General features: G+C 35.4%; 8 protein-coding genes and 1 long non-coding RNA gene across 30 annotated transcripts in view; 6 read left to right on the top strand and 3 right to left on the bottom strand.

Annotated features, from left to right (window-relative positions):
* Positions 1-3,924: 3,924 nt before the first annotated feature.
* LOC126828757 (endoglucanase 4) lies at positions 3,925-15,924 on the bottom strand. The gene is made up of 15 exons (XM_050558729.2): positions 15,899-15,924; positions 14,909-15,106; positions 14,311-14,524; positions 13,601-13,657; positions 12,749-12,912; positions 11,172-11,382; positions 10,377-10,553; positions 9,479-9,663; positions 9,081-9,240; positions 8,870-8,981; positions 8,166-8,316; positions 7,635-7,779; positions 6,582-6,747; positions 4,727-4,917; positions 3,925-4,059 (listed from the first exon to the last, which is right to left on the bottom strand). Exons 2-15 carry the CDS (start codon positions 15,104-15,106, stop codon positions 3,995-3,997), a joined length of 2,196 nt encoding a protein of 731 aa, XP_050414686.1. The 5' UTR covers positions 15,899-15,924; the 3' UTR covers positions 3,925-3,994.
* Positions 15,925-17,528: 1,604 nt separating this feature from the next.
* On the top strand, positions 17,529-23,241 carry LOC126828045 (endoglucanase A). The gene is made up of 13 exons (XM_056102543.1): positions 17,529-17,689; positions 18,475-18,745; positions 19,047-19,216; positions 19,548-19,752; positions 19,864-20,034; positions 20,293-20,477; positions 20,703-20,862; positions 21,077-21,188; positions 21,591-21,741; positions 21,925-22,069; positions 22,178-22,343; positions 22,530-22,720; positions 23,134-23,241. Exons 2-13 carry the CDS (start codon positions 18,676-18,678, stop codon positions 23,202-23,204), a joined length of 1,797 nt encoding a protein of 598 aa, XP_055958518.1. The 5' UTR covers positions 17,529-17,689; positions 18,475-18,675; the 3' UTR covers positions 23,205-23,241.
* A 6,335-nt stretch (positions 23,242-29,576) lies between these two features.
* LOC130013662 (endoglucanase A-like) lies at positions 29,577-38,670 on the top strand. Its single transcript, XM_056102544.1, has 11 exons — positions 29,577-29,648; positions 30,058-30,262; positions 30,376-30,546; positions 31,125-31,309; positions 32,032-32,191; positions 32,674-32,785; positions 32,922-33,072; positions 33,193-33,337; positions 34,794-34,959; positions 35,154-35,344; positions 38,521-38,670. The coding sequence occupies exons 1-11, from the start codon at positions 29,643-29,645 to the stop codon at positions 38,595-38,597; spliced, it is 1,569 nt and encodes a 522-aa protein (XP_055958519.1). The 5' UTR covers positions 29,577-29,642; the 3' UTR covers positions 38,598-38,670.
* Positions 38,671-41,523: 2,853 nt separating this feature from the next.
* LOC126828167 (uncharacterized) lies at positions 41,524-67,387 on the bottom strand. 20 transcript variants are annotated; one of them, XM_050557767.2, is made up of 8 exons: positions 67,049-67,387; positions 57,350-57,414; positions 54,102-54,212; positions 51,057-51,366; positions 49,400-49,573; positions 48,952-49,077; positions 44,849-44,938; positions 41,524-42,826 (listed from the first exon to the last, which is right to left on the bottom strand). In XM_050557767.2, exons 3-8 carry the CDS (start codon positions 54,186-54,188, stop codon positions 42,138-42,140), a joined length of 1,476 nt encoding a protein of 491 aa, XP_050413724.1. In that variant the 5' UTR covers positions 54,189-54,212; positions 57,350-57,414; positions 67,049-67,387; the 3' UTR covers positions 41,524-42,137. The 20 variants fall into 20 exon arrangements, 9 of the variants coding, with proteins under 9 accessions (XP_050413724.1, XP_050413726.1, XP_050413725.1 ...); XM_050557769.2 differs by having other exon boundaries at positions 67,060-67,387; XM_050557768.2 differs by having other exon boundaries at positions 67,147-67,387.
* A 53-nt stretch (positions 67,388-67,440) lies between these two features.
* LOC126828172 (tumor necrosis factor receptor superfamily member 1A) lies at positions 67,441-78,021 on the top strand. Its single transcript, XM_050557781.2, has 7 exons — positions 67,441-67,665; positions 71,406-71,445; positions 73,556-73,641; positions 74,066-74,084; positions 74,675-75,169; positions 76,872-77,369; positions 77,537-78,021. Exons 2-7 carry the CDS (start codon positions 71,430-71,432, stop codon positions 77,704-77,706), a joined length of 1,284 nt encoding a protein of 427 aa, XP_050413738.1. The 5' UTR covers positions 67,441-67,665; positions 71,406-71,429; the 3' UTR covers positions 77,707-78,021.
* A 1,938-nt stretch (positions 78,022-79,959) lies between these two features.
* On the top strand, positions 79,960-88,390 carry LOC126828181 (uncharacterized). Of its 2 annotated transcripts, XR_008788876.1 has the most exons (6): positions 79,960-80,101; positions 81,249-81,304; positions 83,760-83,805; positions 84,237-84,707; positions 85,076-86,235; positions 87,495-88,390. It is a non-coding gene; the product is annotated as an uncharacterized LOC126828181 (long non-coding RNA). The 2 variants fall into 2 exon arrangements; XR_007682931.2 differs by having other exon boundaries at positions 85,076-88,390.
* A 4,623-nt stretch (positions 88,391-93,013) lies between these two features.
* LOC126828171 (protein RCC2) lies at positions 93,014-105,292 on the top strand. Its single transcript, XM_050557780.2, has 11 exons — positions 93,014-93,278; positions 96,189-96,279; positions 96,681-96,821; positions 97,398-97,529; positions 98,049-98,137; positions 99,154-99,268; positions 99,923-100,089; positions 101,179-101,359; positions 101,494-101,599; positions 101,758-101,830; positions 102,206-105,292. The coding sequence occupies exons 1-11, from the start codon at positions 93,102-93,104 to the stop codon at positions 102,377-102,379; spliced, it is 1,446 nt and encodes a 481-aa protein (XP_050413737.1). The 5' UTR covers positions 93,014-93,101; the 3' UTR covers positions 102,380-105,292.
* Positions 105,293-106,272: 980 nt separating this feature from the next.
* Positions 106,273-117,514, bottom strand: LOC126828174 (COP9 signalosome complex subunit 7b). 2 transcript variants are annotated; one of them, XM_050557789.1, is made up of 9 exons: positions 117,386-117,514; positions 115,518-115,680; positions 114,855-114,930; positions 112,368-112,456; positions 110,939-110,998; positions 109,906-110,048; positions 108,708-108,813; positions 107,899-108,023; positions 106,273-106,819 (listed from the first exon to the last, which is right to left on the bottom strand). In XM_050557789.1, the coding sequence occupies exons 2-9, from the start codon at positions 115,662-115,664 to the stop codon at positions 106,783-106,785; spliced, it is 783 nt and encodes a 260-aa protein (XP_050413746.1). In that variant the 5' UTR covers positions 115,665-115,680; positions 117,386-117,514; the 3' UTR covers positions 106,273-106,782. The 2 variants fall into 2 exon arrangements, with proteins under 2 accessions (XP_050413746.1, XP_050413745.1); XM_050557788.1 differs by having other exon boundaries at positions 115,518-115,691; positions 117,386-117,509.
* A 2,690-nt stretch (positions 117,515-120,204) lies between these two features.
* The window catches only part of LOC126828166 (neprilysin-1), a 23,206-nt gene continuing 22,746 nt past the window's right edge, over positions 120,205-120,664 (top strand). The window contains exon 1 of the mRNA XM_050557764.2: positions 120,205-120,358. Coding sequence (XP_050413721.1) covers positions 120,261-120,358 — 98 coding nt within the window. The 5' untranslated portion in view covers positions 120,205-120,260. The remainder of the gene's footprint in view (positions 120,359-120,664) is intronic.

Raw genomic sequence — 120,664 nt, 5'->3', positions numbered from 1 at the left:
AAACATTGAAATTTTGATCTTACCGGGAAGACGGGCTTCTAATATGCAATATTTAAGACAAAAGAAACATGTTACCATTGGTACACGATTTTTGTACCATAATGCATTTCAACGCCATTTGAAACAAGGGACTCGAAGAACGAGGCTAGGCATATTCCACAAGTCATGTCGAATATTCTTATCTGGAGACCATGCTCAATAAATACTATCGATGTAGGCTGGAATAACCAGACTAATGATTGCCATTCGATTGAGACTTCTGGCATATTTCGCCGAACATAACTGATTTGAAATTAGAGTAAAAACGGAACCGATTGAATGTAAATCAGATTATATACATTCATATTACATTATTATATGCGTTGCGACCCATTTCTATCAATTTGTAGGTCCCAAATATTAGCGATTTAGCTCCTTTATGTTTACGTAAAACTAAAAAAGAAAAAAAAAAATTTAAATTCATATTTTTTTTTAAATGATTTTATTTAATTTACTTTTGGGAGATATTAGAATGTCTATTTTTAATGTCATTCTAAAAGATTATTAATTAGTTTTTAATGTTAATCTAAATAATTATTAAACATGCATTATGCAAGAGCTAAATCTGCCTGTTGCAGGTCTTTCTTTAGGCCTGAAATGTTATCTAAATTATTAATTAGTCATTAATTAACTTATCCAGACCATAATCAACTCTTGATGCCATTGTTAGCCTGCGATATTTTGTAGTTTTGAATACATTTTGTGATGGATAATTTAACATAAATATGGATAATCGAGACTTTGTTTATTATTGTACCAACATTAGTAATGATGATCGAGGCTAGTCTAAAATTTAATCGCTAATATCAGAGTGACGCAATTTCAGCTGAAATTTTCAGCATATTCTGTTTTCATTATCTATTTTTTTTAACTATTATAGTGAGAACTGTCAGCTCTTTATCTAATCTTACCTAATCCCCTTTAATGTGTATTTGTCATTCTAAATCATTGTTAATCAGTATTTAATTTACGACTCAAAATATTATCTTTAGCCTGCTTGAGTTACTAATTAATAGTAAGTGAACAATTCTAAACCCAGAAGACAAACCCATGGAGAAGACACGTCATACATATAACACACAGACATTGTAAGTGAAAGTACATGTGCCATTAAATCAAGTGAATGGATCTAGAGGCTTACTCTCAATATAACTGTGATTTATGTAAATATAAGTTTGTAGATATTCAGGTGTACATATTGTAAATTAAAAATAACAATGCATAATTTTATTGGATATATTGCAATATAAGATTACCAAACTGTGATGGTTATTTGAATTCATATGACCTTTAATAAAGTGATCTTTGAATTTTTTTCATTTTTTATAATTTATTGATTGATTGGGATTTTTTGGCCCATTTCCCACTTGTCAGGGGTAGCACTTACAGGGCAGATAAGGAAAGTGAGCCTTGACATATGGATGGGAAGAAAAAACAAGACCATCTGTGTGAGCATTGGCATATTTTCAAATGAATCGTTGATATTCAGAATTTGATGAGGAGTAGTCCAAAACACCACTGTCCAGACAAAATTCAACTTTCTAGCACTGCACATTGCAAAAGTAAAAGTATGTTCACTGTCCAGACAAAATTCAGCATCCTAACATTGCACAGTCATTGCAAAAATAAAAGTATGAACCAAATATTGTGTTAAACTTTATTCTATTCCATTGGTTGATTGGATCATGGGTGTGGCTTGTTATTAAAGCAGGAAGATTGTTTTATTTTTAATTTATACATCTACAATGATAGGCCTATGTACAACAAGAAAATATATTTTATTGGGTCAAAATAACAAAGAACTGAGAAGAACATTCTTGAATAACAAATCCAGAATGTTCTTCCGGGTTCATCTCAGCATTATAATTACTTTATGCAAGCTTGCATACTCCACACTTTACAATGGGAACATTTACCCGGTTAAAGACTCCATTCAATGTCAATGGGCGTATAAACATGCATAAAACCAGCTGTCTTTTTAAAGTAGAAAACCATTCAATTGTATGAATGGCACAGACGGATTATTAATGATAACAAAAAAGCATATTTGACTAAATGTATTATTAAACTTTCGAGTATGTTTCATTATATGCATCAATCATGTTGCGTCTAATCTGTTTTTATATACAATAACATAATATGGGTTAAACCAATGATTATTGATTGTACCATGGTTATGTTTTGTTGGATAAAAGGTTGAATTTGTTCGAAAAAGTAATTTCATACCTTATAATATTGGGGAAAAAACATGAACATCTAACATTGGCTGACTTAAATAAAATCCCCATATTATATAATGAAAAAAGACCTTTAGTTCAGTTATAAGGACGTTTTCTATTGGTATGCACAACATTTAATAACATTTTGCATTTGGCAAGGAGTCACGATGGCTAAGTGGGTAAGACGCTGCCTGCTAGCCTGGAGGTCGCGTGTTCGATCCCTGCATTGGCCGAGAAAGTTCATCAGCATTTTCCGACGTGGCCCTTGTCAATGGTGCGGGAGGAGGGTCTGACAAGGACAGCTTACTAGTTATTTGGATGATACAAAAAACCGAGGTCGCGTGTATACATTGGCGTGCACGTAAAAGATCCCTTGGCAGGTGGAATTCGGTAAAAGAGTAGGCAATAGTGCCGCTGCCCGGGCAAAATTTCCCTCCTAGCCACTGTGTGATGTATGCTTGTCTTCATTAGACCAATCCGTGTAGAACAGTAGGCGGTTAATCCCCATTTCAATTTATTTCATTTTGCATTTGGGGGATTAGGTTTAGGGGATGGGTGTGGCAACCTGGTCTGAAATCGATTACTAACTGCCAAACACCCTATATCATCGGCCACTTCACATAATACCATAAAGTTGGTCTACTTTTAATTGTATATAATCGTCAAAAAAATCATAATTTACATGTAATGACATGTTTAAAACTTCGGTACGATTCACGTAACTCATCAAATAAGTAAACGTTAGTTGTCCAACAGTTTTACAATTCATGATAATATTCAATAGGTTTCATTGTGTATAATAATTTTATTGAATCAATAATGACTCATTAAAATAAACAACTTGTTACTCAATATCAACAAATAATCTCTTCTAGTTGTCAAGATATTGATTTAATCTCCGACCTGTTAAAGCTGCAAAGCGATTTTCTAGAATAATATAACTGTTGCCGTTGGAAATATAGATCAACCATGGTAAAATATAAAGAGGCATATTTAGTTTATAATCTTTCAGTTTTATTATGGAATTCCTATTTTCTATTTCAACGCGGCGCGATGGCTCGGTAAGCAAGACGTCGCTAATCCCGTGTTCAATGCCGGTGTTCGCCGAGGGAGTTCACCTGGATTTTCCTTATCTGTGGTGCAGGACGGATGACTTATCAAGGGACAACTTATAGTCGTTCCATGGGACGAAGACCCGAGCGAGGTCCCGTGTACACATTGACATGCAGGTAAAAGAACCCGATATAAGAGCAGGTCGTATTTGTCCGGGCAAAATCTCCCTCACATCACACAGTATTCCGGTCTTCATTATCCAAGTCGGTGCAGAAGAGTAGGACGTTAAACCCCATTTCATTTCTATTTTAACGACATGGGAAAGACGGGGTATGCTTATATACCTTACATGAACACATGCCCCCGCCCCCTCTTTATTATGTTCCCGGCCCGACCTTCCAGTATAACCTGAAGCTGCCTAAGTCACTATTATTAGTGAACTCATTTGGGAAGGGGAAGAAACCTTGAGAGTTATAATTTGTTGAAGAGTTGGCCTTAAGTAGAAAGTTAAATCACATTTCAGTCTTTTAAACATTTGGCTTAGAAGTTCACAACAATGTAAATATTTGGCGCCAATCGTAAAAGAATTGAAAATCGTGAATTAAACCATTTTTTTTATTATTTATTTCATCGTCTTATATAATTATTATATAATATAACAACAAAACACACCCTGGAGTGATTCAGCATTTTGCCGTTCCTGCTTTCTGTTCTGGGTGAAGTTTCCTTGTGACTAGTGATCTCAAAGCTGTAGAAAAAAGATAATAAAACAGCATTATATTTAAATCACTATACATTCAATAACACAAACTAAAACTAATATACCATAGCAGTGACCGTATATATTACAAACTGCGCAATTTTTTTTAATCGCTACGGTAAGCATTATAAATAGATATGGGTGTGTACAAAGTTTATTGCCCGTTTTCTTCAACAGCCAACTCGTGTATTAGATAATTGGCTTACTAGATATCGAATTTTGTTTTCTTCTGTTGGGATTTTTTTAAAAAATCTAAATTTTAAATCAAAATCTCTCTATTATTATATCTGGATTACAAGATATGTCTTTTATTATTTCTAGGTTACAAAAGTTGTATTGCCTGCACGATTTCACACTAAAGGACGCGTATCTGGGCTGAACTGATGTTCCGTTATGTTATTGCTGGCGTAATGTCGTATTTCAATCACTTGTGAGATACAAGTATAAAAACAAAATAATATTATCCAAGATTCTTTTTGATTGTATTCTTTTAGGTATAGGCCATTTCCATAAATATGTTTACTTTTGCAAGGTTACAACAATACACAACCAATATCCCCTGTAAAGTTTGTACAACCGAAACTGTTTTTATACCAGTATGTGTGAATGTGTATATTAACATTTTTATAAAAACAATTAAAGCTAGTTCGTTTACCCGCTACGGCTCCTTGGAAAGCAGCATTATAATCAGTAGCTACTTCATTATTAATATAATTCCCTCTAGTGTCTTTATATTGATCACCGGCATCAGGACCTCCAACTAAAGCCCCAAACAGGGTATGGACACTAGCTTCAGGTCTATGGACAACGTTTGGTGAACATGGTGCAGGTGGCCATGGACATGATCTAGGGGAAAAAAAAAAATGTAATTAATATATTATCAAATATTTGTCAGAAATAATGTTCCAGAACAGCCGGGATATGTCATATTAAAACGTGCCACGCACTGTATATACGATGGGTATCTTTCGACCGTGAACTACACTGTACCGGTACCAGTTTATGGACACGATCTACAGATAATGTTTGTAGAATATTGTATTTGTCACATTATTCATAATCGAATATTGTTTATAATAAATTCAGAACGAAAATTGTGCCAGTTGTAACAGAGTTTATGAATATGGTACGTGAACTAGTTATTGTTATATCATGAATAATTGAAATACGCATATATGTACGCTGACGCAACGCCCTATGCTTACTGATAGGCATGTGGCCTTGTGGTTTGCCCTCCAAGCGACACCAGGATAAACCAAAAGTACTTGTGAATATCTCACGATGGTTAAACTAGCTTTAACATCAATAAATATGGTACGTGAACTAGTTATTGTTATATCATGAATAATTGAAATACACATATGTCCGCTGACGCAACGCCCTATGCTTACTGATAGGCATGTGACCTTGTGGTTTGTCCTCTAAACGACACCAGGATACACCAAAAGTACTTGTGACTATCTCACGATGGTTTAACTAGCTATAACATCAATAAACAAAACTGCAATAGTGGTATACGGCATGGCGTTTGCCCGTCTGCATTAGCCCAGTAGCACGTTAAACCCTATTTTATTTTACAATATCGTGAACGTTGAATTCTAAAAGGAAAATCAATCCGGAAATGTCAGTTCAGTTCAGTAATTACACATATATGACGGATTGAAAAGTTGTCAACATTTTGCATCCTCATGCTTACGACATAAACGGACAATGTTCGCTAAATATTTTGATGGGCCTCTTCTGAGTCTTATTAAGTCCAAGTCTGGATATTATCCACCGTTAATATTTTGATTATCTTTTCTTGATTTAATGTTAAATCGCGATATTAATAACATTTGAACCTGTATTGTTTGATATTTTCCGAAAAATGCAAATGACACACAAAAACTTTACTTTGGATAAATTCGGGCATCCGTCTACGGATAGAGCCAACGCTGTGACGTAACTAAAATTGGTAAACAAAATTACCTTCGCTGAGTATTTCGAAACAAAAATGTCAGTCTTTATTTTGCCCACTCACTAATCGAAATAACATGTAATATCAACCTAATTCAAGATTTTCAAACTACAGGTTGATAGCTTCATTTCGACTCTATTGTATGTAATTTGTATAAATAATTTGTATGTACGACTTGTAGGCCTACGGATCACGTCATACGCAATAGATCGATATTCAGCCTATGTGTGCCTAGTACAAGAATCTTAGCCAGGGCAAAGGCGTTCTGCTGGATTTTTTTTAAAAAAAAAATTTTTTTTTTTATATATTTTTCATTGTTTTCTCCTTTAAGTCATGTTATGTAAAGCTTCAGTTAGTATTTAGGTTACTATTGGCTTACATAATTGAATACCGAAACAATGATCAATATTATCGTCATTCACGCCATTATCAAACTCACAAAGGTGAACAATGAAGTTTTGGTTTTTCATTAAATAAATATGAGAATGTTTAGCTTGAAATAACTTCGTAACTCATATGTTATGAGATTGGAGAAATGGGTGGGTCTACTTACGCTGATCTGTGATGGGGTCTTAACGGATATTTATCACCAAAACCAATGACGTAACTAAAACCTGTATCACCTAAAGCATAATGAATCTGTGACATAGCCCAGGCTCTATATTTCTCTGGATTAATTCCGGCTTCAGCAGCCATTAAAGCTACCATTGCCATGTTGGCTGTAAAAAATAAAATTGATATGTTTATTAGTAAATGAAATTTTTTATCATTGCTTACAAAATGTAAGTATATATAATTTAATAAAAAGTTTCGAGTATTCTTGATTTGAAAAAAAAATTATGTTTTTTATATCAAGATGTAACACAAAATTATGAATGAAACACGGAAAATGAATGGTGTTTTTTCGTGAGACAATTATTCAAGCATGATACAGCGATAATAGTTTAGCTTATGTCAACAAAATGGAATTCCCAATATAAATATATTACGCATATATGTAATTTTTATAGAGCTGATGCAATAAGAAACAACTTTGACATTGTTGATCGCTATCTCAGATAAAATCCCATTCAGGAAACCAATGATATGAAACGTCTAACTGAATTCCATCCTAAATAACAAAGTCATTAGTCACAGCTTTATTGTGTATCACCAATGTTTGTCATTCTTTGCAATTAATAATTAATTTCCGATATCAGCATGCGTTTATTCACCCGATATAATATCAACTACAATGAATAAATGAATGGATGAATAAATGAATGGACGAATAAATGAATGGATGAATAAATGAATGGATGAATAAATGAGTAATGAATGGATGAATAAATGAATGGATGAATAAATGAGATGGGATTTACTATTATGCTCAAGCCGGGCTATGAGGGAAATTTTGAGCGGGCATCTGTTGATTCCACCTGTCTGGTTTTACGTCCTATCCACACGACTTATCAGGAACTTCTAGGCAAACATCGGGATCGAACCTAGTACCGCGAGGTTTCTCAGTGAGCCAATGCGACTCCCAACTATAATCAAATCAAATCAGGGATAACAGGCTAGAGAGGGTGGTTTGTGTGCCTGTTTTCAGTACTATACATCAACGTACATGAATATCTAAGAGAACCCCATTGTAATCTCCAGGCCAATCCTTTTGGTGTATATTTTATTGTTCCACCAGGCATCCAATATTTAAATGTTTCTTCAACAGCTTGTTTATAAATATCTTTCTTAGTAAATTTATACAATAAAACCTGGAATGAAAGATATTCGATGTCAAGTTTAGATCTTACGTAATTAATGAAGTATAACATTAAGCCTAACATTAGCAAGGAAACGTCATATAATACATACTACAAAGATTCTAATAGACGTGTCTAAAGTACATGTTATGCCTATTTGACAAAATAAATATGAACATCAAACTCTGCCCTGGTCATTTCAAATCCAAAAGTAAGCTTATAATACAGAGAATTTATTATATATTGCATTTCAATTTTGAATGGAATGTACGTTTCGATCACCGTCCTTTTTAATACCTAGCCCTAACCTTAACCCTAACCAATTAGTTCTTGTTAGCACCATGTAGCACATATATTATATAACCTCAGTAGTCGAAACGTTGACAAACTCTTCATACCTGGTTAACTGCTTGTGTATCGTCCCATGACATTCCCCAAGCTGCGCCCGGTTGGAACCATTTCTCGGCTTCTGTTAGATATTTAGCATCGTTAGTTATCTGGTACATCCACAGTGATGACCAACAGAGTTCATCTGTCATATTTCCGGACCTGTTGAGAAGATTGAACGATCCTGGAATTAGTAGTCTTTATCTCCTTCAGTATGCGTTAGCGGACTTCAATTTATTTTACTTATATCAGAATATTAGATCTGGAACCAATCTATCTTTTTGATCACCGGGTGAAACTCCATACATCATACCAACATTTTCATCAGAACTTTTAGAAATGTTTATTATACAAAGAAGAACTATAAAATCTCCCCATGATAAATTTCTTTTTAAAATTAAACTCTGCAAAACTTCTAACTTTGCCCTATTGCATATTTACTGTTCCGGCACCTCTTTTTATGGAATAAATTAACCATTTTTTTTAAAAAAAAAGATCTTTAAAAAACTTTCTCTTCTTAGAATCTTTTGATTACCGTTATTATGTATATTTATATTTTATTTGTATTCTATCAATTGTAACATTGTAAAGCACCCATGAACACAAATGTGAAAGGTGGACTATATCAATTTTGTAATAATAATATTACACACTGTTTCGGTCTGCAGGACGTACGTTCGGTTATATACTTTTCTAAGAAACAATAGGATCTTACTTGTAGTAGCCTGAAGCAGCAGAAATTGTATCGGTATATCGTCCTTTATACTTCATACCAAAATCATATAAATCTATAGCATGTTGTTTCAATTGAGCAGCATATTTAGGATCTGAAAAATTAAATACCCACAAAATAGTATTCCCGCGTGATATTTTTTTTTAACAGAAGTACAACAATAATCTAAAGTATCTAACGTATTGTATTTTACCTTTATCCTTAAATGCCAAATATCCTGCAGCAAAAGCAGCACAAGTTTCTCCTGCTACATCACTTCCAGGATGACTTGCATCAATTTTATATGAAGGTCTGGCCATCTTCATCTCTTCTGGCCTGCCCCAGAAACCGTGATCAGAACCACCACTGCCAACCTATAAAAGTAATTGGGAGCAAAAGGTTAATTATTTATATAAACGTTTATTACTGCAGACATAATTCTCTAAAATATGAATTTTCTTATTGCTCTTGGGGGTAAAAATCCTTAATGGCCAAATACTTATTGAGTCTTCTGATTCGCATTCCCACACATTATTAAGAGTTTCCTTCGATTACTTTATTATTATTTGAAACAGAATTTTGATCAGAATGTGATTTTCGGTGTTTACTTACCTGTACGTATAATTCATATTTACTGACGTGAGCTTTAAGGAAATAATCAAGGGGCCACTTGATACAGTCATACATGTAGTCCAATTGTTTACTTTCAACGTAAGCTTCTTTCCATTCTATCAAACCCCAGGCTAAGATAGCAGTGGAATAGGCCATAGGAAATCCAAATTTAACATGATCACCGGCTGCAAGAAAACATAAAAGTAACGACACCATTTAATGAAACAAAATGATGGTTTAACCTTCAACATGGCCTACTCCCATTCGCCAAGAGTTCTTTAACGTGCACGCTTTTCAGTGCCAAGCTGAAAAATCCCAAAGATCGAACTCAGGACCCTTGGGCTAATGAGCCAGTGGGCCACTATTGTTAAAACCTAAGTCATTGATGTGCAATACCCCTCGAAGCAAGATTTACTCATTAAATTTCATTTCAGGGTTTGGATTAGAAAGCATCCCAAGAGTAAATCTGAGATAATACATGTCCCCGACCGGCCCCAACATTTATAAGAGGCTGATTAAATCCAAGTACATTAGATCAAATAAAGTGGTCTGTAATTCTTCTATGTAAAATAATGTTCTGAATTTCAATCAAATCAATTAAAGTTTAACTAAATTCAATTCCGTAAAACAGAATTTCCATTGACTTCTATGTCAACAAAAAGCCAAAAGTCAGTTATTATCAGATCCCACGAAACACGAACTAGATCTATTGGTCTGCTATATGACGCAATATGCTAAATTCTAATCAGATATTGAAAAACAAAGCTGATAGACAGACGGAGAGAAATCGTGTAGTCACCATTGGTTTTAGTGTCAGGGGACTAGTATTAATTAGGGACAACTTATTGGCAAAGCTTTTCAACAACGAGGCATATGTTCCAGCAATTTGATGCCTTACCATCATACCATCCACCAGTCAAATCAACACCAACATCACTACCATCTTTTAAACCAGAATCTCCTCTCCATTTTATTCTGTTATTTTTGGGTAATTTTCCAGATCTTTGAGCCTCGTAGAACATGATAGATTTTCTGATAACATCATCGTAGTTGTATTTAGTGCACTGCGATTTGGCTGTAATATTAGTAATACTCATAATAATATTCATATCTATAGCGCCAAAACTCCACAAAAATGTGCTCGTAGCGCTTGACAAATATGTCCACAAAATGAGCCATTAGGTCTCAGTTATAATTTGTTTAAACAAATGAGATTTTAAAAGTTTCTTGAATGATAATAAGGAGGCGGTACCTTGGTCTAGGTTAATGGGCAACGGGTTCTTCGCCCTAGTAGTTGCTACTTTATAGGCCTGTCATTGAGTCAACTGGCGTGGTTTCGAATCCCCGGCTGTACGTGACAAGGAGAAGGGTTGCCTGTCCAACCTCGTGGGTTTTCTCCGGGTCCTCCGGTTTCCTTCCACTGCTAAAGACCCCTACGCGCAAGCGAATTATTGAAATAAAAATTAAGCATGTGTTAGTCCTGAAATGACCTAGTCTAATTCGAGTGGACGTTAAACGCCATTTCTCTCTGTCTCTCTGCTACTTTATAACAATAACTACAGTAAATAATCTATCTATATCAAGAATTCTCAATCAGGTCTTGGTGAATGAAATCAGACATATGATGAAAAAAAGGGAATGCCTTTTCTGGTTCTCTTAGAACTTTAGGTAACCGACTTGTTTCAACACTTACCATCGACTATAGGTGGTAGCTTTTCCACGACAACTTTTCCCATATCTTTCAAGACAGCAGTTGCAGTTGGTGCTTTATTAACACCGACATAGTTAGCAAAGAATCGCATCTTCAGTGTTTCGCCACTATGCCACAAACCTTTGTCCATCTTATTAACAATAATCCATTCAGTACCATCTTTACTGTAACTTACAACATCTCCAAATGCAACCTTTATCAAAATATTTTAAAATTTGAAAATATCATTTATAGATGGGTTCCCAGAAAAGTATTTAACGGGTGGTTATTTTCAATAAAAGTATGGCAATTTTGGTATATATGGAAAGTAGAGATATACAATCTTACTAGGAAAATACTGGATTCCCCGAAAAACACTCATGGAGCGTATACAGGACAAAAATGTAAGGGTTCCCCTAATCGACAGCCCGACGATTAGGAATTTCTGCACGCGTGATGTCAAAGGTCACACGCGAACATTGAGCGCTTGATGTACAAGTTGATAAACTTTATATATAGTTAGACGTACAACACTTTCTGAGATAAAATGACGGAAAGAGATGCGGGTAGTGGATAATCCGAGAATTTAATTAGGATTCGGTATTTGTAATAAATAGTAAGCGATTAAAGACAACATCGTCTTATGTATACAATGAATTCTCCTCTGACTTCCACGAGAGGTAAGTCACGTGACGTAAACATGACCTGGTTTAATCAATTTTTTATAGCAGGGCATTCCTTCACAATTACAATGTTTGAGAAGGAGTTGAAGCAAAATTATGACAAATTAATTAGTTTGAATATAATTTTAGTCCATATATACCATTAAATCACCCAGTTTGTACGCGAGAATGTATCTTTAACGATTTAAATTCTCAAAATGAACAATGAGCATTTGCTATCTTGCCTTGGAGTATTGGAATACAAAAAAAATAGAAATTAGGTTTAACTGAATAGTTCGGTCATTTTGAGACCAACATAGGGTAATTGTTATTCTATGATCATGTGTGAAATTCGAGGGATGAGAATTTTGCCAGGACAGCAAAGGTTCTTTTACGTGCAAGTCAATAGTAAATGATCTTATGCAAATTCTAATTATCATTTTCATAAATTAACTTTGTTTAATTTAGGGGGGGGGGGGGGGTGAGTCGATTGGCGTGGTTTCGAATCCCCGGTTGTACGTGGCAAGGAGTAGGGTCACCTGTCCAACCTCGTGGGTTTTCTCCGGGTCCTCCGGTTTCCTCCCACTTCTAAAGACCCCTACGCGCAAGCGAATTATGTAAATAAAATTAAACCATATGTTAGTCCCGAAATGACCTAGTTTGTGTCGAGTGGACGTTAAACCCCATTTCTCTCTCTCTCTCTCTTGTTTAATTTAAATGAAATCTGGATCATACTATTTAGAAAATTGGCCAGGTTTTATTTTATACTGCTATACGCATTTATCTATCCCACCCCATGGTTAAAGAGGCATTATAATGGTTATAATAACGTCTGGTAACTAGAATATATGTATATCAATGTGACTTCATAAAAATACAGACCCCTTTTTAAATGTCGGTAGAAGAATATGTTTTTACCTCCATGGCTCTAACTTCTGAACCAAATGTGATTTTGACTTCCCAACCGTTAAATGGACCGTCAAAGTGGAATTCGCCTTCTACACGGTGTCGTTCTGGCCAATCATTAAATACCTGCATTGGAGCTGTAGCTTTAATTTCAAATCCTCCTGGTGGTGGTGTCACTTTAAGGGATGGAATCTCATATTAATGGCAATGAAAATTTAAGCTTTTATAAAATGGAAAGCCATAAAACCTATAAAAGACTATGCACAGTTACAGTTTTGTTCCATATGTGGATATGAGTGATGATTTTCATTTAGAAGAGCTAATGAACGAATGAAATGGGATATAACGTCATACTTCTCTACACCAATGTAGGTGGGGCGGGAGGGGGGCTGTTGTAAATATCAAATACATCACGCTAAAGTTGAATTTAAAATATAGGTATAAGAGATATTTTAAGTGTTGTTTCCTCTTCCAAAAAATACCCAACTCTCGTTCCTCGACTACTCCCCACCCCTACTCCTTTAGAACTTAAATAGGAAATGAATAATATGATAAATACAGAAGGGTGAAATCATTTACTAAAGTTTATAACAAAGGACATTACCGATGAAATTAAAAGGGGACAAAGTGTGTTTAAGAACAAGGTGGCTCGAAATTGCACAGATCCAGGAGGTAAATATGTAATATATTTTAATTGAAGAGCCGTGTTTGGAATGGGAAACCATTTCTCAAAATCTGAACCGTTCCCAATCCACAATAAATCGCATGGATATGACTGAAATCGAATGTAGCTTCCCAACATTCGGTTAATATTATGGTGATCTGGATCAGAACGGATCATAGATACTGTCTTCAGAAACTCACCCTGATCTGGAGTCGAGGCAAAGGTAGGTTGTGGTTTATATGTTTGTCTGGACGGTGCTGAAAGAACAACATTATAGTTATATTTTTAGTTATGCATTGCCCTTTAGTTACGTAATATGTTAAGTATTGTTATTATTTAAAGGAGCTAAATCGCTAATATTTTGGATCTAGAAATGGACACAAATGAGTGGCAACGTATATAATAATGTAATGTGAATGTATATAAACTGATTTACATTCAATCGTTTCTGTTTTTACTCCAATTTCTAATCAGTTATGTTCGGCGAAATACGCCAGAAGTCTCAGTCCAACGGCAATCTCTAGCGTCTGGTTATTCCACTCTACCGATAGTATTTATTGCGCATGCTCTCCAGATAAAAATATGACGTCACCGTTTGACATGACTTGTGGAATATATCTAGCCTCTTTCTACGAGTCCCTTGTTGAAAATGGCGCGGAAATGCACCATGGTACAAGATTCGTGTACCAACGGTAAAATGTTTATTTTGTCTTAAATATTAGATATCAGAAGCCCATCTTTTCTCCGTAAGATCACAACATCAATGTTGATTTAAATTGACAAATAATTCGTGTTTTCAATGTCGAAGATTTTGGATGATATTGAGTTAGAGACTTAGCTACTTTAAGCTTAGGTATACATTTACAATATCATCTGATAAAGCTGTATAAAATGAGTATTATGTACATACTGGTTCCAGTGTAATCAGGACCAAATGTTGGTGGAAGAGTAACAACCATGCCTTCGATTGTTACTGTAGCTTTAGGTGAAATATCACCATCACCATGACCTTGAAATTCTACACAGATTTGATCCCCAACGTGTTCAACAGCATTCCATGCTTTATTCGTCAGTACGAACTCTTTACCTCCTGGTTTACTTTCAGTAAGTTCTGCTGTCCATACCTAAAGCCCAGAAAGGTTTTAATTCAGACAGAAAACATACTTATTTGAGAAATATTTGCACGAGTGTGTTTTTGTAGCGCTACGAGCACGACTATGCATGTGGAATTAGCGCATTATATATGGACTTATTAGTATATAATTATAAAAGGAAAACATCTTTGCGCTTAGCGGATCGAAGTCCACAAGTTTTATACTACTTTTATGCTCTTTTCGACTGCAAAACCTCATCTGGAGAGAGAGGTTTGCCCTTCTCATTCACAAATTTCGAGTAAATTTATCCGTTTCTGGTATTTTTCTATTCATTATAATAAGACCTGGATTAAATATCACCCTGTCCCCACATTCTAGAGTTGATCTACGAATTCGGCATTTAGAATAAACTACCTGCAAGGAATTGATCTTCTGGTCAAATATCAAATCTGCTTTCCATGATGACAATTCCTTTACTACTGGCACACAGAACTTTCCATTAAATCCCCCAGTCCAGTGACGCTCAATATCAACCGGCACTGGAGTTCCAGCCCCTTCAGAATTTCTTACGATTACTGCCACTAGAGCCCAAAGGAAGAGTGAAATCCCCATCTGTAAAATATCCAGAATAAATTAATAAGTCACCGGATCTTTTCAGATAACAAAAGAGAAATGTTATATGTAGAACTATTAATAGTTGTGTACACTGTTAGCGTATGGTACTATATGGAAATAACTTGTCTTCAGATACTGAGAAATTGACTAGACATCTTTGATTTGGGTCCAAAATGAATTGTTGCTTTCATTTGATTGTATATATTAAGTAGTTTTGTTTAATGCGAGACAACAATTTGTCATCGTTGACTGTTATAGAGAATGTCAGTGTTACGTGTTTCAGAATCATATAACTGATTTGGAGTTTGAATGTTGACACAGAAAGAGAAGAATTTAAATTAGTAAATGAGCCGACTTTTGCCTAATCAAGATAACACATTAGATCAACGAATTTTGATCCACATTAGCCCTTTACGAATTACAAGAAGTGTTGTTTTCAAAAGACATGTAAACTGGCGACGGTCTTCTGATTTTATTTTCAGTTGGCTGCATGTTTTTGTAACAAACGATCCAATACTAATACAGTATATGAAAGTTTGATTGTGACGTACTTGGGACTTTAATGACAAACTGATCAAGGCACCTGTCAGACTATTTTGCTTTGTCATTAACCAATACATGTAACGCCTATAATTTAGATGAACTTAAACAAAGGCGCCGAGCCCATGTTCAATCCTGTTAATTTAAAAATCGAGGAATAGCTTACAATACTAAATTGTTTAGTATTCATGGAACGTTGTTAAGTGAAATAAGCTCTGTTCATATTCCAATTAAACTTTAGTCCCTTACCTTTGCTGCTCACTGTTCACGCCCTTACTCTCTGTTCTCTTATAAATGGTGTTACATGTGCTTATATTCTCAAGTCTTATCTGTAGAATAGTCTAAATTGACCTACACCTTCCTACATATCTAGGTTCATATCTTCAAAAATCCACTTATTCTTGTGGTGATACAATCAAGGTCAATTATTAACAAGAAAACTAAAAGACTTCTGCAAATGAACTAGAAGGCCACATTTCCGGTGGGTAAAAGAATGATGCACCAACTTGTCTGTCTGTACACTTTTCAATTATTAGAAAGAAAACGAAACCAGAAGGGTACATTTCAGGGGGGTAAAAAATGATGCACTAACTGGTCTGTCCGCATTATCAAACATTTTGGAACATAACCACTCTGCTTGTAATTGAGGAAGTATGTTCAAATTGGTGTAATTGTTCATTAGTTGAACGTATTGAATGAACATTATCTGCTTAGAACTCTAATTAAGGTAGAATGTTCCTCACGCATGGTTTAGATGTTCGCTAGAATCTTTTTCGAGGTCGATTATAAGCAATTGCTGCTTTGCCTAATCATAAGCAGAGGTGAGGTTTTGAGAGGCCAAGACTTTGTTACTCAATGACTGTTTGGCTGTCAGTCATACTTTTTGGAACACAGTAACTAATTAAGATGTAGATGTCCTCAAGAGAGTGAAGTGAGCGTCATGGTATTGGTCGATGATGGGCATTTTCAGCTTAAGCTAAACGAGATAATGAATTCCGTTGGCCAAGACTTTAGAACACAAAAACTCTGTAATCGAGGTACAATAATCATACATGATTAATGATGGTCGCTTCATGTACAGGCTAAACAAAGATAAGCTATGTGATTTATCGATGCTTTAGAGCTCGATAACTGTAATATTCTAATTGAGTGATAACACTTGGTGTATAGTTTCATTACTTCAGTACCTTTTAAGCAATTTGATTAATTGTGTAGAATTAGAGAAAGTTTGGTGTATTGTTGTATCGCATCACATCAATACCTTGACGAATTTGGATGATGCACATTTTCTGCTTAAACTAAGCAGAGATGAGCAATTGGATTGGTCGAAACACAATAACTATGTTTGAGGTTATAATGTTCAAACTTTGTGTGGATATTCTTTTGGCGAAAATACATATTTAGACACGACACACGTGATCATAAAGTTTTACTTAAATCACAAAATCTAATCATATGAATGATTATTACCTTTATGATTAACTTAGCCATTTAAGTTTACAGCAGATTTCGCCTATTGTACAAACTGCTACGAAAATTGAAATTTTGTGTTTGTGACTAGTTTGAAGGCGTGTGAAATTAACAGACTTTACGATAAACGACCTTGATTGTTATCGCAATCTTTATACATTTGTATTTTAATGTATATACGTTTTGTTCTATCCAGACCATTTGAAGGATTGCAGTCAGGTAAGAAGAATGTATTATCAGTACACTGCAGAATGCATATTATAAATTTCTAATTTTTTAGAATTAATAATTAAAGCAGAAAATGTTTCAAATTTAAAATGTAATGTAACAAATCACTAGATTATTTATTGCTTGAAAATATTTGTATATTGCCTTACTTTTTTAAAGATTTTAGCAATGAAATCATTCATTGGTTTGTTGCTATTAGTCGCGGTTTCTGCTATTCAAGATGTTAAGATAACTGGACATTGGAAAGATGGTTTTAATGGTCAGTTTTGTATAGACGTGAACAAGGAATTACACGGCTGGTGCATTCACTTGACATTTAACGCAGCAGTTGACTCGCTTGATGTAAGCCATTTACTTCTTTAAATACGAGGGCTAGCCGAAAAACCTGTACAAAATGAATTGTTTAAATATCTTTTTGTACATAGTCTCATTTGGGGTGTATACACTTTTTCCAGCAAAGTTTTGAGGTCTGGGTTTCGGTCAGGAAGAAATTTTTTCCGTCACCCTAAATAAGTCGTTCACAGCTACGTCATCAATACAAGGAAACTGGCGATCGGCTAGCTAGTTCCTTTTTCATTTTTGGAATCCGGGTCTCATCCATGGTTACAAATCTGACCAAAATATTATCAGGTTCGGCTTCAAAACGGCACAGATTGTCACAGGACTCAGGAATCTGACATATTTCTAATCCGCAGTCAAGAGCTTTGGCACCCATCTTGCATAATTCCTAAATAGTTGGCAATGATGTGCTTAACCCTCTCATGAGAGATTCCCACAACACTTGCATTATTGTGTCGAGTGGTCAATGTTCGATTAACAATTACCGTGTGATGCACCCGGGTGGTGTTTTCTTGAAGGGCATATACTTGTTGGTGGCAAAAATTTGTTTCAACCTAATTGATCTATCCTTTTCAGATTTAGAACTTTTCGTACCATGTTAATGTAATTTGTAAAACAAATAAAATTAAAAATAATTAGTGCGTGTTTCTGATTAGATATGTCTGGAAACTTAAATGCCTAATGGATTTTAATAGCTATCTCTTAGTATATATCTCACTACCGTCGCTTTTGTTTACATTCCTAAGAAATGCCTTCTTCGGACCAATTTTCAAAGCCTTTAATTTCAGATTGGAGAATCAGAAATCCTCGAGACCCTCAATAATAGAACAGAATTCATATTAAAGAACAAAAATTACAATGCAGACGAACGACCTGGTAGCCAGCTTTGTATCAACTTTTTGGCTCACACAACTGGGGACATCAACCCTACTGGAAAAGTATACGAAGAGCATCTTGACAATAAAGGAAATAATACCTGCGGCAAGTTCATGCCAACAACACCAACAACTACGCCTGGACCGACTCTACCCCCGGGTGTCACAACACCAGTACCACCAAGTAAGTATAGATGTTTCTTAACTTGATCTATTAATATATCATTAATTAGCCACCTTCTTCTTCATGGCAGAGATTTTACTTGAAAACACTGGGGTTTTTTTTAAGCTATTGTAGGATTCTTTTGGAGTGTGGCCTCTTGCAGCTTCCGCTGTACGAAGCATACAGACGCATACTGTCCTAATTCGGGATTTGTATGTTGTGGTTTTTTTTAAACACGAATAAAGGGGACAATTAGAATATAGAAACATATCGTGTGTAAAATATATTTTAAAATAAACATGAACCGTTTCGTTTTTTTAAGCTTTTGCTCCTGGTCAGAGTGGGTCCATTCCTGCCACAGGACCATATCATGTGTTCAATGACTGGCCAGAACAAACCCGAGTCGAAGGTGAATTTCAGTTTCCTGCTGGTAATGGGATCAATGGCTGGGAAGTTAACATTACGTTCGCTGAATCTGTAACATCCATGGAGGTACATTTTCATTACGTTTTACGTATGACTACGTCCTTCTAAAATGATACAATACAATTCTAAATAAAGAAGCTACATGCAGTATATGAAACTACAGTGACTACAATGCTATTGGTTAAATGAAATGAAATGGGGTTTAACGTCTCACTGTTCTGCTCGCTATTGATTAAACCGTCTTCATTTGTCCAGCAGGTGCAAAAAGTACCCCGTTTAATACCATTTCATTATCTGTTAGTTGCGTAACATTAAAAACTTATCCATTGGTTTGTCGACAGTAGAAACCCAAACGATTCAAATTATTCTCATAATGTTCATAAATATTTTAATGTAGCTTGCTTTTGCTGATGTTCTGAAGCATTCTGCTGACGGAAAAGTTTGGACTGTTGTTAATAAAATGGACAAAGGATTATACGATGCTGGTTCCACGGTCAAGATGCGATTTTTCGCTAAATATACTGGAACTAAAGCTCCTGATGGCATGGCTTATCTCATGAATCTAGGTGTCGACAGTCAAGTACTGCCCGCGTTACTAAATAGTAAGTAATTCAATCATTGTTATATATTATTTTTATTTGAGATATAGCATGTATAAGTCGTTTCAAAGACAAAAACAGAGACATGACCTGTTACATTTCTTCGAATTTTAGCTGGATGTACCAAATACAACTACGATGATGTTATCAGAAAATCTATCTTGTTCTACGAGGCTCAAAGATCTGGTAAATTACCCAAAACTAACAGAATAAAATGGAGAGGAGATTCTGGTTTAAAAGATGGTAGTGATGTTGGTGTTGATTTGACTGGTGGATGGTATGATGGTAAGCTAGCCGCGCGTGTGTTATACTTATTGCTCATTATGGGGTACATTTTGACCAACGGACAACACTAAGTATAAATGGAATGTGGCCGGTTATGGGACTCACGTTTCTTAATAGGAAAACCTATGGTATTAACCGGTATTAAAAACATAATTCAGGGCTGGCATGACATTATCAACCTCTACGGGCTGCGATAATGGACGATTTTGCAATTACACTGTAAGTTACCAGATTGAAGTATGTTGTGCCCTCTTTCAGCTGGTGATCACGTTAAATTTGGTTTTCCAATGGCATTTTCTACCGCTGTGCTTGGGTATGGGTTACTTCAGTGGAGAGATGCCTATGCAGAAAGTGGTCAACTGGATTGGATGTATGACTCTATTAAATGGCCTTTAGATTATTTCCTGAAAGCTCACACAAAACCAGAAGAGTTATATGTTCAGGTAAGAGGGTCATTTATTCACCTTGAAGCATATCTGATATGCGTGGTTTTCCGGGATTGAAGGGTTGGGGATGGTGAAGCTGTTGCATACCCGTTGCAGTTCTCTAGTTCGGCGCTTCGTCAAGTTTATGTGGTGTCTGCGAAAATTAATATGGCACAAATCACTATTTTTCAGTCAGGCGACCGAAGTATGATAACACCAATGTGCTATTTTGTTATTTTTAAGGTTGGTAATGCTGGTGCCGATCATGGTTTCTGGGGAAGACCAGAAGATATGAAAATGTCTAGACCAGCTTATAAAATCGATGCTAGTCGACCTGGAAGTGACGTAGCACACGAAACAAGTGCGGCGTTTGCTGTAGGCTATATGCTTTATAGAGACAAAGGTATATTCTGATTTGTTCGCTAGTATTTATCAGAGGGTGATATGTCTTGATCCCGATTGACAATTCCAAGACACATTCGAACCAATGACAAACAGTTTACGGAAGGTCAGAAGGAATGTTACGGATAGTATCCCCATTTCAACTTGTTTGATATACATACATTGTATAGGGTTTGATAGAATGTAATCAATATATCACCCATATTTACCCACAGATCCGGCTTATGCTGCCAAATTAAAGGAGCATGCTACACAACTATATGATTTTGGTATGAAACATAAAGGACGTTATACAGATTCTGTTTCCGCAGCCTCTGGATTTTATAGGCAAGTACAGGTTATTCCATGGTCAATGTATGCATTTTGTATTGTGGCCGGCCGAATGATCTATGACATGGCACCGATATCACAGGTTTTGCACCAGGTATTCAGGACGAACCATCAATTGGCTTTGGTGAGGAGCTGGCCCTTACCCAACTCGATATGTTTGCTCTAGTGTCTACACATTGTTAAGGAGCCCCCATTGCTACATAGTCGACCCCCCCCCCCCCACCGCACCAGTGCAGGGGAAATGATTTACTCCTCGTTATGCATTGCTTTATCTTTGGTTTACAGCAGAGTGCTAACCATAATATATACTGAGTGACTTCATCTCTCCTACTAACTAGTCAATGACGGGTAGCAGGTCGACTTAATCACGCACTGACATAATTTCTTACATTTTTATAGTTCCTCAAATATGACAGATGAACTGTGTTGGTCATCACTGTGGATGTATCAGATAACTAACGATTCTAAATATCTAACAGAAGCCGAGAAATGGTTCCAACCGGGCCCAGCTTGGGGAATGTCATGGGACGATACACAGGCTCCTAATCAGGTAAAAAGCATAATGCTATTTCTCAAATTATGAGAAATCAACAAAGATCGAAGACCTCATGATAGCAAAATAAAGACCGCAAAGTATTTTTAGGTGATGTAGGCTGGATAATCACTAGATAACGCATGTAAATGGACTTCAACATTATATTTGACATGTACTCTGAATAGTTTTGTATTGTAGGTTTTATTGTATAAATTTACTAAGAAAGATATTTATAAACAAGCTGTTGAAGAAACATTTAAATACTGGATGCCAGGTGGAACAATAAAATATACACCAAAAGGATTGGCCTGGAGATTACAATGGGGATCGCTCAGATATGCATGTATGTATTTATTCTGGACAGTCATTCTATTAATACACAAATTTGGTGTAGGAATGTTTATTTGGTGACATCTATGCCTGTTAAATTACTCCTTGATTTTGTTTTCAGCCAACATGGCATTTGTAGCGTTAATGGCTGCTGAAGCCGGAATTAATCCAGAGAAATATAGAGCCTGGGCTATGTCACAGATTCATTATGCTTTAGGTGATACAGGTTTTAGTTACGTCATTGGTTTTGGTGATAAATATCCTTTAAGACCTCATCACAGATCAGCGTAAGTAAACAACTTTCTACTCCGTTTAGTGGGCGCTGCCATTTTTGTCCAAATTATATAAAAATATAATTGTGGCCTATCTCAATGAAGGTAGGATAATATTGATTGGAAGTTTGTTTACTTTTTTATAAAGAATTCTACATGTGCATATTATGTTGTTTTACGATTTACGTTGCTGTTCTTCAGATCATGTCCTTGGGCACCCGCCCCCTGTTCACCTAACACTGTCCATAGACCACAACCTAGTGTTCATACACTCTATGGAGCTTTAGTTGGAGGTCCTGATGCCGGTGATCAATATAAAGACACCAGAGAAAATTATATTAATAATGAAGTAGCCACTGATTATAATGCTGCTTTCCAAGGAGCCGTAGCGGGTAATGTATTTTTTATTTTAAATATTCCAGAGAGTATAACCAAATTCGACCCAAACAAACAATAAAACTACTTTTAAGGTGAACATCAATGATGTATATGAAAAGGTTAAATTTTCTGATCGTCATTTGAGTAATGTTAAACGCCCTTGTGAAAGCTGGGTCTCTAAAGGAAATAGCCGTCCAAAATGATTCATCTCCGTTCAGTATATTTGCAAAGATTATATGATAACTAAAAATGTGTTAACAATTGGCATTTTCCGCATGCGCAGATTATATAAAGGGGGAATGGTCAAAGCAAGCCATGATTGTCTGCGATATCACCTCGGTGGAAGCGGATGTTATATAAAGCTATTTCACACACAGCAAGCCATGACATTCATTAGTGTCAAACGTAACTTTAATTTCTTTTTTAGGTTTGAGATCACTGATTTTGAGAAAGATTCATCCTGAGCAGGTAGCAGGAACTGCTAAATGCAACCGTTGAAATGGAAAACGAATAAATAAACATATGTTCGATGTACTTTGAATGGATTATGAGTTATTTATATTTATGAATCCCGCACATTAAATATAGAATTAAGTGGTTATTGGTTTCAGAATTGTTACAATTTTCCTTCTAAATACAATGGTTAATGTATACAACGAGATACGATTTACAGACCCCTCCCTTCCACCTGCATCCCAGCACCCAGCCAAACAACAAAGTCCCATAATTGATTCTAACCAGTAGCCATAATAGAAAGAACGGTGGAATTGACATTTAAGCATAAAAACAACGGAATGTTCGTCTGTTTTAATGATGCAAATATGAATCTCTTCAGTTGAGTTCGGCTATATTTTTGCTGTCACCATCAACTGATGTTTCAACTTAAAAATATTGTTATATGCAACGATTTAAAAAAAACTCGTTTAAGTTGTCACTACTACTACAGTACATGAACCAGGTTTCATTAACAGATCACTAAAAGTTGTATCAAACCATAGTGGATGGGTTTTTATATTTGTTCCAATGTTCATTATATCGCATATCATGTCTTAGAACACCAGTGGGGTCATTCAAGATGACAAACCGAAGTTTCATATCGAAATGCTCTACGTGTACATACACAGTCTTTTGCTAGGTAACCGAATTCATACCCCCATATACAGCGAATGCGTCGTTCAGACCCTGTTAAGCCATGCTTTCCTTGTCGTTCTGAGATTTTACTGTAGTAGTGCCGAAGTGCTGTTTCTGGGGTTTGTAGCTTATTCCAACACTAACGACGAAAACTCAGATAAATAGTAAAAATTGTACTTTTAATAAACGATTGTCCAAAACTGGCTAACGGTCACAATAACGAGATAGGTATCGCTAGGGCGAGCCGGTCACCAGACTAAAGTTACAGTAGAATATAGAAATACAAGCTTAGGATTAAAATTATTATATAATAATATTTGATCAGAAATGTTAAATTATACATAGGAAACAGATGTTTAAATACAGAAGAAGATATGGACATGTCAAGGACGCGTGTTAATTATAATTACGTAATATATATCGTTATATTAAGTATAAACCCAAACAGTTAAAAAACTTGAACGATTAGTGAGATATCAATTCGGACATTGGTCAATTGCTATTTTGACTAAAATTAAATAGTAATAAAATATATAGAAAGACCTACTATAACAGGAGCATCCATATGATGGATCTTCAAAAACTCCAATCGGAAAACGGTCAATGTATCATTTTCACAAAATCCGGTATGCAAACGGAATCGAGTTCGTGAGTTCCCCTAGTAACATATATTATACTACTCTCGTTGTGTATATCTTGAATGTTCTACTTTTCTGCACCGAAGAAGCGAATGGAGAAGGGCATATATCCATAAGTAAAAAGTTGAGCATGTCAAATTAAAATACCCATGATCATTTCATAGTGACGACGAGCGACAGTGTCCTACTCTTATATCGAATTCCAACTGCCAAGGGATCTTTTACGTGCACGCCAATTTGTACACGGGACCTCGATTTTTCGTCCCATCCGAACGACTAGACAGCTGTCCTTGTCAGACCCTCCGTCCTGCATCACTGACAAGGGGAAACCACGCCGGAAAATCGGGATGAACTTTCTCGGCCAATGCAGGGATCGAACACCCGACCTCCAGGCTAGCGAGCCAGCGTCTTACCCACTTAGCCACGTGATTCCCAACCAGAAAGCAGCATTGCAGCTTATTATGTGAAGGACCGTCCACATTCAGAACGTCCCCCAGTTACATCACATTTAAAATACAGAGCACTTTTACGGCTGGTAAGACGTTTCCTATTTGCATCCAGCACAGCCCTAACGCGTCAATGACTGCCACATCGCCGTATAAGCACAAGAACTGTAAAGAACCGGTTATGGTGAAATTAATGGATGAAATCCTACAAACAGAATAACATTACTAACTGACCGGTAACATCCTAAATGCCAAGAATAGGTTATTATTTTGTAGGCTGAAAATAATGAGACTTATTTTGTTTCATCAAGGTACGAAACGTAACAAAATACAAGTAATAGCTAAAGTACATAACAAATTAAGAAGTATACAAATGAAATGGGCCATAATCAATACTCCATAATTACATTGTTTGTGGCGTGATATAACCAACTCCAGTGCTGTTTGCACGGCAAACACCGGAATTGTTTGAGGAAAATCAAAGTGTACAAGTTATTCATATATTAAACCACTTTCAGTTAAACATTGTATTCAATGCTGTCATTTAGACTGGTAGAGCTAGTTCTCCTGTACCTTTAACTTTCGGCTGTAGCTTGTACAGATGACATATACCTTATCGCAAAAATGAGATAGTGGACTATAAATGTCGAGCATAATTTAAATTGATAATATGCAGGATCTACGAAATGGAAAGGAGATTTAAAGGAGCTAAATCTCTAATATTTGGGACCTAGAAATTGACACAAATGGGTCGCAACGCATATGACATGTCTAGCCTCGTTCGTCGAATCTCATGTTACAAATGGCTCTGACAAACGCATTATGGCACACGATTCGTGAACCAATGGTAAAATGTTTGTTTTGTCGTAAATATTGGATAATAGACGCCAGTCTTTTCCCGGTAAGATCACAACATCAATGTTGATTTAAATTGACAAATACTTCTCTTTTTCAATGTCGAAGACTTTGGATCATATTATGATGATTTTAGCTACTTTAAGAGCACCATGGGGCAAGGGAGCGTATCACTCGCAACCATTTATTTTCGGGTTATAAAAACAGAAATTAGCATTATTTTGTTCGATCTAAGTCATGAATGCGTGTGTTGTGGAAGGGGCGTCACCTATGTCCAAAAATCTGTGCACTATACCAGAAAAATACCCTCATTGCAAATACTAGTTAGCTGGTTTTTCATGTATAGATTTGTAAAACTTTCACGGCAATTAATTTGTATGAACTCACTTTAATTTGATTTACGGTTGTCTTTTTCATGAGGTGAGAAGTTTCTTCAGGTTCTACACGTTGTCAAATGAACGACTGAGAATTTGTAGCTAACACTATTAACCTTACACCATTGACTAACGAACCTAGCCCATTTTCTAATGACATGTATTTGTCATTAAATCGCACAAGTGATCACTAATAAACATTATGTATATAAAATGAAAACTTCAGTTATCTTTTTTTCATGAGATGGGAAGTTTCCTCATCTGGACTCTACGCTGTCAAAAGAAAGACTGAGACTTTTTTAGTTAACACTGTTAACCTGATACATAGACATCAAGGAAATAAATGACATCATTAGCCCCTCAATCAATTTTCGTCCGACTAGCTGGTTCGACGAATTTATCATGTTCTGAATCCTTTTTAAAATCATAGCTGCTGCACCAATGCCATTACGTGAAAGATGACATACTAGTTTAATTCTACTTTAGCCGTCTTAGGTATTTATTCACATGACAAGCCTATAATCAACTTTCGATTGTCAAGTACCATTACTACGATAATCAGTGCCGGACTGGGCCCACCTGTCCACCTGTCCGTGACAGGTGAGCCTAAATTCATATAAAAAAGTGGGTCTAAGCCTATAAAGAAAAAAGAAAAAAGAGAAAGAAAAAAGAAAAAGAGAAAGAAAAAAGAAAAGAGAAAGAAAGGAGAGGGGAAGGAAAGAAAAGAAAGAAAGAAGGAGAGGACAAGACAGGACAGGACAGGACACGGGACAGGAGTAAGAAAACTCAAATTCATCTAATGATAGTGCTGCTCTTAGGTCATTCCGTTATCTGATTGTATCAGAAAATCAAAAATTTGCCTTTTTCTGCTTTGGTCTGAAATGCTTGGAAAATGGGTTTGCGGTTGTCAATTTTCAAAATTTTTCTGGGAGAAGAACCCCCCACCCCCGAGCCCCTTTCGGCGCGTACTTGTGTGGGCCTTGGTCAATGACCTGACAGGTGGGCCTTCGACCCATCAGTATGCACTGATGATAATAAACTATCTATGCCACACCTTCAAACAGTAATAACTTTGCCTAGAATAAAGTGATCTGAATGAAACTTTCAACAGATTTAATTTTCATTATCTTTTTTTTTAAATTATTACAGCAAGAACGGTCAGCTCTTTATCTAAATCTCTAAGTGTGTGTGTGGGTGGGTGGGGGGGGGGTTGCACTGATAGTTTCAGTTATTTTGTTGACCTTGGTTATACAACATCAGTGAGCCATTTTTTTTATGTCGAATGTACCTAGATATGTAGGAGGGTGTAGGTCAATTTAGACTATTCTACAGATAAGACTTGAGAATATAAGCACATGCAACCTCATTTATTAGAGAACAGAGAAGAACGCTGGCGGCAAAGGTAAAAGTCTTGTACAGTTGCACTAAACTTTTTAAATAGAAATTTCGTCTAAACGCTTAAGATAAATAATAAATAATTCATTATATAATTTCTGTTGTATATATATATAATGTCATTATTTATGAAAAGTTCCTAGACTAGAGAAAGGTACTTTTAAAATGTTTTAATGTTATTAAACCAGTGTTGAAATCAGTTTGTGTCGGCATATCTTTTATCGTTTTCATCGTTTACAGTGAAATATAGAAGTGCAGCTTTGTGCTACTATTATTTGTGAGTTGTTTTTAAAAATATTGAGAAATAGTATAAAAGCTAAATATATATAACTTATCAATCATTTTAAAAACAACTTGGCACCTTAGTTCTATGAAATTGTAGACTTTTTGTTATAAATTCAAAAGGCTGTCACCAACTTTCACATCCGGACTCCTACGTTAACTTCTTGCCGCCGACGACAAAAAGTGTTCACACCTTATACACATCAAGAGGATGTACAACGATTAATCTTCCCGGAATAATCCGCAGTCATCATCTTTGAGTCATTTCACAGTTTTATTATATTCTTTATCTTTTCCAGATGAGGATTTCGCTCTTCCTTTGGACTCTAGTGTCAGTTACCCTAAGCACTTCTGAAGCTGAAACTCCGCTTCCTGTTGAAATTAGTAACCATTGGAGTGGTGGTTTTCAGGGGAAATTTTGTGTGCCAGTCGTGAAGGAATTGACATCTTGGAAGGCAGATTTAATATTTGACCAAAAAATAAATTCTTTGGAGGTAGTTTATCTTAAATGCCATATTCTTTAAGACAAATCCGAGAATACATTGGCTGCGTCAAAACTAATTCAAATTTGTTTCACGAAACACGAAACTGCTTAAATCTGAGCAGTTTCGAAATAGCAAAATGCATAATGTTATAGCACAATAGGCTGATCTGTGTACACGACGTGTAAGATATGCACCGGAATATCAAGTGTACACAAAAATCTAACTCAAATCAATTTCCATTTCATTATCCCTATCCTAACTCCATTTGGCGCGAGATAAAGGCTAATGGTAGGGCCAGGGTCTGGTGTGGTGAACATTTTAATAATTCACATGGAAAATCAAAGAAAAACAATTATTGAAGACGGTATAGTATAGTAAGGGGTCCAGCATTGTGCATTCTCCCTCTTCCTTCTTGCCAGCCGTTCCCGATCTGCAGGCGTAGGGTCTGAAATATTTCACTTTAAAGACGGTCTTGATTGATTTTGTTCATTTACGGTAATATGTAATTATGTATTTGTTATTAGTGGACTTTATCTTTAAATATTTGGTTTTGCATAGGTATGGACAGCTGAAATTGCTGAAAGTAAGCCTGGAGGTAAAGAGTTCGTACTGACGAATAAACCATGGAATGCCGTTGAACACGTTGGGGATCAAATCTGTGTAACATTTCTTGGTCATGGAGATGGCGATATTTCACCTAAAGCTACAGTAATAATTGAAGGCATGGATGTCAGTATTCCACCAACTCTTAGTCCTGGCTCCACTGGCGTCACTGACTCCACTGGTCCCAGTAAGTACACCCTTTATTTACAGCTATATAACACATCGTTGTACAAGTAAAGGTAATATCAAAAGACTAACGATGCAAAATAAAAGAGGAACATTGTTCTTTCTTACAAATTTATAAACCACACTACCTTTGCCTCAACTCCATGATTCTTCTATTGTCCACGGCATATATCTGACTGATGAGCATTATCTTTCATGGCTAATATAGTTTAGTGTTGCTGCCTTAGACATCCGCTGAACGAAGCAGACAGGCTGTCTTTTGTATTGAAATATACATCCCCGTCTCAATGAAATAAACACTTTAAACATAGTTTTTACAAAATATTAAAAATAATAAAACAAAAACCCAAAACATATAAGTTATTTCGTTTTTCCAGCTTCTTCTACAGGCCAGACCGGAACCATTCCTGCCACTGGACCATACAAGGTGTTCAATGACTGGCCAGAGCAAACCCGGGTGGAAGGTGAATTTCAGTTTCCTGCTGGGAATGGAATCAATGGTTGGGAAGTTAACATTACCTTCGCTGAATCTGTAACATCCATGGAGGTACATTTTCATCACTACATTTTACTTGTGAACATATCTTTCTAATACAACAGAATAAATTTACAATACGCATTAGTTGCAACAGCAAGTATTGTTTTGAAAACAAAAAAATAGTAAATGTGTCCGTCGTTCAAAAGCTTCATCGGTGTGTTCTATCTTAACTATTTGTATAACGAATAAAGTTTTAAAACAAGCCTGTAATCAGTCGAAAATTTAAACTCAGAAACTTCCGTTTAGTTTTTCAAACCTCATCGTGCATTACAGTGGGTAAAATTCACAGACGACAAACTGCTCAAATCAACCAATCATAATCTGAAAAAAGTATCTTGATACTAATCTGTACTATATCCTCTTTTATTCCTGTTGTATAATAATAGTATTATTATTATAATAATATTTTACTATATAGATTGCTTTTGCTGATGTTCTAAATAAGTCTGCTGACGGAAAGGTTTGGACTGTTGTTAATAAAATGGACAAAGGATTATACGATGCTGGTTCCACGGTCAAGATGCGATTCTTCGCTAAATATACTGGAACTAAAGCTCCTGATGGCATGGCTTATCTCACAAATCTAGGTGTCGACAGTCAAGTACTGCCCGCGTTACTAAATAGTAAGTACTTAAATCATGTATGATGTACTTTTGTGTTATTACCTTTAAGGCAACTTTTTTTTTAAATCAAAGAGCAAAAATAAATGACCAGTATACATTTCGATGAATTTTAGCTGGATGTACCAAATACAACTACGATGATGTTATCAGAAAATCTATCTTGTTCTACGAAGCTCAAAGATCTGGTAAATTACCAGATAACAACAGAATACCATGGAGAGGTGACTCTGGTCTACAGGATGGTAGTGACGTTGGGGTTGATTTGACTGGTGGCTGGTATGACGGTAAGCTGGTCAATTGGTGTGTCTCTAGCGTGGTTTACATGGGGTCCGTGTCCTACTTGTGGTACATTTTTATCGATGGACGACAAAGGTGGGGAGCTACGGTGCCGAAGTGGGTAAGACGCTGGCTCACCAGCCCGGAGGTCGCGTGTTTGATCCCTGCATTGGCCGAGAAAGTTCATCGTTCGGAAGGAAAAAAACGAGGTCCCGTGTACACATTGGCGTGTACGTAAAAGATCCCTTGGCAGTTGGACTTCGATATAAGAGTAGGCCATACTCTTCATTAGCCTAGTCGGAGCAGAGCAGTAGGACGTTAAACCTCATTTCATTTTATTTCATTTCACGAAAAATGTCCGTTGGACTATGATTTACGTCTTGTAACAGAGAATTATATTTTAAGAAGGCCGTGATGCACTTACGTTAATGGTTGAGTAATTTATAAATCCAACATCAACAAGAGTGCGGTATGCCCGATTAAAACCCGTTGTTCTATTTGAGGAATACAAAAAGATATACCATTAACGACTGGGGTATTACTTATTTACATGATAAATTGAAACATGTTGGATACCCTTTTCTAGCTGGAGATCACGTTAAATTTGGTTTCCCAATGGCATATTCTACCGCAATACTTGGATATGGGTTACTTCAGTGGAGAGATGCCTATGCAGAAAGTGGTCAATTGGATTGGATGTATGACTCTATTAAATGGCCTTTAGATTATTTCCTGAAAGCTCACACAAAACCAGAAGAGTTGTATGTTCAGGTAAGACGGTAGGTTAACATCCTCCTGCCAGTTATTTACACTATCCTATCTGACGCACCAACCGTGCTGTGACTTAAAAGGCAAGCCGCGATGTTTTATACAACTGTTATTGACATACAACACTTGTATGATACACTTCAGGGGTGGTTCCAGAAGCTGAATTCTAACATCAAAGTCCAAATACACTAATGGGCGACCCTTAGAGAGTAAACACAGAATCTGAATTATTCACTAAATCAGTTTTTACAAATACTAGTTATACCTAATAAAGAAATAAAGACTCTAACAAAGATGTCTTAAATACACACTTCTACCCACAGAGATGAAGGCACCATTGTTCTGTATACTAGCCTGAATTGAAAACACCGTAGAAATTAAGCTGATTTATGGCTGAATGACATTGTGGTATAATAATTATAAACCATGATATTTTCTCCCGAAAGCTTTATGCCGTCCAAAGATGCAATTATGTAATTTTATAAAGACAATTATCGCAATTTGATGCATTTGATAGATCAATTCTAAGTTTAAGAGATGCCTAAATGACAAATTCGTGTCGTACCCAGAACATAAGTACTTGGTACTACTTCAGGTCGACATTTGGTCAAGCTACGCCCTCTTTGATATTCTGGCAGTAATTTTGCACAAATCACTGTCAAGATCAATATAGTGCTCGAATTACCCCTTTGATTGATGACATGCCTACTGTTGCTGTTTTTAAGGTTGGTAATGCTGGTGCCGATCATGGTTTCTGGGGAAGACCAGAAGATATGAAAATGTCCAGACCAGCTTATAAAGTCGATGCTACTCAACCTGGAAGTGACGTAGCACACGAAACTAGTGCCGCGTTTGCTATAGGCTATATGATTTATAAAGACAAGGGTATTTATGGCTTATTCGATATACTCTCAGTACCTATCTCGGTGTGAATTTGACACTCAAAGTTTTTTATAAATGGTTGGGAACAACTTATAAATACTAACACTGTAAAACGACCATACCAATAGTCTCTATCTATCTCCCTTGCTCTGTAGATTTATTTATATTTGTCTATAATATTGATTAGTATATACTCATATATGGTCATATGTAATCCAATTATATCTGTAATGGAATATACACGTTATAACTTATATAATAAGATAGAACATCACCCACCCATTACATTATTAAAATAAGGATAGACTTATATCTGTCTGTATTTCCCCAGTCAATTATTAAAAAATATAACCACCACAACCTGCCATTTATCCGACTACCAGCAATGTTAGTTTAATTAGTAAATGTCATTTAAATAATTTTAGCATCGTTTCTGCATGACTTATAACTTACTACCCAAATAACAAATTACTATTTACTTTCAGATCCTGCTTATGCTGCTAAATTAAAGGAACATGCTACACAACTATATGATTTTGGTATGAAATATAAAGCTCGTTATACAGATTCTGTTTCCGCAGCCTCTGGATTTTATAGGTAAGCACACTAATTACATCGTCGGGTTGGTGGGGTGGAACCATGCTAGAAATCACAAGCCGGCTGTGCTGATTAGGGGAGAAGTGTTCTAATGCGTTTTAAAAATAGAATTAAAAACCTGTTTCATTTTTTTTAGTTCTTCAAATATGACAGATGAACTCTGTTGGTCATCACTGTGGATGTACCAGATGACTAACGATTCTAACTATCTAACAGAAGCCGAGAAATGGTTCCAACCCGGTCCAGCTTGGGGAATGTCATGGGACGATACTCAAGCCCCAAATCAGGTAACATTGGTACTTCAAAGTACCGATGCCTCATTTTAATCAATAGGAATCATTTGCTAACTGGAAACTCTATCACTGCGAAAGATGGATCTATTATATTGTTTTGTATGTGTATTGTAGGTTTTATTATATCAGTTTACCAAGAAAGATATTTATAAACAAGCTGTTGAAGAAACATTTAAATACTGGATGCCTGGTGGAACAATAAAATATACACCAAAAGGATTGGCGTGGAGATTACAATGGGGGTCTCTTAGATATGCATGTAAGAATTTTATTTCCGAAATAAAGACGTATGTAAACTTAGATTTAGGTGATATTTAGCAATGGGGTGTTCTATCCATCTAATTTAAAGAAATATAAAGGTGGAATTGTTGATTTATAAAATATTGAAAGAAGGAATAAGTTTAAAACAGAACATTATGATGTGGCTGATTTGGAAGCAATACGTGTATTATAGTTCTGTCTTGAGGTATGTAATATAATGACAATTCAACCAAGCCATTTATATATGTTACAGTCAATGTCTATAATCTGTTATTTTGTATAATGACTGAAATCTGCAGTCAATATCTAAAATAAATAATTCACTTAGGAAATAAACTGACTTAAATATAAAGCCGAGAACTTAACAACTTGACTAAAATCATCTGTCAAATAGTTAGAGTTTATTCAGGATGCAGAAATAAAAATATAGGGTCTTGTAATCTATATTGATCTTCTCGTTTGTGCCCACTCCCATGATGTTACGTAGATTACTTCTGCCATCTAGTGGGATTACAATAATCACATTGTAACACAGATTATCAGCTAAGTGTTCTACTGCCCTTCTCTTCATTTCTCTCTGATTTTGACATTTTCTTGTTCCACTGCTGCGCTTTTGCGGCTTTGGGTCCAATGGCAATTGCTGTTCTTCTGAAATTGGCCATATTATGTAAAACGTTTGTCACCAACCTAGCCAAGCAACTGTCATGTCCTAAATGTTACAGTTCCGCCACTGATCCGTGGCTCTACGAATAACGGAACTTCACTACCGGAACAATAAACAACAATAAAAGTTGAACTAATTGGCTTGCAGCCAGTTTGGAAGTCAAAGGTATCAGCACTTAGTTAAATGTTGGTACACCTTTGTCCAATGGTATGAACATCTGACCATAGACTGTATATCAATCAAATATTCGTGCAAACATGATGCAAATTCCATTAGTTGAAATTCGCCTACGTTTCACTTGACACTCAAGACGCAGATATGTGTAAAGTCAACTGCTTCACGGGTCATGTTAGCTTAGTCGTCTTGTCTCTACTGCCATCTAAAATATATTATTTCTTGTCAATATGGGCAAAGAATTTCCGATCTCATTTTACACATTCACTGACAGTTTCATTTGACTGGATATAGACAATATCTGTAACATGTTATATATATATACGCCAAGCTTAAAAGGGGGAGACTTTAGTTGTTTTTCTCTTCTGCATTATCAAACGTTGCGGTATTTCCAGAGAAGCCAATGACCTATGAAACTAATGAACTTAGTGATTGCAGTAAACGAAAGATACTATAAGCTCATGGGTGTGCGTGAATCAAATCTGTTTTGTATATTGTTAAGAAGTAAAACTGTACTGGAAACAATTGACGGACATAATTTATCTCAGATCCCAGTCGATTATCCTTTATTTCATGTTCGTTGCAGTATAACTTGTATCTGGTATATATCTTTCAGCTAACATGGCGTTGGTAGCTTTAATGGCTGCTGAAGCCGGAATTAATGCAGAGAAATATAGAGTCTGGGCTATGTCACAGATTCATTATGCTTTAGGTGATACAGGTTTTAGTTACGTCATTGGATTTGGTGATAAATATCCTTTAAGACCCCATCACAGATCAGCGTAAGTAACCTTTACCATTCCGTTTAAACTGCACTACCCAATTTTGTACAAATCGTAATAATATGTATGTAAGACAATTGTGGCAGATCTCGATGAAGTTTTTATTTATTTATTTATTTATTGATTTATTTGGGGGTGTTTTTGAAAGAATTCTATATTTGCCTACAATGTTGTTTTATGTTGCCGGTTTTCAGATCATGTCCTTGGGCACCAGCCCCCTGTTCTCCAAATACTGTCCATAGACCACAGCCTAGTGTCCATACACTCTATGGAGCTTTAGTTGGAGGTCCTGATGCCGGTGATCAATATAAAGACACCAGGGAGAATTATATTAATAATGAAGTTGCCACTGATTATAATGCTGCTTTCCAAGGAGCCGTAGTTGGTAATGTAGATTTTATCTCACAGCTTAAAAGAGCTAAGTCTCTAACTCAATATTTTCCATAATATTCAAAATCAAAAACACGAATTAGAATTCAATATTGGTCAATTTCAATCAATATATATGTTGTTATCTTGTCTTGAAACTATAGGATCCTAATATCCAATATTTAAGACACAATTAACATTTTATAATTAGTACATGAGTCGTGTACCCTATGGTTTGGGGTGCCATTTTGTAATGAACAAATAAAAACATATCCTACAACACAATGTGGAAGTAATTAGTAAAGGGTGATTTACAAACGACAAAATAATAATTTAAAAAACGTGTTGAATGCACTAAGCTGGCGTTCAATTTGAACTTTGCACATATTTCACCGAACATAATTGATTAGAAATTACAATATTTTATTCAATAATTGAATATAAATCACTTTACATACATTCATTCATTTTTACACAAATATGTGCTTTTAGAACCATTTTTGTATATTTCAAGGTTCCAAAAATAGACCTAAATACCCTTTATATATGCAGTGTGTTGTTCCTTCAAATGTTGACCAATTTTAGCTCTTTTTAAAAAAAATCTGAATCGACATTCATCAGCATGAATCGTGTTTGATCAAATTTTGCAAGGGTCTGGTGCGGATTCGCTCTATTTGAATTGAGTGGTTACGAAATTTTACTAACAAGTATTTAATACACGATGGGTTCTGTTCCATCCGACCCGTTAAACACTTATACCCCCGTCACACCAGAGTGGCGTCCTTACTCTGCTACGGCGACGGAAGATGGTCTCAGAGCGCGTCATGAGCGCCATAAGCGTGGTAAAAGCTTATATGTGGAAACGCCAGATATCGTGCTGTGGTCGCCATTAATGATCGCAGAGTCACGGCGTTTGTTTTTGGCATGTTCAAAAAACGTCAAGTTTCTGCGATCTGACCAGAAAAGCTGCGAGAAAGCGACTTTTTTCAAGTTTGTGATTTTTTTGGACATTTTCTCGCGTTGTGTTCACGTTTGCCGGCGATCTTGTGCAGTAAGGACGCCTACCCGGTCTGACGGGGGCATTATGTCCTCCGAGGTCCACGGGGCTGAACAGTGCTGGTGTTTCGTGTTTGTGACCTATGTCGTTCTATACGCTATCGTCAATAGGAGATACACACTGGGATCCTAGCTGTTTCCTCCAGCAGAGTAGATGATTATCTATCCATAAAAAAGCCCATCACGCTTTGTTGCCGAGATCCACCCCCACATATGGACTATATCTATTTGTTAAGGCCAGCTCAATTTTCGTCAAGGTCGTCGAGGTATAAATATGGTCAGAACACGAGATTGTTGGCGAGATTGTAGGTAAGGGTAAGCACTGGGGCTAGGTCTGGGTTAGGCTTAGGATTAGCACTAGCCCTGTTTACATCTCGTGATCTTTGACCAAACTTGAAGTTGGCCTTATCAAATAGATCTAACCCCACATGTGGTAACAATTTAACCAGCATGACCCTGGAAATGTTTTAGGCCATCAATTTTATGTCTTAGGCCATTGCATAATGCTTCGTCATTGCGGTTCACCCCCACATGTGATTGTAAAATTAACTTGCATGACCCTGTGAATGTATTAGACCATCGAATGGTTTCCTGTGCACAGGAGCAATTTTCTTGATATACATTATTAAAATTTAACAGTCACCTAGGAAAAGAGAACTAAGGAAAAAATTCAGATTATATTTTATATATATTTAAAATCATAGCAATATACATTTCTGTCATCATATATTCTCATAAAAAATTATATGGTGTATATTCTACAAGTCCCAGTAGCTCCTTACAATACTGTAAATAGAGATATTGTGATAAGCAAGGTATGTAAAATAGAACTTTGTACACTGCCTGGAACAACTGAGATTTTAAAACATATACCATCTTATACATAATTTAATTATGTCTTTACCATAGAAACTTTATTGCCAAATATCAATATATAAAATATAGAATTTGATATAATACATAACCGCCATTTGAACCCGGCCTAGTATGGCTACATACATACTGATGTCCAAAAGAAAGTATACACACTAAAAGTATGACTAAGTTTTGTTTAGATTAAAAACATTTGATAAAGCATTACCGAGTTTGTCTCTTGCGTCCAAAATCAACATTTCTAAGCAAAAAAAAAGGTGAAACAAATTGACTTCTACCCAAATACCGTATACCATGGAAAAACGACTTTGATTGATGCAGCACAAAATGCACAGTGTATACTTTCTTTTGGGCATTAGTATATATATTATATCAAGCTATTTCTATTCATAATCTACTAGTCAGCCATTTGATGACACACAAAGAAAGATACAACAGGTGTTAATTGATTAAAAAAAAATAACATTGATTATATCACAAAGATTAAATAATACACCGGGAGTGTGCTAAAAAGATCTATATGATCTACATTTAAAAGTAAGAACATATTATGTACTTGTCCAATGAATATATCTAATATATTTGGCCAGGTAAATTCTAAGTATTTCTAAGAATCTTATTTATCAACAACACACAAAAAGAAAGTGTTTCTAACAATCTTTCTTATCTACAACACATTGAAGTTTGTATTAAAAATCACATAATCAGACTGTTTCTAACAATCTTTATAACCTACAACACACTTAAGCTTAATAATAAAATAATAATCGTTTTCTCTAGTGCTGAACATTCAGTCAGACTGAATATGATTATAAAAAAAACAACATACATGTACATAAAATAAACAAAAGAATACAACGGAATAGTCAAGTTACAATATAAAAATGGAAAGTTAAATTAAAGCTTAAATTAAAAATCACAAATAACAAAGTGTTTCTAACAATCTTTATAATCTGCAACACTAACTTTAAACTAAAAATCAAAAACACAAAGTATTTCGAACACAAATCACAGATATACTATTATGATATGAAATAAATATCAAAGTTATATCCCTTCTTTATACTATCATTCCTCATATAAGTTTCAATTACACTTTGAGCAAATATATCTGAATAAGATTGATCCATCTAATCAAGCTCATTACATTGTAACTCAAAATGGGATTTAGAAATCAGCGTTAAAATATTGTCAAGCCATGTCTCTAGAAACAACAGCGTTTACAAATGTATGGGAAAAAATATTTCTCAATCTCTTTTTCAGGTTTGAGATCATTGATTTTAAGAAAGATCCATCCTGAGCAGCTAGCAGGAACTGCTAAATGTAACTTTTCAAAGTGATAACCCATCTAATGTATCCTCGATTATTTGAGAATTGTTTTCAATGAATCTTACATATTAAAATATTTTCTATATTTAATTTTTTTGCTGTTTGTGCAATAGAGCAGCCAATTCAATCCCCACTGCCCTACTTTGTTAAATTTTTGTAATGTAATGTTTTTGATGGGCTTGGTGTCCTTGAACAGGTGTGTGGGGGTGATTTGTTTTGGTCTTGAAAGCAGACTTCTGGGCATTTAATATGTCTACTCTCAATTTCCATTAGTTTTTTTCATTAAGATATAATTATGTATTTGTGCAACTAAACACCCACCCACTGTATACCCACCCCTATCATCCAAGCTCACAAGATGTCATGTGTAATACTTCAAATGACATTGTTGGCACACAAAGTAGTTTATATATTAGGCAAAAAATAATATCTCAATCAACTATCTAATTAAACATACATCTCAAATGCCCAGAATTCTGTGACTACAAATTTTACAATGCTATATACCGAAATCTAACCCAAAGCCCATTATTTATTTGGAAACAAGTCTGATTAGGTTGGTTTGGACTAATAGTAGTATTAAAAAGATTGAGATCTAACTATCTATCTATTATAACAAATACTGCACACTCAGTTATAACTAGTAATCATAATACAAAGTTGTCCATGAATCTGCTCAGACTAAAAAATGGTTCATCAAGTGGACATCATAATAATAATAATAATAATAATAATAAAAATAATAATAATAATTAATGTTAGTGCATTACAATATTACAATGATCACCATTATGGAATATTTTCATAAGGTGTACCTATTTATTTGTTGTTATTTTTGTTGTAATCACATACCAAGAATTATTTTTGTTGAAGTCTAGTTATATTAAAGGAAATGGAAGCTTATAATTACCCTATTTCCGGTTCGTTTCAGAATGGATTAAGAACCCTGCAATGATGTAATATATTAAGCGCCTTGGCCACAGATGTTATTGTATTCACTGTTATTAACAACCCCTAATTAAACTGGGGTTTTTAATGGTTGTTTACAGTAAACTTGTTAAATGTATAAGTTAAAACTGAGTCAAGAACAATATGAAAATGAATGGAAAGACAACTGATTGAAATCAGATGAAGAGAATGAAATATGAAATAGCTGCAATGACTGTAATATGACACGAGGCGAAGAGGCGAAGAAGGCTAGGCGTTGGTTATGATTTGCCAAATTTACAGGCTTAACATTAACAAAAAAAGTAGGCATGCACCAAAATAAATAGTTGTTGTCTTTACTGTATAAGGAATAAATATGCGAAGTTCGAAGATAATCCATTCAGAATTGCTGCCTGTAGACGATAAATACAAAAATTGGGCGTGGCTCTGCCCCTAGGGGGTGGATATGGAACAATATAAATAGGTACCACCCTGTTATTGAAATAATTGATATGCTGAATTATAACAAAAATTGTTAATTATTGCAACCTGTAGAGTATTTACAGATAAAAATTTAAAAAAACGTGGGTGGGGTACCACACCCCTGGGGATCGGGACATACACCAAAATAAATAGTTGTTATCCTTACAGTGTAAAGAATGAATATGCCATGTTCCAAGATGATCCATTTAGATAAACACAAAAATTGGGCATGGCTCAGCCCCTGGGGGTCGGAACATGCAGTTATCTTTAGGCTATAAGGAATACATATGCCACGTTCCAAGACGATCCATTAGGAATGGTGGCCTGTAGGCAACACACAGACACACAAAACCAAAATGGGTGTGGCTCTGCCTCTAAGGGTTGGGCATGCATTACAAACTATAGGGATGTTCCTTGGGGTAAAAGGAATAAGAATGAAAAATGTCAAGATGATAAGTTCAGAAATGTGGCCGGTAGATGACAAACAAATACAAGAAATGGGTGTGTTTCTGCCCCTGAGGGTCGGGCACCTGAGGGTATAAAGTATAAGTATGCAAAGTATCAAAATGATACATTAAGAAATGCAGCCTGTAGATGACAAACATACAAATACAAGAAATGGGCGTGGCTCTGCCCCTGGGGGCCGGGCATGCACCAAAAGCAATAGGGATCATCCTTAGGGTATAAGTAATAAGTATGAACATTTTTTTAAGACAATTGATTATGAATTGTGGCCTGTAGGCGACACAGAGATACACAAAAAGAAAATTGGTGTGGCTCTGCCCCTGGGGGTTGGGCATGCACCACAAACAAATACAAGAAATGGGGGTCTGCCCCTGGGGGTCAGGCATGCATCAAAAACTATAGGGATCATCCTTAGGGTATAAGTAATAAGTGTGCAAAGTTTCAGGACAATCCATTAAGAATTGCGCTCTGTAGGCAACCCATAGACACACCCACACAAACAGGGGCCACAGCATAATACAGACGTCCACATAAAAATTAATGTTCCATTTTTATGAAAAGGAAAAGACAAGCACAAATGATCATTCGGGGGAAGAACAGAAAATCTAGTGCAAAACTAGCAATAACAAGTGGACCGATAGGTAAGCCAAAAAATAATTGATTTGATATTTGTGGTTTATTTCTTACATTGTCTGTGAAGTTTGTCTTGTCCGCAGGTTTGTCTTACAGCTTTGTTTGTGTGCAGAGTGGTACTCCTGCATATACTTTTACTGTTAGATAGTGACAACCAGAGCCATACAGTAGCCAATTGTAACCATGGTCGCCATTTTGTAACACATTTATTAGTCTAATTGATCAACATTATAACAAACCAAATGAGTGTCAGTGAAAATGAACCAAGTGATAGTTATATAAAATAGCACTAAGATGAGACAAAAAAGACAAAACAACTTTGTCACTCGATAACAATTGAAACAACAATTGGGTAGGGGCCTTTTTCACAAAATTTTAACTAAGATAAAATCCAAATTTGAGTAATTTGATTGGATAATATTAGATTGATTTTAGTGCTTAGCCAATCAAAACTGAAGTATCTACTAAAATTTAGATTTTATCTTTAGTTAAGAATTCGAGAAACAGGGCCAAGATTCTCTCTATAAATGGCTCTGGTTACAACTATGGTAAATCACAATAAAAAAAGTCCATGTTTCATTGAATGGTAATCAATCTTGTCAATACTTGAACCAAATTTGCTAAAAATTTAACCCATTTATAAACAATCCAAAACAATATACATGTATTTCATACTAGATTTCATCACAATCCTTAATAACCTTCATCATGGTTTATAACAAATTTGATCACAATCCATATCATTCAGTATAGTATATATAACTTCATTATTATCAATAACTCATTTCTGCATAGATGTAGATCTTTATATATTACATAATCCACAACGGATTTCATTGTAATTCATAAAAACAAATGTTGCATAAATGATAATCAAAACTAATATCAGATATTATCTTTGACATTGTAAGGACAACATACATGCAGGTCTATAGGACATTGATGAATCAAAAAATAAACAGGGACATGATAACTTTTACTCAAATTATTAGTGTTCCAACTAGATTTTATCTGTTTATTTTGTCAAACACTACACCATTTTTTTATGCACTTAAAGGTTCTTTAAGTTTAGTTTGATGAATATCTTTTTTATTTTTTATTCCTACCTCCACATTTGTTTGATTCTGGCCTCTTGGCGCATCTACACTGTCATTGCTTCTTCTATGGTTAAAGTTTGATTGTTCATGATCCTCTGTACACATCATAGGTGTTCCAGATATTCTCATAGTTTGTTCAGTCACTTCATCTTGTTCAGTCACTTCATCTTGTTCAGTCACTGCATCTTGTTCAGTCACTTCATCTTGTTCAGTCACTGCATCAGCCATAGGTATATTTTTTCCATTAAGATAACTTTCACTACCAGCTGATGGATTCCTATGCATAATATTTGGTGCATTACTTGCATTACTAATTGGTGACTGGCTACTATGCACAGTTTCATCATTACTTTGATTACCAGGTAGCAGGCGATGACTTTCATCTGGTTGGTTTATCTCACTAGTAGTAGTGTCTTTTAGGTTTAGGAATGGATTTATATCTTGATGATTTTCCATTTTTTCAGCTATGATGTTCAGCTCCATGACTTTCAATCTATCATAAAAAACTTGAGCCGTAACATTCACAGGGTCTGCCCTGTAGTACCGATTGATGAAAATTGTAAGATAGCCTTCTGCAATGTGAGTACGTGGATAAATTTGATTGCTTTTCACTTCACAATTAAAATTGTTCACATCTGAAATGCAATAAAATGAGTATTTTTAAGCACATGTCCGAAGGTTCAAGTCTGATCAATATGACAAAATACTTGGTCTAATAAGAAACTGAAATAATCCATATTAAAAGGACATGAAACCGTCAACTTCTTTGGATCTTTTGGTATAAAGACAGTATCCCGATTCTTTCACGATTATTATGACCAACAAGCCAACAGTGAGGCTGATGTCCCCCGCCGAAATCCCAAAATAAATAGATGACACATATTAATTAATCACACATTTCTTTTTTTCAAAAGTATCAAGCAATCAAACAATACACTAAGTTTCATCACCCTTTATCAGATAGGATCAAGATTATCTTGTCCCAAAGCATTGACCAATGAAATTGCTTAGCTTCAGCTTGAAATGTTAATCATTGAACTCAGTCAAGACATTCACCTAATAAACATCTACATCAAGTTTAAACATTCTACCTCAATTAAAAGCAGAGTTGTTATGTTCCAAAGTCTTGACCAATCAATTTGCTTATCGCTCTTTAGCCTAAGCAGAAAATTCTCACCATCGTACTTAGTCAAGGTAATGATATAATGAAAGCTATATTCGGAGTTTCATCGCTCTCACTTCATTATAACCAAGGTTACCGGGGGGGGGGGGGCCCAAAGCATCAAACTATCAGTATGCTTATCTCTGCTTACCGTAAGCAGACAATGTTCATCATCGAACTCGATCAAGGCAAGTTTGAACCTTCTACCTCAATTAGAAGGAGAGTTATTGTGTTCCAAAGTCTCAACCAATCAAATTGCTTATTGTTCTTAGCAGAAAATGTTCATTATCGAACTTAGTCAAGGTATTGATTAAATAAAGCTATACACCAAGTGTCCTCACTCTCACTTAATTAGAACTAAAGTTAACGTGTCCCAAAGCATCTACCAATCAAATTGCTTATCTCTGCTTACCCTAAGCAGAATATTCTCATCTTCGAACTCCATCAAGGCATTCACCTAACAGACAATTGCTTATCTCTGCTTACCCTAAGCAGAAAATGCTCATCTTCGAATTTTATCAAGGCATTCACCTAATAAACACGTACGCCAAGTGTGAACAGTTTAGCTCAATTAGAATGATGAGAGTTATTGTGTTCCAAAGTCTTGACCAATCAAATTGCTTATCGCTCTGCTTACCCTGAGCAGAAAATGCTCATTACCGAACTTAGTCAAGGTATTGATGTAATGAAACAATACACCAAGTTTCATCACTCTCACTTAATTAGGACTAAAGTTATCGTGTCCCAAAGCATCAACCAATCAAATTGCTTATCCCTGCTTAATCTAAGCAGAAAATGCTCAACTTTGAACTCTATCAAGGCATTGACCTAATAAACACTTACACCAAGATTGAACATTATTGTGTCCCAAAAAGTGTGACGGACAGACAGGAGGACGGACGGACCAACAGCCAGACAGACGGACGGATGGACCGACGGACACATTTTAATAGTCCCCTGCTTTCTTCGAAAGGTGGGGGACAATAATGACAGGAGCCATTATGGCTAAGTGAGTAAGTTTTTCGGCAAGGTTTCCTTTGTCAATAGTGCTGGACAAAGTACCTGGCAAGGAACTGTCGTCTAGAATAAAACATTGAGCTGAAGAACTGTGAATACATTGGTGTACACATAAAGAACCCTTGGCAGCCGGAATTCGAAAGCACACTGCATGGTGTATATACCAGTCTTCATTAGTCTGGCTGGACCCCATTTCCAGATCTGGATTTACCTAAAAGGCATCAAGATCTATGTAGTCAAGGTGCATAATATTTTTGACACTGTCTTAAACCCGCCTTAAAGCTTACACACATGTATACTGTAGTCTTAAACATCCGTTATCATCCGCAGCTTGCTCTAGTCTTGGGGTTCGGGGATTGGAAGGGTCCTCATAAGTGGAAAAGTTTAGGGCCTCTCTTCATCTCAGTCTGGAACTGCCCATGTCATTTCATGTCATATCCAATCAAGAAAAGCTAACATTTTGTATGAATATATATACCTGGAAGACCTATGGTAAACACTTGTACATTCCCTAGATTACTTGAAAGTATATCTATAGTTGGTTGAAGCCATTTGGGTCTTGTTGCAACTGAAATAAATAATTAAAATTTAGAACAGAACGAGTCTATAGTTAAAGTAGCTAAGTCTCTAACACAATATCATCCAAAGTCTTTGACATTGAAAACACAAATTATTTGTCAATTTAAATCAACACTGATGTTGTGATCTTACCGGGAAAAGATGGGCTTCTGATATCCAATATTTAAGACAAAATCAACATTTTATCATTGGTACACAAATTGTGTACCATAATGTGTTTCAGCGCCATTTGTAACAAAAGTCATGTCGAACGGTGATGACATATTTTTATCTGTAGTGCATGCACAATAAATACTATCGGTATAGACTGGTATAACCAGATGTTAGAGATTGACATTCTGACGTCACTGAAGTCATAGGTTTGTATTTGATAAGGAAAAGGGCTGCCTTCCTGATCTCATGGGTTTTTCTTTGGGTTTTCTAGTTTCCTCACATTGCTCAAGATCTTCCTTACATGCAAGTGAATTATAGATAAAAAGATGTACATTGTGTTGAGTGGACATTGTACCCAATTCTTTTTCCCACCACATAACGATGATTCAAAAATCATGTTTAATCATCTTTATGGACTTTTAGCAGCAGATAGCAGAAGAATTTAAAATCATATATCTTGTATCTGAGCAAGATGACCAAATATCTGAGAATGATAATTACATCGGATAGAAGAAAAAATACATAACAAAACTAAAATCACAATTTTTCATACAATTAGGGGCCATAATTCAGCAAGTGACAGTCCAATGTGCGTGAATATTGAAAGGAACCAAGATTTTTTGGATATAAACATATATCTTAAGTTTCATTAAAATCAGAACAAAATTGTGACCTCTCAAGGGTCCACAACCTTGATATTACATGATTTACTAATGTTTGCGTACAATCAGTGGCCATAATTCAGGAAGTTATGCGCAAATATCTGTAGGAACCAAGATCTTTGGGCTATAAACATACATTTGAATTTTCTTCAAAATCAGATAAAAATTGTGCACTCTAGAGTGTCCAAAGTCTAAAATTCCTGAAGTTACAGTCTGATACATGACAAACCTACATTTCAAGTTTTGTCAAAATCGGATAAAAAGTGTGACTGACCTGCAGACTGTGGACAGATAGGCGTGCAGTGCTGTCACGATATATGAATCGATTTATCGCGATTTATCGCGATTCACCTTCTAAAGATTTGTGTATTGAATCACGAGACTCTGAATTGATTTATCACCATTTTTTTTTTTCTTTTTTTGTCGCATCAGTAGTTCATACATGTAGTTCCCAAACACTCTTAAATTGTTTTGGTCCTTATTTGGTCTAAATCAATATCGTGTTATAGAACAGTTTTATTTCTTTGACATTGGGCATTGGCAAGACTTAAAGGGACTATCCCTTATTTGAATGGAGTCTCAAAAATAAAAGTCTGAGTATGTATGAAATTTAAACGCCAAAATATAGAGGAATGGTGTATTGACCGTATCTCAAAATTTCAGCTCAAAATATTGAGTCGTTTGGACGTGATCATCAAAACTGCTTATTCCTTTAATCTTTGTTTTCTTGGTAAATATTAGCCTGGTTATGATACAAATTTATTGTAGCACCTTAATTGCAATACATATTGTATTGTGACTACAGTGGCAATACCTAGCACTACAGGGGTGATAAAAATATATACGTCCACATAAAAATGTGGGCGTAAAAATAAGGACAACAAATTAGAAATGGTTAGGACCATGAGTGTTTTAGAAGGAAAGAATACTCGCCCTCTCCTACTGGAAAGAGTATTAGTATGGTTAGGGCCTATTGAACACACACTAAGGATACATAAGCAAAAGGTAACGGAACATATGTCCACAGCAGCTAAACCGTCCAGGCGGTCATCAAGGATTGTCACATTTTTATTCTTTTGTTGGCAATGGGATGCATTTACAAGACAATTTCATACAGATTAGATTATAATTTTCATTGTTTGAGGGTTTACAAGGTTCTACAAACTGAAACAAGTGCCTTAACTCTGGAAGTAATTTACAGAAATTATAGAAATTTGACAGTTTTTTCATTTTACTAATTTAATAAATTCCATTTAGATTTGGTGATAACTTTTGTCGTTCGAGCGTTCACAAGATTCAAGAAAGTGAATCAAGGGCCATAATTCTAGTGGTAATTGACGGAAATTGCTGAAATTCAATAGGCTTCTTCGTTTCACACATTTAAATAATGCATATAAATTTCACACAGATCGGATGATAACTTTTGTCGTTCGAGCAATCACAAGGTTCAAGAAAGTGAAACAAGGGCCATAACTCTAGAAGTAATTTACGGAAATTGCTGAAATTCAATAGGCTTCTTCATGTTACTAATTTAAAAGATGCATATAAATTTCGTACAGATATGTTTGCTGAAATTCAATAGTCCTAGCTCTTCATTTCACACATTTAAATGATCCATAAAATTTCATATAGATCGGAAGACGGTTCAACAAAGTGAAACAAGGGCCATAACTCCAGAAGAAATTAACAGAAATTATTGAATATAAATGTAGTCACAAGAAATTGTAGACAACAGACGGACGGACGGGAGCGAAGGCAATATACAACCACATTTCGATGTGGGTGTATAAAAAGGGGGATTTTCACATTTGGGTCTTCCATCTCTGGTCTTGACTTTATTATGCCAACATATTTTACTTTTTAACACTGTGCAAATAAATATTCTGACATTATAAAGAGAATAATATTAACAAGCCAACAGTGAGGCTGATGTCCCCTGCCGAAATCCCAAAATAAATAGATGACACATATTCATTAATCGCACATTTATTTTTTTCAAAAGTATCAAGCAATCAAACTGATTATCAACTATACACTAAGCTTCATCACTCTCTATCAGATAGAATGAAAGTTTGAACATTCTTCTACCTCAATTAGAAGGAGAGTTATTGTGTTCCAAAGTATCGACAAATCAAACTGCTTATCGATCCTTAGCCTAAGCAGAAAATTCTCATCAACAAACTTAGTCAAGGTAAAGAGTTATTGTGTTCCAAAGTCTCAACCAATCAAATTGCTTATTGCTCTCCTTACCCTCAGCAGAAAATGTTCATTATCGAACTAAGTCAAGATATTGATGTAATAAAGCTATACACCAAGTGTCCTCACTCTCACTTAATTAAAACAAAAGTTATCGTGCCCCAAAGCATCAACCAATCAGATTGCTTATCTCTTCTGACCGTAAGCAGACAATGTTTATCATCGAACTCCATCAAGGCATTCACCTAATGAACGCCTACACCAAGTATGAACATTCTACCTCAATTAGAAGAAGAGTTGTGTTCCAAAGTCTCGACCAATCAAATTGCTTATCGTTCTGCTTACCCATAAGCAGAAAATGCTTATTTATGGAACTTACTCAAGGTATTGATGAGATAAAACTATACACCAAGTGTCCCCACTCTCACTTAATTAGAACTAAAGTTATTGTGTCCCAAAGCATTAACCAATCAAATTGCTTATCTCTGCTTACCCTAAGCAGAAAATGCTCATCTTCGAATTTTATCAAGGCATTCACCTAATAAACACGTACGCCAAGTGTGAACAGTTTAGCTCAATTAGAATGATGAGAGTTATTGTGTTCCAAAGTCTCAACCAATCAAATTACTTATCGCTCTGCTTACCCCGAGCAGAAAATGCTCATTATCGAACTTAGTCAAGGTATTGTTGTAATAAAACTATACACCAAATTTCATCACTCTCACTTAATAAGAACCAAAGTTATCGTGTCCCAAAGCATCAACCAATCAAATTGCTTATCTTTGCTTACCCTAAGCCAAATATGCTCATCTTCGAACACTATCAAGGCATTGACCTAATAAAAACCTACACCAAGTTTGAACATTCTAGCTCAATTAGAAAGAGAGTTATTGTGTCCCAAAAAGTGTGACGGACGGACAGACAGACGAACACATTTTAAGAGTCCCCTGCTTTCTTCGAAAGTCGGGGGACAATAAAATTTTATACTTACAAATATTTTTTTTCTTACAAATATTTTTTTTCTTGCACAAATACAATATTATTATACATGTAATAAAAAGAATTGCTAGGACTCCAATGACTGAACTAGCAATGATAGTATCAGTATTATTTGCTTCTGTAATATAAAAATAAAAACAGAAAAAAATTCATACATAATACAATAAAACAATACATATTAAAAATCTAATGAACAGTGGTTGCCCACATCATGCAATAGATGAAAGAGAACAAGCTAAAATAAAAGCGCTTTTTCTTATAATCAGGGGCCATAATCCAAAAAGTTACAGTCCAATATGCATACAAGTATCTAATGAATAGCTCCAACGAATATATAAATGGAACGAGCTTTCAGATTGTGGGGTTGTATTTTTTTTTTTTATCAAAAACTTTTTTAAATATGTAGCAACAAACAAAAGTGAAGCTAAAAATGATGATACCTTCTGGGGTTGGTGTACTGGTTGGAGGAATACATATAGTATCGTGTGTATAATTACATAGATGTAATATGCCCCCATCACACTTCATGCAGTCTATACATGGACTATCAGGAAAAGAGTTATTATAATATTTTCCACTTTCACAATCAACACACTGGTCTGCTTCATCTCCATCTAATAATATACATAAATTTCTTTTTACAACACTGCCCAGCAAACAAGAAAGGCAGTATCTGCTAAATAGTGATTTTGAGAAAATTGACTTTAAAGTTTTACATTTTCCTGCATTCATAGTTTTCAATAAAATAATTTTTTGAACGAAAGGAAATATTTTGGTTTTCTTTCAATATAACTTGTCGATTTTCATATATTTCTCTGTGGGACTGAGATAAAGCAGATACTGTCCATTTTATGACTCTGGACCATTACCGGTGCCCATTGTAAAATCAAGAGAGAGAGAGAAATGGGGGTTTAGCTTCCACTCGACACAAACTAGGTCATTTCGGGGCTAACATATGGATTATTTTATTTCAATAATTGGCTTGCGCGTAGGGGTTTTTAGCAGTGGGAGTAAACCAGAGAACCCGGAAAAAAACCCACGAGGTTGGACAGGCGACCCTACTTCTTGTCACGTACATCCGGGGAATCGAAACCACGCCAGTTGACTCAATGACAGACTTTATGGTACAGCTCGCACGTGGTAACCATTCAGCCATTCAACCCCCTGTAAAATCAATGTGAAAAGCAGTATCTACATATACTCTCTAATTGTTTCTGTGATAAACAGTTTACAAACTGCATATTTATGCATAAATATTGTTCTAGACATTTCCACATTCAATTGAGTCCAAACCTTTGACATAATTACTGCTTTTCTTCTTAGTTATACCAGGGCAATTTACATTTACTGTCAACACCATGTCTTAAGGTGTCATATATGCACCAAGGAGAATGACAGTAACTACACATACTGCTTTTCTCCTTAGTTATACCAGGGCAATTTACATTTACTGCAAAAATCTTGCTCTGGGTTGTCATAGATGTCAGTTGTGGAAATTGAAAACATGACTTATTGGTCAATTTAAATCAACATTGATGTTATTATCTTACCATGAAAAGATGGTCTTCTGATATCCAATCTTTAACGAAAATGTTAAATTTGGCTTACGAATCTCATACCAGAATGCTTTTGTGCGCAAAGGGAAGACTAACGGAGTAGACACCGGAATAACCAGATGCCAAAGACTGCCATTTAATATGCAGTCTTCGTGTATTTTGCCGAAAAAAACTCTTTAGAAATTACAGTAAATACTGAAACGATTAACGGTATATCAGTTTATACAGAATTATATGATTTACAAGCATTTGTGTCCATTTCTAGGTGCCCAAGAATAGCGATTTAGCTCCTTTAAGCACAGCTAATGAAGCTCATTAAAGAAATTAGTCAAGGTATTGATGTAATGAAATTGTACACCCAGTTTCATGACTCTCATTCAATTAGAATCAAAGTTATCTGTCATTGGTAAAGTTCATAGTTCATACAGTGTTACACTAATTTCTGATGTTGCATTTATGAATTTGATTGCTCTTATACCTGTACTATAGATTAAGAGTGTTACTTTATACATCTAAAAAGAAAAGTATTTGATATGCATACCTGATCTGATAATATGTTTTGGGGGGTCACATGTCTCACAAATACTGGTATCCCAATATTTTCCATCTGGACAAATACATTGCGTATCCTGGGTTGATTTACAGGTGTCTGATATATTTTGCCTGTAAGTTTCTTTACAATCTCGACACGTAGCACAGGATTTGGCACCACCGTCGTATGTGTAGGATCCAACTTCACATTCCTTACACTCTGAATATCCTAGATCCTCATTACAAACATTCACCACATAATGTCCAGGTTGACATTTAATACACCTTATATTTCCATGATTGTATAAATCTGTAGCTTGCTTTATTTTAAAAAGAAAAAGAAAAGAAATCAATATTTCTGAAACAAAATATTCCTCAAAATTCAATAGTATACAATGTATGACCTCTCTCTTAAATTTCAAGAGTAATGGATGATATCTCTAGACTATCAACAAGATATTCCAAAGTGATCAAGGATTAAAGATACATTCCCGCGTACAAACTGGGTGTTTTAATGGTATATATTACATATGGACTAAAAACATATTCAAACTAATTAATTTGTCATAATTTTGCTTCAAATCCTTCTCAAACATTGTAATTGTGAAGGAATGCCCTGCTATAAAAATTTGATCAAACCAGGTCATATTTACGTCACGTCAGAGGAGAATCCATTGCATACATAATCGCTTACTATTTATTACAAATATCGAATCCTGATTAAATTCTCGGATTATCCACAACCCGCATCTTTTTCCGTCATTTTTATTTCAGAAAGTGTTGTACGTCTAACTCTTCATAAAGTTTATCAACTTGTACATCAAGCACTCAATGTTCGCGTGTGACATTTGACATCACGCGTGCAGAAATTCCTAATCGTTGGGGTGTTGATTAGGGGAACCCTTACATTTTTGTCCTGAATACGCTCCATGAGTGTTTTTCGGGGAATCCAGTATTTTTCTGGTAAGATTAGATATCTCTACTTTCCATATATACCAAAATTTCCATACTTTTATTGGAAATAACCACCCAATAAATACTTTTCTGGGAACCCATCTTTAACTATCAGAAATTGTTATTAACATCAAAATGCTTCTTCATCTCATGAACAAAAAAAGTTCTAAAAAATATCGGCCCGTGTGCACAAAAAAAAATTGCACAAGATGCACATGAAAAACCCAATATTCATGTGCAGCATTGTGTGTGAGCCCTTTAAAAGCATGTTTTCAACTTAATGTGCAGTACATGAACTGTGAAACGTCAATCTGTCGTAATTTGTTGTTGGACATGTGAAAGAATCGAGCTAGAGATGCTGAGACTTACTGAAAATCAACAGAATGAAGCCATGGGAATGTCCAGGGCTGGCATGTCTACACATGCTATTGCCAGACACTTCAATTGTCATCAGTCCACTATTGTAAGGTTGGTGGAACGTGTTCGAGTTACTGGATAAACACGTGACCGTCAACGTCCTGGTCCACAACGCGTTACAACCCAGGCTGAAGACCGCTACATCCGGGTCACTCATCTGCGTGACAGATTCCGCCCACCCACTCGAACAGGTGCAGCAGTCGTCGGAAGACAAGGACCAGTAAGTGCCAACACCGTAAGACGTCGTCTAAGAGAAGTATGGCTCCTTGCACGACGACCTTATGTTGGAGCTATCCTCAGGGACATCACCGTCTGCGGCATTTGATATGGGCTCAAGGACACCAGACATGGAGAAGAGTAGACTGGCAAAGTGTGCTCTTCAGTGATGAGAGTCGCTTTCATCTTTATCACGCTGATGGCCGTCAACGTGTGTGGAGACGTCTTGGGGAACGTCTTGCAGACTGCTGCGTCTTCAAAACGAATTGATGGGGTGGGGGAAGTGTAATGGTGTGGGGAGGCTTCACATTTCATCACAGAACCGCCCTACAAATTTGCAGGGGTCGCGTTAATACTGTAGCCTACCGTGATGATGTGTTGCAACCAATTGTTGTTCCGATGTTTCGAGTGCACCCACAACTTCGGCACTTCCAACAAGATAATGCACGCCTGCATACCGCCCGTTTTAGTATGGACTACCTGGCTGCTAACAACATCAATGTCTTGGACTGGCCAGCCACGTCTCCGGACATGGCACCGATAGAACATGTCCGGGATGAGATTGGACGCTGTCTGTATCGGAGACCACAGATGCACACCATTGCTGCTTTAGAAGCTGCTCTTGTCCAAGAATGGAACAATTTGCCCCAGGCCTTCTTTCAAACATTGGTAAATTCCATGCGACGTCGCTGCACAGCGTGCGCAAGAGCCCGTGGTGGACACACATGCTACTGACATCTGTGTCGTACTTTTGGTTTTGACCCCTCTGACTTTGTACCATTGATTACAGATTAAACATCCATAAGTGTACAAATGTGTTGTTATTGATGTGTTCCCATTTGAATATTGTTCACAATAAGAAGCAAAATAAATAAGATATGTTTACAGGATCATTTTGTTATACGAAAAACTAAGTGATGCTTTTTCCATGGCGCTCAGTATATAAACCATCATCATTTTGTATATCCTTTTGTTTTGAACAGCCCAGTGACCTCAAAGGCCTTCACTTAAACTACATTCCACAAATTAATTCCACAGATATATTAAAAGTAATATTAAAACTTTCCCTGATCCAGATTTAAAAGATCTTTCAGGAAAAACAAACTTCATTAGTACCAATAAAATGTGAGAAGTATTCTCAACTTCCAGGGAAAGTTTTCTCCACTATTTACTTTTCAAAAGTTGGATATTAATCCAAGAGTGTTTTATTTAGTGTTTGTATGAAAATAAAACTGGTGAAACAAAATACTACATCTTACTACATTTGACTTGTGACAAAAAGTTTTTTATATGTAGGCAGACTGAAACATTTTTGTACTTTAAATAGCAATGGCACAGTTAAAATTTTACTTCTTGACAATGTATTGTTTATAGCTTGTGATAGAATTTTATGGAAATAATAATGCCTTTAAGTTGTGTGTGTACTCATTACTGATCTACATGTACAAGGTATACAGAATATTCTTACCCTATTGTCAGCAGCACAGGATGGTGACAATATTAACAATATAATTAATACATTTACATATATCATAGGAATAGTTCTCATTGTCATTGTTTAATCAATAAACATCATCACCTTAAATAAAACACAAACATCAAAAATAAGTATATAATCAGACTCCTGAATATAAATAATGTGTGTTATAATTCATCAGAAACATACATGAAATGCAATTTGCACTGGTCACTATTCATAGCTAAATGTGACATAAGAGATTTAAAACTGTAACCTTCAATTATAAAAAATTTCAATCAAATTGATCCGCTCTGAACTGAGAATTTAGCGTTGAATTTTTGGCCTAGCCTCGATCATAATTACTAAAGTCGGTACTATAGTCTCGAAGATCTATTTCATGATTAAATAATGGATAAAAGTTGAGCAGCAAATGGGATCCTAATCCAGTAAATATCGCAGGCTAGCGTTGACATCTCGAGTTGATTATGATCTGGATAAGTTAATTAATGTCTAAATAATAAATTAAATAACATTTCAGGCCTAAACAAAGACCTGCAATAGGCAGATTTAGCTCTTGCATAATGTAAGTTTAAAATTCATCGATAGCTAAAATCAAAAGGCATGGCAATCGACTTCCACATATTATCAGTATTATTATTCACGCCTGTGTCAAGTTTTCGCGCCAAAATTAATTGTTTTACTATTATTGTAGTATAAAATGTGTGTATTCAGACCCCGGGTGCCGTAGTACATTTCCATGCAAAACCGCGGGATAATGGTGCTATCGCTGAGAATTTCAAAATGGAGTCTTGATAATAGCAGAAAATATGTTAACTAGCTAATAATTGGCAGCACTTTCGGGTTGGTACATGTAGCCTATATAGTGTTGGACTGTTGGTATGTTCTAAAGGGATGTAGTCATAACGGCCTTATGCCATAACGGCCAAAAACAGGTTTGGTCAAAACGGCCCTATTTTAGTCATAAATGCCAAACAGTTTGGTTATAACGGCCAAAAGATTTGGTCATAACAGCCAAACATTTTAATTTAATGAAAAACAATATACATGTATTGTTGTTGTTTATTAAAGATTTAATGTCCAATACGTTAGATATGATAATATTATGGACAGGTTGATTTAATAGGATTATTTACATTTAATGGGTTGAAAATTGGTAAAAACATACAATACAAATGTCTGTGTATATCAAAAGTCTCCTTAAAAGTGGTTAACACACAAAATACAAAGTCCTTGTATAAAGCACACTTATAAAATCGCTGTCGTGAGAAGTGAGGGCGGGTCATCTTCTCCCTTTTTCATAAAAAAAAACATGTTAAAACAGGAGTTCCAGCTCACTGATGTTAGCCGCCATCAATGCGGATAGAAAAAAAACCCGTGGATTTCATAAGCCACTCAAGAGCTGTGGATATTGCCTTTAGTTCTGCGGTATGGATGCAGCATCCATCTGGTAGCCTTTTTATATGCCCACATGGAAATGTGGACGTATATTGCCGTCGCCCCCGTCCGTCCATCGTCCACAATTTCTTGTGAACGACTAGAGGCTAAAGTTAATATCCGATTGACTTTAAATTGATACACAGTGTTTAAATTCATGAGACGAAGACGCCTATTGATTTTCAGCGATTTCCCATTATTACTTCCAAAGTTATCTCCCTTGATCACTTTGAAAAATCTTGTGACGCTCTAGAGGCCAAACTTTTAATCCGATTGACTTCAAATTGATACAAAGAGTTTAAGGTCTTGAGATGAACAAGTATATTGATTTTCAGTGAATTTTGATAACTGAACAGCTAAATCCATGATATTAAATGTTTTGTATACTAAATGTTAGCATGGGGCAGAACTTTATAAAAACCAAACAAATTCTAATGATTTTCTGATAATTACTTTCATGACTTGTTACTCTTAGTCTTAATCAGATTTTAGTGTATTATAAATGTTTCATTATCGAAAAAAGTAAAAAATATGCGACAACTCTTGTTGACTGCCCGGACGATTTAGCTTCTGTGGGCGTATGTTTTGTTGCCTGGCAACCTATCTTTTATATTAACATTAAATTCAGGAATAACTACACCTAATGCACTAATGTAGTGTACCTAGTCAGTTTTGGGTCCTTCTGCTTTGGACCTAATTTCGTTTCCTGTATGCATATTATATCTATTTTGGATTAGCTAACAAGGTGGTTCAATTCTGTCATACGTGGGCTGAGCAAATATTACTTATCTTTGATAAAAATAACAATTGACTTTTATCATTTGACAAAAATAACAATTCACTTATCAGACGAAGGAAAGAGGTGAGTACTAATTAATCAACTGATTGAATAATCCCTAATTAGTTACTTCACACCCTCTGATCAGTGATTAGGTAATAAAGGTAAAAGACTTTTGTGTTTTTAACAATTAAGTGTAAATAATTTAATTAAACCAACCTGTATTGGACGTTAAATCTTTAATAAACAACAACAACCAATCCATTCGGTTAGGGTTTTTTTTCGCGCATTAAATTAATGTTTAGCTAATGTATTATATGTTAGGCACTATTTTGGTGAATAAATATCATTTCCTGCATGATATTGGCCGTTTCGACTAAATATTTTGGCCGTTTCGACCAAATATTGTGGCCGTTAGGGCCGTTATGGTTTAAGGCCGTTATGTCTATAACCCGTTCTAAAGTCTAATAAAGGCACATTTAGTTGCCAGTGAATGTTTCTTTAAGTTCAAAATTATTATTAAAATAGTAAGACATGACCGAATCTTACAAAAGAAAATAATAAGAAATTAAAATATTGTGTATTGACATTGATACAGAGCTAATTAATGGGAAGTAAATACGAAGTAAAACATGAAAAAATTTCTGACAACTTTTTTGAAATAAAATATGCATATGGGACAGAGATTATCTGGGATAAGAGAGTACAGAAAAGGTTGGAAGGTACCGGTTAAATGCCTGAAGTGGCTGAAGTCAATAAAAGATTAACACAAATCTAGGTGATATGTGGCATTAAATATTGACGATTACATCAGCTTTTAGATTTTCTGTATGTCATAAAATTCCATACTCATCCTTGTAGTCTTTGTATTGTAGTGTAGGCTACAGTTGTTTGTGAATAACAACTATTAGTATTGGCATTGCTCAATTGGAGGGTCTAGAGCACAAGTGATCTAACAACCAACTAAAATGGTTGGTAGTTAGATCACTTGTGCTCTAGATCCTCCAATTGTTTATGAACCAACCTTGCTTTGGAGAAATTTAATCCTTAAAAAGTAGTTGGTAACTTTACGCGACTGTTCTTGGGTAACTGAAATAATAACAAAATAAGTTACTGCAGGCACAGGAAATACGCTATCTGCACTGAGAAAATTATTACCGTTCGGTAACAGTTTTCTCGATCACTCTAGAGAAGTTGGATTAAGACTTGTAATTATTTCCCTTGATGTTGTTAGTCTCGGTCACCCAGAATCTCCTAGTCTTCAACGTACGGATATTTGTCTGGATGATAAAGATTAGAATGAATTAGTTGTATTTTACGCCCGCTTCCATACCGAGGTGATATCGCAGACAAAAAAAGATTAGAAAACGTGAAATAGCTTTATTTAACGTCCACTTCGACCGAAGTGATATCGCAGAATGTAGTGCGAGCTATAAATAGATAATTTTTCAAAGCCACATGACATAATTATGAAACTCGGCAAACCTCGGCAGATTCCGTTACTGGACCAGTGGAATCCCGCCACTACAACCCGACATTTTTTTAACCCGAAAATATATACAGCATATTCACCCGACACCACGACATTAAAAATGTCGCGTAAAAATGTCGTTTTGTCAGGTTAAAATGTCGTGATAATGTGATGTCGGGTTGTCGTGGTGTCGGGTTATCGGCCATATATTCCTCTTAATACCATGGACCTTAAAGGAGCTTTTACGCGTGACGTATTTCCGGTGTCTATTTTAAGCCTGGCCTTTTTCAACACGAGTCTTAACATGGTAAATGCTAGGGAAAATGGGATTTTTCCTCTTTTTCTCCTTATACAAAAAGTATTCTTGAACGCCATTCATGTTGTAAGTTGGGTGTAGCATTCGTCATAAATTATCAATTTCAAATCGTGTCTAAATTATTTTTGTTTCGTTTTATTGACGATATAGACTGCGTTGTAGCAGACGATATATGTCAAGCTCGCACACGGTCCAGTTGACCGGAGTACGCAAAAGCATTACAAAGATGCATTGCTGTATCAAGCCGATTTATATGTTTTGTTTTAATTTTACTGCAAACAATTAATAGGCTAGATAACATCTGTTTGGTTGTAAAATGCCATGGAATAGAGCATAAGAGTAAATAATAGAATGGGTAATAAGAGATGGTGACCTGCGGTTCCACGAAAGAATTATTCAAGACGATATTAAAATTTAAGCACGACCGTAGAACATCTAATAAAGAAGAGAACAAATAATAATCACGATGTATAGAATGCACTGAGTACAGTTACATATTTTCATTCAACAGTTGTTCTCTGAACCAAATACTGAATTAGAAATTGATAAAATGGACACAAATGTATCGTTCTTCTTGGTTGCGGCAAGATAAACTGATTGGATTAAAATTTCACAGAGTGCAAAAGCTGTTTATGTGACTACAATTAATAGAAAAAACGGTTTTAAAAATATTCACAGATTCAACTTGATCGTCGTTTTATTCATATCCCATCAATCAAGAGGAAAATTTATAAAAATGGCTGAAGTTTTACCCCGTGTACCAAACAACTATTTTATCATTGATTATTTTATCATTGGTTAGAGCCGTCTCAACGCGGGGAAATTTACAATAGCTATTGGCTAACAGCACGCATGCATAAACAATCTTATTTGCATATTGCATACTATTTATAGTATTATTATCTGGAATTATTTTCAAGTCGACAACCTCAAACAAAGACCAAGTACCGTGTTTTGTGTCGAGTAGGGTCGTAGCATGCAGTGCTATAGCAGACGATATATCAACCTCGCAAAGAACTGTCCAGTCGACAGTTGAATGTAAATAGGATAGACCATTTAAATCTTTTGTGTTAATAGTCCCGTAATTAATATACATTGTATAACATCTGTTTGACCGTAAAATGCGTAATAAACCTCACTTAATTCTAGTTCGGGCCATTGGGCACGGATCAGTCATCCACTTGTTTCCTCAATTGCAAACCGCCAATTAACGGGTCTGGTAAACTTGCCGTATCTTTCCTATATCGAAGTTTTTGTAAATACCGCTTTCTGGCATCGGTCGGTAAACCTTACGCGTATATATAAATGGTGTTCAGTTCCATTTTATGTAAAAGAAGCTTACTGTTCGACGGTATTTTCACAAAAAAAAACACACACTGGCCTATGGGTTTCAGTCTACGAATAAGGCCAGTGTCTGCGCATGACCGAAAATGACGTCACAATGGAAACCCGTAAAAGCTCCTATAATAATGTATTATAAGGTCCATGTTAATACTAAATAATGGTTATTTTCCCCGGGATTTTGCACCGCGGTTTCTCCATGTCGGTAGTGCAGGACAAGGGGCATGGTATTGTAGACAAAATAAGCAACCTCCTGTGTACACATAGTTCAGCTCTGAGCGTAGGCCTCGTGAGGCCTACGTTCAGAGCCGAACTGGTGTACACATTGGCGATAAAAGAATCCTTCACAGCTGAAATTCGATGTAGAAATGCCACGGCCCATTGGAAATTCCCGTCAGATCACTATCTGCATAGCGTATGCCTATTTTCATTATATAGTCCGACTGGTTAGGAAACGTATGGAAAATGCTCCGGGAGCCACTGTGACTATAAGTGAGTAAGACGCTGGCTCGCTAGCCTGGATGTCGCGGTTCGCTCCCGGTTTTGGCCATAAATACTCAGCCAAATTAAAAACTTGACACTGATGAATTTCAACAAAAATTTTTTTTCTGGTAAGTCAAATAAATTTTAAAGTGTTTCTAACGATAGTAAGTAGTAAGAAGCCTTTAATTTCATAAAATTGTAAAGTCACGTGGATCACGTGACTTTTGAGCATATAAAGATGAAAAACCTGAAAAACACGTGCAAACACAAACTCGTGAGGTCAATCGATGCAAGTTTGCTTAAACTGAACACGCACACGTAACTTGAACTGGAAAAACAAATTAAAATTGTTATTTTCATCTTTGTTAGAAAATGCCGCGCCTTTCAAATGTAGAACGTCTACGTGCTATAGGTAGGCTCTATGCTGGTCAGTCTGTGGTCACTGTTGCAAGAGCCTTTAATTGTTCACGCCAGACAATAATTAATCTTAGAATGAGAGTGCTTCAAACTGGAACTATTGCCGACCGCCCAAGGGCGGGAGCGCCACGTGTGACGTCACTCCAGGAAGATCAAGCAATACGATTACGTCATCTTAGAAATATATTTGTCACTGCAACCTCCACAAGTAGAGAGCTGTTTGGTGGAAGGGTAACTGCACAAACTGTTCGAAATCGCTTGCAGGCTGCTGGTCTTCGAGCTCGGAGGCCCTATAATGGACCAATATTGACACTTCTTCATCGCCGTAACCGACTTGTGTGGACCACAAGAACATTAGATTTACTCAAAGACAGTGGTATTCGGTTGTCTTTAGTGACGAATCTCGATTCACTTTGAGATTTGCCGATGGCAGGGCCCGAGTGTACCGCAGACGAGGTGAACGTTACGCTCAAGTATGTGTCAGAGAAGTTGACCGATTTGGTGGCGGCAGCGTCATGGTTTGGGGTTCTTTTTGTGCACATGGACGTTCTCCTCTTGTTGTTGTCCAAGGGAACTTAAATGCTGTCCAGTACAGGGATCAGATTTTGCAACCTGTTCTTCTTCCGTTTATGCAGAGACATGGGCCTGGACTAACGTTTCAACAAGACAATGCTCGACCCCATACAGCAATTGCTACCCAGAACTTTTTAAGAAATGCCGGTGTCCAAGTCCTGGATTGGCCGTCGCGTAGCCCCGACCTGAATCCTATTGAACACATCTGGGACGAACTGGGTCGACGTGTTCGTCAGCAAGTGAATCCATCACTGACGTTGCAGGACCTTCAACATGCTCTTGCTGAGCAGTGGCGACGTCTTCCTCGGGTAGTGTTTACTAATGTTCTGAGATCCATGAGAAGACGTTGTGTGGCAGTACGAGACGCTAAAGGTCACAACCGTTACTAAACACTTTATTCCGATTGTTCTCCAAGTCTGTGAATTTCATTTTGGGGGGTACTGTGACATCACGAACGTTATCAATGTCAAGGACTTTCGGCGAGACGTATTCTTGCTTTCTGTTGATGTCAAGGTCGTCTGTGCACAACATAACACTAAAATAGTTGCCTTAAACCAAATATTAAAAATCTAGTCCCAAAACTCCCGAGTGTCAAGTTTTTAATTTGGCTGAGTATATATATATATAGCCTATATATATAGTTTACTTATTAGGAAAACTTGCCGCTTTTAAAAAGAAGTTATCAAAGTTATGTCGTTCGAAGCGTGTTTAGAATTTTCAGTGCAAAGTTCTCCTTGTTTAAAGAAAATCTGATAAACTCGAAAAACAGCTTCAGACTCTGAAATATTTGTATGATATGATAAAACATTCTTCAAAGGCGTCGTCATATGGGCAACGCCGTTGGTAATTCGGGAACTTGAAAGTATTTCCAATGGCGGACTTCGTCATACAACCGAGGCTTAGATGTAGGGTACTGGAATCTGCTGAGGTTTACCAAGTGACCACACGCGAATCAGCATTTTAAGTGATCCTAGACACAAAGAAGGGAGTGTAATAGGCCATAGGCGTAGGAGCCGGGGGGGGGGGGGGGCAGGGCAATGAAAAATTCCACGACCTTTTTTTTCTATTAACGTTTAGAGAAAAAATATAACTAACGTATGTCTATGAGATCCACACTGCCCGAAAAGTATTTTCTCGTCTTTTTCTTGTCCACTGCATGCCCGAAAATATGCCCGAAGCTCTCTTATGATATGTATGCCCGAAAAAACGGTATTGATTTCGGGCAATTTTCTCTTATGCCCCCCTGAATTACTTTGAGCTCCTACGCCTATGTAATAGGCTACCAACTATGCCTTCAAATTATCAATAAGAAAAAGGTCCGATTGCAGGGGAGGATGTTGAGCTCCCACATCAACGTTTGTGATTAATTTACAAAAAATATTCTTAGTTGAAAGGGAAGAAAGTGCCACCATTTTGCCGCCTTCCACAGGTGCGTACAAATAACGCACGGCGGTTGTCATGGGATAATAGGCCTAGAAAAAAACCTTTTATCATATCATTTTTGGTGTTTTGTGATCCACCGCCAGACAGATATCCCTGTGTTGTCGAAAATAAATTATAATTCATGTCATTTGACATTAATTTTAAACATTCTTTAACAGCAAAAAGTGCAACCATCATCTGCCAAAAATATAGAAATGTGCTGATTGACCATGGGTACGTCATTTCGTACGCGATTTCTGTAATTCACCTGCCTCAAAACTATGAATTATTACCAAAACCTGCAGACAATATAATTATAACACTCATCTTGGATCTAGATTAAAAAGTTAACAAAAATTGACAAACAAAGCCCTGAAAAGTGGAACAGAAAGCATGGCTATAAATAGAGTAGCCCACCATTCATAATCCTAGCCTAATAACAGTAGCCTAGCGCAAAACTCTGGTAGAGCAGATGACTTTTAAGAACGATATGACTATTGAAACTATTACTACAACTACCTACAATATATGGGACAGAGAAATTCCTCACTAGAAAAGACATTTTACTCCCTAACATAGCTTCTGTATACAACTCCCAAAACTTGAAGTGGAGTCAGTGTTCAGAAGATTTGTAACCATGGATGAGACCTGTTTCCAAAAAACGAAAAGGGAACTAGCCGGTCGTGATATTCCTAGTAATAAACCAGTAACTCCGGGCGGGAGGGGCGGGGGAGTTGTCCATCAAATGAGCACAAAACCAGACCCAACTTTTCTAGAGTAAAATTTTGAGTAGCATACGATGTCGAGTGATATAATCAATCCACAGTTGGGGCGTTTTCGAGATGTTCGGTGTCAAGGGTCAAATAAGGCCATTTGCACTGAAAGTGAATGCGCAGCCATCCTTATATATCATGAAAACATGCTGAAAATGATCGAGGGTAATCATTCTTTCAATAAAAATGTAAACTTGGTAAATTCTCTTTTGTTCTTTGTGACCCCGGAGGTCAAAAGGTTCAATTTTCCATTTCTACACTAGGAAGATTTAAAGCAATAAATGTCAGCGTAAAATATAAAAACTAAAGCGAAATCTCTTCTAATTAATAATAGGAACATTTAAAACTTATCTTTAGGTGGTCTTAGCATCGTACATTTACTTTGGAACTTCGAAAAAGATTTTGCATAACAGAACCAAAACACTTCGAAACCTGTTCCAAAAACACGTAAAAACTGTCAAATCGAAATCACCCCGAATTAGTTTAACAAGTATTAACAACGATTGTTATACATAATGAAATTAGTCGTCGGAAAAACAATTGAATAGTTTCATGGATGGACTCGAGCCTGCGGGCCGCGTGGATTTCCGGGAATCCCAATCTGGCAAAACCGACGTTAATCTGTGACCGGAACACACGTATCTGACGACGTGATTAAAAGGTTGCAAATTTATTTTTTATGAGTTTTCATGTATTTCGCCGGAACATGGACACAGATAAAACCGACAGATACATTGAACATAATAGCTCACAGGATATAAATGCCGTATTGATAAGTGTTACCGGAGAAAAATTTGGCAGGTTTCGTGACACGGCCTGCAGACTGGAGTCCACACTCTAAACCCGACGTCCACTTTTAGAACACCAAATACGCCATTTTAGAACACTATTTTGAAACACTTTTTGAACACCCTGACGCGTCTTTCTTCTAACAGAACACTACGTGTTTACATTCAGAACAGTGTGTGTTCAGTTTTAAATGTTTTTCCCTCTGGATTTTAGAACACTTTTGACGCGTAAAATGTGTTCTGTTTTGATAACACTATACGTCCAGCTTTTCCCCCTGGATCTTTCCACACATGGGACGCGTAAAACGTGTTTTTTTAGAATACAATAAGGTGTTCAACTGCAATGAACACTAAAAGGTGTTCGGTGATCATATTTTGAACACCGTTCGTTCAGAATTTCACACTCAGAGGGAACCAGGCTTTCTAAGTGACACCGAATGTTCTGTTGTGATAGATTCTCTGAAATATTAACAAACATTTTAAAAAGTGGTTAAAATAGACTCAAATCATTTTTCGTATGATAAAAGTATGGCACAATTTAAAAACAATTTAAACACTGTTTACAAATTTATTGTATTTCCTTAATTTTATAATATAACATGGGCAGAGATAATGTGACAAAACATTGTTTACGTCGATATTCTACTATGCCCAATTAAAATTAAAAAGATTCACATATTATAATAATATCCGAATCTGAATGTAATATTATTGTCAAGTAAAAAGTTATCTGTGGTGCACTTGTACTGTCTTCTAGTTCTACGTTTACTTTTCGCTCTTTTCTCGTCGCCTTCACAGCATCTTGTCGTTAAGATGGGCCTTGGCAGCACCTATAACTCTTGGCAAGAGTATATAGGCGGAAAAGCCACCATCTGGGTAAAATTTCCCTCACTGCATACGTGATGTTTGTTGGTCTTCATGAGCCCGTGAAGTTAAACTCTATTTCCTTTCCCCACCTGCAATAGAAATATTAACACCAATTAAAACCCAGGAAACCGGCATAATATATGTATTGCTTATAATTAAAGTGTGAAAGTGTAAACTAATAAATGGATATAATACCTAAGCATAATAAACTTACCGTTTGAACGAATCTGCAACAAGATTCTTTTCTAGAAGACTGGGCAGTCCATTCAGCGGCTTGTACCAATTTTTATTTTTTCGTCATCTTCTGTTACCGTGCACTGTTATATTAAGACAAAAAGATGACTAATTATTATAATAGAGGGTTTTAACGTCCTACTGTTCTATTCCGACTGGGCTAATGAAGACGGTTAATGGCTTAATGCAATAATATTTTTAGATATATATAATAATATAGGCATCAATATACATGTATTGAGAATCATAGACGAGGACAATGGATTGCGCCTTTTATACCTTCCTTATAACAGAATATTTTCTATAAGGAACACCATATGTGTTCAAACAAATGGAAGAAGAAATAATTTGCCAAATTCAACCCAAAATCTCCTATACATGCGCTTTTTGATAAGAGGAAATAATTTATTAACACAAATTAATATGCTTAACGAGAGTTTCAGAGTTGATTTGGAAAACAAATTCGAAAGGAATAATCACAGGTCTAGGGCCAGGCCTAGAAGCTTATAGGCCTAAGCTGTTATTAATCTAGCAATATAACCTAAATTCAATGTCTACTTCCAAATTCACACATCTAATTTTCCCTCAGTCTGGTTAAAACACAGATCATATTTCGTTTCGTTTTATAGTTCAAAATTTCGTTTTACTTGTCTTTACTACACTTGGATCTGGAAGAGTTGTTATTTAACTCGTGTTCTGAATGGTGTCAGGGATAAGCCAATGAAACGGTCTGTCACGGCGAGCTTTAGGCTTGTTTTGCACGGAAATGTGGGTAATCCACTAGTAACACCAATGCTGGTTGGTTAATCAAATGTCTGACATCATAGGGTCACAAGTCGGTCTTTTGACCCCTGACGTGACCCACAGCTATAACTTGTCAGATCTTCATGTAGTGTAGGCCATCGAAAGTATAGAAAAACGAAACGAAATATATATCTGTATTTTAATCAGATTGTGTTTCCCTGTGACTTTTGAAACAACTTGTCTACCGTATTAGAAAAAAACCAAAAAAAACCAAACAATACTTTACCTTAAATAACAGTTGTTGAAACTGTCAGAGACTTAAATTTAAAGCAGCTTCCTGCAAATTAATGGCGATTTTGAAAATAACCCGCATCACGTGATGCGCCATGCGCATGTCCGATGTCAAACTTGAACACATGGTGTCCAAATTGATGTTCTGGTATGAACACCCACTGAACACCACGAGTTCCTTACTGGTCTTCTGTGTCCGATGTGTTCTAAGTGTGAATGATTTCAAAGACCATTGAAAGGAAAATGCACACAATGTGTTCGGTTTTGAACGGATTTTAAGGATTTGCGTAGGTTTTAGAACTGCGGTGTTCATATGTGAACATTAACGTGTTCACATTTCAACTTAAAATGTTCTAATATGAACACATTCAGACGCGTTAGGCGTCCGTTGGATTTTACAGCAGGTCGATTTCCGGGAATCCCAATCTGGCAAAACCGACGTTAATCTGTGACCGGAAAACACATATCTGACGACGTGATTAAAAGGTTGCAAATTTTCAAATGTGACTTGGATTTAAAAATATTTTCGAACCCTCTGGACAAGTAAAATAGGATGTAATGGATAATTTACACAACAGGTAGGACACTTACATTTAGTACTTAGATAGAGATATTATTTGTTCTCTGGAGCTTTCAAGCCAGCAAGAGTGTTATTGTCCCTTTAAACCCATATCATTTCATTTCATTTCTGTAGCCGTGAATATATAAGACTATTATCACGGCTCACGAATAAAAGTGCGTAGTCTACACCTCGACATATGACACCTCCTTCGAAGGGGACTATGTAGAGGTCTTTCACAGCTAGGTTTAGCCAAGGCCTCGTAGTTGTTGTAGATACCTTTAGGAACTGTCTCTAAAGGAACTACATTTGATCTAAAACAATCAATTTCCGGGAATCGCACTGTTATTGGCCATGACTCATGGACATATACATCTACGATATTATGCAGTTACGTCGTGTTATTTGACCTAAATACTTAGAAAACAAACCACACAAACACACCTTAATCTAACCTCAAATCGTTCCTGGAGTTTTACGTCCCACTTCCACCTAAACTGATATCGTAGACAAGACAGTGTACAACCACTCTGCGGTACAACTTACTTACTTACTTAGTTGTATTTTACGTCCGCTTCCACCGAGGTGATATCGCACAACCTCTGTATCTAACATATTTTTTAAATGGCATTTAGTAATTGGAACATAATCAAATAACACACTATTTATGGATAACAATTACTGTGGTTTATTTCACTGCGACGTTTCAACAAGATTTCACAAGTAATTGTTATCCATAAATATGTGTGTTATTTGACTCTGTATCTAACCTTTATAAGTTCATGTATGACGTCACATCACGGGACGTCCATCATTGGCTCTTTTGTGCGTGAATTGTAAGACGTTTTCCCCGACTACAAAATTCAGGTTCACTCAGGCTCGGCAAACATCAGAAGACATGTTTGACAGATTAATATTCGGCAACACCGACTAGTGACATTCGTGAAACTGCATTCTAAAAGATTCGGATTCAACGTTCGATTTTATTAATTGAATTTAAAGGATTTATTGTGTTTTAATTGTGTACATCTTTCTTATACCCTGCTTATACTTAATCAAAGGTATGTATGTGCTTACTCATACTGACTACTGTGCTATAATATTCGTTATCTGCTCGGCTTTTTGTTGGGTCGAAATGACAACCGGCAATTTCATGGAAGGACGCAATGACGACCTTTGCTAGCATGTACCAACCAAATTTTTGAGCAATTGCTTTGAAACCCGACAGAAATAATTGACCAAATATTAGAATTTCAAAACCGTTTAAATTTTTTAGAATCTGCACGACTTATACTTTTTTAATATTCAATTTTTATTGTTTTTGTTTTTTCGGTCCGAAATCGGAATCTGGTCCAAAAAGTGGTAATTTGCAATGTTTTTGAATGAATTAACATAAAACTTGGTAGAATAACAGTTCGGTTACTCCTTATTAAATTCACAATCATTCATATAACAAATAAGACCACGTTTTTGCAGGAAAAGTGTTTATCAATGAACAGGGTTGGGCTTAAATTTGACGATTGTTTGCTATTTCTCCTTTATAAACATTTGCTCCCATCACACAAATCCTACAATATGCATTTCAAGCAGGGGGGGGGGGGGAGGAAGATATATGGAGAAATAGAAAGAAGGATGTGGAGAGAGGGGTTTAACCCCAGACTAGGTCATTTTGGGACAAACATAGGCCACCATTTTAATTCAATAATTTGCTTGTCAGTAAGGGTCTTTAGCAGTGGGGATGCCACAAAGAAAGCCCATGAGGTTGGGCAGTTGACCCTACTCCTTGGAAACTGAACCTAAACACATAATATTTTTAATATGATTTAATTAAAGGTTAACAATTTTTTTTAACTGAAAAAAAAGAAAGAACGAAAATGTACATTTATGAAACATGAAATTGTACGAAAGTAAAATTTGTTCCTAATGCAACTGATTTGTAATACCAGTACTTGAATATAAATATAAAATAGTAAAATTACAACAAGGCTTTTAAGGTTTCATCCTTCGAAATATTCAATTCAATTCAATTTAATTCTTAATAAATAAATAAATAAATAGAATAATTAGATATTGGTTATTTATATAAAATAATAACAATATATGGTATTATATAATAATATTTGGAAGGTTTCAAACAATAATTGTTTTTTGCTAGCTGTTTCTTTTTGTTTATAAACTAGAAGGGGTAACAATGTTTGATCTGACAAATAGTCTGGTCACTGAATGCATAGGGCCTCTACTTCAGAGTCTATCGTAAACAGCTTGCATAGAAAAAATAAATAAAATGAAATAAACTAAACAAATCGTCGCTAAAGATTAGTTTTCATACCCATCTAATCTGATAATACTAGTCACAAACATATTATTTTTACAATTTAAAATAGACAGCCTACTCGCAATATCGCATGACATGTGATAATAAATTGGCCTAACATTTCACTTTAGTTTCTATGTGAATTATTCTTTGTTGATACAATATACATGTATAATTCTGCTTTTAAATAACGTGCGTTCATCCTTTTTTATTTATGTCTGTCAATAATAATGCTGTTTCTTCGGGTTTGGTTGGGTCCATTTTCGACAGATCGAATAATATCGGCTAAAATTTAATCTTTAATATATTATAAACATGGGTAGTTTTATTTTCTAAATCATGTTGTAACCGAACTATGAAAAAAAGGCAGAATAAGCATTTTTTTTTTTACAGAATGAAAACAAATGGCTACAGCATTCGCCATAGGCATCCATGGTGGATATTCAACTTCCGGTTTATCGCCATGTACCGCTATTTGATGTATACATGTTTTCTTAGTTCTCAATTTAACGCATTCGGTTTTTATTTTTTATGAATAGAATATTTTCTGAAGTGTCATAAAATCGTAAAATTATGTTGGAATATTCATACGTAAAAAAATGGAAAATATTTGAATTTTTTAAAATTCTAGAAAAAATCGTTCCACTCATCCAATACGGGTCCAATTGTCATATTCCACAGGCCTAACATTCTCCCAAACATATCCCGCCAAGTTACACCATCCGCCAATAAAAATAAAGGTACTTTTCCGTTTAAAATCCTAACCGTTTTTGGACAAAATATTAAGCCAAACAGAGTTAACTGCCCTTGAGCTTGGTACACGCATAGAGTTATATAGAGTTATATAGCTCTATGGGTACACGCTACCTTTGCATCATGGTTTTGAGATTTTGCGCCCACTCGAGATTTTGTGCCCCCTCGCAAATGGCAAAAAAATCACGCTTTTTTCAATGTGGTTTTCAACATTGTAATCATAATCATAATGTTTAACCAGTATATACCATGGGTCAGATATACGCTACAAACCGACTCGAGCATGTTCCACACAGCCCAATATAACCCGGCGATACTGGGAGAGACCCCCACCCCACCCCGCACACACACACATATAAATATTGTTTTTTTGGTGGTCCCGTGCGGAATCTTGTTCCTCATGCAAAATCTGATCATCACGCCCCTGCATAGAAGATATGGGACACTATTATTGAGTTTTGTTTCTGCATTCAATTTGAACATTTTAAATACGAAAGCAATATTTTAAAATAATGTTTGCTGTTTCTGTCTGTTATGTCACCATTCCATACACGAAATTGGTTACTTTAGTAACGGATTCTTATCGGACTCTGCCCGAATCCGTTACTAAAGTAACCAGCCCAAAATCAACATTATAAACAAGAAATTGACCTTATGTTTCGTTTTCTGCGTTTTACCGGCAACATTTCTATATCATTAAATATTAATTTCTTAATTCGTTGGTTTCTAAACTTATTCAAAAGCAATTCTTCCCTCATGTTCCAATAACCGCCAAACCATTTGATTAAGAAATAACAACCGATCCCCAAGTCAAGTTGGAAGACAATAAGTCGGGCTGCCAGTAAGTGATACCCTGACATTTTTGCCCAATGCTTGCCCCATGGGTATTTTTCGGGTAATCCAGTATTTTTCTAGTAAGAATGAGCGTCTAAACTTTCATATTATAATATATCAAATTTGCCATATTTTATTGGAAATAACCACCTGATAAATACTTTTGTGGGAATGTATCTTTTTAGGTCAACTGCAGATTTTGTCAAAGGTTACGAGATGTAAAAATGGCTAGCGCTAACCATAACTAGGAAATACAAATACCACAAACTAATTTTTCATTAACCTAAGCCAGTGCTTTGTGGAGATTTAACTTACCCTCCTTAAACTAACCCTCCTAACCCTAGACCTGGCCCTAAACCTAATCCACAATCTCGTCAACAATCGCTTGCCCTAGCCCTGTTTATATCTGGCGACTTTGACGAAATCTGCAGTTACCCCGAATGTCAGCCATAAAATATTATTGATATGAGGTCAGTCATAATCGGATAGGTTTTGGACTAAGAATTAAATAATTAAATCAAGAACTTTGCTTCATTAGACAAAGATTTTATGCGTATGATTTTAACAACTGATGACATGAACGTAACAGGTGAGTTATCCATGGGCGATGTGACCTAAGCTATCCACGAATAATTATGATATAATTATAAGGTGTGCATTTATATATGTATATTAATAATAAATTTATCTTGATAACGTTATGTCTGACCCTGTGTTTGAATAGGTTTTATATTCAATAGTTTTTCTTCGCAAATCCTGATTTATTGTGTAGGCTACGGGATAGAAGTGTGAACAGAATATTGTTGCGTATAATACCTAACATTACAGATAACTTTCGACCTCCCACCCTCAGTTAAATAGGTGTTTGCTTTTAAAAAGTATATTTTCTCTTACTTTCAGATCGTTGTATCTAAACGATACACCATGGGAAACACTCACGGTAAGTTGACTATTTACAATATAATATATAGGCTATGCAAATGTTTCCATCATTATTATAAACAGTAATTTCGTATCGTTAGATTTGTTCAATAATTATCACCCGTTAGACAAGGGTTAAAATCTGGCCAAAACCGGTCAAAACCCTAAGGGATATATTCAAGATTTATTCTTCTTTTAAATCCACTTTAGACCATTATATTGTACTACATGGAGTTGAAATAATGATATATCCACACAATATTTATTAAGATTTGATTAGTAAAAACTGGGAATATAGGTAAAAACAGGTCCAAATTCTGAGCAATATATTCAACAATTATATCTTATTAAAATCTATATTATGCTCTATTACCAGGACTTTAAATAATAATCTTCTAAACTCAAAATATTATTTATTAAAATTTGATCACAAATCTGTGTATACTGGATATCCACGAATTTCGGTTGGTATACAGAAATATCATATTCTTTTCAGACATGGTCAGGGTTGAGTTGAGATACAATACATTGCATGATTCATTGACTAAAATTTAGATAGCTATTACAAACATTAAAATAAATGATTATAGCCACCTCCAGTATTCAAAGAAAAGTTTAAGTTTATTATCGAATTCATATAAATCGGACTGGGTTGGGCCGAATTAAATTTCTTTTATGGTACATAATCTTAAAGAGCCATAAGTACATATAATGTTATAATGGTGTATTTATCAGCTGGCTGAATTATTATTTTTTAAAAGGAAAAACAATTCCTATACATATATCTCCGATATATGGAACAGCTTTCACATAGGAACTCAAAGCAAATTTCTGTGACAACTATTGAACTAAAGAATATAATAATAGTAGTCATGCTATTGTATATATTTTTCGTGATGCATATAATTTCTGCAACTGGACATTCATTGTGTTATACGTTTATATTGGTCTTTACTTATTGTGCAAACATTGTGTTTGTCGTCGTAACTTGCAATGTATTATTATTTAAAATAGACTTCCTATATTTTATTCGACCCGTTTTTGTCGCATAAAGAATACTGTATGTAAGACTCAAATTACTCAGCATGATCCCGTGAATGTTTTAGGCCATCGAATTTGGGCCTCGGGCGGATTTAGGACCTCGACGAAATGGGCCCCTGGCGAATATACCCCCCTCCCCCGGGCGCATTAAAGGTTCAATACCACTCTTGTTGTAACAGAATAATATGTCCCAATCTTTATTCTGGTCAACAAATTGTACTATTTTACAGTATTCCAATCAATTGATGATACAAATTTCATCTTAACACACCTAATTTAAAAAATTGGAAAAATTCAACTAAATGATTTGAAAAGCCTAACGTAAACCTTTTCAAATGTGACTTGGATTTAAAAATATTTTCGAACCCTCTGGACAAGTAAAATAGGATGTAATGGATAATTTACACAACAGGTAGGACACTTAAACATCTAATACTTAGAATAAGGCTAATATTTATTTACTGGAGCTGTCAAGCCAGCAAGATTGTTATTGTCCCTTTAAGCTCTGGCGATTCTGTGCCCCGTGCGATTTTGGGTCACGGGCGAAGCCGAGTATCCTGCTAGTTGACAAAAATAAGAGAATCCTTTATGTTGTCTATAACGTATATAAATAAATATAGAAATGAGGTTGGAACAGTCTCCTTAAGTGTTTTAGACAAACACATTGTTTTTATTTTGTAAATCATTTTGTATTTAGGAGAATCTTTCTTTTTAGTTTTATAATGTAGAACAATAAAGATCGAAACATGTCAGCGGTTCGATTTCCTTTTCTTTTCGTCAATTCAAATATTATCTACTAAATAATTTAACACTGAAATATGTGTTAGGGTGGTGTGTGTGTGTGGGGGGGGGGATTCAATAGGGCGGTTCCTCAACGTACGGCGAGTGTAATGAGAACTACGTTCAGAGTTGAACTACAGAAACAGCTGCTTAGGCCTAGTTGGTGGACAAAATTGAGAAATCTACTCTGTAAAAAAAGAAAATACGGATGCAGTGGGGTTGCTAAGGGCATGACGGCGTTGAAAACAAAGCTGTTGGTGGGCGTATCTTTATATGATAAGCATATTGTTGTATTTTATTATCTGCAGGTTTGTGCTGTGTCCCTTCACTGTCTATTATTGTGATGTCATTGTGTTTGCTTCCTCACATCTGTCCAGCAAATAACTTTTTAAAGGTAAATTAGATACTACTTCATTAAGCTAATAGGATGTATTCTCTAAATACACATAGTCTGTGTTTTGTTATAACCGACAGTCTAAATCATGGCAAAACGTATTTAGACAGTGGCATTTTCTGCCCGTAGTGTGTCCCACGATATAAAGTAAATTCAAACTTACAATTCTAATACAGTGAATTAGCTTTAATGTCCACACCTGAAAGAAACGTGAGAGAAAGATCCATTAACTGTCTTAGTTCTTCTTGCTTCAGCTGAGGTAATGCTAGCCTATTATAAACGTAAAGGTATTGTGATTGGGTATTGTCATTGTGCGGCACCGTTGCAATATTTAAATAGAGAATAAAATAATACCCCCCCCCCCTCTCTCTCTCTCTCTCCACTCACATACACACATATTTTTTATATTTTATGTATATTTCAGAAATTAATAGATGGCCGTGGTAAGTTCGGTTTCTTTAAATAATATCATGTTTAACATTTATTTCTGATAGTATCTTGTGCATGAGTACAACCAATCTGATTAAAATACAGATCTATATTTCGTTTGGTTTTTTATCCTTTCGATGGCCTACACTACATGAAGATCTGACAAGTTATAGCGATAGGTCACGTCAGGGGTCAAAAGACCGACTTATGACCTATGACGTCAGACAATTGATTAACCAATCAGCATTGATGTTACTAGTGGATTACCCACAGTTCCGTGAAAAACACGCCTAAAGCTCGCCGTAATAGACCGTTTCATTGGCTTATCCCTGACACCATTCAGAACACGAGTTAAATAACAACTCTTCCAGATCCAAGTGTAGTAAAGACAAGTAAAACGAAATTTTGAACTATAAAAACGAAACGAAATAGGATCTGTGTTTTAACCAGATTGGAGTACAACAAAACTATTTTATTTTGGGAAAGTAGAACAAGGCTTATTAAAATATAAAACTACAACTCATTCCAACCATTGAGCTACATATCTACTTTAGACCAGCTTTCAATTAGGCTCTAATTTTATTTTTTCTAATATTTGTTTTAGAATATTATGTTGGTGATAATGGCATGATGTGTTTTATGTGCCCTGCTGGAACCTTCGTTTCAAGTGACTGTGAAACAAATCTGACAAGCGCCCACTGTGAATCCTGTCCACCGGAGACATTTTCTTTGTCTATCAATAGAGCAAGATCTTGCAAAGATTGTAAACACTGTGGTATAGGACAGTTCATCGTTATTAATTGTACAGCGAAAAGTGACACAGTGTGTGTTTGCCCTGACAATATGGAAGAGGTACCTTATGTCGATAAATCAGGAACCCATTGTGTACTTAAAAAAGATATTTTACCGAAAGCGGACAATTTAAGAACTACCGCTATAGTGATTCCATTTCTACCTTGTCCTGATGACCAGTATCGTGATAATAATGGTAATTGTATACCCTGTCCATCCACTCTTCAACCACATAACGTTACATTTGTGGACACACCAAGCGTAACAAACAAAGTGGATGTCCCTGACAAAAACGCCCCAAAAGAAGGTAAGGTTACTGGCAAATAGTTTTAAATTTGATGCAAAGTATTCTTGAAGATCTGTACACCTTATATTCTGTATTATGTACTTTCCCAATCATCTTAATTCACCATATTATACCAATGGTAGGTTGTTCCACACAACCAGAAGTAACCTCAAATAAAAGTTAAACTTACTTTAGTGAATATACAAGGGGTCTGTAGGCTTCTCTCTGTTCTTCATTAAGTTTCTGTGTTTAAAAAAGGACAATCTCGAATGTAAAGATACATTATGGGAGATTAGAAAAAGCTGCAGTCCTCACTATAATAGTTAAAAACTAGATAATATCAAGGGAATTTGCTGAAAATTTCAGTCAAATTGATCCACTCTGAACCAAGATTTTAGCAATTGCATTTTCGGTCTAGCCACGATCATCATTACTAAAGTCGGTACGATAAAAAAAACCCAGCAAAACGGATCCAAATCCAGTAAATATTGCAGGCTAGCGTTGACATCGAGGGTTGATTATGGTCGGGATACGGTAAACATATATTATGCAGGGCTAAATCTGCCAATTGCAGGCCTTTCTTTAGACCTGAAACGTTATCTAAATTATTAATTAGACATTAACTTATCCAGACCATAATCAACTCTCGATGGCATCGCTAGCCTGCAATATTTACTAGATTAGAACCCGGTCTGCTGCTTCTGATAAAATAAAAGAGAAATGGATAATCGAGACTGTGTTTTTTATCGAACCGACTTTAGTATTGATGATCGAGGCTAGGTCCAAAACTCAATCGCTATATACTCGTTTCAGGGTGGATCAATTTGACTGAAATTTTCAGCAAATTCCCTTTACATTATCTAGTTTTTAACTATTATAGTGAGAACTACCAACTCTTGATTGAATTTTCGGCCTAGCCGCGATCATCATTACTAAAGTCGGTGCAATAAAAAAAAATAGTTTCGATTATCCATTTCATGATTAAATCAAGAATAAAAGTGGAGTAGCAAATGGCATCCTAATCCAGTAAACATCGCAGACTAGCGTTGACATCGAGAGTTGATTATGGTCTGGATAAGTTAATTAATGTCTAATTAATAATTTAGATAACATTTCAGGTCTAAAGAAAGAACTGAAATAGGCAGATTTAGCTCTTGCATAATGTATGTTTAATATTTAGTAATAATAAATAGGAAAAACTGAGGTAATGCTTCTTACATGCATCCGGCGTGGTTCTCCCTTGTCAGTGATGCAGGACGGAAGGTCTAACAAGGAAAGCTGTCTAGTCGTTCGGATGGGACGGAAAACCAAGGTCCCGTGTACACATTGGCGTGCACGTAAAAGATCCCTGGACAGTTGGAATTCGATATAAGAGTAGGCCGTAGTGCCGCTGTCCGGGCAAAATTCCCGTCATAGCACACTGTATGGCGTATGCCCGTCTTCATTAGCCCAGTTCGGAGCAAAATAGTAGGACGTTAAACCCCATTTCATTTCATTTCATTTCATTTCTTACATGCATGGACATGGTGACATAACTTTTGAGATATTTTTTTTACCGTGGGTCACCCTACCAATAATGGCAATCGAATTATGCATTAATACTGCTAACAATAATTGAATTATGATATTTATGATAACATTATTTATTTATTTTTTATTTGATAACTGAGACTCTGAGAGAAACGGCTACTTATAATGATTAATATGTTGTTACATGTTTCAGAATGGTACAAAGCTAAAAACGGACTGACATGTCGCAAGTGCCCAAAGGGACATTTTGTACTGAGTGATTGCAAAGTCAATAGCACCGCTGGACAATGTCAGAAATGCCTAACGGACACTTATTATCCACGTATGTCAAAACATAGATCTTGTAGAGATTGTACGCATTGCGGAATAGGACAAAAAATAAAAGAACAATGTACAACAATAAGTGATACGGTGTGTGTTTGTCTTGACAATTTAGTTGAAGTGCGGAATACCGACGGATCTGGATCTTATTGTGTACCAAAAACTGACAAAAGTGTAAATCCTCAGCAATCGTCGTCAACAGCAGCACCTCATCACCCAGAGTGTCCTAGTGGAATGTATCGTGATATATCTAAAAATACCGACTGTCTTCCATGTTCAAACTGTTTAAATGTAACACATCCTTGTAATGGAACCCATGATGCTATATGTGCATCAACACAAAATACGAACGGGTCGGACAACAAACAAGGTAAATAATGCACTATGTTAATAACTTGATATTGTAAAAACCGGGATTTTTTTTTGATTTTTTTTTTTTACTTTATTGGCATGTGTATTAACTTTTAATTTTATCTACACAGCCAAAATCCATTTAATTATTTTATGACGTTAAACAAAATTTCTTCTATTTTGTAGGGTTAATAATTGGCATTACAGTTGCTGCTGTTGTTGTTATTGTTATTGTTGTGATTATAGCAGTACGTTGTATTAAACAGAAGAGTGGACATTTGTATAAAGATGAAAAGTGGTATAAAGTGTTATATTCGTTAATAATAAAGACAAATATTGAAGAAACTGCTAATTAGTTTAACATTACAAGACTATATAAGTTCAAAAATAACATTTTTTGTTTATATAAACTGTTGTTATAGAGAGATACAAAACTTGAATTATTCAAACATATTACAAGTATAGAGACTTATACTGTCCTATTTTCTAAATTAATATGAATATTCAACAATCATTAAAAGCTGATTAATTATGACAAAATTTGTCTCATTAATGGTATTATATTTATACTTAAAAGTAAATTATTAATTGCCATTTCTCAAACAAAATGTTATCAAATATCAAGTTTATGAACTTTAAATATTGTATAGTATATGTTTTTAAAATATTTTAATAAATTGCAGAGAATATTGTTTTTAAAAAGCATTTATTTTAGTTACAAATTTCCTATACCAGAAATTTATAAAATTCATTTACGGATATTGCTTTAGCGGCCTTAGTTACCTATTCACTAAAGAATGGGTTTGTTTTATAAACCATTTGAAATCATTTTTATGTAGATTATTGTAAAACCAACATTTTTTTTGACCCAATGTGCCCCGTATGTGGGGTACACTGGGTCCCACTATGGGATACAGTTGGCCATCGAGTATGTTTTTTAAAAAAAATGTATAGTAAACACACTGAAACTCATCAGAACTGTAAAAAGTAATCTTTTAGTTCAAAATGTGAATTTGTTTTAATACTTGAACACAGATACGCAGCAGGAAATTTAAAAAAAAACAGCTTAACATTGAATAACAAATTCTTTAACTGGAGAAAAAAAAAATCTTTTATGCAAACAATTCATATGATTTGTATGTCAGTAAGGATTCGTAACCTAGGACCAATATTTCCTTAAAAACAACTCAAATATCCAGATTCTGTCTAAAATGGACAAATGATATTTGGTTAATCTCGAAATGCTTATATGCTCAGTGTGCCCCACTGACATGTTTCCCACTGTGCCCCATCATCAACCATGACAGAAAATCGAAAATCACAGGAAGGCATGTGATAGTATTATGAAACAAAATATTTCTAATGAGAGTCAATTACTATCTCCTTCACCTGGAATTTCAAATTTGTGGTCTCCAACAAAATCTGGAGTAGCCAAGCAGTTTAACCAGTCCACCAAAAATTCATTTTTGCGTCAGAAAAACGGTTAATGGCTGATATATTAATCAGCTTACATGAATTTATTGAATTTAGGAGGACAAATGGGGGGTATAAAGGGAATTCCACAGTGATGTCAGAATTAAATTTTCCCAACACAGTTAAAAATTACAAAGCCTGGCTTACTTCAGCTGGCACCTCTATATTTTGTAGAGCTTGTACCCTCCGATTAGAAATCTACGATTGGCAACTGGCAGCCAACAGTAAAAAACAATCGGCTGACAAATGGCAAAAAGTCTTCTTCTTTCAGACACAAAATCTCTGGCATGAACTTGCCTTCCATATTCGTAATGGGTCATGAAATGAAATGAAATGGGGTTTAACGTCCTACTGTTCTGCTACTATACTGGGCTAATGAAGACAGGCATACACAGTGCGCTATGAGGGGAATTTTGCCTGGGCAGCGGCACTATTGCCTACTCTTATATCGAATTCCAAATGCCAAGGTATCTTTTACGTGCATTCCAATGTATACACGGGACCTCGGTTTTTCGTCTCATCCGAAGGACTAGACAGCTGTCCTTGTCAGGCCCTCAGTTCTGCACCACTGAAAAGGGGAAACCACGTCGGAAAATCCAGATGAACTTTCTCGGCCAATGCAGGGATCGAACCATCTCTTAAATAATTTGGGGGGTTGGATGGCCGAATGGTTAGCACGTGCGCGCTGTATCATAAGGTCTATCATTGAGTCAACTGGAGTGGTGTCGATTCCCCGTGACAAGGAGTAGCGTCGCCTGTCCAGCCTCATGGGTTTCCTCCGGGTCCTCCGGTTTCCTCCCACTGCTAAAGACCCCTACGCGCAAGCGAATTATTCAAATAAAATTCAACCGTATGTTAGTCCCGAAATGACCTAGAGTATCTTTAAATAACCAATTTTGAATACATAGTAACGTGGATTGAGTCAAAAAAATGTAGATCACGCATTTTTTGAACTACTACTAGTTGAAGCAAATACAAGTTATTATTATGATCACCGCAAACTCACTCAAACCAGTTAAGAATAAGGATGGGCCTTTTGAGGCTTTTATATGCGCAGTTAAATAATATTCATTCAAGATCTAGTGACGTCAGAGCGCATATAAAAATGTATGCAAAGTCACGAGGAAGACAGTTTTAGTGTTTAGTTCAAGTGAGAAGGTTCTAATTTTTTTCTTAATTTGATTTGTTGATTGACATAGTTTAAAACGATTATCATGCCAGCATTAATTTATAGGTCAACAAAGTCTTACAAGATGGTGAACCTGCATCATGTACAAAGTAAGTTAAGATTAATAATTCTATAATAAAAACATCAATTATACAGTCATATATCCGTATCCAATAATTATTATAAAACAAAATACATCAGTGTATTTTATCATTAAAGGTGATACCGTTTATCTGATTAAATGAAATGAAATGAAATGGTGTTTAACGTCCAACTGTTCTGCTCTGAACTGGGCTAATGAAGACGGGCATACGACATACAGCGTGCTACGGGGGAAATTTTGCCCGGACAGCGGCAATGCGGCTTACTCTTATATCGAATTTCAACTGTCAAGGGATCTTTTACGTGGACGCCAATGTGTACACGGGACCTCGGTTTTTCACTGACATTATCTGATAAAAGGAATGTTCTAGACGATACATGGACATGTGATAATGATGACATATAGCTATTTACATACACACGCAATACCGCCTTTTATGCAAATCCGTACATACAAGATCATACGAGGAATGGTCTCACATGTTATAGAATAGATTTATGAATTGTTTATGTTTTTTTATAAACTCATATATAAAAAAGACGGTGACGTGAAATCAATAATAGCTAATGAAACGTTAAATGAACAAGACTGATAACGTTGGAACAATAAATAAAAAAGGCGGTGACGTGAAATCAATAATAGCTAATGAAACGTTAAATGAACAAGACTGATAACGTTTGAACAATAAATAAAAAAGACGGTGACGTGAAATCAATAATAGCTAATGAAACGTTAAATGAACAAGACTGATAACGTTTGAACAAGTTTTTGTAAAATATTTATAGATTTCTATTTCATTTATGAATACATGAACTATAAAAAAAAAAAAAAAAATGCTCGGCCTAAAGCTGGTAATTGCGTTTTGAAAAGACATTGCTGGTTAGGTTTATGCAACCAAGTTGAAAATATTTGGTTGGACCCATCCTTGTTACGCCCTTGTTATGCAAAAAGGTCAGCTGTAGCAATCCCGTGTATAGATACAATAGGGGCCTGGATGTTCGCGAAGGTCATGTCATGCGTGGTAACTCATCATCGTCCGAATTTATTTCCCATTATTGGTAATTTCCCCCAAAAAACTTTTGAAGCGTGTAATATAATATTATTTTTATGCTTCTTTGTTGATAGTGGTATTATTATAACATATTATCTTTCAGGTGTGGCGCTTACAGTCCTATTGGTTATTTGTTTATTGCCATCCTGTAATTTGATGGTAAGAATATTAGACATCTTTAATTTTGGTTTTAAAAAATGTTGATTTCATTGTATTTTGTATGTTGATTTTTTTTTTGATATGACATTCAATTTTCGTTGATAATGTTAGGTCTATAGACAAAGACAGTGTCTGGATATAGCCGCGTGTGTGTTCAACTGTCGAAGACAAAATAATTCATAAACCAAACTAAAACTAGCCGACTTACGATTAATCTCTCGTAACAAAATATGAATCGCATAGTTTAGTCACAACTCACAACTAATCAAACTGATTGAATACTTTATCGGAAGTTGAGATACTTCAGTGAGTAAGACGTTGGTCCGGAACCAGAAAGGTTCTGTGTTCGATCCGGTGTTGGTCGTGAAATTTCATCGGGATTTTCCGCAGTGGTTCCCTCTTCTCATTGGAGGACTGGAGAGGGACACCGTATAGTCGTTCGAAAAGAACGAAAAATCGAGGTCCCGCGTATACATTGGCGTGCACGTGAAAGAGCCCTTTACAGATGGAATTTGAAATAAAAGTAGGTATCCGCTGATCGGGCCAAATATCCCTCACCGTATGGCGTAAGCCAATCTTCATTAGCCAAGCCGATGCAGAACAGTATAGGACATTAAACCCCATTTCAATACTTTATTTAAAACTAATTCAAAGAAGTTATATATAACCCCCTTTAAGATATCATAAGGACGAGGAAATTGTTTCATCCGTAGTGCAGATTGATTTTATGGGATAGGAAGTTGATAGCTTGTCGTCAACATCATAGTATAACAAGGAATCATGGCAAAGTTATGCTGTGTGGTGTCTTCATGTAAAATAACTCACACTGGTGGCTACTACTGGTAATTATCATACACCGTTGTATTCGTGAGGAATAGGTGGGACCTGTTCAGATTTGTTCAAATGAGTTTGACGTGAAGCCTGTGAATTGAGAAATGAGGCGAGAGCGGCGGCAATGTTTGTTCGACACTTTTTAGGTGGACGTAGGAGGAAAATGCTCTGCACAGGCAGTAGAGGGCCCGGGCCGTTGGACACGCGCCTCGCATAAGGATTGTGGCTAAAAGAATAACCCTTTATTTTCTAAATCTCTGTGCTGGGATTCTTACATTTTCACATGTCATTGTTTTCAAATCCCACAGCTTCATTTTTATACGGCCACATTTTTATGTGGACGTGTCGCCTCGTGTCAGTTTGCTTGTGGGCACTCTATAGGTCACAATTTTTATCCGATTTTGATGAAACTTGAAATTTAGGTTTATCTCCCAAAGATCGCGTTTCCTTTCGATATTGGCATGTATCGGATCGTAACTTCATGGATTATGGCCCCTGATTGTACGAAAAATTATGTTTTTAGCTTGTTTTATCTGATATTGATGAAACTTAAAACATGTGTTTATATCCCAAAGATCTCGGTTTCTTTCGATATTCGCGCATAACGGACCTTAACTTCCTGGATTATAGCCACAAATTTGTACGAAAGATTGCGAATTAAGCTTGTTGACCTCCAGAGGTCACAATTTTTATCCGATTTTAAAAATTGTTTAAATATATCGTCGTAACACCCTGGGTTCGAATTTCGTAAAAACCGGATCGTAACTGCCAGCTAGAGGTCACAATGTTTGTCCGATTTTGATGAAACTTAAAATATGTTTATATTTCAAACGTCTTAGTTCTTTTGGATATTTGCACATATCAGATCATAACTCCCTGGATTATGGCCCCTGATTGTACGACATAACTTTTTTTTATCAGATTTTAAAAATCGTTTAAATATATAACTGTTCCACCATAATGAAGGTTGGGTTAATTTGAGAAAAATTGAAACGAAACTACCCGACAAAATGGCCGCTCTCTGTACACAAGTTGTGTACATTGTGAACTCTAAAGGGTCAACAACCTTCGTATTACATACTTGTACAGTACAAGTATGTGTGTGAGAGAGAGAAATTGGGTTTAACGTCCACTCGACACAAACTAGGTTATTTCGGGACTAACACATGGTTCAATTTTAGAGGTCTTTAGTAGTGGGAGGACCCGGAGAAAACCCACGGGGTTGAACAGGCGACCCTACTCGAAGGAAATGGCAGACCTTATGATACAGCGCGCATGTGCTAACCATTCGCCATTCGGCCACCCAACCCCCTACAATTAAGTATGTAATACGAAGCATGTGGACCATTTATATGTCAAATTTTTTTTCCGATTTTGATGAAACTTAAAATACATCTTTATATCCCAAAGATCTCAGTCCCTTTCTATATTCGCACATTTCAGACCATAAATTCTCTGATTATGGCCCCTGATTGTATGAAAAATCGTGTTTTATTTAGCATGTTCTCTATCCATCTCTTGCAAAATGTATCTTGCCTGGCAACCGCTGGTTTATATACCAAAACAAAATGTAAATTATGCTTTTAATTGTCAGTTATACTTACTATCAATATGGTTATTTCAGAAATTAGAAGAAGATGAAAACGGTCAATTTAAAGAAGATGAAAACGGTAAGTTTAATTTATTTCGCGTAAAACCAATTCCCATATAAAATTTAGCTTTCGTTCTAAAACTGCTCTTATAATAATATCACATGTTGTATTTCTATTAATTTTCCCATTAAATCAGACGAATTTTCTTTAAAATTCTGTAACCACAAAGAAGGTATCTCTTACACTATCGGCGTCTAATAATGGCCAAATTAGAAGGTAACGTTTACAGTGGGTGGATTGTTTTTAAAATGCAGATTAAAATAATATAAATATAAAAAGTAATAAATTGAGCGTCAGATTTGTAGTTCCAGAGTTAGAGCGGAATTACAATTTGTAATCAATGGCAAACAGATTATAAGCTAATGCTAGTGTTGAAAAGTTTAAGTTTATAAATATTTTTTTTTTCTTATGGATAGTTTATTACCGATGTAACAATTTATTTGTTTTAGGTTTTTATTATGCGGATGGAAAGTGGTGTGGAAAGTGTCCTGCGGGAGAGTTCGTATTCAAGGATTGTATAAGAAATTTCACTAAAGCCCAGTGTAAAAGATGTTCACGTGGGACATTTTCAATGTACTTGGATAGAGCTATATCTTGCAAAGATTGTAAAACATGTGAATTAAATCAAGATAAAATTACAGACTGTACAACGATGAGTGATACTGTGTGCGTTTGTCGTGACAATCTTTATGATGTACCCGATTTGGGCTGTATACCAAAACCGTCGACCTCTTCTACCCCTTCCACATCTACATCATATGTATTTCCAGGATGTCCTGAAGGAATGTATAGAGATAACACTGCGAATCTTAATTGTTTACCATGTTCAAATTGCTCAACAGAGATCCAACCTTGTAATTCTACCAACGACGCCATATGTAAAAACATATCAAATAAGAATGAGGCTTCATCCCAAATAAGTAAGTGTTTATAGTAATACTGATTGTTTTTGCATTCGGAATACTTAACCTCCAAAGCGTTGATAATATAATGACCAATGTCACATTTTTTTGTCCACTGGTGCATAAATGCCAACGTCAATAAAACAATTTTGTGTGATTAATCTTGAAATTTGTAAAGAATGCGTAATAGTATGGTTGAAAACCTCATTGAAATCTTTAATATAAAATCTAGCAGTTGCCAACCCGTTTATTTTAAAAAATGTGAGGTGGGGAGGGGGCGGAATACCGGTTGACATTCATTTCTCGGGAAATCGGAAAGGGTAGGTAGGTGGGGAAGCTACTATGAAATCTCAAATTTAAGAATATTTAATTTTTTCAAATTTCAGAAATACTGTATGTAATTTTTGTATGTATTGTATTATCCATAATGATATGTGGAGTTGTTTTTTACTGTACAAGACAAGGTAGAAACAAAAAATCGAAAAGTTTCGGTGGTGAAGACGGATCTATATGTCAAGTAGAAATGGAGGCACTTAACAATAGTGTTCAAAATGTACAGTAATTCGATTCTGCATACAACAGTTCCTGACAATCCGAGAATGGTAAGGGCCAAAATCCTTTGTGGAAGACACGGCTGTCTATCCAGTATGAAAAAGGGCCGATAGCCTGGAGATCTCGTGTTCGAACCCGATTTTGCTCATGGATAGATGTGAACGCAAAAGGAGACCCTGAAAGTTGGAATTGGAAAAAGGCGGACCCGGGGAAACACCACTGTTTGGCCAAAATGTCCCCCATAGTACAGCGTATTCTATTTTTGCTGTTTCTTTAAGAAGTTTATAATTCGACGAGATACATTGTAGTTCTATGTTGCCTGAAATGAATGAAACTATAGTGCGCATGGGTGTGTTTTACGTGGAAGCCAAAATATTAAATACCTGTACATCAAAATAGACGTACTGAGCTATTACACAAAGATGGGACATGATAATCCAGTCAATATAAATTCAAATATGATTTCTCTTTTTTGCGATCAATCTGGTGGTGAAATCGTATTCGGGTGCCATTTTACACGTTTGTCACAAATCATTAGTTTATTGGAAACGGAAGAGACTTATGGACCAGGGGCCTGTTTCACGAAATTTTAACTAAGTTAAAATCCAAATTTTAGTAATTTGATTGGATAATATTAGATTGATTTCAGTGCTTAGCCAATCAAAATCGAAGTATCTACTAAAATTTGGATTTTATCTTTAGTTAAAATTTCGTAAAACAGGACCCAGAGAAACCGCAACCCTTGAACCGTGTGTGTTCTGTGTAATCAATCGCATATAACTGGACTGTGTTAGGAATATTCTTGCGGACCAGAGAAACCGCAACCCTTGAACCGTGTGTGTTCTGTGTAATCAATTGCATATAACTGGACTGTGTTATGAATATTCCAAGAACATCACCATAAACTGTGGACATTACAGTATATTAAAGCTGTAAATTATGGTTGGCAAAAAGGCGACTACAACAGCTACGTTATGCGTTGGCCTATTTACAGGTAAAGCGTCTATTAATTTACCCATCTTATAGACAGTGTAGCATTACTGCCTCGCAAAACTAAATGCCAAGATAAACTTGCCACGCAACATCTTCCTCGCAGATGAGCCAACTTAAAAATAGTATCAAGTGTTTCGAAAAAGATAGTATACCCTTCCCCATGCACGATACGCCATCCTTCAGAAAGTGAGTATATTTCTCACAACCGGGGCACAAAACTAGAGGCCTTGTTTGGATAGAATTACCATTAGATGAAAGAACTGTCCTTCAAAATAATGCAGGCCTAGCAACCCTTTGCTTATTTTTAAGAACTCAATACCGGGACCAGAAAGCGAGTCTTACTTTGTTTGTAGCCACACAAGACAATGCTTACCCCTTTCGGAACACCTGATACCGCTTCCATATTGTAGGTCAATTTGCTTTTGGTTTATTCAGCCGAATTCGTGCATTGGGCTCTTCATTTTGACTATTATAACGATTGACTTTTTATACGCCCACATTTTGATGTTGACGTATATTGTCGTCACCCCTGTCCTTTCGGACGTCCGTCCCTCTGTCCGTTCACAATTTGTTTATGGACACTCTACAGGTCACAATTCTTATCCGATTTTGACGAAACTTGAAATATAGGTTTATTTCCAAAGGATCTCGATTCCTTTCGATATTGGAATGTATCGGATCGAAACTTTTGATGAAAATTGAATGCATATTTATATCACAAAGATCTTGGTTCCGTTTGATATTTGCGTATATCGGAACTAACTTCCTGAATTATGGCACCGGATTGTACGAAAAGTCGCTATTTTTATTAGCTTGGAGATCCTCTAGAGGTCACAATTTTTATCCTATTTTAAAAAACGTTTAAATGTATCACCGTTACACTCAAATGACAATTGAGTTCAAATTTTGTGAAAATCGGACCGAAACTGCCTGACAAAATGGCCGCTCCTTGTAACAAATAGCGACCCTATAGAAGTCACAATTTTTATTCGATTTTGATGAAACTTAAAATATATCCTTATATCACAAAGATCTCCGTCCATTTTGATATTCGCGCATTTCAGACCATAACCTCCTGGATTATGGCCCATGATTGTACGAAAAATTGCTCTTTTATTTTTAGCTTGTTCTCTAACCTACCCTTGCAAAATGTGGGCGTATCTTTTTGCATTAATGACCCTTAAAGACGAGTAGCAAACTTTCTTCTGTGCTTAATTATGTACCAAAGTATACACATAGACATGTCTTCTTTCATTCTAGACTGTATCAAGGAAGGGCCGTCTGAACACCGCCTGTTGCACACAAGATAAAGGTGTTGTACAATCCGTAGTCCCAGACAGGATAGTGTATTAAAGCGCTGATCTTGAACTAAAATAAAACCAAGTACGAACAATCCAAACCATTAGCCAAATTCGAAGTCATAGAATACACGACTCCTGTACTGATTATAAAATGTTTATGTGTTAAATATAGGATATTAGGTTATAGAAGTCTAATTCGTGTTTTTAATTTCTAACATAATGGAATATATTGAGTTATTAATACAAGTTTAGCTCCTTAAAGTATAATTACTAATTATGATACGTATTATGTTTATATAGACTCTTAGATAATTTATTGTGTATTTTTCGAATTGTGTATATTATGATGCGTATGATCATATAATCGGCGAATCCAGAAAATTTTGCAGGGGCGGGTTTGTCAGATTCCTGCTCAGGACATTTGACAATGCAGATGCCATCATCGTCTCCAAATTACGTAAGCATACGTACATACACTGAACTGTTTGACGTCAATTTTATAATGACTTAATAAGATAACATTGTGATCCAATTTCATTGATGCAAAGCATTAATTGTGATATCACTCGTGTCTATATCATCATCTTGCCTTTGAATGCCCATCCCATCCCACCATCTGATGATAAAGCACGCTACATTTTGTGATAAATAGTGTTGTTTTACAATTTATTTTATGTAGCTGAGCACCCCCCCCCCTCTGCATCCGCCCCTGCATATATTTAAATAATTTGATATCATTGTACATGTATAATAATATGTTGCCCTTGATGTGTATTATAAATTCACTTGATAATATATTTACCAGCACATTTGTTTTATTTGTAAATAAACTATTTTTAAAAAATAAAAAACAAACCAATGTGTGTAAACTGGTGTGTTATGTAAGGAATAGGTATACCAAAGTCAACAGTACCTGCCATACTCATGTAGTTTGGAATATGACATTAAAATAAAGGTATATAATACCATGGTCATACAACAACGAATGAATTCAAAGATGATGGTAAATCGACTAGGAAAACCAACAATATTAAGTTATGTACATGTATATTTCTATATATCCCGAACAGAAGCTCGTCTCCCACTGCACAAAAAATTACAGTCAATCTAATTGTATCGTATGGTGTCACACATATATACTCAAAGCCATTAAAAACGCAATGCCAAATTCTAAGTTTATTTACTGCAACAACTTTTATCAAATGTACATAACAATTGACAAAATCGAGATAACAAGCATCTGTGGATAATTTCTCACACAGAACCGAAACGTCAGAGAACCATGAAACAAAGCAGGGGTCAGCTGAGGTGATGAATGTTGAAATTTTGATCTGTATTTATAGTGCCAGAGTGCAGGGAATGCAGGTGGAAAACGTGTGACATGGGACTGCTTAAAATCCCAAAGGTGTTCGATCGGGTTACGGGCAAAGCGTTCATGTCGACGTCGACGTCGGTAGATACGGTGACGTTCATCAGGAAAACTGGGGTTGAATCGGGATTCATCAAAGAAGATGACATTTCGCCATGGTGTGTTGTGCAGATACCCCAGATTTGCGGCGCATTGCTGTCGGGCAAGTCGATAACGATGCAAAGGGATTTGGCCTTGGTAAGGTCGATGGCAGCGTAACCCAAGAGCAGCCAGGCGCCTTCGGACTGGTTGCCGTGTTCCAACAGTTCCCCTGGCAGTAGCAGAAGCTGACTGGAACCTGTTGCACAGATGCTGTAGTCGGGTGTGGCGATCTTGTGCAATGGTCGATGGGTGGACATCAAAGTGTCTGGTGACGGCAACCTATGAAGCCCCCTGATCCAGCATATCAATAGCTCTGTTCCTGTTTTCTTGTGAAAGGCGTGGCATTTTTTCGAAGTGATGAATGTTGAAATTTTGATCTGTATTTGAAGGCCCAGAGTGCAGGGAATTCACGTGCAAAACGTGTGACTGCTTAGAATCGTGAAACAAGACAAGTGTTGCGTTTGGACGAACAAAGTTCATTACCGAGAACTGATATTGGGTTCAAACCCAGAAGTCCACAAAAAGAGAGCCATCACAACTTTCACCTATGTGCCACAAAGCCCAAGAAAACGTTTACCAGAAATATTTCATGAATTAGACATTGCGTTTTTAATGGCTTTGAGTAATATATTTCGATCCAAGGGGAATAACTACACTACAGATAAACAAGTTTTTTTTTTAACAAAACTAGGTCGGAATTGAGAAGTTAAGCATTATTTCGTTCAAATGTATCATCCCACACGGGGTTAGTAATCAGTAGTTAAACTCTGAATGTAGGTCTCATTACACTCGCTCTGTACGTTCACGAACCGCCCTATTGAATCCTTGTCGGCCCCCAGTCAATTTTACTGGGCAACTTTTAACTGCTAAACGTTACCCTATATTTAGATTCCATTGGATTCTGTCAAGTCGTTTAACATGTGCCGCATATAGTACTGACTCTGGCGAGGTAAGCAAGGTCTTACTTTCTTACTGAAATGTTCCTTTACACTGTACAGGCGTTCATATGGATTGACACGCGACCGTTTTGCAGTAACAAGTTGTTCCTGGAAACAAAAGCCTAAGGTTACTGGTTCGGCAGATACAGAAAACGAACTTTAATTTTAAAAAAATAATATTGTGCGTTTTAATGTCATGATTCTCCTGTATGTAGAGATCTTAAATTGACGAAGGCGGTAGAATTCGTCCAATAATCTAGTTCATAAATACTCTTCAAAAAAGTAGGGGATATTGAAATGCAAATATGCAGGTTGCTATATGATAAATAGTCATGGACATTTGACATGCTTTGAGAGTATGTTCACAGATGAAGAATTTATCGCCCCAACAGAACCACTGAGCTGCATATGCGACAAGCAATAGCGGCAATCACGTGGAATGGGTTCATTGTCAAATTTGACACTTCAAGGAAGGTTTGATGAAAACTGCCGCGTGCTGTTTTATCTATCCATGTTTGCTTTCCTATCGGTTCTTGCATACGATTTACTGTTTAGCGTATCTTTGCTTTAGTGTGTTACGTTTAATGTGATCGAGAGACGTGTTCAACCGACAACAAATCGTGATTGGACGGTTGATTAGGAGCATGCCACGACGAATTGCTGAATGTCTGAGGATTGGTGGAGTAATTACTCATTATTAAGACAAAAATCAAAAACGTCCATTTCCACTTTGGACGGTGTATCTCTTTGCGAGTGAATGTGGCCGTCAGTTAAGCCGCCCATATGTACTGTTTATGTTCATGTGTAGGCAATTGGCCTGTTATTAACATACACGGGTTACCTCTAATAATAGCAGCAGTGCATTTCCGCCGTTTTGTATAGTTTCTGAATGTCCACTACTTTTTTGGAAGAATATATATTCCAAAATTCGAGATATACACATACTTAAAGGGACAATAACACTCTTGCTGGCTTGAAAGCTCCAGAAAATAAATAATATCTCTATCTAAGTACTAGATGTTTAAGTGTCCTACCTGTTGTGTAAATTATCCATTACATCCTATTTTACTTGTCCAGAGGGTTCGAAAATATTTTTAAATCGAAGTTTCATTTGAAAAGGTTTACGTTAGACGTTTCAAACCATTATGTTGAATTTTTCAAAATTTTTAAATAAGGTGTGTTAAGATAAAATTTGTATCATCAATTGATTGAAATAGTCTACATTAGTACAATTTGTTGACCAGAATAAAGATTGGGACATATTATTCAGTTACAACAAGAGTGGTATTGAGCCTTTAAACTCATTAAAATAAATATAAACAAAAGTAAAAGGCCATTTGCACAAATGATTTTACACCCTCTGTATGGAGTTGATTTTTGAGGAGAAAAGTCACATTATTGACCAATATTATTTGCTCCATGCGCAAATACCTTTTAGATTGATGTTTGTAAATTCCATGGTATGTCTGAGTCAAGCAATATGCGTACCTGACATACAACGTGGATGAGGTGCATTTCGAACTCTGTCTCCCGGTTTTCCTTTTGTGGAGTGTGTGATTTATCCATTGCACTGTCCAATTATAATTCTCGACCTCTATCGAAACGACTCTTTTTCGATCAAAAATGCTTGTAACACCGTAAACGCGATGAGTTCAGAAAATTGTATGTCTTGAATAAGCTTCCCATACTCATTTTATCATGTGAGATTGCTTTGAAATTAAATCGGGTTTAACGTCCTACTTTTCTGCATTGGGCTAATGCAAATGGGTTATTTCAATCATTGGTTCCACTTTGTATCTAATCCGCCTCAAATGTTTATTAGTTAGAAATCTACAGGCTAATCTAGGAACATAGGCCTACTAAATAATAGCAAAAGAAGACAGCTATTCAGAAGCGCGGTGAGTCATTTTTGATATTTCCACAAACCATATGGGCTTATTTGTTCATTGTTCTTTTTAGTGCTTTCCTTCAGTAGAGTTTAATGTGGTAGTTTTACATCGATTACGGTCTGAAATTACTTTTGTCCGGGTTTCATGGAGTTCTCAATGATGTATAATGCTTGAAATTTGGTGCGGGTACAATCTTCGTCCAATCCACCGCCACGTGCATTCGTCGGGGAATTTCACTATCGTTTTCTGGGGCCTGTTTCACAAAATTTTAACTAATATAAAATCCAAATTATAGTAATTTGATTGGATAATATTAGATTGATTTTAGTGCTAAGCTAATCAAAATTGAAGTATCTACTAAAATTTGGATTTTATCTTTAGTTAAGATTTCGAGAAACGGGGCCCTGGTTTGTACTTTCCTAACAATCTTGTGTCTCGGCATCTTTATACGCATGTTCCTTTTTTTGTCATTAGCAAAAACTTATAGAAAACGGAAGATATTTTTATAAATATGCATATCCTGCACATCATATCCGTCATTTAAATGATTTCATAAAAAAAATTGAACAAATTATGAATGATTGAAAATTGACAAAAACGGTCCTACCACAAAAGTATTGCAAAAAGTTAAAGACAATGAAAGATCTTATCATATCCAAAATTGAGGCGATTTCAGAAAAAAAAATAAAAATTTTGATACGGTAATCAAAATTTTGACAGGGAAATAGTTAACACTGGATAAACACAAGCACAGAAGAAGAAGAAAACGAAGAAGAATCGTGTTTACCTCAAGGTAACAGAGAATGGTTTACTTTCATTTCCAAGAGGCAGTATATAGGCCTATAAAAGGGAATAGGCTACACTCATACGACAAAATACATAGAAGTTATGACAAATACGTGTGTAAATGCTTGGACGCCCGGACAAGAGGTTGTATATTTTAAAGGGAATACACTCATACGACAAAATACATAGAAGTATATATTTCTATGACAAATTACGTGTGTAAATGCTAGGACGCCCGGACATACAGGTTGGTCTGGACTAGGGTTTGAGACGAAAAACCATCATTGCGAAAAACATAGCAAACACGCCCGAATATAGCCCAGCTTGTCGTGAAATCTCGTCATGATGGCGGGAAACAGCGGGAATAAATGAGAGTACGGTCACAGAGGTACTGGAGTTCGCGGTAATTGTTAAGATTTTGATTAACGAATTAAGAAAAGAAAATGCCCCCCAAGAAACGTGCGAACGGTGGAGAAGCTAAATCACAATCTAAAAAACGAAAGAAGAACAAAACCACCGGCGATTCCGACGATTCTGACTTAGACGGTGAAGGCAACTTCGGGGGAAACGGACAGGCTGAAAACAATGATGATATCGGAGAAGAAGAAACTGTTGATATTGTGAGTGAAAATAATTTCACAATTTTATGAATAGACCAATTCCCAACTACAGTAATCAGAACATCATTTTGAACAGCAGTCTTCTGTGTATATTATAATCCCATTTATTACTCAGACTAATGATCTGGCTTCTTTTCTTAGGAGTCCTAACTAGATTGATTTCTAAAAAATAACCAACAGAAAAAAGTAGGGAATGTAACGTAAGACAAAGACTGTTAAAATATAGTGACAAAGAATTTGATATGGCCCATTTATGATTTATTAGATCTAGTTTTTAAAATAATTGATATTATTTTTGTCCTCATTCTACAGCAACTTGCTTTTTGATGATTCTTAATGCTAATTATTAAAAACCAAAAAAGAATAAAATAAATAATCTAGATCTAAACTAATATAGATTGAAAGGTTCGTGGAAATTGTCATTGATTGATTGCCAGACCTACCAAATAAAATTGAAATAAAATAAACACATGAAATGGGGTAGATTTACTTAATTGCTGTGCCATGCTTGGCACCAATATGCTGAGACTGTTGGCCAATTTTATAAAAGATAACTACATGTAAACTATTTTTTTTCAGCAAACGAGAAAATGGAAATCACACCAGATCATCCATGAGATATGAATTGTGTATTATAGTAGAAAAAGAGCTATTTAAGGCCTAACTAATTCTTTCACGTTTGAATTTTAGAACAGATAAAAACTATTTCAAATCACTTTTTAAAACTTATATTTTTTTATCATATACATGCGTAATGACTTTTTATATACCCACATGGGAATGTGGTTGTATATTGCCGTCTGTCTGTACGTCCGTCCACAATTTCTTGTGAACACTCTACAGACTACATTTACTGATTGGTTTAAAATTGATATATGTTGTTTACATTACTGAGATGAAGAAGCCTAATTTAATTTCAACAATTTCTGTTTTAATTCTAGAGTTAGGGCCCTGATTTCACTTTGTTGAACGTCGTTAACGACAGAAGTTATCATCCGACCGATCTGTATAAAATTTATAGGCATTATTTAAATTAGTAAAACAAAAGATTTCTGTAAATTACTTCTAGAGTTAAGGCTCTTATTTCAGTTCTCAAATGCCGAAAATTACAAACTGATCTGTATGAAAAGAATAAATATGCGACAACCCTTGTTGACCGCTCGGGCGATTTACCTGCTGTGGGTGTATGTTTCTTTTTTCCTGGCAACCTATCTTAAGATTACAGAATTAATCCTAATTTCTTCTCATATTATACATCTATCAAATGATTGCCACTGCAACATTTCTCAATGACTCTTGTTTAATTTATCACACCGGTTTATTTTCAGTTTTAATTAAATTTATTCTTTCTGATCATACTTATTAAGAATGCCAGTTAACTCATCCACAAGCAAAATCGTCCACACAAAAAGTTTAGTTAAGTTGTCCACAAATATCAAAACTCGTTGGTTAGTCATCCACAAAGCATTGATTGACTTGTCCACATGATCTTGTTTAATTATGGGATATAGAAATACTTGGTTAAGTAGTCCACACAACATTGTTCAATGTTTGGAACACAGAGGGCATTCTGTACTGAGTGGTGCTTTATCATCATACCCACATGGTTTTCATAGTTTGATGTGAGTATAATTTACTTTAGGGCAATTGGCAGACTATCGCCAAGCTAGAGCAGTCACGTTCATGAATAACAAACAACAAAATAAATCCCTTTATTCAATAAGTAATCAATAACAAATTTCATTAATAACTAACAAATTCAATAACAATTTCAGTAATAAATAACAAATTAAAAAACAATGTCATTAACAAACAACAAAATTCCCCAAAAAGTCACTACACAGCCACTAAACAACAAACCTCTTTTAATTGTCCCGACATACTTTTTTCTCCCAGTTCGTATAATTCCCAGATTTTAAATATTTTTTCAACAATAGTGTCAAACTTCTTCCTCTGTCTGCACATCAAATTCGTCTGTTACTACTAGTCGGTGTTGCAGTTCTGCAGTTTTAGATTCATCTTGTAATAAATGAAGTATTAGGTAAAATTATTGAAATAAAATTAAACCATGTTAGTCCCGAAATGACCTAGTCAGTGTCGAGTGGACGTTAAACCCCATTTCTCTCTCTCTCATCCATCTCATTCTCCACATCACCCTCAACCTTTTTCCCCTCTCACTTCCACATCACCTTCTAGATCACCAGTGGAGGAAGGAGTCCAATTGGGCATTCCTGACAATGGAACTTCACCCCCTTGAACAATCTGGCGATACGCCTCCCGACGCATGGCAGAATTGCAAATACAGTGTTTGCAGCAGTCACAACCATCGCATTGTAATGCCTCTTGTTGGGGACGAAATGCCTTAGCACAAACAGCTCACACTAGCCATAGTAAATAGTCAAATAGCACATTTCAATTAAAACTTAATGATATAAATCAGTAAGAACTAATGAAGGTAATAGATGTATATATACATGTATACACAAATTTCATAAGAGTATACTATACTTTATTACAAAACATAGATGAACTAATCTAAAACCATAACGTCAATCAACAAACAATAGAGGTTTATTTTATTACAAAAACATTGTGAACTAATCTCGATCGTGATTGGTCAACCAGGCCAGTTGATTATTGGCTAAATAAAACAATTATAAACAATCAACGAGTAAAACTTTAAATTTATTCCATACAATTAAAGTCAAGTATTAGTTGTGGACGACATAACCAATACCTTGTGGACGAAGTAAGCAGTGGTTGTGGAGGACTTTGCTTGTGGACGAGTTATCTGGCACCCCTTATAAACTGTTAGGGCTATTTACTTTCTTTAGTTTGTGTTACCTGTGATCTTTTGTATAAATGAATAGAAAAGAACTTTCTGACTGAATGTTTGTAAATTATTTTCAGACATTAGATGCTCCCCTTTCAACTGGAGAACTTGTGATTTGTGGTGGTACCAATTGGGATTTAATTGGTCGTAGTAAAGTTCCAGCAGGAGGTGAATTATTTTATATGCATCCACAGTTATAGTTAAAAGTAGTCATATATTATCGCTACCCCCTGCCCTTTTTTATTGTCCACCATTCCCTTTGATTGAACATTCAAGAGGATAAAGTTAATCGTTCGATTGACTTAAAATTTATGGACATTTGTTATTGTCCATGAGGTAGAGAAGCCTTTATTGTTTTTTTACGAAAAATAGAATTGTGTCGTGTATTTTTATGTTAGTCCCAAAATGACTTGGTTTGTGTTGGTTGGAAGATCCTGAGGAAGTTTCTCCAATGTCCAGGTTGAACCCAGGAAGATTTCTTTGTTATAAAGTTTACTCAGTTTTGAGTCAGTTTATGAGAATTTAATGTTTTAAAAGTTATTGATTAATATGTGTTTTCTTCTATTTAGTTAAGAATCGTGGCGGTCCTAATTTATGGGGTCCCCATCGTGTTAAAGGATTAACAGGTGTGAAGATACGATCTGTTGTTACCGGTCCTACAGCCTGCCATTGTATTGTTATAACAAATGAAGGAAAAGTTCTGTCATGGGGTTTGTATTTTTGTTCTACGTACATTTTTATTACCAGTGTTGCAGCATACACATATTTTTATTACCACTGCAACATACACATAATTGTATTACCACTGCAACATACACATAATTTTATTACCACTGCAACATAACATAATTTTATTACCACTGCAACATACATATAATTGTATTACCAGTGCAACATAACATAATTTTATTACCACTGCAACATACATATAATTGTATTACCAGTGCAACATACACATAATTTTATGGTTTTAGTCTCGATCATACAGCTAATAATAACTATAATCATGGGCCAAGGGGAGATCAAGATGGAAGTAAGGTTGTAAGATGCCATAATTCTGCACGTCTGAAATGTTTGCTAAATTGACTCGGGTGGCGAGGGCTCAGTACAGTAGTGTATACAAGTGATCTGTTAAGTTACAATAATCATTGATCTTTATTGAAGTCATCAGATGCAGAAATAAGACCTCAAGGAATTTGTGCCAAGACTGATCAGCAAGTTAATTTGAACCTGTATCACTGGAAAAAGGACGTGTATTTTATAGTGATATGTTTCTTCTATTTTAGGACGAAATGAAAAAGGACAACTAGGACATGGTGACACTGAACGTAGAGATTTACCAACTAAAGTTGAATTTTTAGACCCATTTAATATAATAGATGCAGCTTGCGGTAAAAATCACACACTGTTTTTAACAGGTATGGTATAATAATAATTTTAAGATATGAAATATCGAGAATCATTTTGTAAGTTCATAAAATTAATATGTACCAGTAGTTCTTTGTTATGCATTGAAATATTAAAACTAACTTATATTCTACACTGTATAAGCTATACTGATTTAAAATCTAAAAATTTTAAGGTCTTATTAATTATAATTAATATGTACCAGTATTTCAGTGGCATTGAAATATTAAAACTAACTTATAATCTACAGTGTATAAGCATTATCAATTTAAAGTTTTTAAACACTCAATCTTTTTTTGGATTAGATTTAGTCTAGCTTTTTCATGTAATTCCCTCTACCACCTTTTAGTGAAATATCTATGTCATTGTTTGTCTATGTCCATGTTTTCAGAGGCTACCAGACATACAAAATGTAGGCTACATGTAAAATTACAATGAGGAGAGATTAGAACAGTTTAAAAATACATGACTTTTTGGTAGGGTTTTCTATACTTTTTATTTAATTATATATACTTTTGTTTATATTTCAGATAAAGGAAAGGTGTTTAGTTGTGGGGAAAATAAATTTGGTCAGCTTGGTTTAGGACATCAAAATCCAACTGTAACTTTACCATCAAAGGTAATATTTGTTAGGGTTTTTTGGGGGTTTTTTTTTTTATTTATTTTTTTGTCTACTATATTAAAACTCATATTTTCAGAAAATAAACCAATCAACGACTGATTATCGAGATGCTATCTATTGTAGATTTATTTTTAGAAATAAAGAAAAATAAATATAATATCCTGTTTTATACTTAAAGATGCATTATGTAAGATTTAGATAAAGATCTGACCTTTACTTAAATATAGATGATGCCAAATGAAAATAGTGAGAATTTCATTCAAATTACATTATTCGGAGTGAAGTTATCATAGTTTTGACAAGATGTGGCATAAATTGTTTATCGTATAAATGGTACTTGTTATTTGAGACTTATCTGGGATTCACAGATTTTAAATTAAATCATTAAATGTCGACCATCTTTTAATCAGTTTAAATCTCGGCCATCCAATCTTCTAGAGGGTTTAATCTAGACTTGTTGTGTTTTATGAATGTCTATATAATAGTTTATATAACATTTGAAGCCAAAATAAAGACCTGCAATAGGCAAATTTAGCTCTTACATTATGCATCTTCAAAATTTGACATTTGTAATAGTATTTTTGCTAAATCCAAATGTAATTACATGTTTTTTTTTTTTTTTTTTACTATTTTAAGCCCCAAGATGCCAGAATTAATGTTTATTTAAGACCATACGCAAACCAAAAGTACTAAAGGGTTATTGGGCCAAAAATTATTTAAATTGATCAATCCTAACGCAGGTTATGCCATTATGGCCCTTTAAACATTCAGTCTGTTGCTATTGATTTCCCACTGCCATTTTTATTTGTCTTAGACGTATAAATATATAGTAATAATAATTCTGTTTTCTACAATATTTGGATGTGTTTAATAACACAATAACAACAATTTTGACATTGAGTTTAATTTGGATAAGCAAACTATCAGTATTAGGAATTTACTATTGATTATCCTATGTATTGTGTTGCACCCAATTCTCTCCCTCTAATTTATGAATTTGTTGTGTTTTACAGGTACATTGTAAAGGTCCAGCTATACGTAAAGTAGCATGTGGGGGAGATTTCAGTATGATATCCGATATACGCGGTAACTTATTTTCATTTGGTTGTCCCGAATATGGTCAGTTAGGTAAGTATACACTAGCATCTTGTATTCAAATCTTAAAGATGCATTATGTAAGAGCTGAATCTGGCTAATGCAGATCTTTCTTTTGGCATCAGATTTTATGTAAGTTATAAATTGGATGGTTTTGATTTTCAGCGGATTGAAACATGATTTGCCAGTCAATAGTTTAATTATAAAATGGATAATCGAAAGGCTGTTTATTACCGTAACAGCAGTAGCAATGACAATCGAGACTACACTGTTCTTTAAACGGCTATAACTCAGCTCATAATCTATTTTTCACTACTATAGGGAGAAGTACTAGTGTCAGCGCAAATTCTTACATACTGCATCTTTAATTGGCCCCCATTTTTTCGAGGAATGCAGGGGAATATTAAAATGGGTCCATCAGCCTGTATGTCTGTCCGTCACACTTTTTGGGACACAATAACTCTGCTCCTAATTGAGCTTAACTTTTCAAACTTGGTGTAGGTGTGTATTTGGTGAATGCCTCGATTGAGATCGATGGTGAGTTGCTTCCAATTAAGTGAGAGTGATGAAACTCTTGAAATGGAATAAGGATTGTGTTTCTTTGAATCCTGGAATATGTACTGTTTATCATTATTTTTGTACAATGAAAAATAAAACATACATTACAATGTAGATAATTGTTTTCAGGTCATAATTCTGATGGTAAATATTTTGTGACGAGTAATAAGTTATCGTTCCGTTGTGAGTTAGTACCAAGGAAAGTGAATGTTTTTATTGAGAAGAGTAGAGAAGGCCATGTTTTACCTGTAACAGATGTAGTAGTACGTGATATAGCTTGTGGATGTAATCACACAGTAAGTTTCATTACAATATAAATTGAGGGCCTGGCAAGTAACAACGTATAATCATTCAGATGGATAAAAAATCAAAGTCACGTGTGCATTGATGTACAAGTAAAAAGAACCCATGGCAGTTGGAATTTGATGTTATAAGAGTAGGCTGTAGCACATCTGTCAGGACAAAATTTTCCTCATAGCACACTACTACAATGTCTTTCTAGATTTCAATGTAGTACACAGTCGGTACAGATTCTAAAATCATGTCAGTTGATGTAATGTGAAATAGTGGTCATCTATTAATATGTCAATACTCTCAGTACTGTACCAGAATTTCGCACAAATCCTTGAAAGGATTTTTTTCTTTCTGTCTTAATGAAGTTCAGATTGCCATAGAGCTTGTAACCTGCCTTGATCCTGTCATTTCTACCATTTTCATGTGCAGGGGGAGTAACTCCACTTAGTCCTTGGTTTCAAAAAACTGAAATGGGGTTTGAACACCCTACTGTTCAGTTCGTTCTTACTGGGTTTATGAAAACGAGCACTCATCATACTGTATGTGTGCTATGAGAGAAATTTTGCCCAGACAAAGGCGCTACGACCTCTTATATCGAATACCAACTGCCAGTGGATCTTTTACGTGCATGCCAAGTGAACACACAACTATACATATTACATTGCCCTTGTTAAAAACTTCTTAAATGTCTAGATAATCTTAACGTAATATACCAGAACAGTTCTAATAATTCCCACCTTTATCATCTTATCGATTTAATGATGACACTGGGTCTAATAACTCATCATGAGGCTCATGACTTTATTCAACCCCATTATCATTATGGTGAAATTCATTATTCGGAAGAACGATGCCATCTCAGAGAGTTAAAAAGAATGTGGATATGATAATCATAAAGTCACGATTGTTAAGTAGATTATTTTTGCTAAAATGTGGAGAAAAGGCTGAGGCTTCACCATTTATTGTGTATCGAAATTGTTGGTTTTACTGACTTATTGGCATGTGTGCTGAAAATATCTGAGATTTTTATCTGTTGCTAGCATAAGGGTACTGGGTGGAACAATGCTATGAATATTGATATTTCATTGCAGATAGTCAGAGATTCAAAGAGTCGTGCATATACATGGGGATTTGGAGGATATGGTAGATTAGGGCATGCAGGTCCAAAAGATGAAATGGTACCAAGACTACTTAAGTTTTTCGATGGCCCAAATCGTGGTGCAGGTCAAGTGTTTGCAGGTTCACAGTTTACTTTAGCCATCAGTGAAGTTGGTGAGTTGAAAATTGTTTTCATATTTAATTTGGTCACCCACACCAATTTCAGTATAACAGATTTTCCCCCCATGAGTCTTGAGACCAACTGTTAGTCTGGACAAAATTTTATTTCTTTGTTCCACACATTTCAGGTGCTTTATATTTATGGGGCCAGAATAAAACTTCAGGAGAAGCTGCTATGTATCCTAAATTAGTTCATGATTTGACAGGATGGAAAGTTCGTAATGTGAGCGGAGGGTAAGTAAAATAAATGTTTCTATTGCTGGATATGACAGTGGGTTGTAATGTAAGATGTAGACTTTTTTGTTTATTATTAAATAAAGATCACATGATGAGTACGTTTTGAGGATTTGACCCTAAATAAATGGATATATTATTGTTAATATGTTTTGTAGTTTCCGAAGTATTATGGTAGTAGCAGATGAGAGTGTTATAAGCTGGGGACCGAGTCCGACCATGGGAGAATTGGTAATGATGGTTTTATTTAGTAACCTTACTAGTTTTGATTACTTCTTGTATGGTGTATATTTCAAGTGCCCCCGAAAATACAAGAACTACTATCATTTTTGTAATAACATCATAAACATAGTGTAGACAACATATTGCCTTCCTTCAATAAACATCAAATAGTGATAACAAAATGGAGGATGCACGATTAAACAGTGGCAATCGACTAAACACCAGAATTTCATGTGTAACTTGTTAGATCATGGCATAGATCTAGTCACCATTCTTAGGACTGACAATACCTGATTCAATTTCTACCTGACACATAAGCCAACAAAGCATAGAACCATATGTATACATAAATTAGTTTATTAATTCTTTTATGTTGAATTTTAGGGATATGGAGACAGTAAAGCTCGATCATCAACAACACCTCAAGAGGCTAAACCATTAGACGGCGTCTACATACACAATATTTCTCTGGGCTATGCATTCTCCTTGATTTTGGCACGAGCTGATTCAGATGAAGAGAAAGAGAGATTGGAGAAATTACCTATATTCACACCATAATCAAAATAAACATTATCACTTGTCTTAGTTAGAATTTGCTGAAATCATATTTTTATTTCAGGGATGTACATTACACAAATACATGTATTAATCAGATTTTGTTTTATTGACAACTTTATGAGAGATTGCCGTTGTCAGTAAAATAAAAACGTTTACGGTAGATGTTGATAATAAAACTGTAACAATGCATGAGTTGAGTACCGGTATATAGACAGAATTTTTAAATTGCAAGTCAGTTTCACAAGTTTTTGATAGATCTTAATTTAACTGTCTCAAAATGTGACAATTGACAGGTTGGGTAAGCAATAATTATATTTACATCAATACAGGTAGATAGAATTATGTAGAATACAAAAACATGTTTGATTTTTAACTGTCAGCTTTTGTCTCTTGTCAAGAGGCAGAAATAAAAAGTTGGTAACGCACAAAGTAGTTAACATAAAACTTACTTCTGATGCTGGTTACTTTTAGATATTTGAGTGACAGTTTGTTTTGTAATATGTCTTGTTCCAATTGAGTCATGGAACAATTTCATTCTGCATAATTGACAGTGAGAAATTCACTGATTTAATTAATGGTATTATGAAGAAAATATTTAAAGATGGGTTCCAAGAAAAGTATTTATCGGGTGGTTATTTCCAATAAAAGTATGGTAATTTTGGTATATATGGAAAGTAGTTCACACGCGAACATTGAGCGCTTGATGTACAAGTTGATAAACTTTATGAAGAGTTAGACGTACAACACTTTCTGAGATAAAAATGACAGAAAAAGACGCGGGTTGTGGATAATCCGAGAATTTAATTAGGATTCGATATTTGTAATAAATAGTAAGCAATTAAAGACAACATCGTCTTATGTATGCAATAAATTCTCCTCTGACTGCCAAGAGAGGTAAGTCAGTTGACCAGGTTAGATCGAATTTTTATAGCAGGACATTCCTTCGCAATTACAATGTTTGAGAAGGATTTGAAGCAAAATTATGACAAATTAATTAGTTTGAATGTTTTTAGTCCATATATACCATTAAATCACCCAGTTTGTAGGCGGGAACCCATCTTTAAGAGTACAGTAACTTTGTCTTTTACATCGAACAAATCATGAATAAATCTTTGGACAGAATCTACACTAAGACCAAAAGACAGTAAATATATTTCCTTTTAACATACCATTACTGCTATAATTGACTTAATGTCATTAATATTCATCAATTTTCATCGTTTTCTACTTGTCTCTAGTTATTTGTGCCTTTTCTTCTGTATATATTTGAGTATTAGAGAATATTTTAGAATGTTGGATTTATGAACACGGTTAGATTTTATGTGTGTACAACATTTAATTTTCATTAAGATAACTTGGTAGCTTATTGTGATGGTCTAACTTAAATTTAATAAGCCAATCAAACGAGGCAGCTGATTTACATATGAAGAAGATAACTGTTTTGTTTTGATAAGGTTGGGTTTTAATTTACTATGTGCAAAGAATTATTTCTCCACAAAGCAATTCAAATAATTTGACCCCACCCGGTGCACTCATTAATTCATCATAATACAAATCAATGAAATCATCCATTTAATTATTGTGATCCTTGAGTGGCATTTAGCGATTGAACACATTAAAAACACAACACAGTTTATATGGAAATACAATCACTGGTTTATAAGTATAGCACGAAGTTTCGACAAGTATTCTCTTAACGATAAGAGAATACTTGTCGAAACGTCGTGCTATACTTATAAACCAGTGATTGTATTTCCATATAAACTGTGTTGTGTTTTTAATTATTGTGATTTAATCCTCGTTTCCATATCATTTTAATTTCATATTTGGACCAAATTGCGTCAAGTCTTTGAATTTTCCCCACATCCACAATTAAGTTACTATAGTAATGTTGAACAGTGTGGTAAACTCGGGGATTGATACTCTCTCAGGGAAAAATTCAAGCCAGATCATACCTCTTACAATCTTTGTATTGAATTCTTGTAGTCCCCATTAATTTATGTTGTAGTACTTTATACCTTTCTAAATATAATCTAATTGATGTAACTTATTTTGTGTTTATTTACGTTTTCACAACCTTCACGAATTAGATTGCTTTGAATCATAAACGAAGAAGACTCTGATTCCTTAACAAAGGATGTACATGTATCAATCCCTGTTGAAACGTTTGTGGTTTGATTCCTGTAATCACCAGGAATTTGTGTATTATATGTTTCTCTATTTCTTCAAGATATCATGTTACAATGTAATTGTATTGGCCATTAGTAAATCCATGTATCATTATTAATTCATTCATTCGAGGAGTTTGGTGACCTTTTTGCTTGTATAAATGCTTATGCAGCTAGACAGTGCTAATTAAATTCAAATTTTGCAATTTTTTTTCAAAATACATTTAGCAATGATGAAAAGGAAGATTTGTCTGAAATAATCATATGGAAATTAGGTTTTAGGATAAAAAACACAGACATAAAAAGAATCTTATCCTTGAAATATTTTTCGGTAATGTAAACCCAGGATGTGCATAACGCACCCAAAATGAGTATATCAAGTTTATTTAATTTCATTTTGACAAATAGTGATATTTTTAATATACATATCACAAAATTAAGCAAATCTTGATATATTTACCGTTACAGATTGATGAAGCTTTCTTAAAGATCAAATTTATTTTTGTGGTAATTCTTAATTTTAATATGAATGTTGATATTCTGGAGTTAGTGTTACTGATTAGATTATGCATTTCCTTTTTAATACCCACTTTTGACAGAACCTGTTAGAGATATCCCAAGACATTTTGTATACTTATCATTACATGTATATCATTGAATGTTTCATTAATGTAAATTTAGGTGACACTGTTAATTTTTATTAATCTTTCATTAAGGTACATTGTAATTAAAGTGCTTAAAGCAACCATAATGGTTTATATAATGCTTTATTATTATTATTTCAATATCTAATGAATGTCAAAACCACCTTCAAGATATTTGAAGACCTGTCTATGGAGCTGATAAGGGAAAGAAGTGTGCTTAGTAATTTGGATGGTACAGAAAACAGTTGTACACTTTGGTGTGCACAGTGGCAAATTAAAGAATAGGCTGAAAATTTTCCTTTTGCATGGCAGATATAATCGTAGGATATAACCAAACTATTTTGTTGATTCATAAATCATAAAATATATTAAGCCTTGTCTGTCATTGAGTCAAGTGGCATGGTTTCAATCCCACCTGACACAAAGTTGGGAATTTCAGCCCACAAGAAGTCATGCTGGTAACTGAACAACAATTAAACCTATCTGCATTTAGAAAGGTCTCACACCCCCTCCCATCCCAAACATTTAAGCACACCTGGTCTCCATGTAAAAAATCTAAGCAAGCTGAACAGAAAAAATATATACATTTACTAAAAGAGTAGACAATGAGAATGACAAATAACCAAGTTATGATCCAATTGACTGTGTTTCAGATCATGAGACTAAGAAGCCTATTAATTTTCAACAATTTCCAACAAATACTTTATGGCCCTTGATCAAATTGAAAATATTTGTGCTGCACACTCTTAAAGAGGCAAAAGTTATGGTTTGTATAGTAAACTAAGAACTGGAAGCCAAAGATTTTAATTATTTCTGATAATTATATTTACTTCATGGGTTGCTACTCTTGATCAGTTTTTAGTGACTTGTTAATGCTCATATTACATTTTAAAAAAAAAAAAAAAAAAATATGTGACAACTTTTGAGTACTGCTCATAAGATATAGCTACTGTGAGTATATGTTTCGTTTCCAGCATAGGGATACACAACATAATTTAATATGCCTTCTGCATTGTTGATGGTATCCTTGGCACCCATAAATCATATCCTTTCTGGATTGTCCTTTCTTCAACAAGTAAGGTGGAGTTAAATATTTGTATTTTTTATTTCATACCATTTTACAATATTTACATCTCTCAGTGATATTCTATAATAGAAACTTATTGTTAAATTTTTTGTGTAATAATGATCATAGGGAGGAATGCATCACACAATAATGAAACATATAGAATATTCTGCCAGAGTTTGTTAACATTTAACCTTATTTATTTTTTAAAATATATTACTGATTTTCAAATAAAGGCATATTATAAAGTATACATGTATTTATTGGTGGAAGATAGGGTCACAATCAAATATCAAACTGTTTTCTACTAAATTCTAAGTGATTATTTTTTTCCTTCCTATTGGAAAAATAAACCAACTAGCAATTGGAATTAAGCACTAAATAGTTAAACAATATGGCCGGTTTGGCCATTCTTCTCTCTTGGGATAATCACTTATATTTTTAATAAAGTTTCTGTATAGCACTATTCATAAACATCATCATATAGAACAAAACCTTGACTTTACTTAACAATTTCTTATATCTTCACTTCCATAATTTTGTGGCACTGCTTCCTCTTAATCTAAAAATTTTCAAAAAAAAGAAAATGAATTTTATTATTAGAAAGCTGCTAGGACACAGATGGTTTTAAACGTTTGATCATTTCTTCTTTGAAACATTTAGAGGCATACTGCCGAAGTCCATGTCTCTAAAATTAATTTTTTTCAAGTGAAACATGTAACGAAAAATAAGTTAATTTGGTAGTAGATCTACTAATATTATTTATTAATTTATTAATTATTATGTCTGCCTAACGTGTTTTTATATGCTGAAGTTTTATATGTTCACTGCTCTTACTGCTCGGACGATTTAGCTGCTGGGGGCGTATGTTTCGTTGCGTGGCAACCTGTCTTTGTCTTGGCCATGGGTTAATACTTTGTTGCTATGTGTGGCACAGTTCTCACAACTGCACTTATATCTATATATTCATATAATTGTGACTGTTCAGGGTAAACAGCTAAACCAGGGTTACATTAAAGGGGTGGCAAATTGGGTTGGAGACAGGGGACCCCATTATCAAAGTTGCCCCCAAATTAACTCCATAGATAAATATATCATATATTATGATCTACATGTTTTTGTCAAATAAATCTATCTATCTACCACACTGACATACAATGAACAGAATATGTCCCCTTTTCTCTGTTGAGGCAAGGGCCCCATGCAAGCTTAATCTGGCCCGGAGATACACTAGGGTGAGAGAGAGAGAAATGGGAATAATGTACACTCAGCAGAAACTAGGTCATTACAGGACTAATTCAATAATTTGCTTGAGGTGGCTACACTAGGATACCCTGAAGCAGAAATTTCATGAAGGCCTATACAAGCAGGTAGGTAAAGGAGTTTTCTGTGTTATATCACTAGTTTATATATATAAAATACCCTTCTTACAAACTTTTTATTAGGATATATAAACACCGGTAAGCTTCAGTTGCTCAGACTCAATTGTTCAAAAGTAAAGAGGACAATTCTATCTTAACTGAAAGTTTCTTGTCAACATTACTATTTTTTAAGCACATTTAAATGATTGCTATAACTACCTACCCTTTAGTTTTGTCAAGATTTTGGGCACATTTAAATGATTTCTCCATCTATACCTACCCTTTAGTTTTTGATGGTTTTTTACTGGGTTTATCTTGAGATGTTGATTGTTGGCTGTCTGTGATCATCTGATCTTCTAAATCTTGTTGGTGGGTTGTTTTTAACGTCTTCTTAAGATTTATAACCTGGTGAAAAAATAAAAATTACACACAAATATAATCAAGTTTGGCCAAGAAATTTCCTAAGTATTTTCCAGCATGGTAGGGAACAGTGTCTAGTTGCTCGGATGGGATTAAAAACCTGAGGCATAAAAAAACCCTTGACAGTTGGAATTTGAAATAAGAGTAGGTCTTAGCACTGCTTTTTGGGCAAAATACCCTGATAGTATATTGTCTATCTTCATTAGTCCATTTGGTACCATAAAGTAGGATGTTAAACCCCATTTTTTTCTTTCATTCTAGGCTTCTGATAATAAGCTATTTAAAATAACAAGTATTTTGTAATGCATAGTTTGAACATACATTATGCAAGTGCTAAATCTGCCTATTGCAGGTCTTTCTTTAGGCCTGAAATGTTAGCATCACTAGCCTGCGATATTTACTGGATTAGAACCCGGTGTGCTGCTTCTGATTAAATAAAAAAAAGTGGATAATCAAGACTATGTTTTTTATCGCACCAACTTTAGTAATGATGATCGAGGCTAGGCCCAAAATTCAATCGCTAAATACTCGTTTCAGGGTAGATCAATTTGATTGAAATTCTCAGCAAATTCCCATTACATTATCTAGTTTTTAACTATTATAGTGAGAACTACCAGCTCTTTATCTAATCTCCCATAATGTATCTTTAAGAACTTCTATATATTTTACCTCCTGTTCTGTGTTGGCTTTTATTTTATTATTGGTGTCTTTACATGTGTTAGCTTTAGATACTTGTTTTTCTATTCCCTTTAATACAGCTTCACATCCTTCACACCTAGAAATACAAATGTGTTCAATCAAATCAAAATAAAATTTAATTCCTGTTTCTTTGGAATTTATTTTATAGAACTTCAGACTACAGAACCTAGAAATATAATCCGTACAAACTGCTTTAAAGGAGATGAAACTCTATTCTCTGGCACCTTGAATGGGACACAAATTGTGTCACAACTCAAATAATAATGTAATATATAGTATTCTTCAGAAAGGGATATGTTTAGCCTCGTTCACTGAGTGACGTGTTGTTTCATTACACATGGTTTTCAAAAGCATTCTGGCACGAGATTCATGTACCAATTTTAAAATTCATTTTGTCTTAGATATCAGAAGCCCATCTTTTCACAGTAAGATAACAATATCAATGTTGATTTAAATTGACCAACAAGTGGTGTTAGCAATGTTGAAGACAATGGATGATAATGAGTTAGAGATTTGCCTCCTTTAATACAGATTAAAATCTTCTTACACACAAGTCATTATGGTCATTTTCTCTAACACTGTGACTGAACTTATGTAAAACACTGAAAGCAATGGACGATTTTTTTAGTAATATCATGTGAATAGTGTTACATAAACACAGATTATCTGATGTTATAGACGCTTCCTGCCAACTTGACACCTGTTCGCTATCAACATCCCTGGAGTTCTTGGTCTATGTCATTATGTAACGATTAGTTAACCTTACCTTGTTGGCATGTCTTATTTAAACTTTCTTTGATGATAAGCAAATGTTAAACCTGATATGATACATGATACATCAGCCAGATGTCTAATAACATTCCTTTGTCTGGAATGGTATATAAGCCCAGATAACAAACGAATCGAGAGAGAGGTCCGGACAGGACACGAGAGTGCAGGCCATGTGCGCCGAGGCACGGGACGAGACGGAATGAGGGAGAGCGCATTTGAGTTGGCACATTTGTGCCAAGCTAGGACATGGCTCCCTCAATACAAGTTAATTACGGAGTCTTAAGTTTTGTACATAATATGTTAGAAGAAGCCGAGAATAAAAGTATTATAAGATGTTAAACTAGTCTTGTCATCCAGAACTTGATATAAAAACACAATACTGTCACAATAGACTTACCAGTCTTGTAAGACACTAATAACCTCGGGTATAGATTCTTGTTTTATATCTCGACCGATGGCATAATCTACCTCTAACTGTTGATTCTTCTGATCTAATTTACCATGTATTACATCCGCACAAATAACTTCTATTATTATATCCTAGAAAGTAGTCAAAAGTTTAAACAAAGCTCACCATTTCACAATATAGAAGCAGGTATTTGGAGCAGTATTTAATGTTGAAACTGATAGTGAAGATTACCCACAGTTTTCTCTGGCATGATCAGGATGTTAAAGGGAGAAAACTGGGTCATAACGCCCGGTTTGAAATAATTTCTATAGATTTGGGAATTAAACTCTTTGTTCTGCCATCGTCTTTCTTTGCTGCGCAGGTATGATCGTCAGATTGATATGATCTTTTATTGCCGATAATTTGATTGACCTATATTGGACGTGGGAGGATCTCCGGCTTTTGGAATTTCCATTGACGAAGTGCATGCTTGAAGTTCAAGGTCAACGCCGCCATCACTATCTTCAGTTAAATCTCGTTTACGTTTCCTGGTGTCATTCTGTGATGTGTTCGAGTACTCGGCATGATTACCTCAATTAAGTTGTTTATTTATGAAATAAGCCGAAGGTATTCATTGTAATGATTGACTCTTTGATGGGTTTCTTAATCGACGAGTAATAATTAACTCTTTGTAATCGGCCGAAAGTAGATTGATTTATGATACCATAGTGGCCGGTTCATTGTTTTACCAATCGGCCTGATAATTAATTCATTGTAAATCGGCTGAAAGTAGATTGATTTGTGATACTTAGTGGCCGGTTCATTGTTTTACCAATCGGCTAGATTAAAGATCAATCGGCTAAAGCCGACAAAAAACAGCCGATTAATATCCCTGGTCATAAGAGTTATCCACCTTGCAACACAGCTAGCATTCTCACAAAATCAAATTAAAGTAATTCTATGTCTTTGAATAAATCAAATAGTAATTGTAACTTTGGGCCTTACTGGTAATCAAACAATGTTTTACTTTTGTCATACTTACTTCTAATGCTCTGACATTTTGGATATCAAGTTCTTTCAACAATACAGAATATGGAATACACTGAAATTTAAAAAACAGAATCATCTAAATGAAACAATTCCCTTTTTAAAATAACAACCCAAGATCATTTTAACCCATACATGAAGTGCTACTATTGTCATTTAACTGAACAAATCTTATGATGAGCAAGTTAGTAAATCACATTACATTACTTTATTATTAAAGATACATTATGGGAGATTTTAATAGAGAGTTGGTCATTCTTGCTATAACAGTTCAAAAATAGATGATGAAAGAAGAATATATTGAAAATTTCAGTCAAATTACTTTATTCTGAACAAAGTTATCACCATTGTAATTTTTGACTAGAAATAGGAGTCAACTCCCTCTTCAACGTCTCCGAGAATGGCCGATCATTTGATTGACAGGCGTTAACTCCACCTACATAATCTCGATTATCAAGTAACGTTTCCAATGGCTGTGCTACCGTTAGCCTATTCAGTTTGAGACAGGGTTGCAATTCAATTTGTATCACATTTATTTTTACTACAAATTAAAAATAAGACTTTTAATATCTGGTAGGCCTAGGTAACTCCAGAAGCAGACAAATAGGAAACAGTGATCCAATGGGGCTGCAATTCAACTGGGGTGATGTTAGCTGCGGTGTTTATCAATTTCCATAATTTTTCTGTAAACGCAAGTGACAAAGAGCGTACAATACCGACATCCAAACTCATTTTAACCACAACTAAACATAATATCAAGGCCGTATATATCGAACTTTCAATCAAATTGACTGACATGCGGCCTCACTCAACAGCGGCCTCGCTTCTTACACTCTATCATTTAGCCTCGATCTAAAATTTCCGGAAGTATGACGTCAACGTAACGCTTAAGCCTCGCTTACTCCGCCATTTAAAAATTTAATCAATCAATGAAATCCTGTTTAAATCCAAGCCATCCGTGGGTCTACAGAGTTTATTTTGTGCTTGTTGTGTAAATAAAGATCTAATTCATAATTTCTATGACATCTGAAGCCTAAATAAAGACTTGCAATTATCAGATTTGGCTCTTGCATAATGTATCCCCAGTCAAATGTTTTGGCAGAGAAAAGTGTCCAAACTGTGAAATATACCCAAAAAATCTTTCCAAGTGGGACAAGATCCATATTTAGCTTTGTTATTGCTACGTAATACACCACGCGACAATGAATTAGGTTCTGCTGTACAAAGACTAATGGGAAGAAGAACTAAAACGTTGATACCCACTAGTGAATCAAAATACCATGTAAAAATGCCATGGTGAAAAAAAACAAAAGGGGATAACATAAAAATATTATTGCACCAATTACCTGATCAACTCTGATCAACAGGAAATATCTATTAAAATAAATTAATTTTCTTTTTAAGTCTCTAATTCATTACCTTACCTTGGTTTTTGTAGCCAGTGATACAACAGTTAAATGACGAAGTTTTGTCAGCTGGGCTTTAGTTAATTCTGGTAGTTTATCTTTATTTGCTGAAAAAGAAAGAAGGAAAGATTGAGAAAATCTAAGACTCAAAGGCATTTATATGTATAGACCCATATTCCTGTAGCAATGGCCTGAGAAATCCCTCTCTAGCCATTCCTGTACTGTGACCAAAAACTTAGGTTTTTGACCGTCCAATCAAATCTCTTCTCAAGGGAATTTTCATGACTGACCGCTTAACTGGAGTGACTTGTTAATAAAATCTTGGTGTTTGTTATGCTTGGATGCATCGGGAGCAAACATCTAGGTTGCATCCGTAAATTATTGTGCCGCAGATGAAGTTTGCTATTGGAACGGAATTTTTTTGACTCAAATCTTTGATATAAGCCCTCCGATATAAATTCTGTAAACTTGTCTGTGTGTACCAACATTAATTACTGCCCATGTATCTTTGTTATGTATTCAATAATATTTATCCATATTTGTGAAGAAAATCCATGAAATATTATTATTTTTTCAAGAATAAGAATAAAAACTGTTGGAAGCCGTATTTCTATCCAGTCTGTTGAAACACAATAGGCTACAAAACATAACAATCCATTTCTTTGATCTGGGGTTTTCCCTAAATCGATTAAATGCATTAAAAGATGGTGAAAATATTGTTTGTTTGCTGTTTGGTCCAACATATGATAAACAGATTCCACGTGTGGTGATTATACAATGTTTACGTTTGTAGCTATTTTGAATAGCCTCATTTGTCAAACAATTAGCATTTCTACAATATTTTCCTAGGCACTGGTTAATTGAGCATAATAAATTTTGTGCGTTATGACATAATGTAGCCATGATTGTCATTAATTACTTTTATTTTGATATAATACAGCTCTGGTAAATCCTGATTGATTTGTTATGCTGTATTGGTTGTTGACCGAACTGTTGACCAGTCATAATTTGGAACACAAACTTGCGGTGAGTCTGGCAGTGTTTAGTGAGATTAGTTCTAATCAAACGAAACACTGCGAGGAGTATGGTATAGACCTTGACCTTCTCTGTAGTTATTGCATAAAAGTAGTTTTCCATGTAATTTGCATTTGAAAGTTCAGGAATAAAAACAACAATAACTCTTGCATTGTATTAAGTTCAAATCAAGAAAAGCCAACCTTGCCTTTTGTTCTGAAACTAAAACCACACTAAAGATAGATTGCCAGGCAACGAAACATACGCCCACAGCAGCTAAATCGTCCGGGCAGTCAACAAGAGTTGTCGCATATTTTTACTTTTTTTCGGTAATGAAACATTTATAATACACTAAAATCTGATTAAGAGCAACAACTCAAAAAACCATTAGAATTTTTTTTGTTTTTATAAAGTTCTGCCCCATGCTAACGTTTTGTATACAAAACTTTTAATACTGTATCATGGATTTAGCTGTTCCAAGTCATAAAAATTCATTGAAAATCAATATACTTGTTCGTCTCAAGATCTTAAACTCTGTGTATCAATCTGAAGTCAATCGGATATTAACTTTGGCCTCTAGAGTGTCCACAAAATTTTTCAAAGTGGTCAAGGGCCATAACTTTGGCAGTAATTATCAGAAATCTTTGAAAATCAATAGGATTCCTCGCCTCGTGACCTCAAACACTGTGTATACATTTAAAGTCAATCAGATATTAACTTTAGCCTTTAGAGCATCCACAAGGTTTTTTGAAGTGATCATGGGCCATAACTCTGGCAGTAATTATCGGAAGTCACTGAAAATGAATAGACTTCTTCGTCTTATGACCTTAAACACTGTGTATAAATTTAAAGTCAATTGGCTATTAACTTTAGACTCTAGAGCATCCACAAGATTTTTCAAAGTGATCAAGGGCCATAACTCTGGCAGTAATTATCGTAAATTGCTGAAAATCAATAGGATTCTTCGTCTCATGACCTTAAGCACTGTGTATAAATTTAAAGTCAATCAGATATTAACTTTCGCCTCTAGAGCGTCCACAAGATTTTTTGAAGTGATCAAGGGCCATAACTCTGGCAGTAATTATCGGAAATCGCTGAAAATCAATAGGCTTCTTCGTCTCACGACCTTAAACACTGTGTATAAATTTAAAGTCAATCGGATATTAACTTTGGCCTCTAGAGCGTCCACAAGATTTTTTGAAGTGATCAAGGGCCATAACTCTGGCAGTAATTATCGGAAATCGCTGAAAATGAATAGGCTTCTTCGTCTCATGACCTTAAACACTGTGTAAAAATTTAAAGTCAATCGGATATTAACTTTGGCCTCTAGAGCGTCCACAAGATTTTTTGAAGTGATCAAGGGCCATAACTCTGGCAGTAATGCACAGGTCCAGCACATAGTTAAAAAAAAAAAATATGACACAACTTCGAATCGTTATATTTCCTATCCCTAGTGTAAATGCTGTTAAAAGACCAAAATTTGGTAATTACCTTTATAGTCCTTGTAAGTTCCATAGGCAAATAAATTAAGTAAATTATAATGAGCTTCTTGTGGTCCAGAGGATAACTGTAACAAAAGAAAAACATGATTTACTAGGTACTGGTATGAGAGAGAGAGAGAGAGAGAGAAATGGGGTTTAACGTCCACTCGACACAAACTAGGTCATTTCGGGACTAACATATGGTTTAATTTTATTTACATAATTCGCATGCGCGTAGGGGTGTTTAGCAGTGGGAGGAAACCCACAAGGTTGGACAGGCGACCTTACTCCTTGTCACTTAAAACTGGGGAATAGAAACCACACCATTTGACTCAATGACAGACCTTATGATACAGCGCACACTATTCGGCCATCCAACCCCTCGAAGAGTAACCAATATAGCAGGCAAATATACTGATACATGGATTTGTTTTTAAGTAATAACTGAAATGTAACATTACTAATGTATTTTGGGTTCAACATTATTAATATTAGAGAAACTGTCGATATTGAGATGATTTTACTTATTTCTCTGAATTTATCTATATTGAGAATTGAATGAGCCAAGGTACACTGTTTTTTTTTATTAAAATATCAATTTATGCGAAAAGCTATTTAACCTAATTACAGACAACATTGTCAGTCATGAAACGGTGCTGCAGTAGTTTTATACCTCTTGTATGGTTGGCATGTCCAACAATTCACCAAATACAAATATTCCTGGTGCTTCTAGGACTTGATTTATTAAACCAACCGCTGCAGCTCCTTTAGCTGTTTTAGCCAATAGTACAAACTGTTCTAAATTATTTTCACTTGCCATCTTCAACTGCTGATTACTGAAATGAAACTGATTATCAAAATCAATAAATCTTATTGCTTTTTTTTAACAAGTTAAGAAATCTAAGTACCGGTAACATTGATTGATACTTCATTTTCCATGTTACATATTCATGCCAAAAGAGGTTTCTGTCAGCAAAATGCTTAAGGACGCAGGCCTCTCACTGCTCACAGAACGCGGACGAATGCTACGTTTTGTCATATTCTATAAAGTGGTCGAGGGGAAAATACCATCATTGCCCCTTCAGGAATTTATTAGTAATATTATACCAATTGGAAATAAATGCAGGATTAAGATTCGCGTTTTAAACTGGTTCATCTTAGCCGTCTGAATGGGTTGGCCTAAAAACCCCAGCTCCAGCTTGCTTTGAGCATGCACAGTACGCAGTAAGTTACATTCCTGTGGAAATATCGAGGTAAGACAGTGACAAAGTTATCGAAGTGCGAGAACCGAATAAAGAATATGAAGCTACCCATGCGTAGTTAACTCTAACCTACGACCGAAGAGGTCAGAATAGTTAAACTGGTTTGGCTTATAGTACGTGTGAACGCAACACGATGCTGTCTTAAAGTAGCTAAGTCTCTAACTCAATATCTTCCAAAGTCATACACGTTGAAAATACGAATTATTTGTCAATTCAAATCAACATTGATGTTGTGATCTTACCAGGAAAAGGCAGGCTTCTGATATCCAATATTTAAGACAAAATAAACATTTTACCATTGGTACACGAATCGTGTACCATAGTGCGTTTTAGCGTCATTTGCAACAAGTGACCAGAAAGAACAAGGTTAGACATATTCAACTGGAGAGCCTGCTCAATAGACTGGAATAACCAGATGCTAGAAATTGCTATAGGGTTGAGACACAAGCCGTATTTCGCTGGACATAACTGATTTGAAATTTAAGAGTCAAAATGGAAACAATTGAATTTAAATCAGTTTATATACAATCAGATTACATTATTATATGCGTTGCGACCCATTTGGGTCAATTTCTAGGTCCCAAATATTAGCGATTTAGCTCCTTTAAAAACCCCAGCGATTATGAAAATAAGCGTCTGAACGGGCTATAAAACATCACTCTTTCGAAACTCGTTCTTTAACAAAACAACCTTGGACTGGAACCACCTACAAGACACATCAATGCATTGCACCACTGTTGAGAGCTTCAAAGAAACTCTCACACTTCAGAGCTACTAGAGCTGCACTCTATATGTGCAGCAGAACCCTGCAGTGTATATCCACAGATACAGAAAATAGCTGAACACCTTCTGTGTGGCAGTGTTATGAATGCATCAGACAGATCCCCAAACTTCACAGGTAACACAGATCATCTTGCTATATATTATGAATATGGTATTAGGTTATATACATGTGAATGTGGGTTATAAGTTTTAAGATTCACATGATTCAGATTTGTATATTTATATTTATCAATTTGCATCACTGTATCGTGTATGCTGCCGGCAAAGGAATTTTCCATCAAAATAATTCTATTTTTTTTCTGATTCTACATGTATTCTATCTACCCAGTAATTTAGTAAAGTTACTGTCTCCCGTCAGCGGTCCAGGCAGAGGGTTCAACGGGGTGGTGAGCTGGAGGGTATGATTTTTGGATCTGTTTTTAATATATCACTGTTAATTCTAAACAGTACCGACTATCAGTGATTTTTACAAAAAGAAAAAAAAAATGAAACATACCTATTATCGTATAATACTGATAACAGTAACTTGATCTTTACGTCAACACAAAAAGAAAAATATAATGTTATAAATAATTTTCAGGAAGAGTTTTTTGTCGCCTTTCGTTTAATATCCAGAGTACTTTCCCCTGGTTGGCTAAAATTTTGGATTGGTATGATTTTAATGTAGACGAAATGAAGTGAAATGAAATGGGGGTTTAACGTCCTACTTTTCTGCGCCGACTGTGATAATGAATTTTGCCCGGATAGCGACGCTAAAACGGACAATTCTTATATATCGAATTCGATCTGTAAAGAGTTCTTTTAGTTTACACGCCCACCACCGTGTATACGAGAACTTTGTTTTTCGTCCCATCCGGGCGACTAGATGCCTTTCTTGCAGGCCGCCCCGTCCTGTACCAGTGACAAGAGGAAAGACGCTGCAAAATACTGGGGAAATTTCTGATCCACCGCATCTCCATTTTTTTTTTTTTTCAAATGCGACTGTTTCGAAGATTTAAAGTCGTAGTTGGGAAGTGGACGATCACCCGCATCCACAGGAGGATTTTATGTGGACTAACCGGTTAAACCATTTTACACTGTTGGATCAGATAAAAACGAATATAATCTGAATTCAAATTAATTGAATATAATTTCGATTTAATCTGGTTAGGCGCATTAAGCTTTGGGATGGCCCGGGTGTGTGCTGTTAATTCGGGGAACAAAAATATTCGTAGGCCTAAATGGCATCTGTTTATACATCACGATTCAAAGCTGTTATATAATGTACTTTTTTGTACTCGATGGATCTGTTAATGGATCATGGTGATGTAATTAAAACTTTTAATATTCATTTTTGCAATTTATTTTACAATTAGGCCTAGTGGTTAGTAGACCTATAGAGCTTCAAAAAATCGATAGGACCTATGCTCCCCTTATCTCTGCTTCTTCAATTTACAAAACATGGCACATAAAACAGTGATTCTTTTAATCAAGCCAACACGTATGATATTGGCCTGGGCCCTTATTCACGAAAACTTAAACTAAGATAAAATCGAAATTTTAAGAAATACTGCAATTCGATTGGCTGACCAGTAAAATCAATTTGCATATATCCAATGAAGTTGCAGTATTTCTTAATATTTCGATTTTATCTTAGTTTAAGTTTTCGTGAATAAGGACCCAGGGCCCTGTTTCTCGAAATCTTAACTAAAGATAAAATCCAAATTTTAGTAGATACTTCAATTTTGATTGGCTAAACACTACAATCAGTCTAATATTATCCAATCAAATTACTAAAATTTGGATTTTATCTTAGTTAAAATTTCGTGAAACAGGCCCCAGACAATCTGTTTTCATCATCAAAATAAGCCTTTATTCGAAAATGAATTGGAGTTCCCCTCTATTGCATCATATACGATTAAAGCGTTCTTCTAATTTAAATCACGTAGGATGATGCCCCCTCTCAAATTATATAGATGGCACTGATTCATTTCTTGCACATTTATCTTTTTTTTTAAATTGTTCATCTCTCTACTTAAAGGCTCAATACCACTCTTGTTGTAACTGAATAATATGTCCCAATCTTTATTCTGGTCAACAAATTGTACTATTTTAGAATATTTCAATTAATTGATGATACAAATTTCATCTTAACACACCTTATTTAAGAATTTTGAAAAATTCAACATAATGGTTTGAAACGTCTAACGTAAATCTTTTCAAATGAAACTTCGATTTAAAAATATTTTCGAACCCTCTGGACAAGTAAAATAGGATGTAATGGATAATTTACACAACAGGTAGGACACTTAAGCATCTAGTACTTAGATAGAGATATTATTTATTTTCTGGAGCTTTCAAGCCAGCAAGAGTGTTATTGTCCCTTTAACCTATGTAGAAAATGCTCATTATCGAAACAGGCCTACCCCACCCCCCTCCATCCCCCACCAGAAAGTTCTCTGCCGAAATGAAACTTAAAACATGAGCAGATTCGTCTTACATTTTAAGAGCCTCGAATAAATCAAATATACAGGTATAATCAAATCACATTTATCAAAAATTATTTCTTTATCAATTTATCAGCGAAATTTTTAGCTTCGGTGTGGAGTATAAACGATTTTGCAGTAAAGAGACCAGCCGAGAAACTTCTATCTAATTTCAACCCATTGTTTTCTGTTCCTGGAATGCAAAAATATATAGATGGACGATGCTAAGTATTCCCGCCTCCACCCAAACCCACTCGCAACGATGCAGACTCTGCAATAATCTATAAATGTATGCAGACTCCAAAAAACATAGGTTTTCTAGCGTCTGATTATTAATTGAGGTAAACGTTTTGATTGAGCTGAAATTATACGCCTTACAAAATAAAATCCCGAATGTCAATATAATAATAAATCAGAGTGTCACAATTCCCACCACAATGGTCGAGTTATTTTTATTTAGATGACAGTCAATGACTGGCGCGAAACTAAGAGTGAATTTCTAAGGGCATATTCGTTAAGCAATAATAATCGTTTACGTTTATGGTTGAATGATAAATATCTCGATTGTCCATTCTTGACAGTGTTGTATAGCACATAATGAACAGTTTGATATGACCTGTTGACTGTTTTATACAAGACACTGCCTGTATCATTCTTGTGGGTTTTCTTAAGAAATTGACATATATTTATGTACAATTCAACCACTTAATCGTATATCTATTGTTAAAGGTCATTTCAATGCAAATAGATCATTTAGCAAGCTTAACAAACGCGTTAACAAATAAAGAAATTGATATGTGTAAGGTTGTTATGCTTTTATAACTTGTTTTGACTAGTTAATACGACCTTGGTAAGTTTGTTTTTTCATTGGAATTAGGTACTGAAAGTGGACAAATAAAAATATCGATGGCAGATAATGTGTTTATTGAAGAACAGTGCGAGAAATGCATCAATGATGTAAATGATAGACATCTTCATATAAAACGGAACAATAATCGTATAAGGTAAGAAGACTCTGTTATTAAACTCTAATGTATACGCAAACGAGCCGATGTGTTAAATTAGTCCTGTGCAACTCCGGGATATCGATATAAGAATAAGAACTCTCGATATGCACTTGTCACCGAGACACGTAAATGTCATAAAGTCTATATACGCTCGTGGATAGCAAAACGCGTGTAAAATGAAATATGCAGTTATCGCATATGTGTGTTGTTTTTAATATACCAAATGGTATTTCAATACCAGAGATTTCTATTTGCCTGTCAAATATGAAATGTATAGTAAAATCTACTGAATGAATCAAAATG

This window comes from Patella vulgata, chromosome 7 (genome assembly GCF_932274485.2).
Source record: "Patella vulgata chromosome 7, xgPatVulg1.2, whole genome shotgun sequence".
Classification (NCBI taxonomy): domain Eukaryota; kingdom Metazoa; phylum Mollusca; class Gastropoda; family Patellidae; genus Patella; species Patella vulgata.
This window is presented reverse-complemented; position numbering and strand designations above follow the sequence as displayed.

Coding starts and splice junctions, on each gene's coding strand:
- LOC126828167 (XM_050557767.2), bottom strand. CDS start 54,188: ATGACAATGAGAACTATTCCTATGATATATGTAAATGTATTAATTATA. Junction 49,574..51,056: donor AAAACATATTATCAGATCAG/GTATGCATATCA, acceptor GTATATTATTAG/ATGGAGATGAAGCAGACCAG. Junction 42,827..44,848: donor GTTTACCATAGGTCTTCCAG/GTATATATATTC, acceptor ATTGCATTTCAG/ATGTGAACAATTTTAATTGT.
- LOC126828174 (XM_050557789.1), bottom strand. CDS start 115,664: ATGGCAAGTGAAAATAATTTAGAACAGTTTGTACTATTGGCTAAAACA. Junction 108,814..109,905: donor ATTAGTGTCTTACAAGACTG/GTAAGTCTATTG, acceptor TTGTATTTCTAG/GTGTGAAGGATGTGAAGCTG. Junction 108,024..108,707: donor AAGCCAACACAGAACAGGAG/GTAAAATATATA, acceptor TTTTTTCACCAG/GTTATAAATCTTAAGAAGAC.
- LOC130013662 (XM_056102544.1), top strand. Junction 32,786..32,921: donor GCAGCCTCTGGATTTTATAG/GTAAGCACACTA, acceptor CATTTTTTTTAG/TTCTTCAAATATGACAGATG. Junction 34,960..35,153: donor AGACCCCATCACAGATCAGC/GTAAGTAACCTT, acceptor GCCGGTTTTCAG/ATCATGTCCTTGGGCACCAG.
- LOC126828172 (XM_050557781.2), top strand. Junction 75,170..76,871: donor CAAAAACGCCCCAAAAGAAG/GTAAGGTTACTG, acceptor TACATGTTTCAG/AATGGTACAAAGCTAAAAAC. Junction 77,370..77,536: donor CGGGTCGGACAACAAACAAG/GTAAATAATGCA, acceptor TCTATTTTGTAG/GGTTAATAATTGGCATTACA.
- LOC126828171 (XM_050557780.2), top strand. CDS start 93,102: ATGCCCCCCAAGAAACGTGCGAACGGTGGAGAAGCTAAATCACAATCT. Junction 96,280..96,680: donor TAGTAAAGTTCCAGCAGGAG/GTGAATTATTTT, acceptor TCTTCTATTTAG/TTAAGAATCGTGGCGGTCCT. Junction 99,269..99,922: donor TCCCGAATATGGTCAGTTAG/GTAAGTATACAC, acceptor AATTGTTTTCAG/GTCATAATTCTGATGGTAAA.
- LOC126828045 (XM_056102543.1), top strand. CDS start 18,676: ATGCCAACAACACCAACAACTACGCCTGGACCGACTCTACCCCCGGGT. Junction 20,035..20,292: donor GACTGGTGGATGGTATGATG/GTAAGCTAGCCG, acceptor GCCCTCTTTCAG/CTGGTGATCACGTTAAATTT. Junction 20,863..21,076: donor TATGCTTTATAGAGACAAAG/GTATATTCTGAT, acceptor ATTTACCCACAG/ATCCGGCTTATGCTGCCAAA.
- LOC126828757 (XM_050558729.2), bottom strand. CDS start 15,106: ATGGGGATTTCACTCTTCCTTTGGGCTCTAGTGGCAGTAATCGTAAGA. Junction 9,664..10,376: donor GACTGGTGGATGGTATGATG/GTAAGGCATCAA, acceptor GTTTTCTTGCAG/CCGGTGATCATGTTAAATTT. Junction 8,982..9,080: donor TTTGGCATTTAAGGATAAAG/GTAAAATACAAT, acceptor TTAATTTTTCAG/ATCCTAAATATGCTGCTCAA.